Genomic DNA, 120,055 nt, shown 5'->3' on the forward strand with positions numbered 1-120,055 from the left:
TAAACATATTGCAATGGTGAATTGGTGAAAATGGTAAAATTGGTGAAAATGGTAATTGAAAATATGGCAAACAAATGAATCTATTTCTTACATATTACATACACTATTTTCTTAATGGGTACTTTTTCCTAAGCCAGCTTTGTGACTTGAAAGTGCAGTGTGAGACATTTTTTCTCTTCAATGTACAACATTGAAATTTTATCATGTTCAATTTTACATTTTTTTTGCTCTGCAGTGCCCTCAATCGCTATTTTCACTTGGAAACATATTTCTGATTTAATTTTCTAGTGATATTGTGCGGTATATTAGAACGTTTAATATTGAAATACTGTATAGCAATGTACGTTCGATACATCGATCGAAATCCTTTTGCTTATTTCCCTACTTATTACTAAACTAAAAAAACATGTAAGTATTATCGTATATGGCACTGCTATTAGTCATACTTGTGTTAATATATTGCTTAAACAAGGCATATGAAAACGTTTACATTCACCAATAAATGTTCTTCTCAAATAATTCATACGTGTCAACCAAGTACGAAAATGTATTTACAAGGATATTATTGTTGAGTAAATTCTAATCTTATGAATGAAAAACGTTCAAAAATTAAAGTTCCAAATATATTTAAAAATTTGATCAGTTGTTCATCTTGTTAATACAAGTAAAATGTTTTTTGAATGATTCAAATCGGACGCTCAGTTCTCTTAAAAACTGAGTTACCGTTTTTGGCACTTTTTGCCCCATATCTTCGGAACGGTTAGACCTTGCTTCGCCAAAAACTAATCAGCACGTCTCCTTATCAATACGAATCGGAATTATTCAATTCGCTTAATCCGTGTTCCCGAAATCGTCGACGAAAATTTGTATCCGCACACACACACATACACGCACATACACACACACACAAACATACACACACACATACATCCATTTTTTCTAAGGTATGCGAATGTTCAGAAGGTTTTGAAACGTAAATATATATAAAAAATTTCATTTACGATTTTTTTGCAATTACTGTAACTTGCCCTACAGGAAGTAAAAAATTTAAAACCTTGAAACGTGCATCCAAAATTTCTCTATACTGGGCATCTCAATCTCTTCGAAAACAAAATTGGTATTTCGAAGAGTTTTCCATTCTCTATCCAATTCCGTAATAGTATCTGGACAAATACTTGGAAAATAATATAATAGTTCGAAATTTGATGTTATATTTTTTCTTAAATGGGCATTTGAAATGACTTGTGCGTTTAACATCTGCAAGCAGTTTAGTGCCTGCCGTTCTTTATCATGAAAAGGAAACCTTTGCTTGATCTGAATTGTTTCCTCAATGTAAAACTCTTTACATTTTGCGTAAAAATTTGGCAGTCTATCATCGTCAAATCCTTCAGTTTCCTTTTTCAACCGAATTATATTTGGTATCATTCCTCCAACATAAATTTCTAATAAAGGTAAATGGATTTGCCGCATTTCGATGGCATTCGAAATATTTTTCACCGTTGTCCTCTTCTTTTGAAAGTTGCATAGAAATCGATTGTATGAATTGGTGTATATTTGATCATATAAAATGTACAACTTTGGTTTTTCTGTTTGCATTTCTTTATTCATATCTGTAAATATTGGTAGAGCAAACTGCAGAAATTCTAAGAATAGTTCTGTTGCTAGTTCCATGAGTTTTGTTAAAATACTTTGAGCAGATCGCGCCAATGTCATGTTTGAGACGAATAACTCGGTCGTTACGTATTGGAAGAATGACATACCTATTTTTTTTACTATGAAAAATATATTCCATTTATTTGCGCTTTGTGCAAAGCCCAGCAAATTCTTTTTATATGGAATCTTTTCCCTTAAAATATTTAACAATTTTGTATACAAAGCTTTTGCTGATCCGTCGGTGATCGCAATCAAAGTTAGAAATTTATCTTCTACTTCATAATTTGTATTGACTATCCTGGATATTATAGCTAAATGGTTCTGCAATACAATAGGCTCATTTAATTTTACCGGCTTTTCCATCTGTTTTGGTTCCTTGTGATTTTAAAGATGATGCAAACAAAAACGTAAGCTTTGTTTGTTTTTGTATTTGTTTACAGTTTTCTTGGTGCTTTGATGAATTTTTGTGTCATGTCAATTCTTGAAATCTGCATTTACGATCACAGTCGCACGCAGAACAATGACAACATGATTTACCTATTTTACTTTATGTGAGCCAAACACTAAAGTTTTTATCAATGAGCCAATAGTCAATAAATTTTTGCTCGTATTTCTTCTTTCTTGTTGGGAATTTGTCAACATCTGACACGTTATTGCTACTGGAACTATGTGCCTTCTTAACTGTTTGCTAACTACTTGAATTTACACTGATATTTAACTTCTAACGAAACACTAGTAAGATTGTAACAAATAAATAGATATAAAAAAAATGTAGAAAATTCGAAGCCAAATCCTTTAAACTGATATTGCTATATGTATCTCAAAGCTTATACTGACGAGCAAAGACTTTTAAGATGCAGATTATATACATACATGCATATATGATAAGCGATTTTTCGTACATAAACATTTACAAAATTTTCGTCATTTCCTAGAGTCCGTACGACCCCTTACCTATGAAAATATTCATAAAAGCAAGAATGGGTAATTCAAGCGAAGAAGAGTATTATTACAAATTAAACACCGCAAAATAAAATTTATGGTATATTTAACAATTCCCGAAATGATAAAAAGTCAAATGCATATATACATATAGGACTATTTATGTACATTATATCCCAGCAATAAGCGATTATAATACTATTAACACTCAGCCAAATGTAGACTTTTCCGAGGAAGAATAAGTCTGGCCATCTGTAATTTAATATCGATGAATTTCTTTTAAAAAAAATTTTACATGATAAATACAATTGATATCTCAAACAGACAGTTTTATTACAGTACCAAAGATGTTTAGCGATATATTGTATAATTCATTTAAAATTGATACATTTATCTTACGACGTTCATTACATCTATTTTTATACACAGTCTCGGATAAAAAATCAATTTTCATCCAAAAGGGTTTATCTTGAATCTAGTACAAAATATATGGCAGATAAAAAGATATGGCAAAACAATGATACAGTTCTAGTATATTAAAATATAAAATATAAAAATGTAAAAAAATAATCACAAATCATATTTGTTGCGTTTCCACTACACTTTGTCCACATGTTGTGTAATATTGCAGTTCTGCAACACCGGTCATTTTCACTCTCAAATAGTATTCATGTCAACTTTTACAATACAGTGTGTTTTTTAACTCGATACCTTGACACATTGACTGGAGTATAAGTAATAATAACAATATATCATGTAAGAAGTCAATAAACTGATCGCTCATATTGTGGTAATTCTTTAGTGCTATTGAAAACCTATTCAACTTTGAAGACCACTTGAGGTATCTATGTGCATTGAATGGAATTGGACACAACTCATTCAGAATTATTGTATAGGCGACGAATGTATTGAGTAAACATAATTAGACTTGAAAAAAATTATGTTACGAAGATTACGACATATTCAGAATTATGTCATTTTATTTCAGTATTATTCTTTTAGTTCATGTCAAGGCCACGACATTTGCGTATAATATTAGCAACAATACTTTAAATCGAATATATATATTATTTATTTCATTTAAATATTGTGTGATAACAAAGCACTGAGATTGTTTGTTTAGAGTTATATGGACTTCGAATCAGAGGTTCCAAGATCGAGACCCGCCCCAGTTCGATGTCAAGCAGTAACATCGGTTTTCACTTGGAAATATAATAGCAATATGCTTTTAAGTGAAAATATTCCTTACCCGACATTGCTGTATTATTAAAAAATAATCAGTATTACTGAAATTGTAGAAATAAATTCATCACAAAAAATTAAGGCAATTGTTTGAGTTGCCAAGAAGTCAAGTTTTTTGAAACATTAGTACAGTAGCTCATACAACTCGTTAAGTTTTGATTGCTTTTAAAAATATATATAAAAAGACTCTATACATATAATATTTATAAAGTTACTAAATACAAATTATTATATAAGATAAATATTTAAAAACTTTCTCATATTCATAAGTAAGCAACTATTTTAATGCAGCAATAGAGCAACGCAAGAACGTTATTCCTATAATATAATTAGAATATTTTTTTCGTTTGAAATAATTATCAAAATGAATATAAATTAATTAAATCTTCAATTTTAATTACTACTATATAACCAAATTATGCCATTTTAGTTAAAGTTTATTATGTAATAACTTATATATTAACAAAATATTTAAAAAAAATCATTGATGTTACTGAATGAACATAATACAATCACCTTAAAATAGGTACTTATATATATATATATATATATATATATATATATATATATATATATATATATTGAATGGTAGAGTCTTGGATTTGTGTATATTTTGTAGAGTTTCGAACAAGAATCCAAAAATAATACAAAATAAAAAACAAGAAAAGTTTTTAAAAAAACTATTTCTTTATTTAATTATTTGTTTATTGTCGACGTTTCGGAACTAGGTACGTTCCATCTACTTGAGATATCATGAAAGTTGCATCTTTAGAAGGTTATTCGCGGAGAGTTGTCTCATTCTCATAAATGTTTCTAACAGTGTCAACATTAGATCAGATCACAACCTATTACATGATTCATATTTAAATTTTTTACACTTTTTGACAAACAATTAATATCGACTTCCTTTTAAGATCAACAATTTAAGCATTCACACCCTAACATATAAAAACACACACATACAATCTCACATCTCTCGTTCAAGTGTTTACACGTGTTACAAAGGACACACCAGTTTCAATTAGTTAATTTTCAAAAGCCAATCGAACAACATCCAGAGAACAATATTATTTGTGTTTTCAAATAATAATTTTAAAAAAGACAAATCTTTTAGTAATTGTGATTTACAAAATCTAATTATTCGGCGGAAAATTAACTCACAAATTCATTTTTGTTAAAAAAGCTTGTTTAGTGAAAAAGTGCTAACAAATATTCAAACATACAGGTAATTAATTCAACTTTGTCATTAACCTTTTCTTAAAAAATTTCCATAACTTTCAAAAAAAAAAAAAAATTTCTATTATGTTTAATATCCTGTTCTGATAATCCACTCATTTATTTTTATCATTTTTATCATTTTCATTTTGAACATATTATCATATTTCTGTACATTATTATATATTTTTTTTTGTTGCAATTAATTCATTATTTAAGAAAAATCTATTTTCTTTTCCTAAACATATTGTTTGCTAAAATCTCATCAAGATTATGTTTCTTGACAGATGTCCTGAAGATGGAACGTACCTAGTTCCGAAACGTCGACAATAAACAAATAATTAAATAAAGAAATTATTTTTTTAAAAACTTTTCTTGTTTTTTATTTTGTATTATTTTTGGATTCTTGTTCGAAACTCTACAAAAAATATATATATATATATATATATATATATATATATATATATATATATGATTGATTTCTTGGAGGGCGTAACATCAAGTAAAAAATAAGTAAAGTAAAGATTTTTTTAAAACATCTTTATTTTTCCATACGTTTCGACGTAAAATTCTACGTCATCATCAGTGGTTTTGAATTTCTTAGATTATCACTCATATTAATATAACTTGTAAAAATTAATAATTAGAGACAAGCACTAAATGTCAGTAATTTCTTTTTTATAAAAAGAATAAAAGATAAAAAGTAATTAATAAATAAAATATTATACCTAAATACACGTGTATCCGAGGCCAGTGCCATACAGAATAATCATCATATATATATATATATATATATATATATATATATATATGATTATTATTCTGTATGGCACTGGCCTCGGATACACGTGTATTTAGGTATAATATTTTATTTATTAATTACTTTTTATCTTTTATTCTTTTTATAAAAAAGAAATTACTGACATTTAGTGCTTGTCTCTAATTATTAATTTTTACAAGTTATATTAATATGAGTGATAATCTAAGAAATTCAAAACCACTGATGATGACGTAGAATTTTACGTCGAAACGTATGGAAAAATAAAGATGTTTTAAAAAAATCTTTACTTTACTTATTTTTTACTTGATGTTACGCCCTCCAAGAAATCAATCATATATATATATATATATATATATATATATATATATATTTTGTAGAGTTTCGAACAAGAATCCAAAAATAATACAAAATAAAAAACAAGAAAAGTTTTTAAAAAAATAATTTCTTTATTTAATTATTTGTTTATTGTCGACGTTTCGGAACTAGGTACGTTCCATCTTCAGGACATCTGTCAAGAAACATGATCTTGATGAGATTTTAGCAAACAATATGTTTAGGAAAAGAAAATAGATTTTTCTTAAATAATGAATTAATTGCAACAAAAAAAAATATATAATAATGTACAGAAATATGATAATATGTTCAAAATGAAAATGATAAAAATGATAAAAATAAATGAGTGGATTATCAGAACAGGATATTAAACATAATAGAAATTTTTTTTTTTTTTTTGAAAGTTATGGAAATTTTTTAAGAAAAGGTTAATGACAAAGTTGAATTAATTACCTGTATGTTTGAATATTTGTTAGCACTTTTTCACTAAACAAGCTTTTTTAACAAAAATGAATTTGTGAGTTAATTTTCCGCCGAATAATTAGATTTTGTAAATCACAATTACTAAAAGATTTGTCTTTTTTAAAATTATTATTTGAAAACACAAATAATATTGTTCTCTGGATGTTGTTCGATTGGCTTTTGAAAATTAACTAATTGAAACTGGTGTGTCCTTTGTAACACGTGTAAACACTTGAACGAGAGATGTGAGATTGTATGTGTGTGTTTTTATATGTTAGGGTGTGAATGCTTAAATTGTTGATCTTAAAAGGAAGTCGATATTAATTGTTTGTCAAAAAGTGTAAAAAATTTAAATATGAATCATGTAATAGGTTGTGATCTGATCTAATGTTGACACTGTTAGAAACATTTATGAGAATGAGACAACTCTCCGCGAATAACCTTCTAAAGATGCAACTTTCATGATATCTCAAGTAGATGGAACGTACCTAGTTCCGAAACGTCGACAATAAACAAATAATTAAATAAAGAAATAGTTTTTTTAAAAACTTTTCTTGTTTTTTATTTTGTATTATTTTTGGATTCTTGTTCGAAACTCTACAAAATATACACAAATCCAAGACTCTACCATTCAATATATATATATATATATATATATATATATATATATATATATATATAAGTACCTATTTTAAGGTGATTGTATTATGTTCATTCAGTAACATCAATGATTTTTTTTAAATATTTTGTTAATATATAAGTTATTACATAATAAACTTTAACTAAAATGGCATAATTTGGTTATATAGTAGTAATTAAAATTGAAGATTTAATTAATTTATATTCATTTTGATAATTATTTCAAACGAAAAAAATATTCTAATTATATTATAGGAATAACGTTCTTGCGTTGCTCTATTGCTGCATTAAAATAGTTGCTTACTTATGAATATGAGAAAGTTTTTAAATATTTATCTTATATAATAATTTGTATTTAGTAACTTTATAAATATTATATGTATAGAGTCTTTTTATATATATTTTTAAAAGCAATCAAAACTTAACGAGTTGTATGAGCTACTGTACTAATGTTTCAAAAAACTTGACTTCTTGGCAACTCAAACAATTGCCTTAATTTTTTGTGATGAATTTATTTCTACAATTTCAGTAATACTGATTATTTTTTAATAATACAGCAATGTCGGGTAAGGAATATTTTCACTTAAAAGCATATTGCTATTATATTTCCAAGTGAAAACCGATGTTACTGCTTGACATCGAACTGGGGCGGGTCTCGATCTTGGAACCTCTGATTCGAAGTCCATATAACTCTAAACAAACAATCTCAGTGCTTTGTTATCACACAATATTTAAATGAAATAAATAATATATATATTCGATTTAAAGTATTGTTGCTAATATTATACGCAAATGTCGTGGCCTTGACATGAACTAAAAGAATAATACTGAAATAAAATGACATAATTCTGAATATGTCGTAATCTTCGTAACATAATTTTTTTCAAGTCTAATTATGTTTACTCAATACATTCGTCGCCTATACAATAATTCTGAATGAGTTGTGTCCAATTCCATTCAATGCACATAGATACCTCAAGTGGTCTTCAAAGTTGAATAGGTTTTCAATAGCACTAAAGAATTACCACAATATGAGCGATCAGTTTATTGACTTCTTACATGATATATTGTTATTATTACTTATACTCCAGTCAATGTGTCAAGGTATCGAGTTAAAAAACACACTGTATTGTAAAAGTTGACATGAATACTATTTGAGAGTGAAAATGACCGGTGTTGCAGAACTGCAATATTACACAACATGTGGACAAAGTGTAGTGGAAACGCAACAAATATGATTTGTGATTATTTTTTTACATTTTTATATTTTATATTTTAATATACTAGAACTGTATCATTGTTTTGCCATATCTTTTTATCTGCCATATATTTTGTACTAGATTCAAGATAAACCCTTTTGGATGAAAATTGATTTTTTATCCGAGACTGTGTATAAAAATAGATGTAATGAACGTCGTAAGATAAATGTATCAATTTTAAATGAATTATACAATATATCGCTAAACATCTTTGGTACTGTAATAAAACTGTCTGTTTGAGATATCAATTGTATTTATCATGTAAAATTTTTTTTAAAAGAAATTCATCGATATTAAATTACAGATGGCCAGACTTATTCTTCCTCGGAAAAGTCTACATTTGGCTGAGTGTTAATAGTATTATAATCGCTTATTGCTGGGATATAATGTACATAAATAGTCCTATATGTATATATGCATTTGACTTTTTATCATTTCGGGAATTGTTAAATATACCATAAATTTTATTTTGCGGTGTTTAATTTGTAATAATACTCTTCTTCGCTTGAATTACCCATTCTTGCTTTTATGAATATTTTCATAGGTAAGGGGTCGTACGGACTCTAGGAAATGACGAAAATTTTGTAAATGTTTATGTACGAAAAATCGCTTATCATATATGCATGTATGTATATAATCTGCATCTTAAAAGTCTTTGCTCGTCAGTATAAGCTTTGAGATACATATAGCAATATCAGTTTAAAGGATTTGGCTTCGAATTTTCTACATTTTTTTTATATCTATTTATTTGTTACAATCTTACTAGTGTTTCGTTAGAAGTTAAATATCAGTGTAAATTCAAGTAGTTAGCAAACAGTTAAGAAGGCACATAGTTCCAGTAGCAATAACGTGTCAGATGTTGACAAATTCCCAACAAGAAAGAAGAAATACGAGCAAAAATTTATTGACTATTGGCTCATTGATAAAAACTTTAGTGTTTGGCTCACATAAAGTAAAATAGGTAAATCATGTTGTCATTGTTCTGCGTGCGACTGTGATCGTAAATGCAGATTTCAAGAATTGACATGACACAAAAATTCATCAAAGCACCAAGAAAACTGTAAACAAATACAAAAACAAACAAAGCTTACGTTTTTGTTTGCATCATCTTTAAAATCACAAGGAACCAAAACAGATGGAAAAGCCGGTAAAATTAAATGAGCCTATTGTATTGCAGAACCATTTAGCTATAATATCCAGGATAGTCAATACAAATTATGAAGTAGAAGATAAATTTCTAACTTTGATTGCGATCACCGACGGATCAGCAAAAGCTTTGTATACAAAATTGTTAAATATTTTAAGGGAAAAGATTCCATATAAAAAGAATTTGCTGGGCTTTGCACAAAGCGCAAATAAATGGAATATATTTTTCATAGTAAAAAAAATAGGTATGTCATTCTTCCAATACGTAACGACCGAGTTATTCGTCTCAAACATGACATTGGCGCGATCTGCTCAAAGTATTTTAACAAAACTCATGGAACTAGCAACAGAACTATTCTTAGAATTTCTGCAGTTTGCTCTACCAATATTTACAGATATGAATAAAGAAATGCAAACAGAAAAACCAAAGTTGTACATTTTATATGATCAAATATACACCAATTCATACAATCGATTTCTATGCAACTTTCAAAAGAAGAGGACAACGGTGAAAAATATTTCGAATGCCATCGAAATGCGGCAAATCCATTTACCTTTATTAGAAATTTATGTTGGAGGAATGATACCAAATATAATTCGGTTGAAAAAGGAAACTGAAGGATTTGACGATGATAGACTGCCAAATTTTTACGCAAAATGTGAAGAGTTTTACATTGAGGAAACAATTCAGATCAAGCAAAGGTTTCCTTTTCATGATAAAGAACGGCAGGCACTAAACTGCTTGCAGATGTTAAACGCACAAGTCATTTCAAATGCCCATTTAAGAAAAAATATAACATCAAATTTCGAACTATTATATTATTTTCCAAGTATTTGTCCAGATACTATTACGGAATTGGATAGAGAATGGAAAACTCTTCGAAATACCAATTTTGTTTTCGAAGAGATTGAGATGCCCAGTATAGAGAAATTTTGGATGCACGTTTCAAGGTTTTAAATTTTTTACTTCCTGTAGGGCAAGTTACAGTAATTGCAAAAAAATCGTAAATGAAATTTTTTATATATATTTACGTTTCAAAACCTTCTGAACATTCGCATACCTTAGAAAAAATGGATGTATGTGTGTGTGTATGTTTGTGTGTGTGTGTGTATGTGCGTGTATGTGTGTGTGTGCGGATACAAATTTTCGTCGACGATTTCGGGAACACGGATTAAGCGAATTGAATAATTCCGATTCGTATTGATAAGGAGACGTGCTGATTAGTTTTTGGCGAAGCAAGGTCTAACCGTTCCGAAGATATGGGGCAAAAAGTGCCAAAAACGGTAACTCAGTTTTTAAGAGAACTGAGCGTCCGATTTGAATCATTCAAAAAACATTTTACTTGTATTAACAAGATGAACAACTGATCAAATTTTTAAATATATTTGGAACTTTAATTTTTGAACGTTTTTCATTCATAAGATTAGAATTTACTCAACAATAATATCCTTGTAAATACATTTTCGTACTTGGTTGACACGTATGAATTATTTGAGAAGAACATTTATTGGTGAATGTAAACGTTTTCATATGCCTTGTTTAAGCAATATATTAACACAAGTATGACTAATAGCAGTGCCATATACGATAATACTTACATGTTTTTTTAGTTTAGTAATAAGTAGGGAAATAAGCAAAAGGATTTCGATCGATGTATCGAACGTACATTGCTATACAGTATTTCAATATTAAACGTTCTAATATACCGCACAATATCACTAGAAAATTAAATCAGAAATATGTTTCCAAGTGAAAATAGCGATTGAGGGCACTGCAGAGCAAAAAAAATGTAAAATTGAACATGATAAAATTTCAATGTTGTACATTGAAGAGAAAAAATGTCTCACACTGCACTTTCAAGTCACAAAGCTGGCTTAGGAAAAAGTACCCATTAAGAAAATAGTGTATGTAATATGTAAGAAATAGATTCATTTGTTTGCCATATTTTCAATTACCATTTTCACCAATTTTACCATTTTCACCAATTCACCATTGCAATATGTTTATATGGTTATAGGAACAAAAACAAATTGTTTATTAGATTCATACCTGACGATTAATAATTTTCAAGGATTATATTAAAAATACATGAACAGAAAATATACTCAGTTTATTGAATATATTTTTATTCAGTTTATTGAATTATTTATGTATTTGAAACATGTTTGATAGTATTTTCTTGATTTATTTTTTATAGTATAGATTTGAAGATGATCTTATTAATGATTCGGTCCTGCGTTTTTATCTCAACTGCTTTAGAAATAGAAAATCAGTCATGATAAAAATATCTAATAAATTCCAAGGCACTTATTGTTAGTCTTTGTTTGACATTGTATTGCAAATAACACCTTGACAAATGTCGAGTCGATCTACAACGATTGGTACAGAATAATGATTAGTGAAGTATGAGAAGTATATGTCATAAATTCGAGTAGTAATTCTACTAAATTTAATTAAGCATTAGGGACGTTCAAATTTATTAGGGCCAAATCTTTATATATGTCACTCCAATTCAATTATTTTAGTTTTTAATTTTATTTTTAGTTTCCACTGAATGAAGGCTAGGATTATAGCCGAAACGTATGAATTTTAAATAAATTTTTGAAAGAAATTCATGTTTTTTATTGATGTTATGCCTGATTACTAGACTTTGTTAATATATATATATATATATATATATATATATATATATATATATATATATCATTTGACAAAATCTAATAACCGGGAATAGCATGATTTTCAGCCAAGCCGTTTCTTTGTAAATCGCAGAAAATTTAAAAAAATTTCGTCCACGTTTTAGCCCGCAATTCTGAATCGATTTTGAAAATTAAAAAACTGTTCGAAAGATATTGGTCGGGAATCGTGCTGATCAGTTTTTGGTAAAGATCGGCCGGGCCGTTTTCTTGTAATAAAGTGTTAAAAAAAATTTCGACGATTTTTATGATATTTTTTGACGGTAGATAACAATATAGTCTTATAGATCATACTAGAATGTTACGGCCCTATGACAAGACGCGTTTAATTTTAAAAATTCTTCAAGGCTGGTTTGTTCTTGACCGCTCTTAATCGCTAGCCTGTAGATGGCAAATAAATTTTTATTTTATTAACTTCCCGTAAGGTAAGTTATTGTAATGGGCCGAAAATCGAAATTCAAAATTTTTACATTTCTCGGCGTTTTGAAGGTTTCTGAACGTTTTGGCATACCTCAGAAAAAATGGATGTGTGTGTGTGTGTGTGTATGTATGTATGGATACAAATTTCCAGTCACGTTTTCGGGCGCACGGATCAATCGATTTGAATGGTTCAAAAAACATTCGATTCCAATTGATAGGGAAAAGAGCTGATTAGTTTTTGGCAAAGGCAGGTCCAGCCGTTTCGGAGATACGGAGCAAAGAGTGCAGAAAATTGAAATCGACTTTTTGAGAGAACGGAGTATCCGATTTGAATGATCTAAAAACATTCAATTAGTAATGATTGGGAGAAGTGTTTATTAGTTTTTGGCAAAGGCAGGCCCAGCCATTTCGAAGATACGGAGCTAAATATGTAAAAATTGGCAGTTTTTGAGAGAACTAAACGTCCGATTTAAATGATTCAAAGAACTTTCTGCTTGTCTTAACAAAATAATTGATTTTGAACTTTTTTTTTTTAGTTTTTTTTTTTGTATATCGAAAATAATTCAGATTTTATTTTTATTCTGATAAAGTTCTAATATAACTTAAACAAATAATTTTAACTTTGCAATTCAGTTTATATAATTCTCATAAATATTAGATAATGTTACAATATTTATAATGATCTATTTGAAAACATTCAGTATTCAGTACATTCCAGCAATTTGCCTTAAGGCACGATGCCATACACCTCACTATTTTAATTTTTATTGCACAAAATTGAATTTTTTGTGCACAATATTTGACTGATTTGCAAGATTCTGGTAGTGAAATTATCAAAGATTGATGAACCAAATCTAATTGTGAGTTTACGGTATTATATAATACATTACCAAGCAGGCTCCACATATGAGCTTAGCCTATAGTAGAAACGTGAAACTGATTGTTAATTCGAAATGAGATACAATTTAGAAAACCAAATATATTCTAATTGTTATATGAAACATCCAATCACAATATGTAATATTTGAAGTGGGGTGGAAAAAGTGATCTATTGACATATGTTACTTTGCTTGAGCTTAAATCATTTTAACGTGTCATTTTATTAAATATTGAAATATTTCAATATGTCGCTTTTTATAACTTTATATTGATATTTTCAAATTCAGTCTTGAATTTTGTAAATATACGCCCTCTTTTTTAAAAAAAAAATGTTTTTAAGGTCTCATCGCTATATTCAAAGTATCAATTGAGTTTGTCAACATTAGAAACATATCGTTTTATTTCACAAAATATTGTGAATAGATGTTGTCAATAGATAAAACAACAAATTATTATTTGTTCTTAGAGTCGAGTGACCTTCTCAATTCTCGACGTGAACAAAGCACATACGATTTGTAAGTGAAAACTTAATGCGTTACTCAAAGTATTGATATTGCTGGCAAATATAACAATATTTAGTATTTAGATTTGGCGGTTTTGAACGGTAAAGCACCAATTCTTACGTGGATTTTTAATGGGTTGCCTAATTCAGGATATCATCAAATATATCAGTTTTTAATACTTTCTGTCTTACTCTTACTTTGCATTACATGGCAGGCAGAAGAAGTTGATGTTTTAGGTTGTTCATCATTAGTATGGATCTGGATCTTGTAGCTGATCGTCAGTAGACCTCAAAAGCATTGGGGTCCATTATGACCAGGGCCGGTCCTGCCTTGCATGCGATGCATGCAAAAAATGCGGGCGCAAGCCTTAGGGGGCGCCAAAACGAGTTTCGGAAATTAAATTTATAATATAATATTTATATTTTTGTATATAAAATCTAGAATTATTTATTTAAAATCTAGAATATTTAATAAATTTTAATAAACAATTTAACTAGGGATATGGAGACACCAGAAAAAGCATATTTATTTTGCAATGTGATATCAGTAAAAACAATTAACCAAATAATAATTCTGCAAATTAGTCAATAACAGCTCTGTTTATTGCTTAATCTACTTATAAAATTTTTATTTTGTTTGAAGTTACCGTGGAATCAAAAAAGAAATTATCTAGTGTTCAATCCCATAAGCGCAAACCTGCGAAAGATTAAATTAATTTGCATTATTGACGAAAAATGGCGAACTGATTTAGTTTAATCGGAACTTGTTAAAAAATATAAACAAATTATAAAAAATGGGGAGTCAGTGCTTAGAAAATTACTTGTTTATTCTGAGAAATTGATTCGCATCTGTTGAACTTTGAATGCTGAAGACATGCGTCCAACAAATATGAAAAATGGAAACAAAATTTACTTTGGAACGAAAATCTTAAGGCTTGTTTTATACCTAGTGGTGTCCATTAATAATTAATAACTATACAGAAATAATACATATCAAATATAATACGTTTTTATTTCAATATTGTTCACGAAATGTGTAATTTTTTGCATTTTTTACTGATTTTTGAACAATACTTCTAAAATAAATTAAAAAGTTTAATTTAACTTTAAAACAACAAGATGGAACTCGAATATGACGGCTCTAACGATATCAATAAGGAGAAGTTTACGACGCAATTTTGGATATTGTAAATGATAAAAAATTAAATTAAATTAAAATTTAAAAATAATTGAAAATTTCAAAATACTTGATTATAATCAACCCCCGAATCGCCTAGATTTTCTAAATAAATTTAAAATCAATAAAATATATTGATTAGATTATAAATATACGCTTTTAGATTATATCTAATTTTCTGTGCACTAAATCCAGAATAACTAAAAATTAATTTATTTATTTCATTTAAAATTTTTGTTAAATTAAAGTTATAGAATTTAAGAAATGCATTTCAGAAATAGTATTTATTATTTTGATATCAAGATCTTTATATCAAAATAATTAATACTATTTCTGAAATGCATTTCTTAAATTCTATAACTTTAATCTAACAAAAATATCAATTCTTTTGCTATCTTAGTCGAACTTCCATCCTTAACCAATTTACTACATATTGAATATTACTAAAATGTGAAATTATGACAGCGATCGTTTTATTTATTGATATCGATAATAATAAATAAATTTAAAATCAATATATGTTATACCCTTCTAGATTATATCTAATTTCTTGTGTACTAAATCCAGAATAATTAAAAATTAATTTTTAAAAAATATGTAAGTATTTATATAATTTTAATGATAAACTCTTAAAACGATGAAAATTAATAGGTGGGGGGGGGGGGCGCTAGAAAAAAAGTTGCATGCGGGCGCCAAGGACCCCAGGACCGGCCCTGATTATGACCATTTGCTTTTATTGCCTTAATTCATTCCATTTATATTTAAACCGCACAAGAAATAATCGTCGTTGTGATTCTGAGGTTTTTACCAAATGACGAGTTCAATTTTAGCTAAATGTACATATTGTATAGATTCCTATGAAAAATGAATCAAAACAAAAAACGTAAAAATTGAATAAAAAACTGTTTATTTTTAATATTATATATGTTCATGTTCAACATTGCATGTTATTTCACGAAATCTATTTGCTGGATTGGTTACATACTTTTAATAATTATTATCTACTCCGAAAGACCTCGGATCGTTTACAAAAGTGGGTAAAATCCCGAAAAAAATTAATTCAAAAATTAGCTAAAAGCGACGTTTGTAGTCTAATTTTAAAATGACATTTGTGTTTCTCATTGACCAGTTCTTCTCATATTCTAAACTCCTGCCTGATTGATATTTCGATACGTTTTTGTTTTAATTAAATATGTTTTTATTAAATATATAAAATTTTATTCGTTTCTATTATTTTTCTTTTAACTATTTCACGGTTATTATTAACAAGTCTTTTTGGATTATATTCATTTTCTTGAAGTCTTTTTTTAAAAGTGTTCATAATTAATTTGAACGAAGTAAGAGCATTTCAACTTTGCTGTTAAGAAAATCTTTAGATTTTTTAATTTAGTTGTTGTTTATTTAATACGTGTTTTTCTTTTGCTAATTTCATTCGGATTTTATATGATTACATTAGTGAATTTCGAATTTTTAATCGTTCAATAAAAAAACAGAATTCTCATTAATAATTATTAGCATTACTATATTAGCTACTATTTGCCAATTCTGTTTAATTCATAAACACATACTAAATTACTATAAATAATTTATTTTAAACTTAAAAATCATTATATTCGCTACTTCCTTTTTTACTTCCATCTTTTTTGCATTGATTCAGGGTAACTATCTGAAAGTATAAAAAGGACCAAATGCTGCTTTTTAACTTCCTGAAGGAGAAGTTTGTTTTCATCAAAAAATTCCGATTCGCTAGTTTTATGTTTTTTCGACGTTTTAAGCCATTCTGAATCGAATGGGACCAAATTTGGAAAAAGTATGTGTGTGTGCATGTGAACAGATTTTTTACCGAAAATCGACGTTTCCTCAAAAACGGCTCGACCGATTTGAAAAATTTAAAAGCCATTCGATGTATCTCGATGAGGACTTTTGTTTCTTAGTTTTGTGCGACGATCGGCCGAGCTGTTTCTTTGTAATTTGGAAGAAAGTGTTAAACGTTTTCTCCGCATTTAAGCTCATACTACCGAATTGACTTTAAAAAATCAAAAGCAGTTCGAAAGATATTAGTTGGGAATGATACTGACTAGTTTTAGGTGAAAATCTACCGAGCCGTTTTCTTGTAATTAACTGTTGAAAAAACATTTAAGCAGATTTTTATGGAACTTTTTTTTTGGCGATATATGTATATCATGGTCTTATAGAACTTACTGAAATATTACGACAACAAGTAGTTTAATTTTAAAAATTCGGCAATGTTTGAGGAAATGAGTAGTTTTTTTTGACGTTTGTTAAAATTAAAAATAAAATTAGACGATTTAGTTGGTGTAACGTAGAGTACTTAGTCTTAATGAACATACTAAACCATTAAAGCCCTACGAAAACTGGTTCAATTATAAAAATTATTGATTTTTAAACATTATCTTTTAGAAAATACTCGAGTTAACGTATTCGTTCGTTTTCAATTATGTGTAATAAATTCATTCGTAATACTTTTAATCACTTATAAATTAATTTATTTTTTATTGATTAATTCGATCATTCACACATATCGGGAAGTTCATGTAACTTGCCTCAAGGCAAAATACCAATACCAACTAGTTGTACATTAATTCGTCTCTAAATTCTTTAGCATATCATATTTTTCTTATAATTGAATTATTTTCTCTTATCTAATTTTCATTGTTTATAATTTTGTTCACAATATAAACACACACTAAATTACTATAAATTATTTATTTTGAACTTTTGCCCTGAATGCTGCATTACAAATAATCTGTTTTAATACTTTAATACTAATAAATCACATAAGTGAATTAAATATTTACATTAGTTTTTTTGGTATGGAAAAAATAAGTTTATGATGCTATAAATGCATGCACTTTGTTTATCATATATTATTGAACGGATTGAGATTGAAAGCGAAAATGTTTTGTTCAGTGCGAAACTCATATTAGAAATTGATGGCAATAAAAACATTGGAAGTGTGCGCAAAGCAATTCGAAAGCGATGCAAAACTAGTGGGCTGAATTTAATTATTTCTCTGAATATTCATTTGCGTTTGATTAGCTGTTATTAGAAATGTAATATATTCCAAGTATTCTTGTAATCATAATTTTTATCAAATATTATTTTTATATTATTCATTTCTTATATTTTTAATGAGAAAATGATGCTAAATGAGTGTTAAACTCAAAAAAAGATTTAAATTTTACTTGTGAAATAAATCGTGGTTTCAAAATTTCTGTAACACGTAATAGGGTAGAGCGGAGCTTAAAGGTCCACGGGTAAAACCATAGATATCTCAAAAACAAGTAAAGTTAAGAATTTTTCAACAACAGTATTTGACATCAACAACAAGAGGGAAAAAGATGTATAACCAGCCATCACCATCATATTTACGACGTTGCTATCGGCAGATATACGGAAATATATGAAACTCCATAACAAAAGTATTTTCTCTCGTTGTTAGTTTTTTTGGCTGTGATCGCTGTTGATTAGTTTACGAGCCCTTAATATAATTTTTAAGTACATGTTATTTCATTGTTTTATAAGATGTATAAGTTGATTTTAAGTTAGATACAACAGTTTGTTCTATATAACCTCTATAAAAGATTACATGTGAATGGGGTAGAAAGGGCTATTTGAATCTTTACCCTGACAAAGGTATAAACAATACAAAATAGTAAATTAAAAAGCAAATTCAGGTAAAAAAGCAATATTGCAAAAGATAAATTAAATAAATAGTTATTTCAACTTTGCTGATGAATATTTCTTATGAAATACCAGATCAAGGTTATATACAGTGTTAACTTTGTAGAAAATGATCCCTTGAAATTTATATTTTGCATTGGTTGAATAATTTAGCCATGATTTCGCAAAATCCCTTTAAAATTAAAAATGATAAATTGAACCTGGTGCCACCTGGTTCAATTTTTCAATTTACTCCCACCTATTGGGTGACAAATTTTTGAAAAACAGCAAAAACACACTTTTCTACAATGATGAATTAGCTGGGAGTTTTACTTAACATAGATAGTTGTTTGTTTAATATGTGTTATTTGGTGTGATATCATTAGTTTGGTTTTCCTAATGATAATTTATTTACTTTGAGCAAATATAATTGCTCAAAGATATATTGGACCTTTGTGCCCCGCCCTACCTTATTTTAATAAACACATTAAATGAAATACATGGCATTATTTTAAAAAATAATGTCATGTACTTTTAATTTGTTAAACATGTACGTTTTTCACCGTTTAAAAAAAAATTTTTTTTCAAAAAAAACTAATTTTTTGTCCAATTTATAGTTTCTCAAAAATCTTATTTTTTCAAAGTAAATTTTTTTCAAAAATGTTAATCGTTTTTAAAAAAATAATAATTTTTGGTACGGGAAGTTCCAGCAATTTGCCTTAAGGCACGATGCCCTAATTGCCTTAAGACAGAATTCAACTTACAGCTAGTTTATTATATTTTTAACAGCAGTCAGAACCTTACGTCCTATGAGCTGTTGGGCTGTAACTTCTCCTTACTTCGTATTTTTAGATGGTAACACAATGGTTAATCCATCCATATTTCATGATTTTTGTTATTAGAATGAATCTAATAGGGCTGACGTTTTATTGGTGCAGCAATGCCGGGCACGGGCTATTTTTACTTGGAAACATATTGCTATCTATATGTCCAAGTGAAAAACGTTGTCACTGCTGCCTGACAACAGGCTACTCGAAGTGGGTATCGAACCCGGGACCTCAGAAACTAGTTCCGTCGCTCTTAACTGCTTATCTACAGGCGAGCCCATGGAACAAAAATGAAAAATAAATTTGTTTTATTTATGAAAACAAAACAAAAAACCGTATGTTATAGCAGAAAGAATTCTTACTCATTTCTACATATAGCATGCTTCCGGCGACGAACATATTTATTAAATATTTTATATTAATAAATGTTATGTTTTTTTATATAGGCACGCTTGGCTGAAAGCAGCAATAAGAGTTTTTCGTGATCCATAAGCTGTTGTGATATATTTACTAACGGTTTTTAGAAAACAAATCAATGGTTGTCTTTTTCAAATTGCGATGATATTTTAGCTAATTTGCTGTGACAAAATTTACACTTTAAAACACCATTTTGATCTATAATTTCAAATGAAAAATAATGTCACTACTGCTTGATATCACTTTGCACGAAACGCAGGATCTCATCTCGGAGCTTTGTTGGCTTTGTTGGCCAATTACGCAACGTACTCCACGAAACCCAAATCTTATTATGGTGAATCTCCTAATTTGGTATAGTAGTGTTAATTTTAACAATACCATTTTGCTTATTTTTTCGCTGAATGAAGGCTAGAACTTTAGTCAAAACGTATTGATTTTAAATAACATAATTTCTATATGTATAGAATATCTATTAATTATTAAATACACAATATGAAAAATATGCCAAACAAGATTATATCAAACTGATTGCTAATGGAAAAATGAAAACGAAAATAGCTCACGAAGGCACATACCTGTTAATTATAAATTTCAACTGATAACAATATTTGCCGCTAATAAAACTTCACTGTAATATCAAATGTTAATAAATGAGAAATCACAATCTGACTGCATTTGACAAAATAACCGTATCACTTGAAAGTGTGGCCGGTACGTCGACTTCGATGGCCACGCGCGCACCACAGACTGAAAGAGTTCGATGCTTTTTGAGACTGTGACACGAACTGATACTTCTCCCGGAGCGGGGAATATGCGTATAGGCAAAACATATGAACACCGGTTTTTCCAACAAAAGACCGTGAGGAGCATGCAAGTGCTACATCTTAGATTTTCACACATATTCATTTTCTTTTGAACTGGTGCCTTAGTGTGTGGAGCATTAGAACAAACTAGTGGTGCATGGCATCCTGCCGTGAGACAAATTACTGGAACTTTCCGTACCGTAATTAAACATTCGATTAACAAAACTAATCAATAATCAAAAAAAAATTCAATGATCAATCGCAATTGTTTCAATTATTAATATTTTCAAATAGATGAATAAAAATACTGTTAATTTATAAGTACTTATTAACTTGGGGACTAGCACGTTCTACAAACAGCGTTTTTTTTTTCAACTTTTTTTTTGAAAATTCTGAAAAATTTCGAAAATTTGATTTTTTTAATAATGATTGTTTTTAGAAAATTTTGATTTTTTGTTTAAAAATTTCGAAAATTTAGAACTTGTTTGAGAAAACATTTTTTTGCACTGTCACAACAAGCAAAGTAATTTCCAAATTATTTTAATCGGATGATCCGTTCTCTCAAAAGCTGCATGACCATTTTTACCACTTTGCGCTCCTCCGAAAAAAAACTAGCTAGTACGTTTCACAGTCAGTACCAACTCAGTGTTTTTTTTAATTTATCAAATCGGTTGTTTCACACTGTCCAAAGTGTCGAGGACATCTGTTTTGATGCAGTACTATACCTTGCTTGTGGGTTAGTTCTGACCTGTTCTATTGAAGTAAATCATTTCGTTTATTCAGCTGATGACATAAGGCATCCGAATTAACCGTTATGTTATCCTAGAAAAGCTGAAAAACGAACAACTCCTTTAAAATCTTACTAAACATACTGCATCGCCTTTTTCTGGTGACTTTCAGCTTTGCACCTGTTTTGAGCAGATTCTTCTTTTTTGTTTCATGGGCGTGTATTATATTCTTTACATCCCATTAAACATTCCTAGTGATAATTTGCTCCAAAACCTGATAATTTTCTAGACTTTTCAGAGGCGAATTGCGGACGCCAGTGCGACGACACAGGTTTTCTTATGAGAGCCATACATTAAGCTTCGAGGAAAATCCCAGACCTTTTAAGTAGTCATGAACAGTTAAATTTGATATATTTTAACTCAATGGGATCTTATCTATTGTTATTCGCCGGTTTGCATCAACTTATGCTTTTCTCGCGTCTTTATCAGCTTCAACCGTACTTCTTGGACGTGGTGCATCTTGGACAACAAAATGCCAGGAATGTAATTTAGCAAACCCCAGTTTTAGCACTGTCGTACTATCAACAGGTTATTTCCATACATATCGGTCAATTTCATTCTGACTTAAACAGTATTTTTGCCTTTCCTATAGCAAAAGAGTAAAATATGTCGAAAATGCTGCTTAATTCTTTCCGTATTCAAAGTGGCACGATCCAAAAACTACTCCATGTAATTGTTTAGAATATTTTACACATAAGCCTTAAATTATAAGCTTTCTAATCATATGAGAATTATATGGCTTAAATATAATGTTAGGTTTTAAAAAATATAGTTAAATTCTCTGTGGTAAAACAAAGAAATGCTTATAACTTTCCGAATTATTAGTACACTTATAAGTGTACTACATACATCAAAATTTAAAAAACTTAGTTTGAAACTGGAAACAAAATTTTTACTCATTATTAAATTCCCTAAAAAAATATCTAATAATTTGATGTGCATATGTCTAATGATTACTTCAATTTTTTTTTCTGGATCTTGGAAACCGCTTTTCTGTTCTGTCGAAAAATTTAGTAATTTTTTATTTCAATACAAGTAATATGTTTTTTAAATCATTCAAATTAGAAACTCCGCTATGTCACAAAGTGAATTGTCAAAACGGCTGTACCTGCTTTTGACAAAAACTAATCAGCAAGTCTTCCCATCCATACAAATCGAAAACGTCGACAATCACACTCACACATACATCCATTGTTTCTAATGTATTCCAAAATATCCAGAAGACCTTAAAGTAAAGCTATGCAAAAGAATTTAATTTTCGATTTTTTGCAATTACTATAACTTACCCTGCGAGAAGTTGAAAATTACTGGAATTTAAAACCACCAGTTTATATTATACATTTTGAAAAATATAAACCAAAAATGATCGATATCTATTTCCAATCGAAATCCTAAATAGAACAAATTAATTTCGCGCTTGTATTGAGCTTTTAGTCATAGTTAAATAAACATAAAGTATTCTAGTATGCTTTTAGTACTCTAGTTTATAGGAATGGTTAATTTCCACAGCAAACACAAACATTGGGAATCCAAGCTTTCAAATCCAAAAGGAAGGTGACTTTAAAATATTGCACAAAAAGGCGACTGCACAAGTATCCCTACAGGTTTCTTTGTGTATTTGATCAGTGATCCCAGGAAGTTGCTCAATATATTCATTTTTTTAAACGAATGGAATAAACCCGTAATACGCGGTAGTACCCACTAAGTACCATGTTTCATTTATCTATTTGCCTATAATCTCCATCGTGAATTAATCTGTTATATACATATTTTTCACGTAATACTAGATTTTATAACCGTTAAGGTAAATCGGAAGCTTTTCGTTATAGTAAAGAACAATTAGAATTACCACATGAGCTTGAAGACAAAGACAAAAATTCAAACTGCTATTGAAAAGATTGTTAAAGAAGAAGTCAAAACTTCCTGCATTCAATTATACTTCAAAAATGTTAAATGCGTAACAAGACAAATCATACATGTTAAAGCACATATGCTTAATCCCATGATTAGGTTACATTATTGGTTCATTAGAATCAGGAAGATCGAGAAAGTAACAAATGTGATAATGCTGCATAGAGTGGGGACATAGAACTATATATTAAAAATAATTGTGAGAGGAAAACAGGATCGATATATTCAAAATTGTGATCACATTAATACTGAACTTTTTTGTTTTAATTATCATAAAAAATCATTATCAAAAACTTTGGGGCTCTAATTATAATTTATTTGTATTTCATTATGAGTAGTTAATTTTATAAAATGGATACTTGAAATAGAGTTCGAAAAAGTGTAGTATTTCAGCTTCAATGCCTGGATTAAAATTTGAATGACGGTTTGACAAGAAAATTTACATATGCGTTGAGTGAATGAATCAATGACCAAAATTTCGACCAGAATTTATATTGATGCACTGAATTTGATCATTATTATTTTCGATTAAAATATTTATTATGTAGTACTTTCAATTATTTAATTTTACTTGCTTGTTCCAATAGGATTTTTTTAAATTATATATTTTGAACATTAAAATTTCAAAATTATCATTATATAGTAATAAATATTAGAACTTTTATATTTTCATTAAATAAAAGATTGATCATTATATATTTTAAGGGTTAACACTAATTCGTTTTGTTCACAAAATATTTAAAATTGTGTTATATTTTCATAAATAAATATATTATGAAATATTGTAAATAAGCAAATAAGTTGAAACCGATGATTGATTAATCAAAGTAATCAATTTCAAAAATTATTTCAACACAAATACCGAGCGGAGCAGGCTGGGGGCGGGTAAAGAACTTGCAAAATGTACTAACTAAATAGATGTACGAAACTGTACACCAATAGATAGGGTTCTTATATATAGCGAAGGAACTGCCTTATGCTTAGGCTTCTTGTCTTTATGTCTAGGCAATTTTGTAGAGAGCTGTATAATAAACAAATCTGCCTAACACATTTTTTTGGATAGTTCTTATTGTTTCCGCGGGAAATGGGGAAGACCAGAAATTTGTATCTTTGACCTTGAATTTAAAAAAATTTTACTTTAATTTGACTACTTCATTGGGAAGGACCTAGAAAACTAAAGTGAAATCTTTATCACAATTAGAGTCAAAATTATATATCTACCAATAGATAGTTAGTCTTTAATATTTGACTTCACAGTAAAGTTTTTATAGAACGAACCATTTTACTGAAAAAAATAGTAAAATTAACATCAATCCAACAATAAGGCTAAACCAATTAAGTTATGGGTGCACTTGCTGAAAAAATATGTACCATGCACAGAGAGCTCAAAATATTTCATTATTCTATTAAGATGCAAATACATATATAATTTAAAACACGAAAGCACCGGCGTAACTGTGCTTTTGTTCATCACTGACATTTTTATTCTAACGTCTGATTTTAATCCAACTATAAGACTGTTGGTGCAGCAGACTATTTATGCCGCACTTTCGCAAAATGTGCAGGGCCTAAGAAAAACTCACACATGGAACCCACATCTCTTCATAAATAGAGAATAAATTAGCAGTCGTCAGTTGTTGAGGAGGCCAATTCTACCGAAAAAAAATTTTGTTTTCGATATTTGAGTATTTGTGACTTTTGAAGTTGCAATAGGGCATTTGAATCTGTTTCATCGAATGCATCTATTGCACTACCAATAGATAAATAAACATCACTTCCTCTAAATTTGGCAATTGGGCATTTAACGCTGTTGCATCCAATGCATCTATTGCCTACCCATAGGTAAATAAGCACCACCTCTAAAGGCATAAATGGCGCGTAGGAGCTGCACTCATGAACAAAAAGGAATATGTTGTCCGAAATCAACGTGTATTTGTATGATACTTAGGTGCATTTTCATATGGTGGATGAGTTTTTATTAGGCTTGCACCGAATATTCAGTTACTATTCGGTATTCGGCATATTCGGCACTTTTTTTAATGATCAGCCGAATACCGAATAGTAACTTACTATTTGGTCGAATACCGAATAGTTAAAATTTAAAAACAAAGGAGCCGCCGCCGATAAGCGACAGCATTGTTGGTGTTTTATCTTTTATGCGACATTGTTACATGTTTATAATATTTAATATAAATCATTCAATGACGCATGTGCTGTATCTGTACAATAAAGTGATTCATTATATTCAATCTAAGCATTTCCAAATAAAAAGAATATTATTAGTTTATATCGCAAAATATACAAACCATATTTTTAATCATTTTTTATTTATTTCATTATGATTAGCATCCCTAATGTATAAGAAATAATATTGAGTTTATAAAAAAAATAATAAATGTTTATGAAAGAAATAATTGGAAGTGCATTTATATATAAGTGAAGAATCGCTTGTTTTGATGATTTCAGCATTTATTTCTTTATCACATGTGGTATTCAAGTATTCGGTATTCGGCCGAATAGTGTACAGGAGTAGCCGAATAGTGGTTGCAAGTCTAGGCATATAACTTGAATAAACATGTAGTGCGTTAGTAATATAACAATTACTGATAGTAATTACATTAATACAAACGAGCTTAGGCGCCAATAACCTGCCAAATAGTTGCCGAATATTTGGTATTTGGTTTCTGAATATACTATTCGTTGCAAGCCTAGTTTTTATTAATTTTTGTAAGTTAAAGTAACCGCAAAAATGGATAGAACTGAATATTTGTGCGTCTGTAGTATGTTTGTAAGTATGTATGTTTGTTCGGATAAAATTTTTTGACTACGATTTCGAGAGCACGAACCAATCGATTTAAATGATTCCAACAAAATCGTTTCAAAGATTCAAACAAAAAAAATTATTAATTGCCAGTTAGTAATCATAAGAAATCATTATTATTATTCAAGTACAAATATATATTATTATTCAAATACAAATAGAATTATTGGTAGGCAAATACACAGGTAGACAGGTAGATCATATACAAGTCAAATTATTATAGATTATATTTACACATACCGGAAAGTTCATACAAGTTGCATTAAGGAAAAGTGCCATTAGCACCTTTTACCTATATTATTTACACCTAGTTTTTTTTATAATTGTAATTTGCTCAAATTACTTTACGAGCCATGCGCCATGAGCGTATAATGGCTCGCCCCATTGCACGAATGCGCACGAATCCGTAATGTGCGCAGACTAAATTATTGCAAACGAAAGCAAACCTCCTCGCGCACATTGCGAACAGGATTCGCCGTGCGCGTTCGTGCAATGGGACGCACCCATAGACCTTATACATGTATTCATAGCATGGCCGGTAATCTCCGAACAAATGAATATTACCGTGTTTTGAAATGGATTGGTATTTGAATAGTTCGAAGGATGGCGCTACGATTTCCAATTTCATTGATCTAGCAGCTGGCTTGTTGATCTACATTGATTTGATCGGCCATCTTCTATAAGTTGTCAAGTTGTCATCGCGTATTGTAGTTGAGATTTTCTGTGACTGTTTACATATAATTATGTTTTGGTGAATACTTTTTTCATTTATTGTTAAGTTAAAATGATAAAGTGTTATGTGCCAAATTGTTATAACCCCAAATATAATAAAAAAATGCATGTCTTTCCGGCATCTAATTATCAGGTATGTATATAATCATGTATTATGCATATAATGAATATGTATCATCACAATACTATTAAAATGTTATATATATATATATATATATATATATATATTTGTGTAAATATATATTATATATATTTGTGTGTAAAAAGATGCTTTCAATTTGGATGCAGAGGACGAATAATCTTTTAATGGATGACCTAACTCTTCGGTTTGTGGCACAAATCAACGATAATTTGAAATCGAAACCAAATAAAAGTGTCTCCTTTACGGCAATAACAAAATAGTTTTCAAGTCACTGGAGAATGCTCTGATACAGAACCAGAAGAAAAATCTGCAACTCCAAGGACAAAGCCAAGTAATTATAACTCTAAATACTTCAATAACATTTGCAAAAAAATATTAATAAATGAATCTTATGTTCTTAGGAGATGGAAGCCTAAACACCTTGAAAAAGATTTTTGCAGCACCTCTAAGATTGTGAAGTGCAGGTTAAAAGTCACCTATTCTGACACCAGTTTTTCGAAAAGGTATTTTTTTATACTAATTGCAGCAAAAATATTTAATAGGATAATTCAATATCTTCAATTAATATGATATAACAATATATTCAATAGAAGTCCTTGATGGTAGCTGCAAATTGCCGCAGAATGCAATGATAAGGCGTAGGAGTGCCTTAACACCCAGAAGATGTATGATACGTCAAATTTTGTTTCGGGATTAAAATGCAATGCAATAATTTAAAGGATAAATTCCAACAGAGTATACAATGTTCTGAGAAGTTTTCAAATATTCCGGAAACTTAAAATGTAAGGGCAAGAATTTTGATAATGTCTCAATTAAGAGAGCATACTCAAAGACCAGACAGTTTATAAAGCGCAAGGGTTTAGTTATAGATTTAACTAAACCTCCTTGCAATAAAAACTGGATTAAAACGATAGATAGATTTGAGCTACAATTGGTATAAATCAAAAGTAGTTGAGGGTTTTGGTTACTTACGTTTAAAAACACTTATACAGAAACTATTCAAAGATTTCGTCAAATATAACTTTATTAATGATTGATTAGATAGCAAAATAACTATTAAATGGAGAGATAATAAACAAGAATGTCTCGTAAATGAATTTTAATCCTAGGAATTTAGTTTTATCTCAGTTTGGATATCAATATATATATATATGTTTTGTTTTTAGGATTATTTTGTTTAGAAAGTATTCATTATTTTTTAAAAATGTGCTGTTTTTTTTATCCTTTCAAATTATTGCATTACTTGTCATTCCTTCTAAATTTGTCATTACATCATCAATACTCCTGCGCTTTTTACTTCTTAGTTTTTAAGTTTTTAATATATTATTATTAGTCATTAAGTAATTAATATGAATAAGTTATTTCTAGAATATTAATAGAATAAGTACTTTAAAAATATGTCTGTAATATACTTTAATTAATAGTAGTCAGTTATTTCTGTTTAGTTTATAATTCTTCAAAAATATGTCTGTGATATATTTGAAAATATATTTTGTATTTCGTATGTTTTGTTCTTATTTCAAATAATAATTTTTTTCAGATTTTTGGGCTGTATTGATTTTATGTACAAATGTAGAAGTAATACCACGGGTTAATTTACATACTGTATGTACATGTGCTGCCATGTAGTGATCTATTTGTAAATTAAAATGAGTGTAACGTCAAATGGCCCGAGATAGCGATCTATTTATGCTTATTTATCTATGATTCATAGATAAAAGAAGAGCATGTATTGTATAAGGTCTATGGGCGCACCTTATCATTCGGCGCTTGAACTAAGTAGTTGGGACTCCCATACTTGTTTATCTATGCACACTCCAACGATGGGTTCGTTTCATAGACCTTATACAATACATGGACTGCTAGTTGAGCGCATAAAAAGTGTCAAAAGATGTTCTATGGTATGAGGGCATACGAGGGTAATTTTGCGGCCGAGATATGTCAAATACGAACACGAGCTTTACCGAGATTAGTCGAATGCAATCGATCGCTTAAATTTTACAGTTACTTGGGTTCACGTGATGTTTGATCGCTCGGGTTTTTAAACTAAAAGAGGATAAAAATATACCTGTTGTAAAATTGTTAAAAGTAAAATGTCTTCTAAAATGTGTTTGGTCTGTGGTAAAGTTCCTGATTGCAGTAAAACCTGTTCTGAATGCTTCGCAAGTATTCCGGAAAATTCGACATTCATCGATATAAAAAATCGAGGATATCTTTCATATCCTTCCGATGAAATGTTTAAATTATATTTATATATAGAAACCCTAATTCAAAATTCTTTAAATTTAATGTACAAAAGTTCATATGAAAGCACGATTCTCCGAAAGTTGAATGACTTGGGACTTGCACATTTTTTTAGATCAAGCCATTTCCAGCAATTTGTCCAGCACTATCATGACCTTATCAACTTTGTCGCAAAAATGTATTTAACAATTAGAATTCACCATGAAGAACATAAAAAAAGCAAAGTTGATAAATATGTACGCCACTTTCATACAAAAATTGTGCTTTTTAAACATCAATAATAAATATATTACATTTAAACAAATATTTCATTATTTCTTTCTAATTTCCCATAATAGCTCTTCACAAATAGTGAATTTTATAATACGTAAAATATTTTTTTAATTTTTTTTTTCTTATTTTCCTTAAACACTTTGTATAACTAAAAAAATAAATAAATATATAAATAGTTCATTACATTTATTAGTTTAACATAAATTGTATATTATATAATATTTTCCCAACAATTTCGAACACACGGACTTTCATTTGACGTTCAAGCGATTGAGTTTGACATATCTCGGCCGCAAAATTACCCTCGTTTGCCCTCATACCATAGAACATCTTTTGACACTTTTTTACTTGAGAAATGTATGGGGACTAGCAGTCCATGAAATTGTATAAGGTCTATGGTTCGTTTACATATACTCTTCTTTTATCTATGGTTCGTTATGTCAAACAGATTGATACCAATATCTATGCTTTTTATGTTCTTGGATTTTTAGGTTAACAGTAATGTTTTATATGAATGCGTGTTCGATGAATGATTTAGTTTAATTTGTGTGGTTTTTTGGTAGTTTTACCTTTCTAATAATACATGATATAATAGATTCACTTAAGTCTAGGTCGATGAATTTTTTAAAGGCTTTTCGACAGCAAATGCTCGGTTAGAATATTTGAACTTAAGATCATATTTGTAGTAAGTCGTTGTGCAAATCATAATTAGTTTATTATAGTGAATTTGACGCATCGTTGGTGTTCAATCATGAATGAAGTGAATGTAGAGACTGCTGCAAAGGTGACAAAACCTAAATACGATGGTCGAATAAAAAAGAGACAATGGGAAGACGCTAATGAAAGTGACGAAAGTAAAAAGGCACGCACAGAGCCTAGGGTTAAGCGAAGAAAAAGTATCATTCTTATGGGTTATTCTGGAATCAATTACTATGGAATGCAGAGGTAAGCTCATATTTTTATCTTCATTTTTTTTCATTCTATTTTTTTTTTTCAGGTGCATATTTATTTGTTATATTGTACTAATAATTTAATATACTTTAAAATTATCATTTACTATAGAACAGTAGTAGGTGTTTTGAATTCAGTTGGCTGATTATATAACAATTCACTTCAATCAAAATTTATAATTTAAGTATTTTGAATACTTAATTTTATTAGTCAAACATTTTAATTTTAGAAATCCAGAAATGAAAACAATTGAAGAAGACTTACTTACTGCATTGTTAAAAGCAAAGTTAATTACTGATGAAGCTTTTGCTCAAGTACAGACAATACAATTTCAAAGAGCTGCAAGAACAGATAAAGGAGTTTCTGCAGCTCGGCAAGTTGTGTCACTTAAATTACGTGAGTACTATTTTGCTTAACTTAATTATATTGATGTGAAACATTTGGTAGATTTTATTTTAAAATTTCAGCTGATGAAGCTGAGCCATCAGCCATTAATGAACATTTACCTGAGGACATAAGAGTATTTGCAGTAAAACGTGTTACTAAAGGCTTTAATTCAAAATCACAGTGTGATGCTCGAACGTACACTTATACACTTCCAACTGTTGCATTTGCAAATCATGACGAAGTTTATGATTCATCAAATTATAGGATTAATAATAATAAAATGGAACAAGTTAGAAAAATACTAAAATATTATGAAGGATCAAAAAATTTTCATAATTTTACTTCCAGAAAGTATGTCACACAATTTTTTCTCTAAATATAAATTGTGTTTTCAAATATTTTTATTCTTATTCATATGGCTACAGTGAACAATTCAATGCTAATTGATGAAATATAAAATAATACTGGCATCAATCAACTATTCATAATTTATCTAATTAAAACATTTTTTGTGTTTAAATTGGAAACTCGTGTTATATTTTAAATCATACATTTTGAATTTGAATGAAGATTTTACTTTCAGAGACTTCTATGATCCATCATCGAGACGTTTCATTGTTTCTTGTACATGTTTGGAACCATTCATAAGTAGAAATATGGAATTTGCTGTTATAAGTATAAAAGGACAGAGTTTCATGTTGCATCAAATACGTAAAATGGTTGGATTAGCTTTAGCTATCATAAGAGGACACACAACAGAAGAAACTTTGGAAAAGGCTTGGACAGAGAGCAGACTAGATATACCTATGGCACCTGGTTTAGGTCTTGTTTTAGATAGAGTTAGTATTTGATGACCTCTTCTACAATATATATATATATATATATATATATATATATATATATTAAACAAATAAACATCGATTTTAGGTGCATTATGATAAGTATAATACTAGATATGGTCTTGATGGTATTCATGAAATATTGACTTGGGAAAAAGAAGAAGAAGAAATAAAACAATTTACTCATAAATATATCTATGAAAAAATTATAGAAACAGAAGTAAATGAGAAATGTATCGTGAGCTGGTTGGAAACGCTACCTTTGCATTCTTATGATGTGAGAGATGAAGGGGCAGAACAATCTTTAAAAAATCTTAGGGATCTTAGAGAGAAATTTAGCACTACAACTTAGTTTTTTTTATGAAAGAATTGAAATAAAATTTTATTTGCATTAGATTTTTGAAAAGCATTATTTAAATGAAATTACAGGTATTATGGTTAATGTACTTTTGAAAAGGTCATTTACAGGCTTTGTGTGAAAAATTATATATGATTAGGACAAGATATCTGAAAATTCAAGAACAGCTTTGGCTTTTAGACCATAATGCTATACTGAATCAGTCCCTCATTGGTATTTGAACAATTTACACCTCTTCTTAAAAATGTTGAGAAAATACAGTTTCATTTGGTTAGTATTATTAAAAATATGCATTTGCTAGCAATCCATATTTTTAAATTCATAGTCTTTGTGACTGTGAAAGATATATATTTGTATATGCTTTAAAAATTAAAATATTCAGTTTTGTATGTTCTAGCGATGGACTACCAAAACCAAGATTTGATAGAAGGGTTGATATCTTATTTTTGATTGAGTACTTTATTTTATCTTCACAGGCACAATCATTCACATGTTTGTTCTAAATTTTAGGAGTTTTGAAATAATATACACTATGTTTTAATTAATTTTTATTAGAAAAAAGTAATTGTTACAATAATTTTTTAGGAAGCCGCTAGACTTTCTAATGCCATTTTTAATGCTCCTTCTCTAGTTTTATTTCCACCTATAAATCCACTAGCATGACAAAAGACAGTATCAGGGATTCCAGAAATTTCTTCCAATTTATCATTTCTAACTCCCCACCATTTTGGGTGAAGAGGTTTTCTAAGAATCAGATATAAAAATTTCTTTAAAAAAATATATATATATAGTAAATATAGTAATAAAGTAACAATCACCTCAAAACAAAACTTTTTGGTTGCACAGGTACAGCCTGAACTCTCCAATTATCATTACTTTGAAATATTACATATTTTAAAACTCCTTCAATTTTTTGCTCTTTCTCTAAATCAAATAAATGATCTTTCCAAGGAAATTGGCCCTTAAGTTCCATAATTTGTCCAGAGGGATCAATTTGAGATCTTTCAAGTAAACAATCTTCTACTAATTTGCGTGCGGGCCACCAGGAATTTGTGTAATACAAAATCCGATCTTCCAGTTCCTTTCCCGCATATGCCATAGCATTTTTAAATAATTCATCTTCAGGAATATTTTCCGTTGAGTTCCAGGTTGGGTTGAAATTAGCAACCCGATAGCTTAAGTTTGTAGATATTGTATAAAGTGGTTCTCCTGCATACATTGGAACTCCATTATCGATGCCATCAATTTCTTGAATAAAATTCTCATATACCTTAAGATATATTACTTTTAAAGCTTCTTCGGACAAACTGCCACCTGTGTTTTTTTTATAGATTGAATTTATTATTTCCTCTCCAAAATGCACATAAATTAATCCAGCAGAACTCAAACTGAAAATCGAATACAAATTGTAATTATAAATTGAAGAAATTCACTATAATAAAGTATGAATCGAGTTGAATTACAATACAGAATATATAGAATAATGTATAAAATTAAAATTATTTTCTAAACGAGAAATTAAAATTTTATAACATAAGTATGAGGATTTTCTCTCAATAACATTTGAGATGTAAATAGATAAAATTTAAGCCGAAAATACGTGAAAAACTAACCGCACAGTCCACTGTTGGCCAAATTCTGGTCGCAGCGAACTAAAAGTTTCTTTGAATTCGCGCTGGTGATGGTCGTATCTGTGAATAGTCTTATCATAAACACCACCTACATCTACTACAATATCACAGTCTTTAAGAAGCGATTCATCTCTTGTTCTAACAATTATACTATTAGAAAATTCTTTGAGTTGCAATAACATATAACAAGCTAAAACTTCGTCACAATGAAAAACTTGATTGTGAGTCCCTATTTTAAGAGGGGAGTTTTTAGAAAATTCTAGATTATGCATTGTAAAATTTAACGGTAGTGGTAAATTAAAGAAAACAACTTTACTACCAGCGCTGCGATACAAACTCCTAACCCCAATCTTGAAAGCGGCAAAACGTGCCAGGTTACCCAATCCTGGAATCATTTTGCCAAAGATAAATGATTTTCAGATTGTGAGCTATGATGGTCGATACGCATCAACATTTTGGCTATTTGTAGGGTTAGGTTTGTGGTTTTTAATACACAACATCATGTTTTAACGTTATGTATTTTTATCTATACACAATATCATGTTTTAACAACATCTTATTTTATTGCATGCATATATACATATACACAAATATATATTTATTTATATATAATCAAATGCTAACATGAAAAATTCAAATTGCTCTGTTCGTTTGCAAACCCTTGTGTACTGCCATCATAGACCTTATATTACATGGACTGCTAGTCTGCATACATTTCACAGGTAAAAAATGTCAAAAGATGTTCACTGTTGCGAAGGTAAATGCATACATAGATAAAAGAAGAGTATAAATAAAAAGAGTAAATGTGCCGCCGAGAAACGTAAAGATAGATTAAATAAATGCATACGAACACGAGCGTGGCCGAGAATAGTTGAATGCTCTCGATCCCTTAAACATCAAATGAAAGTCCGTGTGTTTGGAATTGTTGAGAAAATATTATATAGTATAAACAATTTATGTTGAACTAATGAATATAATGAACTATTTATTTATTTATTAAAGTTGTGTTTATTGTTTATTGATTGTTTGTGATTATTTTAATGTGTTTAAGGAAAATTAGAAAAAATAAAAAAATATTTTATATGTATATTTATATATACAGTTGGCTATTTATAATAGGTGTTATATTGTTGTTTGAAAAGCACAATTTTCGTGTGAAAGTTGTAAAGAATTTTATGTTCTTCATGGTGCATTCAAATTGTTAAGTACATTTTTGTAACAAAGTTGATAGTGCTGGATAAATTACTGAAAATGACTTGATCTAGAAAAATATGCAGGTCCCAAGTCATTCAACTTTTGGAGTTATCATATGAATTTTTGTACATTGAATTTGAGAAATTTCGAATTATACTTTCTATATACAAACAAATTCAACATTTCATCTATGAAAGATATCCACAATTTTTCATATCGATTAATGTCGAATTTTCTGGTTCTCCTACAATCCTCGCAAAGCACTCATTTATTTAATCTATCTTGACGTTTTTCGGCGGCATATTTACCCTCGCAACAGAGAACAACTTTTGACATATTTTACCTGAAAAATGTATGAGGACTAGCAGTCCATGTAATATAAGGTCTATGACTGTCATTCATTTATGAAACTTGCTCAATTGCTCAATTCAATGTTCTATGCCTGAAACGTCAAACTCACTGGATTGTCTGTCAAAGTCGAAAGCCTTGATTTCTGATGTGAATTAAAAAATTTTGGTTTCTCTGTGTACTTAATTTATTTATTATGCACTAATACTGAGGAATATTTTTCAAAGATCATTTGTTTGCCTTATTTGAGATTATTTTAATCAACTAATAAGTTATTTTGCAATATCAATTGCTTTGTATGCAGTGACAATATCACAAAAATTCAGTTTTAAAAAAAAATTGACATGTGGTTCGAAGGAAAGATTTTAGAACAAAATTTATCTGAAAACGTTCCATGCTTATTGAGCGCACAAAAGCGTAAGAACTGGGAAGATGGACTAGTGAATTATTTATAGTATATTTAATATAGCATCTGGACTAGGAATTTCAATTAAAGGACAACGAAAATGTATGCTTTAAAAATGTATGTAAAAATACAACATAAATGAATTAAATCAATAAATACATACGAATACAATCTAAAGACATACGAAAAGCAATTTTAATTAAAATGAAATGGTAATTGACATTATCATGTTATAAGTTCTTTTTCTTTTAGTAAAATTATAAACAGCGACATGTCTCAAGAGTATATGCAATCATTATACAAGTACCTCACAAACAATTACTCTATTGATCATAGTAATATTATTAAACAGCATACAAAACAGCTGGATATTGGAGATTTAAGTTTTCCCATTCAGATGAAATCATGGCACACTTTTCTTATAGAAGACATTTGCAGAGAACGCTTAAAAACAATTGAGAAAGATCCTCAACAATTTGTATCTGATTTAATTTCTGAAAGTGAAAAATGGCCTATTCCTATTCAAACCGTTACATTGACTTCTGATCATTGTTTTCTTAGGTTCAAAAGAGAATGTGGTTTCAAAGTAACATTGAAAAAAGTTTTTGAACAAAATGACAAATACGGTTATGACATAGATCGTTCTTTTAATTATGCATTTGTGCACAGTACTTCAAAATTATCTGAAGACTCACTTACTGAGTTACGAATAAAAACTGCTATAGATGTTTGCAAGAATTTTTTATGCAAATTAGGTTGTACGATTAAGAATACCCCAGATGGTTGTGACTTAAATTTGAATATTTCAAGACATGTCAAAAAGGAAGAAGATACAGGACATCATGTTTCATGTGGTGTTGTTTCAGTTTTGGGGGCACCTAGTAATAATATACCTCCTAAAGACTTTATTGAAAAGCGTTCGTTACAAATGCAGTTACTTGCTCAGCATAAATATGGTATACGATTCTCAAGCAACTGTGATGCACATTTACTTTGCAAACAATTAGGGGAATCAACAGTTAAATTTGAATTATTACAAGTCAAACTTAGTAAACCATTGACGGTTAATATTGAAAACCATGCTTCTTGTTCAAGTAAAGGAATATCCTTTATTCTTTATAATTATGCTCGGATATCCTCTATGTGTGATACTTTTGATACAAAAGTTTCTGAAGGGATTTATCCTGACCTTCCAGCATTTGAAGATATTGACTGCAAACTGTTTTGTAATAACTTAGAATGGGAAATTTTATATTGTTATATATTAAGATTTCCTGCTGTAGTAAACGATTGTGTAAGAGATATTAAAAGTGGATATTTTAATGTACACTATCTGTGCAATTTCTTGTCAGGATTTGTTGGTGTTTTTAGTGTATACTATAAAAATGTCAAAATTTTAGCGTCTAGTTATAGACATATGTCTTCATTAATACATGCAAGAATATATTTCATTAAAGCTATTGAAATTGTAATAAAAAACAGTCTCGTTTTGTTAGATATTGCACCTGTGAAGCGCATGTAATTTTTTTCCAATGATATTTTATTTTCATATATGTTTAATTCCTTGTTTTAATTTATTTGTGGCTTAATAAATGATATGAACTTAGTGTTATATGTTATCTAGCAAACAAAAACTATGTATTTTAGAAATATTTTTTATTTTAATCTTTGATTATTTTTATTAAATTTTGTGTTCTATAAATTCAAATTAATTTTATACATGATTTTTGTAGTTAAGAAAAGACTTTCATTCATATTTAATTTTTATCTAGTTTTAATTTTATTTAAAATTATCTCTATCAAGTGCTACGTAGTATATGGTTGTATATTCTTCATACTTTTATCAAATTCTGATTTTTCAATTCCCATAACATTTTATATAGCCTGCAACTATTTTGTAGTTTTTTTTAAAAAACCTAACTTGAATACTATAATTTATCTAACATTCCAAGTATAGTTATTAAGAAGCAATGTTTAAACATTGCTTCTTAATAACTATACTTAGTTATTAATCAAATTAAAAATCCGATGTTTCAGTATAACTATCCCAGGGTTTTAAAAACACAATTTACAATTACATAAACGCCGGAATTCGTCGTAAATATTGTATGCGTTCTAAAATTCTTATATCTTGTTAATTTACTAAATCAGTGGACTTTTGACAGAACAAACTTTATATTAAAACGTTTAATAAAATACAGTAGAAGTTCCTTATTCGCGCTTCCTACATTTGCATTTTCATTATTCGCGGCCAAAAAAATTGCGACCCAATTCCTATATTCGCTGCTAAAAATTTCGTTATTCGCGGATTCCAATATGTATCGAACCCAAAATCCTTGGTAAATGCCGTCATTTTGAACTAATAAAGAAATCTTTGACATAAGCCGCCTCCGTTGCCTTGGCCGTCTTCGCCGCTACCGATGTTTTTGAGATGATCAATGAAAAAAATATATTTTTAGTAAAATTTGACTTAAATCGAAAAAAATCCACACTTCCAGTCTTGTTTCATACTCGTTTTCTCAACTCTTTGTTTCTTAACGTTGTCAGTTAAATTGTTATATAATTTATTGTAAAAATCAAATACTTTTTTAACTAGTTGACAAGAATCTGTCTGCTGTTTCGTTTCGCTAAGGGAGAAAACTTCAGCAACTCTTTAACCGGTACTGAGGTGTGTTGCTGATGTTTTCAATTCAAATAATAATTGTTATTGGCTGAATACTACTGAACCCTTTGAATAACGCTGTTCCTGTAAGGCTAGGAATTTTTGAACTGGTGATTCTTAGCGTGCTAAGTACAAAAGCCATCGCCTGGCAGGTTTCAACCTGCGAAAGTATCTGCCGGGCGAGCCGAAAGGTTCCCTTTTATGAGCAAGAGGTAAAAGCATTAAAATAATCTTTATCCTATAAGGTTAACATTTATATGTGTTTATATAAGCGGTTTTAAAAAGGTATGTGCAACGCCAAGCCATTCTGTCCAGCCTAAGTCCTTGCCAGGCGAGGACAAAGATGCTGCGGCAGGAGCGTAGTAATCTAACAGGAGCAATGTGAAAACTAGACTAATATTATACATGTAAATTAAATTATGTAAAAATTAAGAAAATGAAATTATGGTAAAAATTGATTTAATTAGTTATGATAAAATATATACTTGATTTTTATCTTCCGGTAGAGTAAGTTATTGTCATAGTTAAAAGAAGAGTATTGTAATCGTCCAAAAATCGAAATTAAAAATTTTTACATTTCTTCGCGTTATGAAAGTTTCTGAACATTTCGGCATACCTCAGAAAAAATGGATGTGTGTGTGTGTATGTATGGATACAATTTTTCGTCCACGTTTTCAGGCGCACGGATCAACTGATTTGAATGGTTTAAAAAACATTCGATTCCTATTAATAGGGAAATATGCTGATTAGTTTTTGGCAAAGGCAGGTCCAGCCGTTTTGGAGATACGGGGCAAAGAGTGAAGAAAATAGAAATCGAGTTTTTGAGAGAACGGGGCATCCGATTCGAATGATCTAAAAAACATTCAATTCGTAATGACAGGGAAAAATAGTGATTAGAATTTGGCAAAGGCAGGTCCAGCCGTTTTGGAGATACCGAGCTAAATGGGCAAAAAATAGGAGTTTTTGAGAGAATTAAGCATCTGATCTTAAAAAACTTTCTGCTTGTTTTGACAAACTAATTGCTTTTGAAAAAAAAATGATTTCAAAAATTTTTTTTGAGCTTTGAAGCTCACTTATATACTTTAAATAAATAATTTTAACTTTGTAATTCAGTTTATATAACCCCTATAAATATTAGACAATGTTACAGTATTTATAGTAATCTATATGAAAACATCTAATATTTCTCGAACATATTACTTTACGGTACGGCAAGTTCCAGCAATTTGCCAAGGCACAATGCCATACACAACTAGTTTAAATGAAAAAGGAAAAGATGAGGTTGAAAAGTTAACTCTAGGGTGATTGTCAACGCTGATGTTACTCTTAGTAAATCGTGTCCCCCACAGATGGCCGTTGTATTAAGCGTTCAACATTATTCTTCTTTCATCCCGACAGTTGCGAACAAGCGGCGGTGAGACGAGTGACAGCGCTTAAAGTGAACAGATCTAAAAGGCGAGCACATAGTTAATACGTGCTGCTCATGTGCAGTATTTATATGTAAAATGAAGACGGTTATGTTTGAAATCTCATTTGGTATTTAAATGTGTAATAGTTTTATAATAGCAAGTGTTTGACCAAAATATATCGCGACAAGATGTTAATCAAAACATCCCATTTAACTTTTTCATCAAGTATTGTGGATTCGGCTTATGTTTCACAGGTGTGTTGTGTGTTGAAATTGTCTTAGCAACGCCGTGTTCTTGTGAATTGTTAAAACCGAGTGTAAATAGCATTAAATAATAATGAAAAATTGCACGTTGATTAAATTCATTCTTTTATCTAAATTATTGTTTAATTTACGTTCGATATCATTCTGAATATCGTGAAATGACGGTTGTTCGTGAAAAAAGGTATTTAAATTTGATCAAAATGGAAGAAACTGAAAGGAATATATCCGTACGATGCCCAAATAATGTGATGTTAGTTATAAATAAGTTTATTAATAAGTGTTTATATGATTTTAATTCTGTGAAGTGTTTCCTGTTTTTTATGACCGCATTGCTAGCAGTTACCTTCTGTCATGCTACAGGTAAGCGTTTCTTTGTCTTTCTCTACCTGGTGCATACATGTTTAATACAGGATCGAATTGTAATAAAATACTTCTAGTACTATTTATTTAACTTAATTTTATATTTCACAATCTTTACAATTGTATAATGTGGGTAGCATATATTTTTAATTGTTAAATATTCCGTTGATATTTTACAAAGTTAAAATATTTTACAATCTTAAATACTACCACTGTGTAGTATTTTAAAATATTATTCTACACTTTAATCATAATAATTACTCGATGCCTTCCAGGCAATTGTAATTGGATGAAAATAAAAAAAAAAAATATTTCGTTGACAATTTTAAATTAATAGTTTTCTAATAATAGTTCGGGTTATTTTTACTCTAGTAATATTTCAAACGACAACATTTAATTTTTACTACTCGGAATATGGTTTTTGTTGTTATATGTGTTTTCTAAATAATCTTTTAACTTCCCGGGGGATTGTAATCGTCCAAAAATCGAAAATGATTTTTTTCATATTCTTACGTTTCCGAAGTTTCAGAACATTTTGGCATACCTTAGAAAAAATGTATGTGTATGTATTTGTGAATACAATTCTTCATCGACGGTTTCGACCGTACGGTTCAACCGATTTGAATGATTCAAAAAGCAATCGATTCCTATTGACAGGGAGACGCGCTGATTAGTTTTAGACAAGAGAAACAAACAGGTCCACTAGTTTCGGAGATACGGAACTAAAAGTGCAAAAAATTGCAGTTTTTGTGAAAACGAAGCATCCGATTTGAATGATTCAAAGAATATTTTGCTTGCGAAGAAACGATTAGTTTTTTTATTTTTTTTTTATTTCAAAATTTAAGAAAAAAAATTTAATTACCAAAAAATGTTATGGATTTTAATTTTAACTCTAGCTGAAATTTTAAAGCTCATTCATATAATTGAAATAAATAATTTAAACTTTGCAATGCAGTTTATATAATTCTTACAAATATGAGATAAGTTTCTTCATTCTAATTCCGCTTGATTGAGTTTTGTTTATTTACTTTTCATGTCAATATATATAACATCGTCGTCGTTGTCCAATTTATAAGCTCTTATATTTTATTTATAAAATACGCATAATGAAAATTACAGTATTTACAATAATCTATTTGAAAACATTTTTCTCAAATATTTCATTATCGTACGGAAAGCTCCAGCAATTTGCCTTAAGGCACGACGCACAACTAGTTAGTTCATAATTTATTTAGATATCAGGAGAGATAAAATTGGTATCACAAAGACATTTCTCTCTAAACTACAAGATAGTAAATTATTTTAATGTCACCTTACCTCACTTATATCGTATAAATTTTAAGTTATAAGACCATTTTTACATGAACATTGCATTTCACTATTTACTACGTATTGTGGATTCGGCTTATGTTGAGAAATCCAATATTTGACTTATTGTTAGGATTATGAAATTAAGATTTATTAGTTATAACAATTTTAAATAAAACATTAATATACGAGCATAAAGCAGAACACTATTTTTACCTTAGGATTATCAAATTTCATTTTTTTTATTTTCTTATAGATTACAATCTGTCTACATAGACGGAAGACATTGAGTAATTAGTTTGACAAATAACATAGAATTTTAAAAGGAAAACCAAGTGGATCACCTTTTATTAATGTACTAAATTATATCTTACTTAAATATTGCTATAATAAAGAAAAAAAAAACTCAAATATATACATTACATTTCAAATGTTGAAAAAAAATTTGAAAAAAAAATTAATCGAATTTTATATAATCTTGGCTGATAAACCGTATAAATATTATGTGCCAAAGCACTATTATTATACTTTTGGAAAATAATGCGTTGTTTTCATAGAAACGCGTATGTTGATCTGCCGATGTCGTAAAATCATCTATATACCTTTTGCTACTATAAATTTTGAATTTTAATTATTTCAATTTTGATTGCCTTACAATTAGTCTTTTTTTACACAGAGAATTTTGTATTATTTTCAGAAATTTGAAATGCTTTTTCTTAACTAACAATAAGTGTGTTAAAAGTGTAAGTTAAAATTTATTCAAGTATTCATTTCTAAAAAAAGTTAAACTTTATATTTGGGGTTTAAATCCATTGCACTAATCTGCCATATTAGATGAATTGAATTTAAAATTGGTAATTCAGAATAACTATGTTCTAAGGGAGAAGATAATTGAAATCACTCAATTGATGAATTTATATTAATTGGGAATAATCTCAATAATTCGATTTAAAATAAAAGATTCTCAAATTATATAAATGAATAAAATAATTCTAAATAAGGAAATAAATCTACCTAAAGAAGAAAGAATATTTCAAGAAGTAAATCTATCTTGCACCAACATTAAATTTTAAAACATTTCAGTTTTTTTCAAAATATATTCATAAAGATATAGATAAAAAAATAGATATTTTAAAAATTATTTTTTTAAACAAGTTCATATTAAACAAAAAACTAATTTTCAAGTATTTAACATTTCTCAAACATTCAAAATTATTTATTATTCAGTTTTTTTCACATTTTTTTTTCATAAAAATAATCATGACAGCTTTTAGAATACTCTACTTCTGCTCTTCAATATGTGCATATATATTTTTATGAATGTTTTAAAAAAATATTTGAAATTCATATGTTATAACAGGGGTTTACATATATTGCACTAAATGAAGACTTGGATGCTGGGCGAAACGTATGCATTTCAAATGAATTTTTAAAAACATTCATAATTTTTTTATTGATGAAACGTTTATTGATTTTATTGAACATTTTGATTCATTATGTTCAGGCTTACGGCAATAGTTTGATGAAACTTTGCAATATCATTTTGCTCTTCAACTGATACTCAACAGTCGCAACAGCAATTTGTCTTTTAGAAATAAGACATCGTTCTATATACGGATCGATGTTCATATAGATATAGATTTAAGATTTTTCAAATTAATTGCCACTTTTCTGTTGCTCGTTGAAGCAATTGAATTGCTCTTCTTCGATGGACTGGAAATGTGGGCTTCAAGTCGGTTTGAACCAATTTTTACTAAAATATATTTTATCCATTGGATAATAAATAAGGCTTATTTCATTCTATTGGTTCACATTATCAAAAACACCGATAGCGGCAGAGAGGGCGAAGGCGGCTTATGTCAAAGTTTTTTTTAACAGTTCAAAATGACGGCATTTACAAAGGATATTGGGTTCGATGTACATTGGAATTCGCATAATGTAAATTTTAGCTGCGAATATAGGAATTGCGCAGCAATATTTTTATCCGCAAAGAGTGAAAACGCGAATTGACCCTTTCCACTCGCGAATTCCGAGATTTATGTGGCTTTTGCCGCCGGAGCGGCGGCATTCCAGTAGAAAGAGTTAAAAGCGAAAATAAGGAACTTCTGCTGTATATATATTTTATATACAAATATCAATTAAACGTACGTAATGAACATTTAAATAATTAATCAAATTTTATTAATAATTAAGATAATCATAGTCTAATGTGTCTATATTTATCGTTTTGCCATATTTTACATAACTTGGTAAAGTCACTTTCTATGTACATACTTCGTTATGTTATTGTAACGAGGTATGACATATATTCTCATTATATTAAGAGATCATTTACTTATACGTGGGCTGCAGAACAAACTTCGACAGTAAACAAAACTTTGCTTTTTGAATGATCATTTAGCGGCAAGTTTTACAGCTTTTCATCATGGTGATATTCTGCCAAAACACAATATAAAATCTAGGTAATAATTAGCAGGGTTTCAGGTTTTTACCATATAAAATTCAACATTTTTTTGTAAACTAGTCAAGTACAATAGATACAATTTTTTCTCTTACTTTCTCTGGCTTTCTATTAGCTTATATGGTTTGTAGTTGGATGTTTTGCCTTCCAACCAAAAGGATATAGGTTCGATACCCTTTCATTGATGTCAAGCAATAGTGACATTGATTTTTACTTAAAAATATATATGGAAATTTATTCACAAGTGGAAATAGCTCGTTTTCAGGAGTGCTGGACAAAATTAAACAATCAGTGTTATTATATTATACTGATACTATAGTATTATATATTTAATACATAGATAGTAGCCAGGTAGTTTAGAAGCATCATTAGAAGAGTTCATAGGACTCTTGAGTTCTGATTGCTGTTCAAAGGCAATTAAAGAAAACTTTTTCGTCTAGTCTCTCGTGTTCTTAACTACGTTAACGATGCCAAGATGCACCTAATGCGTCTGTTTACAGAGGCGAGGACAAATAAAACATACATAATATCAGTGCATTGATATCGTGTCTTAAGGCAAATTGTTGGAACTTTCCATACCGAAAATTATTTTTGTTAAAAAAGCTTGAAAAATTTGAAATTTTGGAAAAAAATTAACTTTATTGAAAAATTTGAATTCTTTTCTGTATTTTGAAATGTTTTGGAAAATTTGAATTTTTTAACTTCCCGTACGTAGGACAAATTATAGTAATCGCAAAAAAATTTTTATTATCTTTACGTTTCAAACGTTCTGAATATTTTAGCATACTTTAGAAAAAATTGATGTATGTGTGTGTGTATACAAATTTTTGTCGACGATATCGGGAACACCGATCAACCGATTTGAATAATTCAAAAAACATTCGATTCGCATTGATAAGGAGACGTGCTGATTAGTTTTTGGCGAAGGCGGGCCTAGCCGTTCCGAAGATACGGGGCAAAAAGTGGCAACAACGGTAACTCAGTTTTGAAGAGAACGGAGCGTCCGATTTTAATCATTCAAAAAATATTTTACTTGTATTTACAATATGAAGATATGATTAAATTTTTGGAAAGGCAGGTCGAGCGGTTATGAACTCTCAATAAAAATGAGTTAAAAAAATGCCATTTGGCGGTCAAAAATGTTCACTGGACTTATGTACATCAAATTATCAGGTATTTTATAGAGATTTTAATAATGTTTATACATTTTGTGTAAAGCTTTTGTGTTCCGTACCAAGATTTTTAATTTTGAAGTTCACGTATATGGTTCAAACATTGTCCTCGACATTTTCGACAGTATGGGATAACCGATTTGAATAATTAAAAAAAAACATTCGATTGGTATTGATAAGGAGACGTGCTGATTAGTTTTTGGCAAATGCAGGTCTAGCAGTTTTGAAGATATGGGGCGAAAAGAGCCGAAAATGGGAATTCAGTTTTTGAGAGAATGAAGCGTCCGATTCGAATAATTCAAAAAACATTTTATTTGTATTGGCTAAACGAAGAACTCTTCAAATTTTTGGAAAGGCAGGTGCAGCGGTTATGGTGTGCCAATAAAAAAATGCTATTCGGCTTTTAAAAATGTTCATTAGACATATGCATATCAAATTATCAAATATTTTATAGAGATGTATACAGATTTTGTCATTTTTTTTTTTGGTTTTCTCCGTAACGGTTGGACCTGCTTTCCCCAAATAAGCACGTCTTCCTATCGATAGGAATCAAATATTTTGTGAATCATTCAAATGATTCAGGTTGATCCGTGCGCCCGAAATCGTATCGGGCGAAAAATTGTATCCATACATACACACATACATATATCCATTTTATTCTAAGGTATGCCAAAATGTTTAGAAACCTCTGAAACTCAAAGGTATGCAAAAATTTTCATATCTTCGCTATTATTATAACTTACCCTATGGGAAGTTAAGAAGTGTTACCCGTAAAATGATGAATGTAGAATACATAGTTTAAATATCTCTCGTTTGTATTTTGTTATGTACATAAAGTACATTCTTGAATGATCTAGCGATCGCTTTATTGGGTGTCTTCTTCTATGCGTTCGGCGAATGACGTCTCGCATCCTGTCAAACCGCATTCGTTTGTATCCCAACACAAATCATGTATGTAAGTCTTGCGACGGCAGATGCCGGCATTCCACATATGTGTTCAGAATCCGAATGTATTATTACTGGCATATTTATTCACTAAAAGTTGATGTAACGAACGAATTCATCTGTTTTAAAATGCAATCATGCTTTTACTCGTATTGTTCTTTTAGAAACAATTTTAGAAGATATGCATTTGTATGAATAAAAAAATAGTATCAAGCTAAAAAAAATTAGAAGAAGACGCAATAGCAGTAGTAGAAAAATGAATAAGATAGATTTAGAAGAAAGAAGAATGAGTAAAAACGAATTAATAGAAGAAGTATTTGAAGTAAAAATAATGTCTTGAGTTAGAATTTGAAATATTGAGTTAAAATTGATTAGAATTAGAAGTAAGAAATAGAATTAAAAATAATGTTGAATAAATAAAGAAATGCTGTGGGTGGCTAAATGCTCTAAATAAAAAAATTAAAAAAAAAAAGATATGCATTGGAATTAGCTAATATTTATAAAAGTTTGGTCAGATAATGCTTTATTAATAAATTTAGAGACAAAACTAGTGGGGTGCATGGCATCGTGCCTTAAGATAAATTGCTGGAACTTCCCGTACCGTAATTAAAAATTTTGGTACGAAACCAGAAAAAATTTACACCAAATTTGTACACGTTTCTAATGTTTATATTTTGCTCTCATTATTTTTTTGTGTTCAGCTAGTGTTAATTGGGAAAATAAACGCAGAAAATTCATATCTTAAATTTTAATAATGAAGAAAATGCTAGACCGATTTCACATACAAACAGCGATTATTAAAATTTCTATAAAATATCTGATAATTTGATGTACATATGTCCAATATTTTTGACCGTCAAATGACATTTTTTTTAACTTATTTTTATTGAGAGTCCACAACCGCTGGGCCTGCCTTTCCAAAAATTTAATCAGTTCTTCATCTTGTCAATACAAGTAAAATGGTTTTTGAATTATTAAAATCGGACGCTCCGTTCTCTTAAAAACTGAGTTACCGTTTTTGGCACTTTTTGTCCCGTATCTTCGGAACGGCTAGACCTGCCTTCACCAAAAACTAATCAGCACGTCTCTTTATCAATACGAATCGAATGTTTTTTGAATTATTCAAATCGGTTGATCGGTGTTCCCGAAATCGTCTACGAAAATTTGAATCCGCACACACACACATACATTATTTTTTCTAAGGATGCCAAAATATTCAGAAACATTTGAAACGTAATGATATATAAAAATTTTCATCTTCAATTTTTTTTGCGATTACTATAACTTACCCCACGAAAAGTTAATAATTAAGAGCTTGATGAAAATTGTAGCATAAGTTCATATATTGCAATATGTACAATGTGAAGCAGTTGAGCCAATTTTTGTTATATTCTAGGGCGTTATTTAAAAATAAACTAGGCAGATTATTTGTATACTGTTCGCCGGTAAAGGTAGAAATTAGAAGTTTAAAGCATCTTGGTTTATCATAAAATGATAAAAAATGAATTGAATGAAATGTAACTATTTAAATTGTGATCAACTTTATAAATATGTATTATACATTAATTATAATGAAACATCTCAGACAACTTATTGTTAGAACTTTTCAAGTGGTGAAAATAGAGATATTTGGAATAGTTTTCGACGGTGTTTCTAACCGTAAATAAATGATGGAACGGTTCTGCCCGTCTTCACCAAAAATAAAAACAATCTCACGAGATCTTCAATCAGTGTTTCTAATGTTTATATTTTGCTCTCATTATTTTTTTTTTGTATTCAGTTAGTGTCATTTGGGAAAAAATAGGCAGTAAATTTATATCTTGAATTTTAATAATGAAGAAAATGCTCGACCGATTGTACATACAAAGAGCGATTGTTAACAATAATCGTACACAATGGAATGATTTTTGAATAGTAGTAGAATCCTACAATCCTACCCTACTAGTATTTCCCAGAATTCTGTTCTCGACCCTTGGTTTGGTCAACATAACTTTGTATTCGTTTTCCTTATACAATTTGATAATTATGCTACTTACTACATATTTATAATAATGGAAAAAAATCGAAAATGAAAGTTTGTATATATCTTTACATTTCAAAACTTTCTGAGCATTTTTGGCTTACATTAGAAAAATTTGATGTATGTGTGTGTGTGTGCGGATGTATGTGCGGATACAATTTTTTGTCGTGCTTTCGGTTGAAAATTATGTGAGTCGTCAGTATCACACAAAAATTAAAAAATTGCTAACACTTGGCTTTTAATATGCATGATTTTTATTTTGATATACTGAATTTTATAATAATAAATTATCCTTTATATTAACTATTTACCAGTAATGCAGTTAAAAGCTAATCTGTTGTGATTTCAACAAATACATTGTGTATAGTAATCATTAAAATAAAAGTCTAGCGCCAGGTCAATAGGTTATTAGATATTCTTACTTATTTTACTTAAAGTGCATTGACACGGAATGATTGCATCACAAATCATAAATGATATGGAGAAATGATTTTTCTAGTGAATGTGTATGTTAATCTTTTAAGTCAAGAATTTAGAGCTATGTCAAGAAAAACTGTGACGAAGAAAGTATGTAAATGAATTATAAAACTCTCATATGATTCTTTAGGAAGCATGTAGTTTGTGCCTTAATACCATTCACGCCAAAATATTGTTTCATACTTCTGATAATAATTAAGGGCATAGTCTGAAAAGTATAGGTTGAGAACTGCATTTTTTGACTCTACACATACATATTTGAAATGAATGATTGAAATTTTTCAATTCTTTTAGATAATTTTGATTTCTTAATCATACTTACCTTGTAAATTATTTTTGAATTTTTTAATAAAACATTATAGTCCATTTTTAAGATATTTTTTATAGAGAGTTGTGAGTTTTTTGCATGTTTGAATGAAATCCTAATTTAGGTAAAAGGAAAACATTTACACAAATTACAAACCTATTACACAAATACAAAGTTTTACTTGAAAAGTTGAATTATGTCAGTGAGTTGAAAACGAACAATATCGATAGAGTCCTGGTTTATAACATATATTTGTATACTATTAAATTTTTTATTTTTATCTCTTTTTTTTCGGGTCTTCGAAACTGCTGATTTTGTGCATATACCAAAACCAACCAATAGATAGATAAATCGGTTGTTTTTTATCTCGAAAACGGGGCAAAATATTGTATCTATACTTGCTTACATATACATATATTACACACATTCAGGGGTCGATTCTGCTGTAAAATAGACCGATGTTATGGCAGGACTATGTTATGTAGCAGTTTTTATATAAAATCATTACTGATTAAAGTATTATATCAAAATCTTATTGATGACTTTTCTTCAATTTTTCTTTATTAGTTGTTTTATTTGTAGTAGTATTACTCGAATCATTTACTTGAATTAATTTTGAAATATTCTTTTTTTTAAATATATTATTATGAGTATTAATATTCTAAAACCAGGAAAGGGTGGTTATCTCAATTGTACATGTAAATATCTAACATGTTGTAAGGTATCTTGACACGCATTGTGAGTAAAAAGAATAGAAATACTTTTTGCTCTACTTATCATATTACATTTTAATCATAGCTTGAATCGTTTGCCTAAACTCTATGTTTCAGACTATCGCAAAAGGTAGAAAGTTTTGACAATATTTGTATATTATTAGGGAGTAGCTGAATACGATTTTTACTGAAAACACTAATTGTACACGTAAATTTCGAGGTCAAAACCTGTTTTCTTCAAGTTTTAATACGTTACGTTCTGAAGTTCAAGCAATACTATTTTCGAATTTACCTAGTACTTAATGATTATCAAAATAAACCTCATTCATATTTATATTTTATCTTTTTAAATATATTATACTATATAATTTTTTTTATAACTAAGTTTTTTTTCTAACCTTGCTTCTCTTCTTCTAACTTCTAATTTTATTCTATCTTAAATCAAAAATTCATTTTCTACTTAATTTCAATGCAGTAAATCAAATGACAATTCTATGTCAGTGCTAGGACTCAAACGAGTATCTCTGGCTTGTGAGTCGCGCATGCTACTGAGTGATCTATGCTGGCAAATCATTTTAGGATCGCAACGCGTTCCGGCAATTTTTTTTTTTTTAAAATCGCTACATACTGAAAAATGATTTCATAAGTGAATTTCATAATTTTTATTTTAACTAATTTTTATTAAACGTTCCTATTATTGTAATAAACCTAGATATATGTGCACAAAATGGGTTTTGTAATGATTTTTGTTGATGACATAAAAACCGGTTTTTTAATTTTAGCGTCCCGGAAAAAAAATATTAGCACAACACCACTGTTTGCAAGGGCTTAAAATTGAATATGTATTTTTAAATGCATTTTTATATTAATAAATATAATAAAATTTAAGTAGTATATTACGGTAGTACTACTTTTACTACTAAAGTAGTACTTACTACTTATAGTTATATTTTTGTAACATCCGGAAATTCGTCATTTTATGCATCCCTTGTGTTTTATACATTCAAGTACAAAAAAACTTGACATATTAGAACCATTTGCTTACTGTTGTATGACGCGGCACGCACTTCATAGCTGACTATATATATTAAATGAAGGGTCTGTAGTTTTTGAAGTATTTTTAACTCTAAAGTGGTATTTTAGCTGTAGGGTAGTTACTAAGTAAAAAAGTTACATCCGATATTTTGACTTCCAACGTTCATACTTTTTTTTTATTTTACATTCAAATCTATTCAAAGTACTACATCAAATTGGTTTCCTTGGGCTCGCCCGTAGGTAAGCGGTTAAGAGCGACGGGACTTGTTTCAGATGTCCCGGGTTCGATACCCACTTAGAGCAGCCTGTTGTCAGGCAGCAGTGACAACGATTTTCACTTGGAAATATAGATAGCAATATATTTCCAAGTGAAAATAGCCCTTGCCCGGCATTGCTGCACCAATAAAAAGTCAGCCCTATTAGATTAATTCTAATAACAAAAATCATCAAATATGGATGGATTAACCATTGGGTTACCATCTAAAAAATACGAAGAAAGGAGAAGTTTCAGCCCAACGGCTCATAGGACGTAAGTTTCTGATTGCTGTTAAAAATAAAAAAAAATTAAAAAAAAAATTGGTTTCCACATTCTTCTTTGCACAGCAGTGCAGGTAATGTTAGTTTAATTTGAAAGTGTATTTTTGATCTATGTTCGATATCATTCATGATATCAGTTTGCACGCAACTCATGTTTTGAACTCGGATCCTTGTTGTTGCAAGCCCGAGAAACTCAATATAACTTGGAGTATAAATTGGGTACTAGATTTAACGAGCTGACTTTGTATGAACCAGGTCGCGAGTTCGGGCCCGCGCTCAGGAAGTCCTGATGTCGTGCAGTAGCTATGTCCATTTAAAATAAGACAATCTCGGGCACTGCGGTGTTAAGTGGCAATGGGAAATCTCTCACACTATTCTTCCCTGAATCGAGTTGGAGTTTAACTCAGCTCGCGGATACTATCCATTATTATATATTATTATATTATATATATATATATATATATATATATATATATATGTGTGTGTATATATATATATATTATATATATATATATATATATGTTATAAATTTCAATTGCTATAGGTAAAACGTATACGCGGTCGGCATGACGACAGATCATGATGCTGACTAACGGACTCGACTCTATGATAAATATAGCTGGAATTTATCTTTAGCACCACATTACATTACATATAGATATAAAATACTTTGCATTCGAAATGAATAAAAAACGTTTTAACACTTCAATTTATTATTTTATGGAATTTTTGGTACATAGGATTGTATGTTTTTTGATAGGCCAAATATATATATTTCGAGTTTATTTTCATTTTTTATATATTATTTTTATTAGGGATGCAATTTTCGGGCCTCTGGGATATACTACAAAAAGCTCATCGCATTTCAAATTTTAATTTAAAATTATCTTTTTACTCGAATAAAACATTCAATTTTATAATCAAATTAACATAAAACATGTATAAATTTTTATTTAACAATTACTAGTATAACGATTTCACAGAAATAGCACCAACTTTAACAGTGTGTTCTTGTTAAATTTGAATTCTTTTATTACCATTCGGAATAGTTTATTAGGAACGTTCCCACGGACGCGTTGTCTCAGATTGTTGATGAAGTGTTTTATTACCGAGTAAACTTGAGATTGGTGTTAGGGAGTTAGTTTTGTCATATAGACGAAACTTTCGTGGAAGAATTTGTGCTTTTTGTACATAAATATTCTTTTATTTTTATTTGAGCTTTATAAGCAGCAAAATGAGATAGTTTGATTTAATACATAAGAGGTTTGATATTAAATATGGATTCAATATCATTTATTCGTAACAACGAATTGTAGCTGTGGTTTCGTATGTGGAAACTAGCAAACTAGCCAACATTTGAAGTTTAGATTTTACTATACAAAACACATACATATAAAATTGCGAATGATAGATTAATCCTGCAGTCAGTAAACTTAAACCTACATTATTCTGACTAGTGTACCTTTGTAGCTCTTACTGCTACTTACATGTTACGGTGCGTACACATGAGGTATTTTTCGTGCCATCACTGGCAGATCCGCACTGACAATGAGTTTTACTCGCATTTTATACAAATTTGCTATTGTAGCATTACTTCTAGCCCAAAGATGCAACTTGTATGGAGCATATAGCAAAATATAATACACTATGTACTACTTAAACGTAAATTCTGAGATATAAATTCTGAATAATCTATACTTTTCGGAAGAAAAATCTTATTTTTGATAAAATGTGTGCATATGATTGCCACATGTAAGGAAAGAGCAGAAAGAAAACTGACATACTACTGACATATTTTTACCATATATCATCACTTCGCATGCACATCAAATTATCTATTTCTTATAAATGTAATCATATACATAATTTTTAGTAGTAGTATTTGTTCGGTTTCGTATGAAATTGAAGATTTTCAAAATTTATTTTACATCAAACAAACTATTGTAACTTGCATATTTTCTTCAGAAATTTGAATTGCTTTGTTTCTTTCACATTTAAAGTTTTGTAAAAAGTTTACGGTTATTTTTTGATACATCAGATTTTTTCAAAGAACTTCTTGAATATTGCAAATAATATTAAGTGATTAGAATGTATTAATTATTCTATATTTGTCGATAATATTTTCATTAATTATGTTTATATATATATATATATATATATTTATATATATATATATATAAATTTTATATGCTAAGCGTGACAATTGCTTGTGAACTATTTTTGGGATTTATATACTGTCGTTAGCTTATTACGAACTTTTCAAGCATTGAAATATTTCTCGGTAGCCGGATGTTTTGAGATATAATTCAAATCGAGCAAAATGTATAACATTAAACAACTAATTGCAATTTTAGTTTTTTTTTATTTTACTATAAAGTTTTACAATTTTATATAATATAGAAAGCACAATATGTTTGCACTAGCTAATATCATTAAAGTTTCCAAAGAGATCAAGAGTCATATCAAAAGAATTATCAAACTAGTGGGGCGCATGGCATTGTGCCTTAAGGCAAATTGCTGGAACTTCCCGTACCAAAATTTATTATTATTTTTTTTAAAAACGATTAACATTTTTGAAAAAAATTTACTTCGAAAAAATTAGATTTTAGAGTAACTACAAATTTGACAAAAAAAGTTTTCTTTATTTTGACATATTTTGGAAATTCTGAACTTTTTTTTTAAAGCAATCGTACTGCTTTAACTGCATAGAGACGAATTGTCAAAGCGCTTAGGCGCCGCATCGCCGTCGGATAAACATTGGTACGGAACCCATAGGAATGTAAACAAAATTCACATTTATTGTTAAAATCTCTATAAAATATCTGATAATTTAATGTGCATATGTCTAATGATCATTTTTTACCCCAAATGACTTTTTTTTTACTTTTTTTATTAGATATCCGAAACCGCTATACCTGCCGACATGAAAGTTTGATCAATTCTTCATCTTTTCAATACAAATAAAATGTTTTTTGAATTATTCAAATCGGACGCTCCGTTCTCTTAAAAACTGAGATACCGTTTTTGGCACTTTTTGCCCCGTACATACATCCATTTTTTCTAAGGTATGCCAAAATATTCTGAAACCTTTGAAACGTAAAGATATATAAAAATTTTCATTTTCGATTTTTTGCGATTACTATAACTTGCCCTACGGGAAGTTAAAAATATCATTTTTATATATTTAAACAGCAATGAGAATAATGTGTTTTATAAGCTTTTGTACTTAATTAATTCTCTTGCTGACACAATGCAGCAATACTTCGATGCCAGTGCCCTGAAACTTGGTGCCATATCTGAGATCTATAAACTCAAATGAAAATCCGATATCACTACTATTTGAAATCAAACTGGCCATTGTGGGTATTGAACCGGCAACTAGTTACTAGAACACGTCATTCTTAAGAAAAATAATTTTTTATTTTTTGATTTTGTAAATATATTTTTAATAGAATATTTTAAGTTGTTGAAACTTTATTGAAATATTTCAATAAATAAAATAAATATAAACCGTAAATTAATTTATAAGATAATTATCTTATGGATGTTAATTATAATACTTCGCATAACATGAATTGATATATGGAACCACTGTTTGTAATTAAATTTGATTATGTGTGCTAATTATATTAACAATTTATTAGTGATATGTTTTAAGTTGTTGTATCGATTAATGCAAAACACTAACCGAAAACATGAAAAAAACTAAGTAGTTGCAATTTTGCCAGGAAAAGTCAAGTATATTTACTAATTGCAGAAATGACGGGATGAGCTATTTTTATTTGAAAGTCTATCAATTTCAAGTGAAAAATGAATATCACTACTGTCGACGCTTACCACACCGTTCAAATTATTACGAATTTCATATGCTACTTGTGTACCGTCGTTTGTCCAAAAATCCTCAAGCGTCGTCGACACAAATTGAATGCGATAATATTTCTAGTGTAATTCCCACAATTATCCGGTCGTTAGTCAGTCGCTTGCAGAGGTGTTGCGTTACCTGCTTCGAGTGGCTTTTTTTTAGAACATAGTAGTAATGTACTGTGGAAACAGCTTTAGATATTTTGCTTATTGTAAAGTACATGTGCTTTTCTATTTTTCTTTCGTTGCCTGCTTGTTATGACGAGTTATTACAATATGGTTGTTAAAAAAACATTTTTTACTACAAATTGTTCATGCTCTTATTGATTTAGTAATTTATATACTTTATTTCAGTATTATTATCAAGCAAAATCATAAAATTAACTCATAAAAGATTGATCATTAAATTTAGATAGTTTTCTCTTATGATTTGATTTTGATTTTTTTAAAAGTTGAATGCATATTTATAATTTTTTGCAAATAATGTTAGGCTTTCACATTATATCAGATACATGTCATTGCTTATACATAATTAACTTTCCGTAGGGTAAGTTATATTAATCGCAAAAAATTGAAAATGAAAATTTTTATATATCTACGTTTCAGAGGTTTATGAACATTTTGGCATACCTTAGAAAAAAAGGATGTGTGTGTGCGGATACAAATTTTCGGGAACACCGATCAACCGATTTGAATAATTCGAAAAACATTCGATTCTTCGTATTGATAAGGAGACGTGGAGATTAGTTTTTGGCGAAGGCAGATTTAGCCGTTCCAAAGATACGGGGTAAAAACTGCCAAAAAACGCTAACTCAGTTTTTAAGAGAACAGAGCGTCCGATTTTAATAATTCAAAAAACATTATACTTGTATTGACAAGATGTAGAACTGATTAATTTTTTGGGAAGGCAGGTCCAGCGGTTATGAACTCTCAATAAAAATAAGTTTAAAAAAATGTTATTTGGCGGTCAATGACATATGTACATGAAATTATCAGATATTGGACATATGTACATATGTACATCAAATTATCAGATATTTTATAGAGATTTTCATAATTTAAATTTTTTTGGGTTCCGTACCAAGATTTTTAATTACGGTAAGTGAAGTTACAACAATTTGCCTTAAGGCACGATGTGATGCACTCCACTAGTTAATTATTTTCATTGTATTTCCGAGAATGTGCCTGTGTTTGCTTTTTGTGTTGCATGCATTAATAATCGTTTAATATTTATTTATTTATTTATTGATATATGCGCTTTGTCTGTGCGCCATATGAAAACCTGTCCCAGTATTGCACCCAACGCTGTGAATGGTCATAAAGATGATGAAGAATTTAATTTCGAAGTATAGTAAGATTGGAAGTATATAGTAAGAAATACAAAAAGGCGTTTTAGGTATATTCAGTAAAATTAAAAAATCTGTAGGCTAATTTATAAAATCGATCTATTGATTGATATTATTTACCAGGTGTTGATTGTTTTATCTTGAAACTTACTGTGTCTCTACTTATATTTTTATATGCTGAAATAGCTCGATCGGGTAATAACCGTCTGTGATTAATATATTGTAAATCTGCAAATATATAATATTTTCAATCAGAGCACAATTATGTTTAACACTTTCGACTCGGGAGTCGGACTGCCAGTCGGTACGCTGCGCTCGGAATATTATAGTGCTATACTTATCTCTCAACTCGGAATTTTTTTTTGTATCGGATTTTTTTCAAAATGTGGTTATATTGCTTTTAAATATAGTTATTATGATAATAAAATAGAAAATTTTGAAAATTAAAAAAAATTGCACTCTATATTGTTTAAAAAATCATTTCTTCACAGATCTTTATTAGAATTATGGGGATCATGAGCTAATAAATTAATTTTGTTATATATTTATTTATAAAATTAATAAATCAATCAATAAATGAATGTAATAGTAAATTAATTTTTAAAATATAAAAAAAAAAATTAAATGTAAGTTTAGTTTGCGACGAGTCGTCGCCGACACGATTTGCCGCCGGAGCGGCGGCATCCGAGTTTAACGGTAAAACATATTATGCCGCCGAAGCGGCGGCATCCGAGCGCAACGGTAAAATGACTATGCCGCCGGAGCGGCGGCATCCGAGTCGAAAGGGTTAATATATTATATCGCGTGCATTTCTTACTTTTTAACTTCCCATAGGGTAAGTTATAGTAATAGCAAAAAAATCGAAAATCAAATTGTTTGTATATCTTTAAGTTTCAGAGGTTTCTGAACATTTTGTCATACCTTAGAAAACATAGATGTATGTGTGTGTGTGCGTGTGCGTGCGCGGATACAAAATACGGATCAACCGATTTAACTAATTCAAAAAACATTCGATTCTTACTGATAAGGAGACGTGCTGATTAGTTTTTGTAAAGGCATGTCTATCCGTTTCGGAGATGCGGGGCAAAAAATACCCAAAATGGTGTTTAAGTTTTTGAGATAACGAAGCGTACGATTTAAATAATTAAAAAAAAAACATTTTACTTGTATTCACGAAATGAACAATTGGTAAATTTTTTGTAAAGGCAGGTTCAGCGTCTCCGGAGATCCAATAAAAAAAGTGAAAAACAATGCCATTTGACGGTCAAAAATGGACATTAGACATATGCACATCGTATTATCAGATATTTTATAAAGATTATAATTATTAGCACAATTGTGTGCCCATTTATATGGGTTCCGTACCAATGTTTACACGTTAGACGACTACGCGGCGTTTATGCGCTTTGATATTTCGACTCCAAATCAGCTATGCAGCGCGATTGCTTATAAAAATGTTCAAAATTTGCAAAAAAATCAAAATACAAAGAAAATCAAAATATTAAAAAAAATCAAAATTTTTTCAAACATTTCAAAATTTCTCAAAAATTTAATTTTTGCAAAGTTTTTTTTAATAATTTAGTTTTCGGTACGGGAAGTTCCAGCAATATGCCTTAAGGCACGATGCCATGTACCACTAATTGATTTTTACTCTTTGCCAATATTGAGCAGTTGTTCATAGGTCAATGTAATGGGTCATCGCAAAACTTAATTTACTGGCTCTTTTCCATGGGTTAGTAGAATGCCAACAGAAACTAAATCCTTCATTTACGGTTATTGACACATAACTGGATTTAAATACTAGAACACAAAATAAAATTCAACAAACTAAATAAGATTGCTTTAATCTAATAAACTTGCATTTTTAACAATATTTATTAATATTAATAGACAATGTGTTTAAAATAATTTCCGATTATGAGTATTGCGCGGTATTAACATTGTGCAAATGATGTATGTATTTATTAAGGACAGAGTGTTCATAATGACTCTCTCTATCAGCAGTTATGAAAGATCACATACAAGTTGTGCTGTACACGCAGAATGAAAACAAGAAATATCCATTATGAACCATATTCAATTGCTTAGTAATGAATGTAAAATTGCATTTGTTAAATATAATAAAATATAGATGTGTTTTAATTTAGATAAGTTTTTGTGAATACAATAAAGGTTTTTGTTACTGTTTCAAGCTCGAGCCACGCATTTTCAAAATACTCAATATCACAAATTTGATTCTATTCGTTTTTATATTGATTATAAATCATCTACTGAAATAACAGTAAAACATACATGACTGTTTATGCATTTTTTGGTTTATGCTGGACAAATGAGTGAGGCTCACGGGCGTTTTGTTTATTTTGAGACCAAAAAGTAAAAAAGCAATTCATCACGAGTTTTCGTCTGGTTTAGTCAAATGTTATTTATTTTTTATCAGGTAAATGTTATTCTTCCATATAATTATAGTACTTTTAATATGCACAGAGATTCTGAGTATAATTCTCACGTTTTTTTTTTATAAACTCACTTTTATTTTGAAATTCCGAGTTGGGGTTAGTTGAGCATAGTTGCTAAACTTGTTCTGTCACTAAGACAATTACCATTACCTTTCAGAAACTAATTAATATTTTTAAGATTTAAGCTAAGTCTATGAGTAATAATATTAAGAAATAATGATTTTAAACAAAAATACTGAATATAATGGTCAAATAATTCCTAAGATACGATATTGTTTGTTGATTCTACTTTTGGTTAATTATTCAAAGAAAATTACTATAAGTTTTGTTTTCTCTGTCAATAAAGACCATAAATATAGAACTGGTTATTAAAAACTTATTTTATTTCATCACTAATCGACATTGTACCTATGATTTCATTGTACTTTCTTAGTGCTTAACTTGCCCCACCTATGGGGTACATTGAGCATACTTGACTTTTTGCATTTAAACAGCTGTAGCTTCTAAATTTTACTTATTACCAAAAAATAGTATTAACACTTTTGTTAAACGATAAACAACACATCCATTAAGCCGTATAGCAATTTATTGAGACTTTTTATTGAGGAGCTACATCCGTTTAAGTAAAAATTTGCTCAACTAGCCCCGCCCTACCCTAGGCCCAAACCGCTGAGCCTACCTTTGGCAAAAACTAATAACCACTTTTCTCCGTCATTACGAACTGAATGTTTTTTAGATCATCATACAAATCGGATGATCTGTTCTCTACATAACTCGATTTCTATTTTCTGCACTCTTTGCTCCATATCTCCGTAACGGTTGGACCTGCCTTTGCCAAAAACTAATCAGCACATCTCTCTATTAATAGGAATCGAATGTTTTTTAAACCATTCAAATCGGTTGATCCGTGCGCCCGAAAACGTGAACGAAAAAATGCGGACATACAAAACACACACACGCACACACACACATCCATTTTTTCTGAGGTATGCCAAAATGTTCAGAGACCTTCAAAACGTCAAGAAATGCAAAAATTTTCATTTTCGATTTTCGGCCCATTACTATAACTACCCTACGGGAAGTTAACAAAAAATTAAAGGAGTTGAGTATGATCTATTTTTTAAAAATTTAAATTTAAAATTTTTTTTCACTTTTCTACGATTTACAAAGGAAACGGTTTGGCCGATTGTAGCGCAAAACATCGAATCCTCATCGAATGGCTTTAAAATTTTTGAAATCGGTCCAGCCGTTTTTGAGAAAACGTCGATTTACGACAAAACGTCTGTTCACATACACACACACACGTACTTTTCCAAATTTGATTCAGAATGGCTTGAAACGTCGAGAAAACATAAAATTAGCAAATCGGATTTTTTGATGAAAACAAACTTCTTTTTCGGGAATTTAATAAAATCTAATATGACATTTATTAAGTAAACAACTATACAAATTGTTGTAAAATAAAATACAATAATGTTTTGCGACTCTGCAAGAACTTAAATGTGCATACTATATAAATGTCATTAGCCTAGGCAAGTAAAGTATGTTCTTGAAATAGAACGAATAACCCTCCTCACCGGGTGAACGATTCCGTGGACCCCGACTAGAATTGTGCGCTGCACGCTTTTAGTAAGGTAATTAAGAACTCGAAACGAAAACTTTCAGCCTTTCGGATAGTTAACCCTTTTTGAAAAATTCAGACCGATCACATTATTAATTGATTAATTATAAATTGTAAAAAGAAATATGATACATTTTATAGATATTTTATAGGTAATTCATTATTGTAAGAAGTAAAAAATGTGTGCCATGGTTTTTCCTGATTAAATGCGCCATCTTTTTTTTTTAAAGAGGGTCTATGAAAGTCGACCGATTTAAAAAAATTATAATTAGTGTTTCAACCAAAAGTCGTCATTTTTGACAACTTGGGGCAATTGTGTTTTCATTTTTTACTGCGGTCTTAGAAATGTTTTCACGGTTACGGTTTCAAAGTTTAAATGAACAAAATTAATAAAAATTAAATTTCATTAAAGCTCTACATTGGGTTGCACTTGAAAACTTATAATTTCCAAACAACGTGAAATTTTTCTTCAATTTTTTTTTCAGGACAGTTAAGGTTAATACTATCACTTTGTTTCGGCTCGACTTTGTTCCGGGACACCCTGTATATATGTATATATATATATATATATATATATATATATATACATATACGAGGTGTGTTCAAAAAGTACCCGGAATTACTAATAATTAAATTTCGCGGGTCTGGAGTGTCTGATTGTCAAAATTTTTTTTTTATTGTGTTGGTATACATGCCCCTAAAGTATGATGAAATTTTCAGCTATATTCACTGTTTACTTTGTCTGTGGTAGTCGCTAAGGTTCGACGTGTTTTTCTGAGCTCGGCGATTTTTACAATGGAAGAATTGAAAAAGTCAAAGAATTTGTATTAAATTTTGCGTAAAAAATGAAATAAAGTGTTGCAAAGTGCAAAAATTCACCAGATATGGCTCCGTGTGACTTTTTCCTATTCCCAAAGTTGAAGAGACCCATGAAAGGACGGCGGTTTTCCTCGATTGAAAAAAATCGCCGAGAGTGCTCAAGGACATATCAAAAAGTGAATATTAAGGGTGCTTCGAAAATTGGAAAAAACGCTGGCATAAGTGTATTATATCTGGGGGGGACTACTTTGAAGGGGACCACATTAATGTAGACGAATAAATTAATATTTTTTTGAAAAAACGAAAATTACGAAAACTTTTTGAACAGACCTCGTATATATGTATATATATGTTTTGTGGCAATATATGTGTATAAAATTAGAATAATTGTTCATACTAACGTAGAGTATAAACGCGTTTATGCTACACTAATCTATAAAGATTAATATTTTAGCAAATATTTACGTAGAAATTATGTTCGTGAATTTTTTATATGAACGTTTGCTTATCAAACGCCCATGAATTAATCTACTACTACATTTTATACATACTTTATGAATGGTAATGATTAGTCTTGATTTCACATGCAAATATCAAAGCTCAAATGCGGCACGACATACTTACCTGGGTCAAAAATAAACTTAGACTTTTTTAATAAATAACTTTTGTAATACAATGACTGGTTTATGTAAATGGTTTAAATTAAAATCTTGACTTTGATTTTATTTATCTGTATTATTGTACGATTCGTAGGTATCTATAGTAAGTGAAAATTTTTTTTTGTATTAAAAGGTAATTCTCTTGTTCTATTTACTCACTTTCAATCTGCAATGTGATGCGATTTTTTTTTATTATTATTATTTGAATAGCGATTAGAAATTGTGTCCTACAAGCTGTTGTGATGGTTTGACTTAACTAATTACGTCGGATTTGTAGTTGGAAACCCAAACGTTTGTTCTATCTCTATATGCTTTTATTATTTTGCAATAATATTTCCGAATAGTCATATTTTTTACTCACGGAGCAATGTCGTACAGGGGAATTTTTCACTTGGAAACATTGTGAAAACCAATATTACTATTGCTTAGTACTGATAGCACTATATCGAATTTGGAATTTATATATGTGAAAATTATGATCTTATTTATTAGCTGATTAGTTTTCGAAATTGTAGTTGTTGGTGTGAAAAGTTGATTATTTTCGAAAAGGCTCGTTAGTCGTTTTGGATATTATTTGAAGGCACAATGTAATACACCACCAGTTAATTATTGGTGTCATTAATAGAAGAAAGGCAGTTATTATTACCTCTACGTAAGATAACAGAACAAGTACTCGTGCTTAAGACATAGCGCCAAAGCCAGAAAATGAATCATCCAACTAGTAGAACGTATATGATTCATAATGTGGCGATAGCTTTTGATCGAAGTCACTTTCATTGACTAGAAACGTCCATAAAAATAACGTCATGCTATGATTTGTGGGCACAGCGGTGGCGTAATCGGTTCGGACGTAGCACCAACTAGTTCGATCGTTTGATTCCCGCCTCGGTCAAGCCCGACATTAGGCAGCATGATGTCAAATTCCTGCTTGGGGTTATAGATCTCAATGTACTTTCAAGTGAAAACCGCCTTTCGAGGGAATAGCTGCATATAAAAAATATATACTCGAAAATTATTAGATATGCGTATATAATATATTAATTTAACACAAAAATAAGATTGGTTGACCACTGGGTTGCCCTCTTGAACACAATATATCGGTTAGGTCAGCTTGAACAATATATCCTGGTTAGGTTGTACTTCAGAATAAGAGCTTATAGAACACGTAGTTCTGATTTCTGTTCAAATAAAACAAAAACACTATTATTTATAATTCAAAAATATGTATATTAAGAAACAAAACATACTACATATATGTATAGATAAAAGCAAACTAGTCGAGAGATTAATCACATATACCATAAAAATAGTAAAAGGAAATTTCATCACCATCATATTTGTTACATTTTTGTCTCACTATTGAGGATGGTAATTTGTACAATATATGATGCAGTTATTATGCAAATGCAACAAATCATAGAAATATTTTATTAGATACAATATGCGCGATATGGTAAGCAATATTATGATACAATTGATAGAATAATTATTGCATTTATAAAAATAATACTTTAGCTTTTAGCCTACATTTTTTCTTTTATATTAATAAAAATATTAAAATGTTATACTTATTGCGAATACATTTGAATTCTCAATTGCATTATATCATGCTGGTCTGGTCAGGTACATTTGTACGAATAATGCTTAATTCCAATTTTAACTAGTCGTGTGCGGCTTTGAAACATAACCAAATTGCTTAACTATAAAAAATATAATATTGTTAAAAATTTCCGGAGATTGTTCAGCTATTTTCCCCAGAATGAGTATCCTTACATACGTAAATATATAACACACACATACAATCATTATTTTCACTATATTATTTAGTTTATCATATTTTCGACTGTTTGTGATTTCAATTACTTGCTCTACGAGAAGAGAATGATATGTTCGCCAACCTCTAGGTGTACTTCGCGTATTTTCTGGCAAATTTTACGTGCACATCCCTAGAAGATTACTAATTCAAAGGATGTACCCATCTTACCAGAGATCACAGCTATAAAAAATCGTATAGTGTACATTCGGGTTTGACCATGCTATTTTTCACAAGGACACATTTCGTATTCTTGGTTTAGGATTTTGGGCAAAATAGTGCCCTCTCCCAGTCCCGATTACATGATTTTTTTAAACGACACGGGTAAACAATCAATGTGTAAGGGCATTTGTTTCCGCAACACAACATAAATTTCACGTTTATTTATGCATTTTTTGATTGTGAGTAAAATGCACTGACTAAATCATGCTATTCTTAGGTTTTTATTTGATTTTTTTTTTATTAAGAATTTTTCAAGTATTTTACCTCAGGATTGTATTGTATTGTACAACTTAATGCTAAACGACTCTTATTTTTGAGTTAATATATATATATATATATATATATATATATATATTATATAGTTATATCTGATAGTTTTTGAGTATATATTTTTCACATGCAGCTATCCCCTCGAAACTGCGCCAACTTTTGATGAAACTTTCCAACACACTTTCGTACATTTTTAAAGAGGGCATCTCAAAGTAGACCAATTTTTTAAATTTTAAGTTCATAGTTTATCAAAAAGTATCAATTCTTGAAAACTTGGAGCAATTATATTATTATTTTTGACTATAACACTAAAAACCGAACGAGTGTTGTTTATAGAAGACCTGGAAATTACGATATCTAATCTACAATTTTATAAGTGATACCTACCCGTAAAAATATTGAATATTCAATGCAACATCACTTTCGATAAGAACAGTGTTCCCTACGCACATTACGTTCGCCATGTGGAAATCCCACCCATGGAAATTGTGCAGTCCTCTGACATCCGCTGTGCTACATAATGGAATGTGATTGTTGCCAATTTTCTTTTTATGAATCGTATTTTATTCATGTTTATTGCACTTGCTTATACGTTCAGCTTGAAATTAATTATCTTATAATTAGCAATGACTTTTTTCTGTTATTTTATTATATAAACTGCACGCACTATAATTTATTAACTTCCATTAGGGTGAGTTATAGTAATCGCAAAAATCGAAAATGAAATTTTCTGTATATCTTCATGTTTTAGAGATCTGAATCGGAGGTTCCGGGTTCGATAGTCGCAGAAGTGATATTGCAGATGCAATATGTTTCGAAGGGAATATAGCCCTTTCCCGGGATTTCATTAAAAATTCATTGGAATTACAGAGACTGTAATGATGAAATTCAAGATTTATCAACAGCTGGGGGGGTGGGGCAGCGTACGTTTTGGTTACGTTTGCAATATTGCATTAACTTATTTATCTATTAATAAGTGAGACCCGCCATAAAATTTAAGTAATAAAATGCTGCTCATGAGATAAAAAGGTTGCTCATTCTTAATCTAACGGATATCAAGAGATCAATAGCCATTAAAAGAACTTGGCAATGCATATTATATCTAGCTGGAAAATGCCATATAAAGCTTTCAAAGAAATTATTAATTGATAAAATTGAATCATCAGCAAATAGAAAATTATACTGAAAGTTTCTAGGGAGGGACATGACCGTGTGACCATAACAATAACCTTTTTACTTAAAAATACTCTTTAAGTTAAAATAATAAAAAATAAAAGCTTATCATTACTATAAATTACTTTATTATTAGTAATAGTAGTCTTCAGATTTATTACCGCTTTACACTGTGAATATATTGTGTAACTTCAAGACAAATAAATCAAATAAAAAATGTAACCATTTTTTTCTATAAGATTTTGCAAAGTTAATAGCAAAAAAATAGTACTAAATAATTTTGAAATTATATGATCTGGAATTTAAAACGGAATACAATGTAATGAATTATTTTTCGGCGCTATTTTCGTAGCATCTTCTAAACTAAATGATATGCAGTAATTCGGTTACCCGTCTAGTGCATTGACCTATGAATACATAATATCTAATGAACGCGCATCTTTATTATTCAGTAACAAATAACTACATCGTCTTGGAATAGTTAGGGCCATGTGGTACTGCTTTTTGAGGTTTAAGCGCCAACCTGTGTTTGTATGACTGCATCTTTCCCTGACTCACCATTCTTGCTTTAAGTTGTTGAACGATCAGAATTATTTTTGACCGCCCAACCGCACTATAGACATTTTATAGCGTACTGAATGGAAGAGAGGTGTAGATTTATTGAATTGTTCATAAACTTTATATCGCATGCGTAAATGAACTTTAATCTACGTTTTCAGGTTTAAAAATCTTTAAAAATTGAAAACCTGGATCAGGAATTTCTGGTTCGATGCTGTTTCGAGGAGCCTCTTGTCAAGCAGTGGTGACAACGGGTTTCACTTGGAAATACAGAGAGCAATATGTTTCCAAGTGAAAATATCACTATTTCAAATATTGTAATAATTAAAATTGATTACAAAGAGATGCGACAACTATTTGGGTCATCAATAAAATATCGCAGTTATTAAGTATTAGTAGTTAGTAAAATAATCCTCACAATAGCTTATAGAATCCTCAAGTTCTGATCGTCGAAAAAAAAACTATTATATTGACTATAACTATTAATAGAATATTAAATAAATAAAACCGGTAGACTACCTTACTTACCAAAAACCAATGTGCTTTAGGTATAAAAAATTAGAATCAAGTATTTTTTAACCATCCAAACCGTTCAGCTATTATTCCCATGGCGTGACAGATTACAACATACGTACTCTATACGGCACTGGAAATTAAAACATAAAGTTCTATATTAAAATCAAAAATTTTTGTAATATTTACTAAATAAAATAATTACTAGTAATATTTAGTAAATAATATTTACTAAAGAAACAATAAAAAAATATTATTTTATTAGCTTCATATTCAGCAGTTTTTAAATACGAATTACCTGTAAGGGCATGTAGAGTTAGATTATAAACTAGACTAGTGGGGCGCATGGCCAAGAATTATTGTTTTTTTATAAACGATTAACATTTTTAAAAAAAATTTACTTCGAAAAAATTAGATTTTGGAGAAACTATAAATTTGACGAAAAATTACTTTTTTCCTAAAAAAAATTTTTTTGGAAAAAAATTTTTTTTTGAAAAATAAATTTTTTTTGGAAAAAAAAAGTTTTTTTTATTTTGACTTTATTTTTCAAAGCAATCGTGCTGCTTTAACTGCATAGAGACGAGATGTCAAAGCGCGTAAGCGCCGTGTTGCCGTCTAACGGATTGGTACGGAACCCATAGGAATGTAAACAAAATGTATACTTATTGTTAAAATCTCTATAAAATATCTGATAATTTGTTGTGCATATGTCTAATGATCATTTTTGACCGCCAAATGGCATTTTTTTTACTTATTTTTATTAGATCTCCGAAGCCGCTAGGCCTGCCTTTATAAAAATTTGATCAACTTTTTATCTTGTCAATACAAGTAAAATGTTTTTTGAATTATTAAAATCGGACGCTCCGTTCTCTTAAAAACAGAGTTACCATTTTCGGCACTTTTTGCTCCGTATCTTCGGAACCGCTAGACTTGCCTTCGCCAAAAACTAATTAGCACGTCTCCTTATCAGTACGAATCGAATGTTTTTTGAATTATTTAAATTGGTTGATCGGTGTTCCCGAAATCGTCGACGAAAATTTGTATCCGCACGCACACACACACACACACATACACACATACACACACGTACATCCATTTTTTTCTAAGGTAGGGTAGGGCGGGGCTAGTTGAGCATAGGGGCAAGTTGAGCAATCGAAATATCTCGAAAACTATTCACCGTCCGTTTAGGCATTATATGTGGAAAAGATAGAGGTTTGGGAGAAATAAACATCCCGCGATCGCTAGTGGCCGCTGGACAAATGAGTGAGGCTCACGGGCGTTTTGTTTATTTTGAGACCAAAAAGTAAAAAAGTAATTCATCACGAGTTTTCGTCTGGTTTAGTCAAATGTTATTTATTTTTGATCAGGTAAACGTTATTCTTCCATATAATTATAGTACTTTTAATATGCACAGAGATTCTGGGTATAATACTCACGGTTTTTTTATAAACTCACTTTTATTTTGAAATTCCGAGTTGGGGTTAGTTGAGCATAGTTGTTAAACTTGTTCTGTCACTAAGACAATTACCATTAACTTCCAGAAATTAATTATATTTTTAAAATTTAAGCTAAGTCTATTAGTAATAATATAAAGAAATAATGATTTTAAACAAAAATACTGAATATAATGGTAAAATAATTCCTAAGATACGATATTGTTTTGTTGATTCTACTTTTGGTTAATTATTCAAAGAAAATTACTATAAGTTTTGTTTTCTCTGTCAATAAAGACTATAAATATAGAACTGGTCATTAAAAACTTATTTTATTTCATCACTAATCGACATTGAACCTATAATTTCATTATACTTTCTTAGTGCTCAACTTGCCCCACCTATGGGGTACATTGAGCATACTTGACTTTTTGCATTTAAACAGCTGTAGCTTTTAAATTGTACTCATTACCAAAAATTAGTATTAACACTTTTGTTAAGCGATAAACAACAAATCCATTAAGTATACGGCAATTTATTGAGACTTTTCATTGAGAAGCTACATCCGTTTAAGTAAAAATTTGCTCAACTAGCCCCGCTCTACCCTATGCCAAAATATTCAGAAACCTTTGAAACGTAAAGATATATAAAAAATTTCATTTTCGATTTTTTTGCGATTACTATAACTTGCCCTACGGGAAAAAATACAGTGGACCTACGTACGTTTAAGAGTCAAAACGAAATCGTGATGAATCATAATAAAGCATTAAGGCTTAATGCTTAATGATTAAGCTTGTTCATCAATAATTCAGTAATAACCGTTTTCTCAAAAATTAAATTCACTAACTAACTTCTAACGAGTTCAAATAAATGCGCATTGATGAATTTTGCAATTTCATGTAAGTTATTAGATAGTACACATATATTGGTTATAACATCTGTATTGCTTTGGAACTTATCTAGAAATACACCTGCCTGCAAGAAAACGTTCAGACACCAGATTTTCATAAACAGGATATCTAATTATTCAAAGCTCGTGCTCAAAAGTATATGTTCACGGCAGTAAATATATGTAGTCAATGTTTATAAACATCTCTATTCATATTAACACGAACCCTATTTATGTTCCTTAGCGAACTCGGTTCGGATTCCTCTTTCCATCCGTTATACACATTCAAAATAGAAAAACGCACGGAAAATGTAAACATTTAAATTGAGGTCTAAACAATTCGAGGTGCACATGCGTTTGCAAGTGTAACAACAAAACTATCTATCGGTATTTGAAGTCGAGCTATTTCCGAAACTTAAACCAATAAAATTATATTTGATACCCTTATTTAGGTTTTCTTGGGGCGCGATTGTATATTGGCTCGGTTAATAGATGCAAAGAAGATATATGTTCTAACAATGTTTTGATATATAAAATTGAATAAAATGTATTAAATCTTCCACGATATAAAACTTTTTGAACATTCGAAACAAATAAATTTATTAACGTAAGTTATAGTGATTGCAAAAAAATCGAAAATGAAATTTTTTATATATCTTTACATTTCATAGGTTTCGCGCGTGCTTGTGTGTGTCCAAATTTTAACGTTTGCCAAAAATATGAAAACCATATGAAAACTTCTTTATTTGTTTTTTTTTTTACTTTTAAAAATGTGTATATTTTTCAATTATTTAAAAACAGGTTTTCAATTTAATTTTTGACAAAAATAATAATTTTATTTTAATGATACAGACACAAGGCCTGAAGCATATGTGAAACTGATTTTTGTTCGGATTTTTAACTATGTACTTACAAAGCGGAATAAAACATTTTTTGCTTAAAATGTGAATATTATATTGAAATATAGTAGTATAAATAGTACATTGTTAAATTGTCCAATTTTAATTTGTAATTCAACTAGATTTATATAACGTCTTGAATGTATGCTTACATATGCTTTAATATATTCATGTAACATTTGCGGCTGCATAACCCTTTGTTATCTGTATAATGTCGCCCTCATATAAGTTATGGTGGCGATGAATAAATAAATAATCCCTTAGCCTGATTTCAATACTTGATTAGCACATGCACCACATCTGGCAAATATTATGGTAGACAAAATTTGAACAGTTGTATTGAATCTGCAAAACCTAAAGTCTATTGTGCTTACCTAATGTAAATAGCACAATAAAGATAAAATATGTTATTTATCATCAAACCTTTATTAAGATCAAACTTATCTGTGATAACGTATATGATAAATTAAAAAAAATGTTATAGCGCCCTAATTATTCTAATTAGAAAGACTTCAATTGAATTATCATTTTTCTTCATATATTCTATTAATCAAACGTGTCAAAGGAGTTCATCATCAGTGATATTTTGTTTTTACGGCAAGTTGCATGAACTTTTTTGACTAATCAATGAAAATTGAAATTTAGCAATTTTTCAAATTTTGACAATCAAATTTTCAACTGTTTATTCCAAAAATTTGATTTTGCTAAAAACTAATCTAATTGATATCTTTCTAACAAACTTTTATTGTCTGTTATTGTATTAATTGATTTTAATTTATTTAACACATTTGATTATATTTCGTATTTCCTAAATATGTCCTGGCTTATCTTCCGCAGAAAAAGCACGATTGCTGATTAGTCGAACGGTTTTTAAGTTTTCAGAATTACTTGAAACGTCGAGAAAATAAGAATAGTAATGGGATTTTCTGGCGAAAACATAAACTTTTCTTTCGGGCAGTTAAAATGAAAACTAGAAATAACGTGAGATTTATATTATATAAAACAGATTTATATTATATAAAATATAAAATAAAGTATCAATCATTAAAATCAGTTTATCAATTCTAAGGAATTAAATATTGTATACGTACATTATATATACTCACTTCATTTGTGAGGGACTAAGAGTAAATAATTTATATTATGATGCAACAACTGTTATAATTAAAATACAAATGTATGCGCGAAACCTTCATTATAAACAATATGAAATTTCACAGAAGTTGATCTATTTTATACATATTTACAGTTTTTTCTTTCATGCATAGAATTCGTTCTTAATATAGGGCAGTGTTATTTATAATTCCTGTAACAGTTGCATTCACAGGTTACATTCATAACGGGATGAATTAAAATGAACAGAGGATCAATAATTAGTTTGAATTTAACGCCGCTTTGTTTCACTTTCATTAAAAACCATTTATGGTATGGTAACGTTTAAATATCTTGTGATCATTTTTTAATAATATTAGCTTATTTTGGTTTTAATGCGTAGTTTCGAGCGGATAATAAAGTACGATTATCTCTTAAACAAGTGAATATCGAATATTTTAACGATTTTTTTTTGTTAAGAAAGGGTGATGCGTAATCCGCCATCGTTGTCAACAGAATGACGCTGTCGCTGGACTACATCTTGTGTTAGCTTCAAGATTTATCACTATGAGTTAAAGTATTGAGCATTCTAGTCTTTTATTGTAATTTCTAGTTCATTAGAAGCACAATTTTTAAACACATATTCATTGTTAATCATAGAAATATCTTAAAACATCTGTTCAGTAGTGCAACTGAGCAGCACGCTGTTCCCGTATAGCAGGGACACTCCTGCGGAACATAGCGAAAGAGTTAATTTAACCTTAACCTTATTTAAGTTCGTGTTCGTTATGGCCGAATGTTGCTGACCAAAACACCAATAAACCCCCCTAATGCGCTTTTTTTTACATCGCTGTTGTTGTCTCTATTGGCGACCATGCAGTACAATTGCTAGTCAGTAAAACAGAAGCTGTTTCTCTCGCTTATAACAACCGTCCAATATCTTGGTATAAAAATATAGAGATAACAATAACGGATCAACCAAGTGTTCAGTATTTTTTTGGTTTCTAGCGCCCTTATTTAGTTTACAATGTCTGAAAGTAGTTTTTAAGTATACGTATTGATTTAGTTAGATTGAACGTTTTTTTTTCGTAACCTTTATAAAAACTTACGCCCTGGAATTTTTTGCACTGAATTACCTTTTAGCTTTGATACTAAATAACATAATGGTTGGATTTTAAAAATTAACTAACCTACTTCCCTGTAATCAAAATCAATTTAACGACGCTTAATTTATGTATTAGCTCTTTCCACTCGCGCATTGCAGAATTTATACGAAGCGGCGGCATCCGAGTGGAAAGGGTTAAGTTATATCATGGCCCTAGGAAAGCGAAATCGTCAGTTTTTTTTTCACCGCCGTTTGTTAAATGCACAATCTTCGACGTTATCGGGTCCGTACCGTACACTGTACGTACCATGAGCTGGTTCTCGAAAATCAAATAAGTATGAACATCTTAGAAAAATAAAATCTTAAAAATGAACAAAAAGCAGCGTATAAAATAAGAGTAAAGTGTAAATAGAAGTAAGAAAGTAAATAAAAAGAAGTAGATAAAAAAGCAACTTCACTAGAGATTCATAGCTGTTTTATTTCTGATAATGAATACTTCTGTTTGATTTGCCGCGACAGCTCCAGCGATCCGGGCGAATATCCACAGATTGGACACTGTGTGGTCTTTCCAAAAAATTACCCCGTGAAAAATTTGTTTCAAACAGAGGTTGTCTTTACTTTGTTTTGCAATATTACATTTCAGGAAACAGTGAGTCGGAGTAAGATATTTTTTAAAATTAATATTAACAAAATATTTTTCTGTGATGAACTGATATAACATTTACAGCGTTGATAAGAAAGACTTCTCATAATATGACAGCTACTCAAGTTGCAGTGGGAGATAATACACTTTAAATTACTCATTAATATTTATATTAGTCCTAAGTTAACCTGTTCCAGTGTTGTTCTACATAGACATCGCACGGCGCTGATGGCCTTTTGTTGCTATTTTGGCAAAATTAATGTCGTAAATGGTGCTATATATTCAAATTGCTTTCTGCATACCTTATTCACATAATGAAATATTGTTATAAACACGCATTAGACATGCATTTTAAGTAACATTAGCAGTACCGATACTCTAAACATAATGTAGCGAAGACCAATTTATTAAGTGGAAGAACTCATCGCAATTCGGACGTACTCTTTTAATTTGAGTTTATAATTTTCAATACGGCTATTAAAGATAAAACATATTGCTCCGATTTTTATATACTTTGCTTTGATAACTCGATTATAAATTTCAAAAAATATATTTATGTTAATACAGCAAATAGTTTTTACGATTGTTCTTGATATTTTATAATCATGATTTCCAACAAATACTAAATCCTAACACATTGTGGTGTGTTATAATCTGTAATGTTTCATATGTCGGTTAGATCAGGAACAGATGCGCGAATGTAGAACCCCGTTTATATTTCGATTTGAACCCCATTTTTAATATTGAAGCACATGCTTAATTTTAATCGACTTACTTTGAGGGAGCAATATGTAACATATTTTGCAATTTAGATCATAAAGTGCTTGTGTATTCAATTGCAATTTACAATCATAAATTTTATTCAATGTATAAGTATGTATCATGTTCTACAAATTTTAAGTACTTTAGATTTGATATTTAAATGTCTGGTTGTTTAAATTATATAAGCGAATCTATGCGGCTGCAATATCAGAATTACATTCCAATTTTATGTTGTCATCTCAGTGTTCAACATTTTTTTGAAAAAAAAAAAAAAATTATTTGGCCCCGCTTACTCTGAGCATTCAGCCACCTACAACATTTTTTATGTATTTACATTCTAATTTTTATGTCATTTTCAATATATACCCCATTCTATATTCTTCCTAATTTTTCTTCTTAATTCTAAATTATATAATGCTGAAAATTTAATCCAGTGTTTCCGAAATGCAGTATTTATTAACATTGTTTACAATATGTTCGATTTTTCTCATCTTGGAACAATCTGTCCTAAACGGTTTCATGAGATATTGTGCTAAAACTTCGTTTTTTAGGAGGTAGTCTAATGGTTGGGCTCTCTATATTTGAAATATTGTTATTATTCATTCAATTTTAACGATATATTTATGTGTTGTACCGAAACTTATTAACAACGTTGGTTTTCCTTAGGAGGCAACTCAACGGTCTTTCTATATTTGATTATTTTGTATTACTATGTATTTAATTCTTATATATTTTCAATTTGATACAGCAATTCTGGGAAAGCGTTATTTTCACTTTGAAACATGCTTTGGAAATATTTCTCGAGTTAAAAAATTTGCTAGTGGGATGTCTTCTTTGCTTCTTATTTTTATAATTTCTGTAACGACTCTCTCCTGTAATGAACGTAGTTCATACTATTATTAATAGTTTTATTTTATTAACCATTTAACTGTGTCGCTCACATTAAACTATTTTCACAATTAACAGTAGAAAATATTATTTAAATAGCTAAATCTTCCAAATCCTCTTAAATTCTTATTAGGCAGATGGTCCGATTTTGCCGTAAAATAAATCAATGTTATGGCAAGGCTATTTTACATTCCAGTTTTCATACAAAATGCTACTAAATACTGACAAAATGACATGTATTTGCTGTGCGATCAGGCGTTTTACTCATAAAATGCAACTTCACTTATATGTTATCAAGCCATATCTCAAAGATCAAAGTATGATAATATAGGTTTTTTGATATTTGTGCATTTTCTGGGTTAGGTTTTCTATCTAAAACGCCTGACTGCACAACAACCACATAGGATTTTGACAGTTTTTAGTACCACTTTATATGAAAACTGCTATATAACATTGTCTTGCCATAACTTTGGTCTATTTTTAATTTCTAATTTCTGCCATAACATTTGGCAGAATCGACTCCTAAGTGTATTATTTCTACAGTTTATGCAACATGTCCATGAAGTAAAACGCTACTTACAACTAATAACTTTATACAGTCATAACCTTAAAATATCCTAAACATCTTGACATTTCAATTTTTTTTTAACTTCCCGTTAATTTAAAGTAATCGCAAAAAAAATCGAAAATAAAAATTTTTATATATTCTTACGTTTTAGAAGTTTCTGAACATTTTTACATATCTTAGAAAAATGGATGTGTGTGTTTAGATACAAATTTTCGTCGACGATTTCGGGAACACGGATCAACAGATTTGAATGTTTCAAAAAACATTCGATTTCTATTGATAAGGAGACGTGCTGATAAGTTTTTGGCAAAGGCAGATGCAGCCGTTTCGAAGATACTGGGCAAAAATTGCCAAAAATAGCAATTCGTTTAAACATTTTTGTTCACTGTTTTGACCATGCGGTTCGAATGGACCAAAAATATGTTGTGACAAGATTGATTACAAATATGTGTAGAAGTTTGTGATCCACCGAGATGCTGCCGAACTATATTAAAAATTACACTTTCAGTTTGTTTATATTTTCGATGGACCAGATATGTTTAGATAATGGCTATATCAGACCGATTAAAAGATGATAAGTAGTTTAATTGTTGTATATTTGAATGAAATACTACGATATTAAGACTTATAAATGATATGTTGCCTAGTTGAAGTTTGAATTAGTACTGATGTTTGTTAGATGATATTTTAGATATTACTATTTTGAGAGTTGATTTAAGACTGATTTTAATTAGATGAAATTTTAGATATTACTAAATTATAAAGATTTTACAATTTAATATGATTTTTCTTATTGGTTTGTTTTTGTGGGTTCAAGCGACATCTCATTACATTTTTGACCAATCAGGTGTTTACCGATGATTCCATGGTACGTGGAATTCAATCGAGAACAGGTGATTAGGATTCTTAAAAAAATGGATTAATGATATGATGATAGATTTAGGGACAGGATGCATGACAATGAGAGGGATTATTTAATAGCTCTAAATTATATAATAAGGGATGAAGGTTTATTATAGCTATCCTGTATGAAGGTAATAAAATATAATATTATTCCGTTAGACCAGGGTTGAGTAAGGCGTTAACAATTTTACTTGTATTGACGAATCTAGCAGTTTTGGAGATCCAATGAAAAAAGTAGGCGGACAAAAATGATCATATCAGACATATGCACATCAAATTATCAGATATCTTATACAGGTGTTAAGAATAAGTACAAATTTTGTATACATTTCCTTGGGTTTCGGACTAATGTTCAATCGTTAATCTACGACGCTTACACGCTTCGATATTTCATATCTACTCAGCTAAAGCATCGCCATTAATTTCAAAATTCTTGAAAATCTAATTTTTTGAAGCTTTTTTGAAAATTTTAATCAGCGATTTGCTTTAAGGCACGAAGGCACGATGCCATGCTTCACTAGTTTAAATTACAATTAAAAGCAAATGGTCACTGTTTTATACGCATGACGAATATACTCGTCAATACACAAAATTATACCACTTCTTTAGAACGAGTATGTTCGTCAACCACAGTTAACTGATTAAAGGTGTAGCTAAAGATTCAACTGTATTTCTTTGGAGTCACATGTAACATAAGTGAGTATTTCTAACTAAGCGATTTCAGAACAAGACGAGCTAAAACGAAGCCACACGGTTTCATCGAACGCCGCCGCACCGTAATACATTGACCTCACACTTAACGCGAACTGCCCGACATCTTCTCACTAGTAACTTAACTACCTGGAAGACTGATTTAAAAGTTCATAAATTGTTACTATTGTTTTTGCATTTGTTACTTTGATAAGAGAGTGATTTGTTGTAATGTTTGGTATAAACAAATTTAATAAAATACTTTTTTAAGATTACGTATAGTTTGCTTAAAATTGTTTTGACCATGCCAATAACTGTTGCCTCATCCGAGAAGTCATTTTGCAATTCTAAAGATTATCATATGAAAATTTCTCTTTGTTTCTTCGAATGTTTTGAATGGTTATTCTTTTTTTAATTTCCACATTATATATTTTTTCATTAACTAGGCCTATATAATATATAGGTAACATATTACAGTAACAGGTAACAGTTACATATTATGTAAGATTAATATTTAAACATGTATTTTACTCTACTATTTATTTTTAGTGTACAGAATAAAAAGTTAGTCTTTGATATGGCCCTTTGCTAGACGTCGGCATATCTTGATATTAATGAATATCAATATATTATCATATAAAAGATTTTTTCTTTCTCTCGTCAATACACAAAGTTCTGCCACTTTTCCTTGACGAGTCTATTCGTCAATCACAGTTAATTTGTTAAATTAATTACATTATTTGTTTTCATTCATTTATTAGTAGGGCTCGCCCGTAGGTAAGCGGTTAAGAGCGACGGGACTTGTTTCAGAGGTCCCGGGTTCGATACCCACTTCGAGCAGCCTGTTGTCAGGCAGCAGTGACAACGATTTTCACTTGGAAATATAGATAGCAATATGTTTCCAAGTGAAAATAGCCCTTGCCCGGCATTGGTGCACCAATAAAAAGTCAACCCTATTAGATTAATTCTAATAACAAAAATCATCAAATATGGATGGATTAACCATTGGGTTACCATCTAAAAATACGAAGTAAAGGAGAAGTTTCAGCCCAACAGCTCATAGGACGTAAGGTTCTGATTGCTGTTAAAAATATAATAATAAAAAAAATCATTTATTAGTTATCATTTGTTAGTTATCATTTGTTTCATTACATTATTAGATATTATTTACAAATTCGATTGTGTTTTGAGATGCGAGTATATATATATATATATATATATATATATATATATATAAACAATTTACTTATATCGATTTAAAACTATTTTTTTTGCAAAGTATACGCAGCGCAACGCGTAAAATTCACTTCTTCGTATTCGCGCAAAATATTGTGTGAGAAAATTTAAACAATGCTATTTTTTGCGTAAAGGAAGATTCGGAAAAGGTTTGAAGGCAAATACGTATGGCAACAGTTGTCTATTGTATGTAACGTTAATTGGTAAAACATAATTAATATGTATATTTTAAATAAATTCAATACTCTATTATTTATATTCGCTATTTATTGCAAGGTTAAACACTATTCGTTTAAAGTGAGCTTTAGAACTTCAGCCAGAATTAAAATTAAAATGTGAATTAGTTTCGATATACGAAGAAAATTTAGTTTTTAATAAATTAATAATATTTTTTTCCAAAAGCAAATGTTTTGTCAGCACAAGCAGAAAGGTTTTTGTATCATTCAAATCGAATGCTTAGATCTCTCAAAAACTGGCATTTTTTGTACATTTAGCTCTATGTCTTTGAAATGGGTGGACCTACCTTTGCCAAAAACTAATCACCACTTCTCTCAGTCATTACAAATTGAATGTTTTTTTTTGGATCAGTCAAATCGGATACTCCGTTCTCTCAAAAACTCGATTTCTATTTCCTGCACTCTTTGATCCGTATCTTCGTAACGACTGGACTTGCCTTTGTCAAAAACTAATCAACACATCTCCCTATCAATAGGAATCGAATGTTTTTTGAACCATCCAAAATGATTGATCCGTGCACCCGAAAACGTAGACGAAAAATGCGGACACGCAAAACACGCACATTCACACACACACATCAATTTTTTCTGAGGTATGCCAAAATGTTCAGAAACCTCTCAAACCTGAAGATATGCAAAAAATTTCATTTTAGATTTTCGGCCCATTACTATAACACCCTACGGGAAGTTAATAATTAAAACTTATTTTGCGATTTCATTAATTCTCTCTAAGTATACCCTTCGTTAAGTTAGTGATTACCACTATACGCCATTTTGCATATTTGCTCTATATTGTAGTGCATAATATAAAACTATCTTTCTAAGTGGTAGTTTATTTGTGTGTTGCTGTATTGTACAAGACAATTATATATTACAGAATCATTGCAAGCTCCCCGTTTCACAACGCAGCCTTCAGCATCCAGCAACATTATCAGTGAAGGGCGAACAAAAATTCTGCAATGCCAGGCACTCGGTAAGTAAATGATATCATATGATTCGCTATTCCTACTATTTCAAATGTCTATTGAGTTCCGCATCGTGATCACAAAATGCCATTCGGTTTTGCATAATATCCTTAATAGCTCATTACAATATAGTTAGTCAAGTTGAAAGTTAGTTAGTTATATACGAAATAACTGTAGATTAGTCATATATTATAAAATTAAGTTAAACATAGTTTATAATTTATTGCAATCGCATATTTACAATTCTTACTATTACTGATGGATATATTAAAGAGACAAACTGTATCTATTTCACATTAATTGAATTCATCGATATTTAATTATTTTAAATTGACTTTAACTGGTCTACGGCGACATTCTTCTAACTGCAAACCGAATATAAGCAGTATTCGTTTAGCTGATAAACACTGTCCTTACATTTTGTTATTGATTAATGAAATAACTTCGTCTTGCTATATACTAATAACAATGATAATTTACTATAATTAATATGGTATAATTTACAGTGACTCTAAAATATATAAAAATTGACTTAATATTATCTAACAAAGTACAACGTAAAATCAAATCGAACTATGTAAAATATTAGAGTTCTAGGATATATATATATATATATATATATATATATATATATATATATACGCCAAAATATATTTATATATATGTATTATATTGGTCACGTACGTTAAGATTTTTGCAATTAACAATAAAATTGCAACTACCCATCAGGCATCTGAAAATTATGTATACGAATATGCTTATATGAAACAATACATAATGAATGAGAAATTTGTCGAATGCAAAATTTTAAAGGCGGGATAAAATAGTTTCTCACATTAATAATTTTAAAATTTTATTTTCAATTTCACGAAAAATAGATATAATATAACATCATAGATAAAAGAAGATTATAATATATAATCGTAATATTATATGTATATCATATAAAAATAATGATAATATTTGTTATTTTTAAAACATATTAAAATTATTTGGCATAAAGCCATATGTTGCGGTTTTGACATAATAAAATATCGTCACCTTATTATTGTGGCTCTAAAACCATATGATTTTTTATAGATATAGATGAATAATATAATATTTTTTGTTATATTTCCGTTTTCATGCTTTCATATTATTTTTGCATGTCTTACAAAAGATTAAGATAAAACAGATGTTTTTATAATAAGTATAATTTATTGAAAAAATTCTTGATACTTGCACCGATACGATAGTTTTCATTTCATTTAACCCATGTGATCCAAGAAATACACATGGCTTAGATTAGTTTTAATTCATTATCTCGAAGTTGTACTTTATTTGTATCTCAAATACTTTTTTCCGTTGCAGGTTATCCACAGCCGCGGTATCGATGGCTGCGAGACGGCCAACCTCTAGGAGACTTCAGCTCGGAGCCATTCTACAAAATATTGAACACGCGTCGTGAGGACGCAGGTTCTTATCAATGTGTGGCGAGCAACGATGTCGGCTCCATAATGAGTGAACGCATAGACTTCACCGTCGCCTGTGAGTATCTTATAAGGAGAACCCGCGCGTAGCTCGTCTCGGATTTTGATGAAACATGGCATAATGGTAGATTTAATGCCAAACTAACCGTGATAAAATATTAGAGGTCTATGAAAAGCGGTTTGATTATAAGTATCAATTAAAGTACGCGCAGCGTACATAGCTTGTAACGCTCTTCTCTTGAAATATGAAAATACATCTATGTATTTTCATATTTGAAGAGAAAAGCGTTGCAAGCTATGTACGCTGCTATACGCACATTAACTATAGTTATATGTGCTGCATAGTGCAATATTATGGAATATTTAGCGAAAAGTATAAAATTAATTAAAAACTTAAATGATTTTTAACATTATTTACTCATGCAATTATAAATATGAAATAAAAATAATAAAAAAATCTGAATCGAGGTTCAAACCCCGACGCAAAAATTACAATTCCGCGACGTTAGTTAGCCACTCGGCCAATCTTCTACTGAAAGAGGAAAGCGTTGCAAGCTATGTACGCTGCGCACTGTTAAAATGCAAACTTCAATTAATTTTTATAATTAAACCGCTTTTCATAGGCCTCTAATATTTTACCACAGTCAGTTTGGTCATAAAATCTACCATTATGCCAAGTTTCATCTTAATCTTATTAGCGTATTACAGTTATTATTATTATCTCAATGATATGCAGTTGAATCTGTAGATTAAAAACTATACGATTTCATTATCTTTGTTGTGTGCGCTCTATTTTGCTTGAATATATCTTTTTTCTTACTTATCGAGAAATGATTCGTTATTCTTATCCGAATTGGTCGTCTAGCAGTATAGCCCACCTGCTTTTTCAAATCTTTGGTTAACAATTCAACTAGTGTTGCATTGCATCGTGCTTAAGGAAAATTGCTGAAACTTCATTTCCAATAACTTTTTTAAAAAAATTGAATTTTTTTATATTTTGAAAATTTTAATCTTTTTTTTTTAAATCGTGCCTCGTGGCTATTTTAAAGAAGAAACAGAAGCGCGTAAGCGCTACGTCGCAGTCCTAACGAATAAAAATTTGTATAGAACCCATAACAATGTAAACAAAATTTGTTATTGTTTTTAAAATGCCTATAAAATATCAGATACATATGTCTAATGATAATTTTTGACCGCCAAGTCTAAAAAATTCTACGCTTCTTTCTCTCGAAAACTGATATATTATTTTTGGCACTTTTGCCCCGTATCTTCGAAACGGCTGCACCTGTTTGACCAAAAACTAATAAGTACGTCTCCTTATCAGCGAAAATCGAATGTTTTTTGAATCATTTAAATCGGTTGATCCGTGTTCACTAAATCGTCGACGAAAATTTGTATCCGCACATACATACACACACATACATTTATTTTTCTAATATAAAGATATATAAAAAAATTTATTAACTTCCCGTAGGGCAAGTTATAGTAATCGCAAAAAAATCAAAAATTTTTTTTATATATCTTTACGTTTCAAAGGTTTCTGAATGTTTTGGCATACCTTAGAAAAAATGGATGTATGTGTGTGTGCGTGTGTGTATGTATGTGCGGATACAAATTTTCGTCGACGATTTCGGGAACACCGATCAACCGATTTGAATAGTTCAAAAAGCATTCGATTCGTATTGATAAGGAGACGTGCTGATTAGTTTTTGGCGAAGGCAGGTCTAGCCGTTCCGAAGATACGGGGCAAAAAGTGCCAAAAATGGTAACTCAGTTTTTAAGAGAACGGAGCGTCCGATTTTAATAATTCAAAAAACATTTTACTTGTATTGACAAGATGAAGAATTGATCAAATTTTCATGGAGGAAGGTCTAGCGGTTTCGGAGATCTAATAAAAAAAGTAAAAAAAAATGCCATTTGGCGGTCAAAAATTATTATTAGACATATGTACATCAAATTATCAGATATTTTATAAAGATTTTAACAATAAGTATAATTTTTTTTACATTCCTATGAGTTCCGTACCAATGCTTATCCGTTAGACGGCGGCGCGGCACTTACGCGCTTTGACATTTCGTCTCTATGCAGTTCAAGCAGTACGATTGCTCTGAAAAACAGTTCAGAATTTCCAAAATATGTCAAAATGGAGAAAACATTTTTTTTTTCAAAAAAATTTTTCGTTTCCAAAAAAAATTTATTTTTCAAAAAAAAAGTATTTTTTTCTCAAATTTATAATTTCTCAAAAATCTAATTTTTTCGAAGTAATTTTTTTTTTAAATGTTAATCGTTTTTAAAAAAAATAATAATTTTTGGTACGGGAAGTTTCAGCAATTTGCCTTAAGGCACGATGCCATACGCCCCGCCAGTTTTCGATTTTTTTGCAATTACTATAACTTAGCCTATAAAAAGTGTATTCTTGTAGCATCAATTTATGCGCTGTATTGATATTTCTGCTTTGTAAAATTTTGATTTTCTCCTAAGTATTTCTCCTAACATTTATGTTTATGAATTATATTAATATTTATGATTATTTGAATGCATGGTGATTTTTAATTTTTTATATAAAAATATGTCATTCGCAAAAATACAGGGAACTTTTTCTGACATGTTGCACAATATTTCTCCTTTTTTGTTTACAGCTTACCTTTCTATCCACTGCCTTTTAAAGTTCTACCATTTTACTAATTTAAAATGGTATAATTTTAACGCAATGGAATTTGTTAAACTGAACTGAACGGAATTTTCAAGTAATCATCAATAAATTATGAACATTTTTACATTTTAAGATAAGAGTATTCAGGAACATATATTGTTACTTTATCTCTGCATATTAAATAAATGATGAGTAAACGTCCAACAACATTTAGCGAATTATTTAAAATACAACGATGTACTGTGATATATATGCAATACAATATATCCTTTGTGCTTTGAATTAATTTAAATCTCGAGGCTAAACTAATAAAATAAAATTATCTGCATTATGACTTCTTTCGTACAAAGCCTCAAATATGTCAATATGTACTGAGATTTAATAACAAGTAGCTTTTAACGGTTCATGACGTCGGGTCTTTGCAATTGGTAAAACTTTACAACACAAAAATGAGCCACAAAAATATAACAAATTAAACAGGTTTTATTTGTTATAATTAATTTTCTAAATCTTATTAATTATCAAATTTACATTCGGTTTCAGATATGGGTGTTTTTGAAGATCAGATAGAGCGAACCGTGTTCGTAGAATCGGGACAAGCAGCAATTTTGGATCTACCTTTGATAGAATCACATCCTACTCCTTCTGTTACCTGGCAATCAGACATGGGATCACTACCTTATGATCACAAATTTGCTGTGACTTCCAATCATCAGTTAGTGATATTATCGGCTTCGGAAGCAGATCAAAGATCATACAGGTTTGGGTTATTTAGTTTTTGGAAAATAATGCTATATCAGCATTGTATGGGGTAATATATTTGGTCTACATAATTTTTTGTTTTCCAAAAAATGAAAATATTCGTTTGAAAATTTTATTATGGTTTTTTAACGTTAATGAATATATGCAAGTTATTTTATAAGAATATGAAAAAATTGAATTAGATAAAAAAATCTACAATTTTTATTTCTATGAATAAGATTTTCTAGAGATTTTAAATATTTAGAAATTATTTTTAAGATATAATCTAGAAATCGTATTGGATAAATACACAATTATATATTGATTTCATTTAGAATTTCCTAAGATACAATTTTTAATTTTCCGAGTTTGTTTTCACTAAAAAAATCTGATTCGCTAATTTTGTTTTCTCGACGTTTCAAGCCATTCTGAATCGAATGGGACCAAATTTGGAAAAAGTGTGTGCGTGTGTCTTTGTGTATGTGAACAGGTTTTTAAATCGACGATTTCTCAAAAACGGCTGGACCTATTTAAAAAATTTTAACGCCATTCGATATTTCTCAATGGGGACAAGGAGTTTCTTTTAAATAGCAGGAAAGTGAAAAATTCTTTGTCCACGTTTTAGGTCACAAGCCTGAATTGATTATGAAAATTCAGAAACCGCTCTATCCATTTTTTTTCAATGTATTGAAACAATTTTCTTACTTTTTTTTAATGCGAGATTGCAACTCCCTCTATACTTCCCAATTACATTAATCATTTTTAACCAGGTCGATAACTGGTCAATGGTATTTTTATGGAAGTTTTACACTGAATTTCTATTCAGATTCTCTTAAGGTATTGCAAAAGTTTTGTTTTTCATTTAAATAGTTTAATTTTATTTTTGTTAAGGGCTGCTCACCTCTAACATTTTTTAAAAGAAATTTTCTTTATTTTTTTTATCAGACACACTTTCAAAATATACAATATTTTGAATATAAAGTGTATTTTTATAATACGAGATTGAAAATACAGTAGAACCTCGATTATCCGGACTAATGGTTGTCGATGGGCATCCGGATAATCGAAAATCCGGATAATCCAGATTATGAAGAATAATGTTCTGTTTATCAAAAATAACAAATAACAGATATCAACAAAAATCGATGTTTATTAGAAAATTAACACTTACATATTTCTTACAATTACATTACATTATACATATTATATTAATCATGAGATAAAATAATTAGGTGGTACGTAAAGTATCAATGAAGAAGAAAAGTTGCTTACGAATAATTTTTTTATCGTTTTTGTAAAAACCAACAATATAGAGCTTCTTTTAAGAGTTAATTTTTCGGTCTCTTCATCATATTCCGATTTTCACTCCCCTCTTCACTATCTAACTTGCAAGTATACGAAAAGACAAAATTGAATCGGCATTCTTTTTGATATCGCTTATAGTGGATGTACCTACACCATACCTATCAGCTAATTTACGGCCTTACGGTTTCGCCTTTTTAATGATTCTATAATATTTATTTTATTTTTAAGGGATAACACCACCCTTTAAAAATGTATGTATACGTCAGAAAACACTAGTCAAATTGCAAACGAACTACATAAAGCAATAATGCCGCGTGGGGCAGCGAAACAACGGCGCGGGCGGAATATGCAAGTTCCGACGCGATTATGTCCGGATAATCACAAATCCGTATAACCGAGGTCCGGATAATCGAGGTTCTACTGTACATGTAAATTCCAATGTCAATTTTCAACTTATATAGAAATGATACATAGAACGTATTTCGTGAACTAATTTTACGTAGAACGTAGAACACATGAACAAAAAACATTTTCTATTTTGCACCATAGCACTTACATTGTATGCAATTAAATGACGTGTTCTTTACTAGTTTTACAAATAATTATAATTATTATGGTAATTATAATATCTTCGTGCGATTTTAGTTTTGTAAGTTTGAGTCAAGTAAATTTCAAAATATAAATAAATTATGTGATTTGATAAATTTTGTTTCGACTTTTAGTCGTATAAATTATTCTGTTAATTTTGGTAACTTTGATCTTCTATCGATTCTATTGAAACGTTTATTTCTGATATTGCAGAGCTCATGCAATAAACACTCAATCCGGTAAAGAAGAAAACAGTGCCTTTATTCGAGTGAATGTGACAGGCGATTACGCTTACGAAGTCGCACCCGAAATAATCATCAAACCGACCGACTTGAAGATCGTAAAAGGTCAACAACTCGCCGAACTGCAATGCATTGCAAACGCAAGACCTCTTCACGAACTCGAAACCTTATGGCTCAAAGATGGAATTTTAATTGAGAGCTCCGGGATATCTTACAATTTCAATGATCCCTGGAATCGTACGCTGGGTCTTTTGTCAGCAAACTTGACATACAGTGGTCAGTACACTTGTAACGTTCGTCTCCGAAGTGGTGGTTTCCCTACGGTAACATCTAAAGCTGATGTGGTTGTATTAGAAAAGCCTAGATTTATCAATAACATGAGAGCAGAAACTTTAGGTGATTATGGATCACAAGTCGTTTTGCCGTGTGACGTGATAGGTGAACCAATGCCTATTATTAAATGGTATAAAAATGTCCAAGAAATACAAGATAAAGGGTATGAAGTACAAGAAGATGGTTCTTTATTGATCAAAAGACTAGCTACTCACGATTCGGCCATGTTTCAATGCGTTGCTCGCAACGAGGCTGGTGAACAATCTGGATACACTTGGTTGAAAGTGAAAAGTAAGTATCAATTAATAAGGGCATTATGTGCTTTGACTTATTTTTATAGTTCTTTTATTATTAATGTTACATTATCAGTATTTTACACTTACATTGTCTAATTTATTTCGTTGTATCACGACAAAAAATTCAATGGGTTATTATTCCTATATGCAAGGAAATTGAATTCTGCAAATGATTTTTCCACATTTCATTCGGAATACTTATCATCACACAAATAATATAATCAAGTGGTTATCAAAATTTACAGTTTGTTTAAATCATATTTCCTATATATTTTACTTCACAGCAAGGTCCAGAACTAAACGAAAAACTGAACAGAGAATCGTTAGAGTCAGATCTCCCAACAAAAATATTAAGACGTTCAATTTTGAATATAGCTGTAAGAAATATTTTTCCATTCTTGAGATTTACCATGCACTTGGTTGGTTTACGCGCACAGTGTGTTAGCTTTCACTTATTTGTATCATTATTTAGATATATAATTATTTAGTGTGTTAATTAGAATTGTTATATCATTTCACATGTATAAATTTCATTTTATACTGATTTATGCCATTGTGAATGGTTGTTATTCGTGAAGATAAGTATTACTTTTAACTAGTTATTAGTTCACTGAGCACTGACGATTGATTTTTATGTAACTTAAGATGATTGCTTTCAATGCATGAGATCTTATGTTATTTATATGCAAGTTTGTGACCACGTTGATAACATTAACTTCAATCATCAATTTTAGCATCAAAGCCTATATTGGAAGTGCCACCGGAAAACGTGACTGTTCTTGATGGAAAAGATGCAACAATTTCTTGTAGGGCAGCCGGAGCCCCGGCACCTAATGTAACTTGGTATTATAATGGTAATTATTATTACTAACTTACTCTTATTAATTAATCCTATACTATTAACTTTTTTTCATTTAATTTTTGTACCGTATGAATTATATTTGTCAATAATAATTGAAGACAGTCATATGAAATATAATATGAAAACTTGTTAACATAATATTTAAATAATTTATAAATAATCGTTTAAATATATTTAATATGTTAATTAAACATAATTCAGAAGCTTGAAACAAAATTCAAGCAATTTTATATATATATATATATATATATATATATATCAATTTTTGGAAGGAAACAGAGGTAGGTTGCTATAGATTACGCGTATCAGTAAATTGCTTTAAAAGTTATAATAAATGATTTTGTATTGATATTGTGTGATTGGATGATTCATTTTATAAAAGTAGTTATTGATTATTTTATTTTAATTTTGTGTTGACAAAAGAAGATGTGTCATTTAACAGTGTGTATTTACTAACATTTATAGATGATGGACCGCTTGAAATAAATAGTCACTTGCAGCTTTTGGAATCAGGCGATTTATTAATATCAGATGTACGCGAAACTGATGCCGGTAAATATAAATGTGTTAGAGCTAATGAAGCTGGAACAGTATCGGGAGAAGCCTATCTTACTGTAATGGGTACGTAGCAACACTGTTTGTATGCTGATTTAACTTAATTTTTTATAATGCATGTTAAATTAGATGCATATAATTTGCATGGACTGTCAAAAAATTTACTTTGTCAAAATATTGATAATTTTACACTAAAAGATATTTTAAACAAACAATTTTGAAATAGACAGAAAACTTATTTTCATGAGTTGCAAACATACACTAATTGTTTCATTTTCAAAAATCTTTCAACTGTTGTTAGTGAAACATCATTTCTGTAGTGAGAATGGTGAAAGCTAAAGAATTATTTTGAATAATCTATCCGCTGAACAATTTTAAAACTGTTAAAGAATAAGTATGAATTTCAAATATTTTGTAATAGCATTTCCAAAATTTTGTTGTATCACTTCTGGTTAAGACATGCTTGATCATATATTCATAAAAAACATATTCTTTTAGTTCGAACTCAAATCATACAACCACCTGTTGATACAAACGTTCTTCTTGGACTGACAGCTACTTTGCAGTGTAAGGTTTCAAATGACCCTTCGGTTCCATATCATATAGATTGGTATCAGAATCACGAGTTAGTATTTTTGATTAGCAATTACTAATTTATTTGCAAATTACATAATGTATATTTATATTGGCTTCAGGTTAATTGTTTTCGGCAACAGTCCACGGATAAATATTCTCATTGACGGCACACTCGAAATTCAAGCAGTTCGAGCTACTGATGTTGGAGAATATTCTTGTTATGTGACGTCTCCCGGTGGTAATGAGACCAGAACAGCCAGATTGAGCGTCATAGAATTGCCATTTGCCCCGACTAATATAAAAGCTGAAAAATTGGATACATTAACTCAAAGAGCTATAAATGTTTCATGGACTCCTGGTTTTGATGGTAACAGTCCTACTAAAAACTTTATTGTTGAGAAACGGGAGGTACCAGAGCTAGGTGAGAAATGTTGTTTTAATAGCTCTTGAAATTTAGTTAACATTCAGTATAATTACAAAAAGCATGCATGAATTCAAAAAGTGTTTGTTACATAGTTGAGATTTATATTACATTATTATTGTTATTTTTTTATTTTTAGGGCCCCTACCTGACCCATTATTAAATTGGGTGACTGAATTGAGTAATGTATCTGCAAATCAAAGATGGATTTTATTGACTAATTTAAAAGCTGCTGCTGCTTATCAGTTTCGAGTTAGCACTGTAAATAGTGTAGGCGAAGGATCACCATCTGAGCCTAGCAATGTAGTTATGCTCCCTCAGGAAGGTATTAGGATTTTTCCTTCAATATTATCTATTTTTCACCAAATGAATTGTGTTATTATTATTTATATAAAAATAATTTTTCTTTTTATACTGATGAAAGATTTCTAGTTCGTCACATTTCCAATCTTTATCTTACAGCCCCTTCTGGGCCACCAGTTGGTTTCGTGGGTTCGGCGAGATCATCTTCTGAAATTATTACTCAGTGGCAACCACCTTTAGAAGAACATCGAAATGGACAAATTTTGGGATATGTTATACGTTATAGGTTATTTGGCTATAACAACAGTCCATGGACGAGCAGAAACATAACAAATGAGGTTTGTTGACAAGATGTTTTTATTTAATATAAATATTACTTATATAATTAATTAATTAGTTTTGATTTTGAAATATGTATACTATATATATATATATATATATATATATATATATATATATATATACATACTAAATACTAATTTATTACTAGCTTTATATGTATTCTGGGCATAGTAATTATTCTAGGCTTTCTATTTTAAACAAATTTTATTCAACAGGCACAAAGGAATTTTTTAATACAGGAATTGATCACTTGGAAGGACTACATAGTTCAAATCGCCGCTTATAATAACAAAGGTGTTGGTGTATTTACAGAGGGTGCAAAAATTAAAACTAAAGAAGGGGTTCCAGAATCACCTCCCACAAATGTGAAAGCAAAAGCATTGAATTCCACCTCTGTTCGAATATGGTGGAAACCTCCAGATCCTCAAAAAATTAATGGCATCAATCAAGGTTTGTTATTTAATCGTAATTTAAATTACATTAAAAATAATACTAATACAAGTAAAATTAGACATTTAATTTTTATATTATTGTTACTCAAACCTGAAGTGTTATATTTTTTTCAGTTCACTACTTTACTTCATTCGAGTTGTTACACTTTTTATTTCTGCAATGAATCAAATAGTCCTACCAATTTATTAAATCTTGTATTATGAAAATTATTATTTATATTTAAGGATATAAATTACAAGCATGGATTTCTGAAATTGAGGAGAATTCAAATGTGATTCAAGTGGAAGCTAGAATGCTAACAGTTCCTCCTAGCCTTTTTGATCCTTTAGCCGAACAATCTACTATAATGAATGGTCTGGAGAAGTTTACTGAATACAATATTACTGTATTATGTTTTACTGATCCTGGTGATGGAGTTAGAAGCAAACCAACACCTGTGAGAACCAGTGAAGACGGTATAATTTATAGATTTTTTTTATAGATACATATATGGTTTTTATGGAAATTAAATTTATTTCAAAATGTGAAGATAGCTAATTTTGCATGATTCTAATTTTACTAAATTACAGTTTATACTCAAAAGTTTAAATTGCATGATTTTGGCTTAAATGTATTGAAAGATTTATTGAATTGGATTATATTTTAACAAATAACATTTAAAAAGTTTGTTATAGATGCATTATTCGGCAAATTATCTTTTTTTTCTTTGAATCTAAAACTGGCATGATACTTTGTGTAATATTTGTATTTTTAATTTTGACAACAAAGAAATTTAATTAAAAGTAATTTATGAGATTTTGAGTTATATAAGTTACTATGTTTTATTTATGTAAAATTATTTGATTGCAGTGCCTGATGAAGTAAGTTTATTGCAATTTAATGATGTATCAGATAGGGCAGTAAATGTTGCATGGGCTCCTCCAAGGCAAGTTAATGGTATTCTAACTGGTTATCGGGTTAGATATCAAATTAAAGATACCCCAAGTACACTTAAAATTGTCAATTTGTCATCAAATGTAACAAGTCTCATGGTAACACAATTACAGGTAAAATTGTATGGAAAGTATATTATTTATAAGATTTATACTCATTAATATGGAGTAATTTTTTATCTGATTATATTTTTGTTAATTATACTTTTAGGCCACTACCCACTACTGGTTTGAGGTAACTGCTCATACTGCTAAAGGTAATGGCGTACCTCGTACTGCAACCATACAATCAGGGGTAGAACCAGTTTTGCCTGATCCACCCTACCAACTTGCTTTATCAAATATTGAAGCTTTTTCCGTTGTTTTGCAATTTACACCAGGATTTGATGGAAATTCATCTATCACCTTATGGAAAGTTGAGGTTAGTGAGCACTTGCTAATATTAGATAAGTGCAAATTAATTTTTGTAATATAAATTAATGTAATTAATAATACTTCATATTTATTAGTTCTTTTGCTCGAATAATCGGTTTATTTTTTGCATTTAATTTAATATCCTTACTTACAATTAGTTCTTATTACTTATATTTGAGCATGTCAACTTTTAATTAGTATATATTTTAATTTACAATTTCAATGCAACAAAATAAGTATTGGCATACAAAATTTAAATTGCTGTTTTAGATACAGTATAAATGTAACATTTAATTTATGTTCTTTTTTTTATTTGAAGGCACAAACTGCAAGAAACTCAACATGGTTTACTATATTTGAAGTATCAGACCCTGATGCTACCACACTTACTGTAACTGGCTTAGTTCCTTTCACTGTATATAGACTTAGACTAATAGCAAATAATGTAGTTGGACATTCGTTGCCCTCTGAGCCAAGTAAAGAGTTTCAAACTATTCAAGCACGACCTAGTCATCCTCCAAAAAATGTAACAGTGAGGGCTATGAGTGCCACAGAACTTAGAGTGAGATGGATAGTAAGTTCCAGTTACTTAATTTTTAGTTATGAATTGATTTGCCATTGTTATTAATTGCAAAACCATATCAATTCAATACTGTTTTTGTAGCACCATGCAATATAATTTTTGAAATTACTTATTAAATTATAAACTTTAAATAACATTTACCTGTATTTTTGCAGCCCTTGCAGCAAATTGAGTGGTTTGGCAATCCACGAGGTTACAATATAACATATGCTTCAATTGAACCTAATCCTGTTCCAGAAGTTCGGAGCATATTAATAGAAGATCACACTGCTAATTCACATGTTTTAGATGGTTTGGAAGAATGGACACTGTATTCTATCAGTATGCATGCTTGTAATGATGTTGGTAGCTCATTCAGTTCTCCTGCAGCTATAGAAAGAACTAGAGAAGCAGGTGTAAATTCATTTCTTTGAAATAGTTGTTTTTTTATATGAAATAGTAATTTAAAATTATAATATGTTTTAATATCTTACATTTAATTGTTTAATTGATATAATTGTTATTCTATTTTTTCTATTAAAAACAAAGCAATAGCATTTATAAACAAATTGTATCAAATTACAGTTCCATCATTTGGCCCATTAAATGTTGAAGCTAATGCAACATCTTCTACTACTATTGTTGTTAAGTGGAAAGAAGTTCCCTTAGAGCATCAGAATGGTCAAATAGAAGGGTATAAAGTTTATTATGGTGCAGGTGTCAGAGATCCTGTTCGTTACAAGCAAATATTGGATAATTCTACATTTACAACAACTTTGACTGAATTGAAAAAATATGTGCAGTACCATGTGCAAGTGCTTGCTTTCACAAGGTTGGGTGACGGTGCTTTGAGTTCTCCGCCTATAAGGATTCAAACATTTGAAGACGGTAAGCTAACAATACAAATTGCATATGCATTTCAGCTTGGTTATGTTGTTGATTGCACTACAGTATCTTACATTAATTTGTTATTTTTAGCGCCCGGAGCTCCATCCAATGTTTCATTTCCTGATGTATCTTACACAACTGCTAGAATAATTTGGGATGTTCCACAAGATCCAAATGGCGAAATACTCGCTTACAGAGTTACATATCATATGAATCTAAACCCAGAATTGAATTATTCTAGGGAATTTCCTCCATCTGATAGAACTTTTAGGGCAACTGAACTTATGGCAGAGCAATACTACATGTTTTCTGTGACAGCTCAAACAAGATTAGGATGGGGAAAAATAGCATCTGCTTTAGTGTACACTACAAATAATAGAGAGATACCACAACCTCCTTCTCTGCCTCAGATTAGTAGAAGTCAAGTACAAGCACAACAGATTACATTCAGTTGGACACCAGGTCGAGATGGATATGCTCCTTTAAGGCGAGAATAATTTTTTTATTAAAGGCTATTATAGGTCTTTTAGACGGTTTTCTACTTTTTTACTCTGTATTGTATCTTATTTTAGAATTTTCATTTACCGTTCAATCTAACAATATTTATCTTTTTTTTTGTTGAATAATCGCATGAGTTTATGGTAGTTACAAACTGTCGCAAAAATAGCGCACGTTTTAATATCAAAATATCGCTTGCTGGAACAAATGGAGATCGATACGACGTCATTTTGCCTACTTGATAACCAGCATGCTATCCAGCCGGTCAAGAAAGCAACGAAACAAGCGTCGTGTGAATAGGTCTTTACATGACATTTGTTTTCTGCATAGACCTTATATAAGGTCTATGGTTTTCTGAGCTGGCTACATAGCATGCTTGATTTTTGAGTGAGATTTGTTTTAGCTTGCTAGATTTTCAAATATGATACACCACATGACAAAATACTGCTTCCCTATTGATTCGAATGTACAAATTTATCTACAAATAGTTGGTATTGGTATTTCGCCTTGAGGCAAGTTACATGAACTTCTCGATATGTATAAATACACCTAAGTCTGTTTTTACACGGTCTTTTTGTACACGGTTTTGATATAACACGGTTTGAAAATTGAATATTTTTAAATTTTTTACACGAATTTATTCCATTTAGCGACTTGAAATTTTATGTACCTAAATTTTTTTGTCAAATTAAATATTTGCGAAGTATGTTCATTCACAAAAAAGTATTTATGAAAGAAAAAAGTCTGAAACCATCGATAGTATCGATAGTTTGCAAACACTAGCTTAAAGATTTAAGTGAATTCCCCTTTAGCGCGTACAAACAATTTTTACTGGTCAAAGCAAATGTGAATAGCACTAATTTAATTCTTGTTCTTAAAAATTATTGTTTTTCACCAATTTTAATAGGTTTTAGAGATTAGGAACGAATCACCCATTTTTGTATAAGGTCAATGTCTTTTTTTACACGTTTTTTTTTTTTACACGGATTCTTCTGGAACCAATCTCCGTGTAAAAACAGACTTAGGTGTAATCGACTTATCAGTAAAAAATAAATTAATTTATGGGTGATTGAATGTATTACGAGTGGATTTATTACACATAATTGAAAACAAACAAACTTGTTAACTCGGAGTATTTTCTGAAAGAAAATTTTCACAAATCAATAATTTTTATAATTGAGCCAGCTTCCGTATGACTTTAATGGTTCAGTATGTTTATTGAGACCAAGTACTCTATTGTTATACCAAGTAAATCGTCTAATTTTAATTTCAACAAATGTCAAAAACACTACTTATTTTCTCAAACTTGAAAAATTTTTAAAGTTAAACTACTTGTCGTAAGGCCGTAATATTGCTGTAAGTTTTATAAGACCATGATATATATTTTCAAAAAAAGTTTCATAAAAATCGGCTTAAATTTTTTTTTCAACAGTTAATTACAAGAAAACGGCTCGGTAAATTTTCAACTAAAACTAATCAGTATCATTCCCAACTAATATCTTTCGAACAGTTTTTGATTTTTTAAAATCGATTCGGCTTAAATGTGGACGAAAAGTTTAACACTTTTTTCAAAATTACAAAGAAACGGCTCGGCCGATCGTCGCACAAAACTGACAAACGATAGTCCTCATTGAGATAATCAAATGGCTTTTAAATTTCTGATACCAGTTCAGGCGTTTTTGAGCAAACGTCGATAAAAGTTCTAATTTTGACAAATGCCAAAAAACTACTAATTTTTGCAAACTTTGACGAATTTTCAAAATTAAACGGCTTATCGTAGGGCCATAATATATAGTATGATCTAGGAGACCATGATATCTATCACCAAAAAAAAAGTTCATGAACATCGCCGAAAAAAATTTTTGTTAACACTTTATTACAAGAAAACGGCCCGGCCGATCTTTACCAAAAACTAATCAGGTTGATTCCCAACCAATATCTTTCGAACGGTTTTTCAATTTTCAAGATCGATTTAGAATTGCGGGCTAAAACGTGGACGAAAAACTTTTCACTTTTCTGCTGTTTACGAAGAAACGGTTAGGCCGATCGTCGCACAAAATTGATAAACGATTGTCCTTATCGAGATACATCGAATGGCTTTTAAATTTTTGAAATTGATCCAACTGTTTTTGAGTAAACGTCGATTTACGGATTTAAATGTGTTCACGCACACACACATACTTTTTCCAAATTTGCTCTCATTTGATTCAGAATGGCTTGAAACAAAATTAGCGAATTGGATTTTTCAATGCAAACATAAACTTCTTCTTCGGGAGCAATGAAAAAAGTCTTGTGTATTTAGGGCTTTGAGCGTGCGCTATTTTTGTGGATAGATTCGTTCGTTCGAACCAATAGAGAAGCAGTATTATGTCATGTGCTTTATTATATTTGAAAATCTAGCAAGCTGAAACAAATCTCACTCAAAGCAAGCAAGTCTTCTCGCAATGTGCAAAGCAAACGGCTTGAAAAACTATCATATAATCTAGCGCCGAGATCCGCGGCAAAATCATGCATAGCTGCCAGCCCAGAAAACAATTGTTGTGTGATACTTTATTGATATATAACTTTTTAGTTATATTTGCTTTACTTTTTTATGTATCATATTTAGATATTATACTAAATATTATAATAATTGTAATTAATATAATTAGATATTATACTGTGCAACTACGAGAAAACGAAGGACCTTGGCACAGTTTGCCAGAACGTGTTAATCCTGCTGTAACATCATACACAGCTACCAATTTAAGACCGTACAGTACGTATCAGTTTCGTATCCGAGCTACTAACGACATTGGGCCTAGTGCGTATAGTACTGAGTCTATTGAAGTACGGACCTTGCCTGCAGCACCTAGTAAGGAGATTAGCAATATACGAGCTGTGCCTATAACTCCAACGAAAGTTCGCGTTGAATGGGATGTTCTTCCATATCAATATTGGAGCGGAGACAATGATACGGGAGGTTACAGAGTGCTATTTCAACCGGTTACTGATTTTCCAGCCGCTTTGCAAGCGACTCCGAAGGAAGATGTATCTGGTATTAATGTAAGTATTTCACCATTTTGTGTACATGGAAACTTATTGTTGCCTGTTTTTTCTATTTATATGTAATTCATTGAAGGTCGCCTTCAATGAGTACATTACATTCAAAATTGAGATTAATTTACCCGATAAAACTTTTTTTTTCAAAATATGGAAATAATTTTTCATCATTTTTATCATGCTTTTATGTTAAGAAAGATGTATATTTAAAATTCTTTAGCAAACTGTTCAACTCAAGCTTTAAATCTTTCATATTATATATTTTTGTCATCATTTATCATAGTAATCAACTATACAGAATTATATTATAAAATACTTTAAATGTGTGAATATGCACTCCCATAATCAGAACTCTGGCATAATTTGAAAAAAAAATTAAGTATATATTTAAATTGCTTAATTAGTTGCCATTTTTCTGTATACATTGTAAAACTCATAGTAAAACGTTTCATACTGATTATTGTGTATATTTTAATCATTTATTACAATTTTATATTTTCAGTCTGACATGTTAATTCTTTCCGATTTGACTCCTGATCGTAACTATGAAGTGATAGTAGTAGCATTTAATTCTCAAGGCTTGGGACCTCCGAGCCCTCCTATAACTGTATATGTAGGAGAAGCTGTACCTACTGGTGAACCACAAAGTATTCAGGTTCAGGCTGTCAGCAGTACAGAAGTCTTATTGAAATGGAAACCACCTAAACAAAGTATGCAGAATGGTGAACTTTTAGGATATAAGGTAATTATTTTTTATATAAGAGAATGCAGAAAAAAATTCTACTGATCTTAATTCACCAACATACTTGCACTCATTTGTAATTGATATGAAGCTGCTATGATTATATAATATGATTATATTGCTAATTACACTATTGTTCTTTTATTACTTTTGAGCAATAGGCCAAAAATTTTGGGTTTTCTTTCTATATTATACAATATGGGCAGAATGCCTTTAGAAAATAAATTTGAATATTGGTTTACAATATTAGCAGAATTCCATTGTATTCAAATCCAAATTAATTATGTAACTATTCTTGCTTTGGAAATGCACTTAATTTCTTTAAAATCTTTAGGGTATAGTTTTAGATAATGCACTCATTCGTGAAAGGTTAATTTATTGTACAAATGTGTTATAACCTGGTTATTTTATATTATATTGTTGCTGTAAAACTTTCAATTAGTTCATTGTATAGAAAATAAATATGAAAATTATCTTGATTTCATAAATATGAGGTATGCCAAATTACCTAAAAATAAAAAAAAATTGTATATAAGTATAATCTTGTAATGATATATTTTTCACTTACAATTTTTCTTATACAAAATAATTATACAATTAGCACTGGAATTTTTTGTTGCTTGTTTTTCTTTAAAAAAAAAAATTGATGTACTGTTTACTTTTGTCAAATATTTTAATATAATAGGGATTTATTATGCATCTTTATTTTTCTTTTGTTTTTGTTTATTTTAGATATTTTATTTAGTCACCGATTCACCCCAAGAGCCAGAAAACGATAAACCAATTGAGGAAGAAATAGAAGTTGTGCCTGCGACATACAGTGCACATAGTTTGGTATTTCTTGATAAATATACTGAATATAAAATACAGATTTTGGCTTTCAATCCTGCTGGTGATGGACCGCGATCATTACCAGTAACGGTAAATTTATAACTGTTAATGTGGATAATTAATCTTATTACATTTGAATCATTAAAAATGAAATATCTCTAGGTGCGAACATTGCAAGGTCTACCAGGTCCACCAATGAATTTGCAATTTACTGATATTACTATGAATAGCTTGAATGTATCTTGGGATCCACCTAAGAAAAGAAATGGTGATATTTTGGGATATATAGTAACCTATGAAACTACTGAACAAAATGAGCGTAAGTTGTATTTAAAAATTTGCTTTCTTTAATTCTTAATACAATACTTTAATGTGATTTGTATTGTATATTCAACATGTTAACAAAGGCATAGTGACTAACATTTTTCTGGTCTACATTTGCAGATTTCATTAATATATCCTGGAATATTCAATAATTTTCACCACTTTTAAGTGTTTTCTTGAAATTTATCATACATTTTTAACTATTTTACAGTTATTTTTTTAATCTGTGGATTGCTTAGAAATTTGAAACTATTTGCAAAATCTTAGTTTGCACATATTTTGGAAGAAAACTGATATTCTATTTTGTCATATAAACCTAAACGTTTTAATAATACATGTTGAGTTCCGTTATTTATAGTGGACTAATACCTAGTGAACTTTTTGAATAACAGTGTTCTTGTAAGGCTAAACATTATTGTACTGGTGGATTCTTAGTGCGCTAAGTATGAGAACTATGGCCTGGCAGGTTTCAGCCTTGCATATCATGGTCGCCGAAATCTTTGAAATTGTAATAAAAAACGAAAATTTAACTTGTTTTTGTAAGCTTCAAATTCTTATATGATTTAATTTATACATTGAGAAGTTTAACTAGTGGGGCGCATGGCATTGTCTCTTAAGGCAAATTGCTGGAACTTCTCGTACAAAAAATTATTACTTACTATTTCGAAAAAATTAGATTTTTGAGAAACTATAAATTTGACAAAAAATTACTTTTTTTTGAAAAAAAAAATTTTATTGAAAAAAAAAATGTTTTCTTTATTTTGACATAATTCTGAACTTTTTTCAAAGCAATCGTACTGCTTTAACTGCATAGAGACGAAATGTCAAAGCGCGTAAGCGCCGCGTCGCCGTCTAACCTATGAACATTGGTACGGAACCCATAGGAATGTAAACAAAATTTATACTTATTGTTAACATTTCTATAAAATATCTGATAATTTGATGTGCATATGTCTAATGATCATTTTTGACCGCCAAATGGCATTTTTTTTTACTTTTTTCATTGGCACTTTGAAACCGCTAGACCTGCCTTCATGAAAATTTGATCAATTCTTCATCTTGTCAATACAAGTAAAATGTTTTTTTGAATTATTAAAATCGGACGCTCCGTTTTCTTAAAAACTGCGTTACCATTTTTGGCACTTTTTGCCCCATATCTTCTGAACGGCTAGGCCTACCTTCGCCGAAAACTAATCAGCCTTATCAATACGAATCGAATGTTTTTTAAATTATTCAGATCGGTTGATTGGTGTTCCCGAAATCGTCGACGAAAAATTGTATCCGCACACACACACACACACACACACATTCATTTATTGTAAGATATGCCAAAATACTCAGAAACCTTTGAAACGTAAAGATATATAAAAAATTTCATTTTCGATTTTTTTGCGATTACTATAACTTGCCCTACGGGAAGTTAAAAGTCAAATTGCCAGACGAGCCGAATGGTTCACTTTTATGAGCAAGATGCATATACATTAAAATAAACTTTGTCCTATGAGGTTAAAACTTAAATGCGTGTTTGTCTAAGCAATTTCAAAAAGGTATTTGCAATGCTAGGCAATTCGGTTCCCTCACCAAGCAAGTGCAAATCAATTAGGAATTTGAAAAATAACTTTTATTTTGATGTTTTTTATTTTTATTTTAATGTTAACTATATTGATATATAAAACGAAATTTTTTTTTGCAACTTTTAATTATTAACGATTGAAAGTTGATAAAATTTGAAAATAACTCATTCAATTCAAATCTATATGTTTTAAAAACCTAGAATAATCCGGGACAAAAGACCTAAATCAATTTTTTGATATATAATTTACAATAATTTCTTCTGAATCTAGTAATTATTCAAACAGATGAGCATTGTCTTTTGTTTGTTCTTGATGGAGAAGTTTCATCTTTTTGCCTGCTAATTTTATGTTTTTGGTTTTGAACGGTCAGGCCGGAATCAATTGTTGAAAAATCTTTTTGTAATATTAAAAAAATTCTAAAATTCGTAAAAATTTAAAAATAAATATATTTTGAGCTGAGCTTTTTTTTTTTGCTTAACTATCAATTTAAGATATAGTTTTTTAGGAGTGCTTTCAATTTTTTTTTTGTTAATTTACAATTATCGATTACTTTTGTAGAAATTAGTAAAACGAGATTGTTTTCTGTGAATGTTCTGAACAAAAAATTGTAATTCTAATTTTTTTTTAAAAATCATTCATTAAGGGTTTTTTTGAAGAAGATGAGAATAACACTTCAATTTTAGAAACTTAATCGATTTTGTATACGTATTATTTGCGGGACGACCTACAAGTATATGTAAATTTAGAAAACGAGATAAAGCTTAGTTGCAAAAGATTGATCGTAGATATTTTATTTAAAATTACTGTTTAAATAGTTGTTTTTATCAATTATTATTTAAATTAAATATTTGCACTTATTTGAAAGTGATATTCCACTAATTTAAATTTTGCCCTACGAAATATGTATGATATATACAATATTATGAAAAATATTTTGAAATGATATAAGATACATTGCCATTACAAAATATCACAAAATGATACGCAATCACAATCTTAAAAAAATCATCAAATATTGCACAAAAATTTGATACAGTGTATTAATAACAAAGCATTTTATAATTTTCTAATAATATTGTATTAGATCAGGAATGTATTGATATGAAGACTTGGTCAAATAAGCAATCACACACTAAAACTATTTTAAATAACAAAGATACTGTTTCAACAGCATGCTAATACAGGAGTCGTCTAGGACATGCTAATCGAGAATCGTCTTGTGTTACTAATTTCTTGTATTTCTGTTTTGTTTATAGTACCTCGAATACCTTCAATTTAAATATAACAGACAATAATATTTATACACACAGGATTTAGCAAACAAGTGAAGCAAAAAGTATCAGAAACTTCACTAATAGTACAGAGTTTGGAGGAGGAAGTGACATATACTTTTACTGTGCGGGCTCAGACTAAAATAGATTTTGGACCAGCTATTCTGGGCAATATTACCACTGGCCCTCAGGAAGGATCACCTCTGTCGCCCAAGGAACTTACAATCACCAAAACAATATCAAGTGTTCAAATGCACTGGAGCAACAGTGCTTCTGGACGAGGGCCAATCTTAGGCTATTATATCGAAGCAAAGAGAAAGAGTTAGTATCTTGTAGATAAAATCTACATTGCTATTATTATAGTTTGATCATAAGCCACTGGACCAGTTATTATATATAAATATATACATATATTATTATATATAAATATACATATATATATACATATATATATATATATATATATATATATATATCTTATATATAAAATACTCGTGTCACAAAGTTCGTTCCCGTATTCCTCCGTAACGGCTTTACCGATTCTTACCAAATTTTATATTCATATTTAGTAGGTTTGAGAATCGGTAACAATAAGTGATAAAGGTTGTTCACCCTTAATCTTATTATTTTTTTTATAATGTGGCATTAAAAAATACATATAACCTTAATTTTGTTTAAATTATCACTAACCCCTATTTTTTTATAACCATTTTAGTAATTTAATCATGCATTTTAGTAATTTAATCCCGCATTCAGTTACTGAATATTTTTTATATAATTTTAGTTCAGATATTTGATCTTGAAAAAGAAGCTTAAATCTTACTTGAAAAAGCAATGGGAGTCAATTCTTCATTTTATTTTTTTTATATTTAAAAAATACAACTTTTTTTACTTCACAATTCTATTTATTTTTATCAAGGGTGGTCCACGACTAACATTTTAATTTAAATTTTATGACCTATTTTTTTTTATTTTAATTTTCTATAATTCGAAATTGAAAAATACATGAAACTCTCTATACTTTGAAAAACTGTTTATTTTTATCAAGGGTTTCCACCCCTAACTTTTTTTTTTAATTTTGAAATTAATTTTTTTTCAATCTTAATTTTCATAATGCGGAATTAAAAAAATGCATACAACTCGAAATTTTCTTCCTCCTTCCACAAATTCTATTTTATAATAGCCATTTTAGTAATCGAATAATTTTTCATCACGCTTTCAGTCAATGATTGTTTTTTACTGAATTTTAATTTATATTTCCTGACCTTATGATGAAGCCTGAATTTTATTTAAAAAAAAATATTTTTATTAAGGGTTGTCCACTCCTCCCATTTTTCCATTGTATAAATAGTTCCGCACACAGACAGTACATAGTTGATATATGGTTTGCATAAAGAGCAACTTTTTCAAAAAATAAAGAGATTATTAAAATTAAAGAGAATATTAAAATCTGAACATACGACAGTTTTTGATAGGAAACTAAGTACCATACAAATTTATGGCACAGCTGTAAAAATTTCCACTCTCATTTTTTTTAAATCACAAGCTGCTGCTTTCACTTATGCACCCCATAGGCAATCAGTTAGTTATTTTCATACTAAACATGTTATATTAATATTTTTTATGGTAAAACAAGGTATGCTGGGTATATATATATATATATATATATATATATATATATTGTTTTATAAATATATTGTTTTATAAATATATTTCATAGTATTGTAAATATAAGTGTATAATCAGTTGTATTAGTGTTGTTTTACACGATTTCAATCGTTCAATTTTCAAATACACATTTATATTTACATATTAAAAAAACTATTGAACAGATGAAGGTCGGTGGGAAACTGTATGGCGCACATCCAATGGTCCACTTCAGGAATTTGTTATATCATATCAAAGTCTTCTACCATCCACGTCATACAAGTTTCGTATCATCACATACAACCAGTATGGAATTAGCTATCCATTGTATTCTGAAGATTCAATTTTAACGCCATCTAAACTTTATTTGGAGTATGGATATCTTCAGCATAAACCATTCTATAGACAAAATTGGTTTATGGTGGCCTTGGCAGCAACTTCTATTGTCATTATAATCATGGTGATTGCAGTACTATGTGTGAAAAGCAAGAGTTATAAATACAAACGTAAGTGTCATTTATTTTTCTTCACATAATATTAATTTAATAAATAGTTCTTGGTAAATATCATATTTATTTCTCATAACTGATACCTTTTATTGTATTAAACTACATAACTAATCTCTATGAAAAACCCATTTTTAATTGTCTGTAGAATTAAAATATTGAAGAGTGAGTTAAAGGATAAATAAACAGCCCAAATTCTATAGAATTAAAAGATATTTTATTCAACAAATATTACACATACTTTTACTTCACAAATGTAGAAGAAGCACAAAAAACCTTGGAAGAATCAATGGCCATGGACATTGATGATAGACAGGAATTAGCTTTGGAACTATACCGTTCACGTCACAATGCGTCTACAATGTCGGGCAGCGGTGCCGGAACCTTGAGTAGGCGATTAGCTAATGGTACCTTGGGACGAAAGAGCAATAACAACAATATTCATGGAGGTGGAGTCATGAATCCGGCTCTTGGTAAATCACCTCCGAGACCAAGTCCGGCTTCAGTTGCATACCATAGTGATGAAGAAAGTCTCAAAGGCTATGACGAAAATCCTGATGATAGTAGTGTCACGGAGAAACCATCTGAAATAAGTTCATCAGAATCTCAGGTATATCATTATTGATGTTAGAGTATATAAACATTACTACACCACTTCGAGCACATATTATCTATTAACAAATTTCGTAGCAAATTTATTAAACCATTATATTACAATCTGCTTTTTGGTATTGAAAGCGAAAATAGTACATCCACTTGATGATCTTTTCTATTAGTCTAAGAGGCAGTGACCTATTTGACTAACTTATTTTCTCAGAGCTAGAAATTTTTTTAATGATATTTTATTATTGATACATTAAGAAAGTGCCGGTCTGGCAAGCATCTCGCGATTGCGTCATCATCCCTCGAGTTTTTGAAAATGTAAAAAATTTTTTTTTTTAACTTGCTTTCGCAAGACTCAAATTTTGAGGGTGCATTTTTTTAACTGTTCAGAAAGCATATGTAAAATGACAGACCATTCTGACGATTGCAAGGGTCTGCCAGACGAGTACATAATAGTCACGGCACGCAAGGGTGTGGGCGCATTGCCATACATAATCGACTAATACCCTTGTATTTGAATAATTTATACGCCATTTTGAAAACATCTGATATACCAAACTTCAACTTTGTATATCACCTTATGGCCGAGATATCATTGAAAATATGCCAAAGTAGCCCCTTTTTCAAACTCAATTTTTGGCTTAACCTTAAAAGATATCGAAAAAAAAACTACGTGATTCTACTCATATTGGCTTAGACTACATAAAGTATAGTAATATATGCTAAATAATCCTTTATTATTAGCTAAAAAGGATAAAATAATTATTCAATTAATGTTTTCGTATAGTGCGTTTTGTTTAATTACTTTCTTATTAGCGTTATTCGAAAGCCTATTGTTTTCTCTTTTAGTACTGCGAATATTGTTCAAATCAAATTTGTGGAACACATTGAAAAATTGAACAAACCAGAATCAGTACACCCGCGCGTAACGCTAATAGTAGCCCGCATAGAATTCGTTCGGTCGGAAAGCAGCGCGCGATGCGTTACGCGCGGATATACAAACTCTGGTTTCTTCAATTTTTAAATGTGTTCCACAGATTTGATTTGAACAATATTTTTATATATATATATATATATATATATATATAATATAATAAATTTTAAAATTACAGGGATCAGAGAGTGAAAATGAAAGTGTCAGGTCTGATCCGCATTCCTTTGTAAATCATTACGCAAATGTGAACGATTCTTTGAGACAATCATGGAAACGACAAAAGCCAGTTCGAAATTATTCCAGTTATACTGATTCTGAGCCGGAGGGCAGTGCTGTAGTTAGTCTCAATGGGGGTCAGATCATCATGAATAATATGGCTCGATCGAGAGCACCATTACCAGGATTTTCATCTTTTGTTTGATTTTAAATTTGACATTATTTATAACAAACACATTTATGTTTTTTTTCTAACAACGGAACTTAAAATAATAAAACTATAATTGAAAATCTCAGAATATATGTTAAATAATTTGTATAAAAAATATGATGGCCAAACAAATAACTTGATGGTCCTAGCATATAATTTCCATTCATATTTATTGGATTTAGGAGCTCTTATTATTATTATGTGAATCTCAATAGCAGATAAAAATTATTTTTTACGCGTTGTATATAGCAATTCGATAATGCAATATAATTTATGATACTATAATTAATTTTAAGCAAAAATATTTACAAACATAAAGCGAAAGACTATTAGGTAATGTGTAAATATTTGACTGATATATAAAAATATTAATTAATGCATGCGATTTATATACATGGTCAATGTTATATATTTTAAATTTAGTTTTAATTGACTAAAGCATTATTGTTACCACATTGGTTTTGACACTTCTTCAAATATGTATAATTATTTAATCAATATAATATTTTTAGAAGTACAAAAAAAAATAAAACTTGTAACCGAACTTTGTCATTTTTATGCATGTACATATATAGAACTCATACTTGTATTTCACAATTGACTTCAAATGTTTGTCTTAGTATGTGCAAAGTTTATTTTCCTTGTTTTTAATGTACCAAGTTTCTTTAAAAGTTTTATTCTTGTTTTGTAATAATTGGTGATTTAAACAACTTACAGGCATATAATGAAAAACAAGATACATGAGCAATATTTTTTCATTAGTCTTTTAAAAATAATTTGTTCACAAGGAGAATCTGAACTTAGAAGAATTATAGCAACAAAGTATATATTAATGTATCTTAATACTACATATTAAAGTTTCTGCTTCAAGAATTTTAATTCAATTATATTCCATGAAACTAGTTTTACTGCCAAAGTGTTTGTGTTATTGGTCAGGGATTTGTACATTAACATAAAAGGTTTTTGTGTAAATTAAATGATTATATTGATGGATTTAATCATAATTGCATATTTGAAAAATTCAAACTTTAGAAATTTTTAGACATTTAAGTGAATTGTAATAATAATATATTGTTACTAAAGACTGTATAAAGGGATATTATTTGTTGATATATTCAAATAATATTTCATATGTTTTTAATAAGTTGTTAAATAGCCATAACCATTTTGTAAAGTATTTGTTCCTTTTGGGTTTATGTTGGTTTCAAATTTGTGTGTGTTTTAGTTTGGGTATGCTGATGTAAAATTTAATTACCACAATATATTTTGTATAATAATGAATGTTAATTGACCTTACTTACTCCAGTAACAATACAAACATAACGCAATTGCTCATAAGCCCATAATTAAATTCTATTAAAGAAAGCAAATATAAATATTTAATTCGACACAAGGAATTTAAGTGTTAAAATTTTCTATATATATAATGAATAATTGCAAAGCAGAGAATTTTTCTCAAGACTAATTTCTTATTGCTGTCACTGAAAATTTAATTTTTAAAGTTTCATAATTATTAAACGAACAGAGTTTTGTTTAATGAATGGCTGGAAACATTTTTCACACATGTCAGATAATTTGTTTTATATTATCTGACAATTATATAGATAAATAGAAATAGATCATATGTTTGCATGTGAATTTATGTTTGATTATTTCCAAAGTATTCGAATTATCTATGTTAATATAAGTGATAGTTTTAGGACAAAAGTTTTGATATAAAATTAAGTTCAATAGTTAACAATTTTATATTTTCGAATATCAACAATAATTAATTAAAATTGGCTAAATAATCTATGTGGCCTGGAAACTATATCTGTATATATCTGCCTAATATTAAGATTTATAATATTGTTAGTGTAAGATTTACACACTCACACACACATATACATATATATATATATATATATATATATATATATATATATATATATATATATATATATATATATATATATATATATATATATATATATATATATATATACATTTATATTTATATATATATATATACATATATATTTATATATATATTATATATATATATATATATATATATATATATATATAGGTTCTTTTAGGGTGATACATCAAAGAATTTTTTTTGATGTATCACCCTGAAAGAACTTACTCATATATCTCGACATCAAAATTAACTACTAAATCACACACACACACACAGACATAGCATCGATAACATAAAACAAGCATTTTAAAAAATTAATATCATTGGAAAAATTAGCTTATCCTAGTGTTAAAAAACAGAAAAGATAATAATCTATGGTTACTTGTACATGTACTTAAATACTTCTATACTTGAACCACACTGCCATGAAGTAATGTTAATGTTATGATTAATTTGAGCAATCTTAATTTTTATATATGTGATCTGTATAGTAGAAATATAATTAGATATATTGATACAAAATAAATATAATTGTATTATTTAAGTATATTTAGAACTTTATATTTTGAACATAACACTATTTTGTCTACACAACATGGCTAGCTTTTCATTTTTAACTTCCTGTAGATTTTTGACCTTTTGTCGACATTTTCTCGACAACAAATGTGAAAATTTCAAATATTTAAAAGCCATTTAATGTATCTCAATAAAAGCTAGCGTTTGTCAGCTTTACTCGATCAGCTAAGCCGTTTTTTCTTAACTGTTGAAATTTTTTTTATGGTAATATTTTTATGTTGATAGATATCATGGACCTAAAAAACATACTAAAATATTTCGGCTCTTCGACAAGTGGTTTTATTTTAAAAACTCATCAATTGTTGAAAAAATATGATGTCAAAATTTGTCTCAAAAGTCGCTTTTGTGATATAATAAGTCAAAATTTAAATTTAAATACGATACAATAAAACCGAGCCGTGATTAAATTTGCGAAAAGATCGGCCAAGCTATTAGAAATTGTTATGGCTTGGGAATATGCAAAAAAGTAATTGAGCAGTCTGTAGAACTTTGCTAGTTGTGTAAAAAATATTACCATTTATTTAAATCATTAAATAATATCAAAGACTACATATATGATGCATGTAATCGTGCTTGTATTTTCTTATAGAAGATGCTTAATATTTCACAAAATAATTCAAGTTTAAAAAAAGAAAATGTTTTGATGTTTTTCATGAAATTTACCATTGCGATAAAGTTCTTGCACTAAAGTCCTATGAAAATTGGTTGAATTATATAAATAAATTTTGAAATAATAAGGTACAATTTTAGGACATACAAGCATGTATGATTGCACTATAATTTATATAATTACAGATAATTTAAATGTGTTTGAGAGATTTTAATTAGAAATCGTAATGCTTAGATTTAATTGAAAGCGAAAATTTTATTTTTGAAATGAACAGTTGAAAACTATCTAAAAAATGTATTTTCTATTGATTCAAAAATTTTAATTTCAGTTGCAAAATCGTGGATATTGTCTATGATTTTTTTCTAAGTTTTTTTGTAATTTTTTCCCCAATTTTTTTCTCTTTTTTTTAATTTTTATTTTCTTGAAATCTTTTTTTGAGATTTTTTTTCAACTTTTTATTCTAAATTTTTGTTCCCAATTTTTTTATGCATGATTTTTTTTAAAGTTTTCGTAGATTCGAAAATTTTAATTCCAGTTTCAAAATCGTGAACGTTTTGTCCATATCAAAACTATCACCGTAAAAATAAGACAAGAGAAACTTCAGTCTAAATATAATATAAACTAAATATAATATCAAATGAACTAAATATTCATCAATATATACAACTTTTTTATTTTCTAATATTTGAAGGTAATTTATTAAAGATTTTTTTGTTAGATTGAGAAAATATAATTCCTACAATAGAGAAACTGATGTAAGTACATGAAGCTGAAAAAGTCCAAAATTGAATGCCATAAATAATGTGGAAGTAAAGTGTGTATTGAATTATGAAAAACTTTATTTTATGTTGCAAATCAGATTTTGAACAATTTAAATTTACAAACAAATGATTAATGTTAAAATTCTATTTCTATTACTTATATTATACCGAGAAATTTAGTTAAATTTAAACTGTTAATAATTTTAATTTGAAAATTTAAAGAAAATACTTTAGAAGTAATTTTTCTCACAATAAAAACAGCACCCTATATATGTGTTAAACAATATGTGCCAATTTTATGAATATTATTATTTATGTTTTTCGAATTTAGCGCCGCCGTTTCGTGTGCCCTCATCACTGCACTCGATTGTCGCTGCTGTCGGTCTTGGCAACAGACAGGATCACTGTGCTTCGACCATAGACCTTATATTAGACCATGTTATGTTTACTTATCTATGTATTAGACCGTGTATATGGCTTCGACTCGCTCTTTTAATTCTAGACATTATAATAATAAGTTCATTTGTCTAGGTGGAACGCGTCGAATATAATAATCAGGTGTTATTTTAATTTTGTAATAATTATAAGAGTGCATTTCCTTTCCGTGGTTTTTGCACAATGTGTTGTGCAAGATGGCAGTTGAGTTTTGAGTTGAAATTTGACGCCGCCAACGATCAATCGATTTAATCAAACGCACCGTCAAGTGTTTCTAGTTTTTATGAGCAATCCAATGGAATTTTCACTGTTGCTACTGTTTCAGATGAATGCATTTGTGGTACTTTACTACTATTTGACACAGCGCGCATCGAAGCAAATTTAAGGTTAGTGGAGCTTGTAAAAAAGGATATCGCATTCATCCAATTCATACATAGTAATTTGTCTAGAGTTACGTTTTTTTAAACTATAAAATTAAGATGTATTTTAGGTTTTCTCAATAGCACACCTCATGCATTATGTGTTACCTCTCGTTCCCTTTAACTTGTTTTAAAATTAAAAAAAAAATATTTTGCTCCGTTTTGTGTCGAAATATATCTTTATTTGTCGATAAAATTGTAGACCTTTTAATTCGGTTTGACTAATATTTTTATATAGCTATGCATTATCTAATTTAAAATTTTGATTACAACTATTTTCAGGACTCATAATTAAATTCGAGCACATATGATTGTTTCAAGGAATATTTAAAGCCCTTTAACCAAATAATTATGCACCTTTGGACTGAATTTTTTTTAATATGAAAATTATTTGGAAGTTTTCGATTAAAAAAAATGCCTATATATTCAACTAGTTGCTACAATTCTGACAAAGTATTGATTTATTATTTGTAAATACTAAGTAAAATGTAGGACTTGATCAGGAAACATTGCTTAAAAACTTGTTTATTTACTAATAAAAATAGCATAGTAGCACATGTGCCCTGTTTGATAATTATGTTATTTATGTAGGTTCTTGACAGCGAGGTCTCGTACAACTGGGTACATTTTGCTCTCTCATTCATCAGCCATGACAATGGATGGAATAAATTCAGATGAGTACTTATTTAAGTAATTAATATAAATTAAAGTAAGAGTAATTTATTTCTATAATAATTATGAGTGTGTGGACGATTATCTAGATAAAAAAAAACTGCATTTGCTCGAGTTTGATGACAGATAATAGTTTGGTACCATCAACAATTGATAATTGATGATAATAATTGATGGTACCAAACTATTATCCAATATATTGTATGTTACTAGTTTTTGTAGAGAATCTGAAAATTGTTTTTTGTTGGATTTGAAACTTTATACAATTTTGTTGATTTTTTTTTAAATATGGTTGATTTTTGTTTGATGCATTTTTTAAAATTTATGATAAACATTTTTTTTTTTTTTTTTATTATTTCAAACGATTTTCTTTCTAAAATTTGTTTGTAATACTTGTGCAAAGTGCAAAAGTTTGTACATTCATTGATGACAAATGTTGCCTTTAACAATGGATCAATAGCTTTTCGATCAATTATTGAAATTTGGTTCTGTTTTGATTTCATGTATTTTCCTATTTCCTAATGTTTTGAGTGGTAGTTTTAATCTAATTTTTTATTTTTAAGCATTTCTAATATTAATTAGCGTTTATGTATAAACATAATACAAATCTAAATATAAAATCACAAATTTGTTTAGACATTCCATTTACCAACAATAATTCAATTTTCATTAAGTGATTATTTGAAAAAAAAAGTGATTTCTCACAATATTTGTTTTTTTATAAGAGAATTATTATAGGAAAACTTGATCAATTTTTCCAAAAAATAAAAAAAATGAATAAAACAATTTGTATCAAAGAATTTTTATGAATTTGTATTATACTACAGAAGATAATAAAAGTTGAAATATTAACTTTTTGCATTGCTTATTATTGTAATAAAATAACTATTGCAGTTTTATTCCATGAAAAATTGAAATATGTTGTGGTACAGGTCAATTTAAAATGTCTTTATTTACATACACTAACGATTACATATATATTTTTTATTGTTGTGCATTTCTGATTATTACTATTCTAAGAGTAATTTGTTATTATTTTTAGAAATATGCCTGGAGGAATCAAGAATTGCGCTTGATCGAACTATAAGGTAATTCCAATGTCCACGATGATGCAAAATTTATTGCATCTTCACCCTTATTATTACACTTTATCAAAATAAATATAAAAACACATGAATATAACACATATGATACACACTCTAAATATAATTGACTAACAATTTTTATTTATTTTATTTTTTTAGTATTATTTTTATCATAATTTTTGTTTATTATTATTAGTATTTTATTTAATATTTTTATTTTTAAAATTTCATTATTCTATATTTACATTATTTTATTTTATAATTTTAATTTAGACACTTTAATTTAGACAAAAATATCTAAAATTTAGACATTTTAATTTTGAACTTAATATTTTGAACTTAATATTTTGAACTTAATATTTTGAGCTTAATATTTTGAACTTAATATTTTGAACTTAATATTTTGAACTTAATATTTTGAACTTAATATTTTGAACTTAATATTTTGAACTTAATATTTTGAACTTAATATTTTGAACTTAATATTTTGAACTTAATATTTTGAACTTAATATTTTGAACTTAATATTTTGAACTTAATATTTTGAACTTAATATTTTGAACTTAATGTTTTGAACTTAATGTTTTGAACTTAATGTTTTGAACTTAATGTTTTGAACTTAATGTTTTGAACTTAATGTTTTGAACTTAATGTTTTGAACTTAATGTTTGAACTTAATGTTTTGAACTTAATGTTTTGAACTTAATGTTTTGAACTTAATGTTTTGAACTTAATGTTTTGAACTTAATGTTTTGAACTTAATGTTTTGAACTTAATGTTTTGAACTTAATGTTTTGAACTTAATGTTTTGAACTTAATGTTTTGAACTTAATGTTTTGAACTTAATGTTTTGAACTTAATGTTTTGAACTTAATGTTTTGAACTTAATGTTTTGAACTTAATGTTTTGAACTTAATGTTTTGAACTTAATGTTTTGAACTTAATGTTTTGAACTTAATGTTTTGAACTTAATGTTTTGAACTTAATGTTTTGAACTTAATGTTTTGAACTTAATGTTTTGAACTTAATGTTTTGAACTTAATGTTTTGAACTTAATGTTTTGAACTTAATGTTTTGAACTTAATGTTTTGAACTTAATGTTTTGAACTTAATGTTTTGAACTTAATGTTTTGAACTTAATGTTTTGAACTTAATGTTTTGAACTTAATGTTTTGAACTTAATGTTTTGAACTTAATGTTTTGAACTTAATGTTTTGAACTTAATGTTTTGAACTTAATGTTTTGAACTTAATGTTTTGAACTTAATGTTTTGAACTTAATGTTTTGAACTTAATGTTTTGAACTTAATGTTTTGAACTTAATGTTTTGAACTTAATGTTTTGAACTTAATGTTTTGAACTTAATGTTTTGAACTTAATGTTTTGAACTTAATGTTTTGAACTTAATGTTTTGAACTTAATGTTTTGAACTTAATGTTTTGAACTTAATGTTTTGAACTTAATGTTTTGAACTTAATGTTTTGAACTTAATGTTTTGAACTTAATGTTTTGAACTTAATGTTTTGAACTTAATGTTTTGAACTTAATGTTTTGAACTTAATGTTTTGAACTTAATGTTTTGAACTTAATGTTTTGAACTTAATGTTTTGAACTTAATGTTTTGAACTTAATGTTTTGAACTTAATGTTTTGAACTTAATGTTTTGAACTTAATGTTTTGAACTTAATGTTTTGAACTTAATGTTTTGAACTTAATGTTTTGAACTTAATGTTTTGAACTTAATGTTTTGAACTTAATGTTTTGAACTTAATGTTTTGAACTTAATGTTTTGAACTTAATGTTTTGAACTTAATGTTTTGAACTTAATGTTTTGAACTTAATGTTTTGAACTTAATGTTTTGAACTTAATGTTTTGAACTTAATGTTTTGAACTTAATGTTTTGAACTTAATGTTTTGAACTTAATGTTTTGAACTTAATGTTTTGAACTTAATGTTTTGAACTTAATGTTTTGAACTTAATGTTTTGAACTTAATGTTTTGAACTTAATGTTTTGAACTTAATGTTTTGAACTTAATGTTTTGAACTTAATGTTTTGAACTTAATGTTTTGAACTTAATGTTTTGAACTTAATGTTTTGAACTTAATGTTTTGAACTTAATGTTTTGAACTTAATGTTTTGAACTTAATGTTTTGAACTTAATGTTTTGAACTTAATGTTTTGAACTTAATGTTTTGAACTTAATGTTTTGAACTTAATGTTTTGAACTTAATGTTTGAACTTAATGTTTTGAACTTAATGTTTTGAACTTAATGTTTTGAACTTAATGTTTTGAACTTAATGTTTTGAACTTAATGTTTTGAACTTAATGTTTTGAACTAATTTTTAATATTTTGAACTTAATGTTTGAACTTAATGTTTTGAACTTAATGTTTGAACTTAATATTTTGAACTTAATGTTTTGAACTTAATGTTTTGAACTTAATGTTTTGAACTTAATGTTTTGAACTTAATGTTTTGAACTTAATGTTTGAACTTAATATTTTGAACTTAATATTTTGAACTTAATATTTTGAACTTAATATTTTGAACTTAATATTTTGAACTTAATATTTTGAACTTAATATTTTGAACTTAATATTTTGAACTTAATATTTTGAACTTAATATTTTGAACTTAATATTTTGAACTTAATATTTTGAACTTAATATTTTGAACTTAATATTTTGAACTTAATATTTTGAACTTAATATTTTGAACTTAATATTTTGAACTTAATATTTTGAACTTAATATTTTGAACTTAATATTTTGAACTTAATATTTTGAACTTAATATTTTGAACTTAATATTTTGAACTTAATATTTTGAACTTAATATTTTGAACTTAATATTTTGAACTTAATATTTTGAACTTAATATTTTGAACTTAATATTTTGAACTTAATATTTTGAACTTAATATTTTGAACTTAATATTTTGAACTTAATATTTTGAACTTAATATTTTGAACTTAATATTTTGAACTTAATATTTTGAACTTAATATTTTGAACTTAATATTTTGAACTTAATATTTTGAACTTAATATTTTGAACTTAATATTTTGAACTTAATATTTTGAACTTAATATTTTGAACTTAATATTTTGAACTTAATATTTTGAACTTAATATTTTGAACTTAATATTTTGAACTTAATATTTTGAACTTAATATTTTGAACTTAATATTTTGAACTTAATATTTTGAACTTAATATTTTGAACTTAATATTTTGAACTTAATATTTTGAACTTAATATTTTGAACTTAATATTTTGAACTTAATATTTTGAACTTAATATTTTGAACTTAATATTTTGAACTTAATATTTTGAACTTCTTATATTTGAACTTAATATTTTGAACTTAATATTTTGAACTTAATATTTTGAACTTAATATTTTGAACTTAATATTTTGAACTTAATATTTTGAACTTAATATTTTGAACTTAATATTTTGAACTTAATATTTTGAACTTAATATTTTGAACTTAATATTTTGAACTTAATATTTTGAACTTAATATTTTGAACTTAATATTTTGAACTTAATATTTTGAACTTAATATTTTGAACTTAATATTTTGAACTTAATATTTTGAACTTAATATTTTGAACTTAATATTTTGAACTTAATATTTTGAACTTAATATTTTGAACTTAATATTTTGAACTTAATATTTGAACTTAATATTTTGAACTTAATATTTTGAACTTAATATTTTGAACTTAATATTTTGAACTTAATATTTTGAACTTAATATTTTGAACTTAATATTTTGAACTTAATATTTTGAACTTAATATTTTGAACTTAATATTTTGAACTTAATATTTTGAACTTAATATTTTGAACTTAATATTTTGAACTTAATATTTGAACTTAATATTTTGAACTTAATATTTTGAACTTAATATTTTGAACTTAATATTTTGAACTTAATATTTTGAACTTAATATTTTGAACTTAATATTTTGAACTTAATATTTTGAACTTAATATTTTGAACTTAATATTTTGAACTTAATATTTTGAACTTAATATTTTGAACTTAATATTTTGAACTTAATATTTTGAACTTAATATTTTGAACTTAATATTTTGAACTTAATATTTTGAACTTAATATTTTGAACTTAATATTTTGAACTATATTTTGAACTTAATATTTTGAACTTAATATTTTGAACTTAATATTTGAACTTAATATTTTGAACTTAATATTTTGAACTTAATATTTTGAACTTAATATTTTGAACTTAATATTTTGAACTTAATATTTTGAACTTAATATTTTGAACTTAATATTTTGAACTTAATATTTTGAACTTAATATTTTGAACTTAATATTTTGAACTTAATATTTTGAACTTAATATTTTGAACTTAATATTTTGAACTTAATATTTTGAACTTAATATTTTGAACTTAATATTTTGAACTTGACATTGAACAAAACAAACTCAAATAAATGAATATATGTAACTATATATATATATATATATATATATATATAATATATTCATTTATTGGTGAGTGGTCCTTAAAGTGGACTTTTTCGAATTTACTTGCTCTCAAGGACTCAAATGGTTCCAAATTGATAATAAACAATTCTCTGAAAGTTTTAGCTCTTAATATTAACTTTTAGATAGTGCGCAGTTCAATCACACTTTGTATGGAAATAGCATGGATAAAACTGAGCAACAAATTAATGGACCGATTCTGCGCATAACAGAGAAATGTTACGGCATAGCTATGTTATGCTCCGACCTCCATACATTATGCGAATGAATCATACTGAATGCTGTCAAAATATCATGTATTTGCTGTTCATTCCGGCGTTTTAAGCATAAACTGCAACGTCACTCGTATGTTACCTAAGAGGAATCAGAAACACACACTTATCTAACATCGTTTTTTTGACATTTGTGCGGCTTTTAGGTTATGTTTTGTATGAGAAAACCTGAGAAATTCGCCTGACTGAACACCAACCGCATAACTTTTGTCTATATTACTATGGAAAATTCTTCATAACATGACCTTATCATAACATTGCGGCAGAATCGGTCCCTAATTAAAAGTGAAAATTCGTGTCATTTTTTATTGAAAATTGGACGCTCTGCAAAACAGGTTTTTCATAATTTATTTTGTATAGTGTCGAATTTTGAATAAAACTCATTCATTTGTTTGCTAAGTTATATCTAAAAACATTTTTAGAATTTTTGAAAATTTTGCCATGCTATTTCCATATAAAACTTTCATTGAATTTGGAACCATTTGAGCCCTTGGGAGCAAGGAAATTTGAAAAAGTCATATTTATATATCGATATATTTGAAAAAGTCTATATATATATGTATGTATGTATATATGTATTACAAAACTTTATTGTCCATAAATTTTTTCAAACATTTTTGTCAATGATTTTTTTCCCAAATTTTTTTCTCCAAAAATTTTTGCCACAATTTTTTTCCCTAAACATCTAAGATCATATTCCATGATTTTTACCCAAAAATTTCATTCACCAAATTTTTTCCCCCAATTTTTTTCCAAAACATTTTTTTCCTAAAATATTTTTTCAAGAATTTTATTTTGAGCAAGCTCCGGGGCTTGCTCCGACCCAATATCCCATAATTTTTTTGCAAAAAACTTTTTCCAAAAATTTTTTTTTTTCAAAATGTTTTTACCCAAAAATTTTTTCCCACGTTTTTCCAAAAAAAATTTTTATTTCAAAAAGTTTCTTTCTTCAAATTTTTTTCCAAAAAATTTTCCCCCAAAAAATCAAAGACTATGGTTTTTCATTTTTTTTTTAATTTTTTCCCTAAAATTTTTTTCCCATTTTTTCCCCAAATTTTTTCTTTCAAATTTTTTTTTTGCTCAAAATTTTTTTTCTCAATTAAAAAAAAAAAAAATCAGACTATATATAGTTCATGGTTTTTTCATACATAGAACACAAGTACTCATCCATAACTAAAGACCCCTACAAGATTCTTACGTTTCCAAAACAAGACATAAGTACTGCAGCTTATGAAACAAAATCTCTCATCGAAGCTAAGTTACATGCGACCTCAATAGTTCATATTTATTTGGAAGACGAATAAATTTTAGTTAAGAATAGATTTAGAGATGAAAATGAAGAAACAAACACACATGCACAGATATATCGGTTGATTTCTATGCGAGGTATTTTAGTTAAAAATCTTGATTTTATTTATGTATGATTACTATTATTATATATAATATAGAATGTGCTGAAAATTAATTGTAATTTTAATTGTGTTTAATTTAATTATTATTGTTTTTAATTTAATTATTTTTTACAGCAAATTTTTGGACAGTCTCAACTGTAGAACAATTTTCTTATTAATTACATTTTTTTTATTCATTTCCTTCCCTTTTTCAGTTTTTTTTGACATGTTTGAACTGACTTTCTACAAATATTTACCGATAGATGGCTACTTGTAAGTTATAATTTTTTCCAACTTACAACGCACTCTGTGCAGTACTGCTTGGACAATTAATAATTAAATCCGCACGAGGGAGTTTCGGGTGGGCACCGACTTGAGGGGGTCCCGATCGAGATAGTCGATTCTAAGTATCGGTTTTGTTTTGCGTCTTTTGTAAACAAAGCGTAAAATTTGTCAGGGCTTGCTCCGATTTGACCAAAATTATTGGTGAACGTGCCTTTGCTACTTCATTCCAAATTCTGGGTCGGAATTGGTAATGGATTGAAAGTAGCACAAATTTGAAAGTGTTTTATTCAAAAATTTTCTAAAAACAGTACAGTATTTTATATTTTAATAAATTCAGTGGAATCGTAAGAAAATCGCCAGAATTCCCGGCGGGAGCCTCGGGAAATGTCGCAAAACATGATGGACGTCTTGACGAGCACCGTCCTAAAAACAAGTACCAGGCATTATCGGACCGGAGTGAAATTGGCACGGATCGAGAGATAGACGAGTACCGGACAGTCAAACGCAAGAACGGTTGAGGCAAAAACAACGCAGACAATGTGATAGGAAACCAGACTGTTAACACTCTGAAGCCATCTACATCGAAAACGGGGAAATTTAGCCCAAGAAACACCACCGTAACAGATCCAAAGATTCCACCTATCATCGTCAAAGGCCAGCTGGATTTAAAAGTGATCAAATATATCAAAGATACGACGAAATAATATTCAGGACCCAATATTTAAAGCCACAATTGCACAAAAATATTGCCGATACGATTGCAGAACATGAGAAAAACTGAAAACCATACTAAGGGATTGTGATTTCCAATTTACACCTATACTATGCAGCATGACATCCCTAAGAAAATCACTATAACTGGCCTAAATCCAGATATTACTGAAACGGTGGTTCTTGATGAGCTGAAAGCCAAGGGCATTAAGGTGAAGCAGGTGGTCCAAATTAAGAAGAAGGAATCGGACGGCAGTCAACGCAAACTCCCTATATATATTGTCCTTCTAGATAAGGAACAAGAGATGGCCAAACTGAAGGAAATAAACAATATAGAAGGACATATATTTAAATGGGAAAGTTACAGGCCACTAAACAAGACCATCCAGTGCCACAAGTGCCCTAAACTTCGGCCATACCTCGTACACGTGCGACATGCGGTATAGATGCATAAAATGCACGAATGTGCACCCACCGGGAGTGTGCACGAAGCCACCAACGAGGAATCCGAAATGCGTGTGAACTGCCAAGAAAACCACCCGGCTAACTATTCTATGCCCAGCTCTAATCAACTATAGAGCAAAAAGAGACAAAGATGCGCTTAAGAGAAATCAGAATACCAGCCAGCGCCAACACCTGCGCCGCTGACGAGGAGCTTCTCGTCAGCCTTACAAACCACAGCGATGGCCG

The 120,055-nt window shown here is 29.1% G+C and overlaps 4 protein-coding genes across 4 annotated transcripts; 3 read left to right on the top strand and 1 right to left on the bottom strand.

Annotated features, from left to right (window-relative positions):
• Positions 1-30,455: 30,455 nt before the first annotated feature.
• LOC113375496 (tRNA pseudouridine synthase A-like) lies at positions 30,456-32,518 on the top strand. The gene is made up of 6 exons (XM_026615428.1): positions 30,456-30,641; positions 30,712-30,934; positions 31,170-31,336; positions 31,408-31,678; positions 31,911-32,166; positions 32,255-32,518. The coding sequence occupies exons 1-6, from the start codon at positions 30,605-30,607 to the stop codon at positions 32,516-32,518; spliced, it is 1,218 nt and encodes a 405-aa protein (XP_026471213.1). The 5' UTR covers positions 30,456-30,604.
• Positions 32,519-33,105: 587 nt separating this feature from the next.
• LOC113377823 (UPF0160 protein MYG1, mitochondrial-like) lies at positions 33,106-34,533 on the bottom strand. Its single transcript, XM_026618251.1, has 3 exons — positions 34,138-34,533; positions 33,343-33,912; positions 33,106-33,268 (listed from the first exon to the last, which is right to left on the bottom strand). The coding sequence occupies exons 1-3, from the start codon at positions 34,425-34,427 to the stop codon at positions 33,106-33,108; spliced, it is 1,023 nt and encodes a 340-aa protein (XP_026474036.1). The 5' UTR covers positions 34,428-34,533.
• Positions 34,534-35,877: 1,344 nt separating this feature from the next.
• Positions 35,878-37,625, top strand: LOC113377867 (DALR anticodon-binding domain-containing protein 3). Its single transcript, XM_026618308.1, has 2 exons — positions 35,878-36,220; positions 36,356-37,625. Exons 1-2 carry the CDS (start codon positions 36,204-36,206, stop codon positions 37,623-37,625), a joined length of 1,287 nt encoding a protein of 428 aa, XP_026474093.1. The 5' UTR covers positions 35,878-36,203.
• A 2,629-nt stretch (positions 37,626-40,254) lies between these two features.
• Positions 40,255-105,720, top strand: LOC113376743 (protein sidekick). Its single transcript, XM_026616782.1, has 27 exons — positions 40,255-40,797; positions 79,305-79,400; positions 80,743-80,919; positions 84,058-84,274; positions 86,362-87,014; positions 87,754-87,873; positions 88,347-88,502; positions 88,935-89,061; positions 89,132-89,433; positions 89,573-89,758; positions 89,896-90,074; positions 90,294-90,528; positions 90,756-90,986; positions 91,381-91,577; positions 91,675-91,884; positions 92,197-92,451; positions 92,616-92,853; positions 93,025-93,327; positions 93,418-93,814; positions 96,477-96,870; positions 97,370-97,609; positions 98,342-98,530; positions 98,603-98,759; positions 101,649-101,930; positions 103,442-103,762; positions 104,023-104,372; positions 105,478-105,720. The coding sequence occupies exons 1-27, from the start codon at positions 40,596-40,598 to the stop codon at positions 105,718-105,720; spliced, it is 6,657 nt and encodes a 2,218-aa protein (XP_026472567.1). The 5' UTR covers positions 40,255-40,595.
• Positions 105,721-120,055: the final 14,335 nt, after the last annotated feature.

This window comes from Ctenocephalides felis, unplaced genomic scaffold (assembly GCF_003426905.1).
Source record: "Ctenocephalides felis isolate EL2017-DRISC unplaced genomic scaffold, ASM342690v1 CF-g0.4_SCAFFOLD_01886, whole genome shotgun sequence".
NCBI classification, from domain to species: Eukaryota; Metazoa; Arthropoda; class Insecta; order Siphonaptera; family Pulicidae; genus Ctenocephalides; species Ctenocephalides felis.

Coding starts and splice junctions, on each gene's coding strand:
- LOC113375496 (XM_026615428.1), top strand. CDS start 30,605: ATGAATTTTTTAAAGGCTTTTCGACAGCAAATGCTCG. Junction 30,935..31,169: donor AATTACTATGGAATGCAGAG/GTAAGCTCATAT, acceptor TTTTAATTTTAG/AAATCCAGAAATGAAAACAA. Junction 32,167..32,254: donor TAGGTCTTGTTTTAGATAGA/GTTAGTATTTGA, acceptor CATCGATTTTAG/GTGCATTATGATAAGTATAA.
- LOC113377823 (XM_026618251.1), bottom strand. CDS start 34,427: ATGCATAATCTAGAATTTTCTAAAAACTCCCCTCTTAAAATAGGGACT. Junction 33,913..34,137: donor GGCCAACAGTGGACTGTGCG/GTTAGTTTTTCA, acceptor TTCGATTTTCAG/TTTGAGTTCTGCTGGATTAA. Junction 33,269..33,342: donor CCAAAAAGTTTTGTTTTGAG/GTGATTGTTACT, acceptor TCTGATTCTTAG/AAAACCTCTTCACCCAAAAT.
- LOC113376743 (XM_026616782.1), top strand. CDS start 40,596: ATGACGGTTGTTCGTGAAAAAAGGTATTTAAATTTGATCAAAATGGAA. Junction 87,874..88,346: donor TGTAACTTGGTATTATAATG/GTAATTATTATT, acceptor TAACATTTATAG/ATGATGGACCGCTTGAAATA. Junction 98,760..101,648: donor AACTACTGAACAAAATGAGC/GTAAGTTGTATT, acceptor TTATACACACAG/GATTTAGCAAACAAGTGAAG.